The sequence below is a fragment of the Carettochelys insculpta genome, chromosome 4, assembly GCF_033958435.1.
Source record: "Carettochelys insculpta isolate YL-2023 chromosome 4, ASM3395843v1, whole genome shotgun sequence".
Lineage (NCBI taxonomy): Eukaryota > Metazoa > Chordata > Testudines > Carettochelyidae > Carettochelys > Carettochelys insculpta.
In genome coordinates, this window is record NC_134140.1 from 67,088,361 (window position 1) to 67,215,423 (window position 127,063).

General features: G+C 46.6%; 1 protein-coding gene and 2 long non-coding RNA genes across 3 annotated transcripts; 2 read left to right on the forward strand and 1 right to left on the reverse strand.

Moving 5' to 3' along the window:
* Positions 1-49,165: 49,165 nt before the first annotated feature.
* On the reverse strand, positions 49,166-54,842 carry LOC142012560 (uncharacterized). The gene is made up of 2 exons (XR_012645396.1): positions 53,583-54,842; positions 49,166-51,580 (listed from the first exon to the last, which is right to left on the reverse strand). It is a non-coding gene; the product is annotated as an uncharacterized LOC142012560 (long non-coding RNA).
* A 30-nt stretch (positions 54,843-54,872) lies between these two features.
* Positions 54,873-57,499, forward strand: HAND2 (heart and neural crest derivatives expressed 2). Its single transcript, XM_074993012.1, has 2 exons — positions 54,873-55,433; positions 56,832-57,499. Exons 1-2 carry the CDS (start codon positions 54,900-54,902, stop codon positions 56,928-56,930), a joined length of 633 nt encoding a protein of 210 aa, XP_074849113.1. The 5' UTR covers positions 54,873-54,899; the 3' UTR covers positions 56,931-57,499.
* Positions 57,500-64,108: 6,609 nt separating this feature from the next.
* Positions 64,109-118,607, forward strand: LOC142012559 (uncharacterized). The gene is made up of 4 exons (XR_012645395.1): positions 64,109-64,848; positions 79,394-79,759; positions 98,883-98,957; positions 116,143-118,607. It is a non-coding gene; the product is annotated as an uncharacterized LOC142012559 (long non-coding RNA).
* The last annotated feature ends 8,456 nt before the right edge of the window (positions 118,608-127,063 follow it).

Consider the following 127,063-nt stretch of genomic DNA (forward strand, 5'->3'; position numbering starts at 1 on the left):
TGGCCATGCAAATGGCCATTTCGAAGTTTACTAATGAAGCACTGAAATACATATTCGGTGCCTCATTAGCATGCGGGCAGATGCGGCACTTCGAAATTGACATGGCTCACCGCTGTGCGGCTCGTCCAGATGGGGCTCCTTTTCTAAAGGACCCCACCTACTTCGAAGTCCCCTTATTCCCATCTGCTCATAGGAATAAGGTGACTTCGAAGTAGGTGGGGTCCTTTCAAAAAGGAGCCCCGTCTGGACAAGCCGTGTCAATTTCGAAGTGCTGCGGCCACCCGCATGCTAATGAGGCGCTGAATATGTATTTCAGCGCTTCATTAGTAAACTTCAAAATGGCCATTTGTATGGCAATTTCGAAGTTTTTGGCTAGTGTAGACATAGTCTACAGTTGCTTACACCGTAGTTCAAAATATGTCTACATCTGAAAGCTGTAGTTGAACCCAGAATACTCATGCATCAGACCCTAACAGTTCAAATGAAGTTGTACATTGCCCTTCTTTTAGGGATCTGGTCTGCAAGGTGATGAGCACACTCTGGCTCCATCTACACAGCAGCATCCTTTTGAAATTATCCATTCCAGAATGGCTATTCCAAAAGAGCTTATTTCAAAATAATACAGCTGCACACAAGGGCTGTTTCTACACAGGCCACTTCCTTCAGAAGTGTCATGCTAATACAGGGAGCAAAATATGCTAATGAGGTGAGGATGCAAATTCCCCATGCCTCATTAGCATAACACCACGTCATTTGGAGTCTGGAAGAATGGTCTTCCGGACTTCAAAATGCCATGTAGAAGCGTGGCCGCAGGGGGAGGCTTCCGGAAGGAAGTCCGTCTTCTGGAGGCCCCTTCTTCCTGAAAATTTTTGGGAAGAAGGGGACTCTGGAAGGAGGACTTCCTTCCAGAAGCCCCCACCACAGAGGCCGTGCTTCTACATGGCATTTTGGAGTCCGGAAGAACGATCTTCTGGACTCCAAATCATGTGATAGTATGCTAATGAGGCACGGGGAATTTGCATCTACACCTCATTAGCATATTTCGCTCCCTGTATTAGCATGCCACTTCTGAAGGAAGTGGCCTGTGTAGAAATGGCCAAGAATGCATTTCAAAATAGCATGTCTGGGCACCTAGTGCCATTGGACGCCATTATGGCTTATTCCAAAGTAGCAATATTCTGTGTCTTAACAGTGCCTATTTCAAAATAGCTATTTTGAAATAGGCATTATTTCTCCTGCAATGAGGTTTACAAAATTTGAAATAATGTGCCCACTACTTTGAATTTATTTCAAATTAGCATGCACGTAGTGTAGATGCTCACCGAGTTATTTTGAAAAAATAGCTGTTATCTCAAAATAGCTTTGCAGTGTCACTGTAGCCACAATGCCCAGTTTTTCAGGGAGTGGGGAGGGCTATGTTCAGCAAAGGATAATACACTTAGCATAAAATAAATTAAACTCCAAGAGATGTCAAAGGGAAATGAAAATTAAAAAAAAAATTAAGGCCAGGTCTAGATAATAAATTTATATCAGTACAACTACACCACTTGAGGAGCATGAAAAATCCACTCCCTTGAGCCATGCTGATATTCTGACTTAACCCCTCTCCCCCCATCTGGACAGCACTACAGTGACAGGAGAGTTTCTCTCACTGACACAGCTACTGCTTCTGCCAGGGGTGGAGTAAATATGCTGGTGGGAGAAGCTCTTCTCTTGGCATATTATCATCTTTGCTGAAATTGACTGAATACAGTGATTTCAAATCAACATGTGCAGCTTCAACTCTGTAAGTGTTCACCTGCCCCATATTGAAGTCTTGCCAAATGTCCACTGTAAACCCACAAAAGCAAAGCCATTAAGTCATACAGTTGAAACAGCATCCTTATTTTGTTCCATTTTTCTTAACCATCCCAACACATATTGTGGGTTGCATAAATGCGAATATTATTAGATATGCATTACCTAAGCACATAATGTATGCATGCCCATATCATATACAATTCCAGAGGGAAGACAAGATCCCATTCAGTGGCTATAATATCAACCCAGAAGCCAAATTTCCTGTTGCTCCTGTTCTTATGTGGGCTTAAGTGTGGTTCTGAATTTACTTCAACATGTTGTTTTGTAGTTGCATGGAATTGTCGTCTGAATATGAAATATTAAATGAAACCAGATTGTTGGAGCATGATCCTTTCAGCACATAGTGGAGCATGTACCTTTTTTCATAGTTAACTGTACTAAGTGAGTGGCACACACTCTGTGCACTTGGTTTTGCCTTTGGACCTTTGATTTAACAGATAGGTGTAAGAGATGCAAAACGAGTAACTTCCTTGTGATGGCACAGCTGTGGATGCTGGACAGGCTACACTTTTTAAGCAAAATTCAGATAAGATAGGGGTCAAAGTATGTCCTTTTTGAAGGATAAAAGAGTTTGTCTTAACTGAAGATCTTCAGGAAACTGCTCTCAGACCTTTAAGAACAAAAGCAAAGACCGGTTCCTGAGATCCATGTAGTAAAAGCCTGATGGTGTTGTTTGGCCAAATCCCCAAAATGTTTATTACAACCCAAGCCTAAAATGTGCTTCATTGAGGTCTATGAATGGTTTGAATAACCTGGGGCTGATTATGGTCTGGGCTGAAAACTATAAGAAATACAAAGGTTTCATGTCGGTTCCAACTCAAGGCTGGTATAACTGATGAGAGTCAGCTGAGATTTACTTCTGATATTTGGGAATTCATGTAGATTCCGTATTCAAAATGAAGCAAGAGATGCATGGTCATACAAACCACAAAGGATTCCATATGTAAGATCTACAGACCTAGGTCATCAGCAGGAGGGAATGAACCCGCAAGCTTGGGGGCTAAAGGCATGTGCTCTACTGTATGAGCAAAAAGCCACCTGCCGGCCCCTCAGCCCAAGTTGTAGAGTGGAGATTTCACTCTCTCTTCTCAGTGGTCTCGGTGCCCTGGAGTTACACACACAGTAAATCCTCGAAATATGCAGCTTCAAGTTGCACGTAACTTGCTTTAATGTGAGTTAAGCACAACTTGAAGGTGCTCTGTGGCCCCTTTCCCCTGCCAGCCAGTGGCATGGCTGTCAGCATGACAGCTGCATGGCTGGGAGAAAACAAGGGGAACGGGCTTTTAGTGTGTCGAGCTGCTCACGGCTGCTGGCAGCTAGGCAAGTGAAAGCCTTCTCCCTGCCTTCTCCCAGCAGTGCAGCTGTCAGGCAAGGAGAAGCAGCCAGGAAACTGATGGGCTGCTCAGTTTCCTGGGTCCCACAAGCAACAGGGAGAAGGGGACCAGCATAAGTCAGTGTAACTTGAGGGTTTAATGTACAAACTTCTGTGTGGTAAATCCAGTCAATTTCATTCAGCTACACTCTGTAATCAACAGGAAACCCCCACCACATACCCTCAGTCTCTCTTGCCTTCCCACTCCTATTTCTTATCCTCCTAGGCACTCTGTCCCTCCTTCGTCTTCCCCTCTTCCTCAAGTACCTTTCATCTCTTTCTTCTTCTTTCCTCCATGTCTTCCCTACACTAACATATTGTTGTTGTTGTCACTCCCACACCATTTCTTCCCTCTCCTAATTCATGTCTCCCTTACCTTTTCTGATCACAGGACTGGCTGACCTGCCAACGCTGTCTGCCACTGCCTCCTGTTGTCTCTAGTCTTTCCTGCCAAAGACTATGCAGAGGATGCTGCAAACCAGAGTAGAGGATGGATGCCCCTGGAAACAATACTGTGAGGAGCCAAGTAACTGGTTCAGCACAATCAAACAGCCCCTTACAGAACAGAGATGAGCCACCATTTTCAACAGAGGGGAAAACCCCTTTAAAATACAGTAGATGAGTGGCAAAGCATCATTTTATGATGCTTTGTTAATCATTTGCAAAACTACTCACACCTTAGGCCTGAGCCTCAGTGGCTTAAAGGTCAAACAGGTCTCAATGGTAGCAAAGTAGCCTTCAGACTCCAATCACGTCTCAAAACCTGGTGGCCATTACTCCATTTATGTGAACTTATACTCGTTCAATCAGATCCTTTGCTTTTGATCTTCAACAGATCTGAAAGATACAAATATCAGGTAATCAAAAATGAAACCAGTTCATTCTGCAACCTGTAGCAGTTGTCTTCATGTCCTTTGCAGTCAAATGCACAGGCCTATGATCAGCTTTGCTTCTTTATTTCGATTTATAATACTGCCCATGACGTATGGATGCTATTTAATAAGCCTGATACTAACTATATTGCAGAAGAAAGTGAAATGTGTTAAGAAACAAAGTGGATGGCATTGGGAGGTATAAGCAATTAAGAAAAGACTTCAAAATATTAAGCAAAGTTATGACAGCCTGTTTCAAACTATTACTTCCACTCCCAATTAGTTCTGTTCATTTGTGTCATCGAAACTCAGGTGTACGACAAATGTCTACATTTTGCCAGTGTTCTATATTCAGTTAAACATCCTTGCTGCTATTCACATTGTTGAATGGCACTACAGTTATACCATCCAATCTTATGTTATTATGTTAATAATTATTTGAAGGCAGAAGTTCGTTCAAATTACTTGTCAAAGAGCCGCTAAAATGAAATAAACTTACATGTAGTGTTAATCACAAATTATTCTAAAACTTCAGCAGCAAACTTATTAAAATTCAAAGAGAAAAGCAAACAATATTAAACCAAGACGAGCAAATTTAGGGAAAACTAGCATGCAAGTTTGCTTATTAAAAAAATAAATAGTTTTGCTAAATTGCTCACTTTTCTCAGCTGAGAGTAAACAATTTAAATTCAGTGGAGATCTTAACTCAAGCATGTCTAAAGGTGGTTTATAGCACCTATGTATACTTGTAGTTACACTTTCAACAGTGGGTTAGAGCTCCTGTGGATACCTGAATTTATACTTTCAACATGAAAAGCGGAAGCAAGATTTGATCCCCGAATTTCATTTCCAGTGCAATGCATAAATGAAAGGGTTTGATTCTTCCATCCTGCTTTCGATCACAAAACCTCTGGCAAAACACATACTCCATCACCAGCTTGCCAAATTCTGCATGAATTGAAAGAAAGAAAGAAAGAAAGCACAAAATTAACTTACCAGGCTCCTTCACTAATGTTTGCCTGACACTCTGTTTCTCTGTGTCATTCAGACTGTGCCAAATGTAAATTAGGCTGTTAACTCCACTGGGTACTGCTTATCTCTTTATCCCCTCTGCAGTTTTCTCCAGGGTCACTTAAGATGTTATGTATAAATACTAAACTATAATAAACCACATCTTCAAAAGTGTTGGGCATTTACAAGTTCAACTGTGGTCAATGGTAATCGCAGGTGCTCAGCAACAAAAACTAAAACTTGGAAGTCTCACTTAGCTGTGATTCTTTACAAACTTAAAACCCAGATTGTGTTCAAGATTTGACGACAGGCAAGTGTTTTAAACAAGGCAGTGTAACAAGTGCATTGGCAAATGGTCCCGATTTTTATATTTCTAACTTAAAAACCGTCAGTGTGGAGTTAAAGTTGAGAGTACAGATCACTAATTTAGATTCAATGTATTACAAGTGTCAGTTATACAGAAAGAAACCTATGGAAGTCAATTAAAGATTAAAAGTAATCCAGGTAGATTTTTAGGATTTGGAAGTGCACTGTTGAAGCACCGAGACAGCCTTAACTCTGCTTTGTAGGAACACTGAGTAGAAAAATATAAAAAAGGTCTAATGTGTCTTTAAAACTCAGTTTAACATAACCTGGGACCTGGAACACTTTTACACACTGATCATATTGCCCTGGTTATTTTATGGACCACTACAGGGTAGAGATAATGTTGTTGGGTGCATTAACTGTGAATTTCCATACTTCAGTATGCTTGGAGTTTTTGTAAAAGCCACCTTCTCTCTGACAGCAGAGGGAACCGCCATCATCGCTGACAGCAGCCTATGACTTTCCTCTCTTTGTGAGGCAGTAGACATTTTATACTTTTCTATCCTAAGCCCAGTAAGTATATTCAGGCAGGAAAAGAAACTAAACCATATGTGAAATTAACCCTGACCCAGCAGGTCTGAATAAATCCTATATATCCCTTAAGGTAGTCTAAAAGAATTTTTTTTAAAGAGATGAAGGGTATTAAAGTGATGAATAGGCTTTATACAGGGCCTCTACACTGGCCTAATTCCACCTATCCAGACAAGCAAGAAAGTTAAGTGACTTCAGTTTGCCACCGAGGTGCACACTGTCCCTAGTGACTCTGATATAGAAGTGTGAATGACCAACTACTGAAGTAGAAGACATACAGAAATTGTCTTTAAAGAAAGAGTAAAAGAGGAAGAGACCTATTGCAGAGCCATAGCTACAGAAGAAGGATAATGATTGACCTTCTCACCACTCAAAAGTACCAGCGAAGCTACAAACCTATATTGTTTTTACTCCTCTAGTAGTTATTTATTGGATAGAGGGAGGGCGGATAGCACTTCCTTTGAAGTCAAACATCTTGCTTGGATAAGCAGCTATGCTGCATGAAATGAAAGTAATAAAAGGACAAAATGCTTTATTAAATCTTCTTTATCACAATAGTGTGATAGTGTGATCTAATTAAAGACATACATGAGCCCCTTTTCATCTGAGCATTAGTTCAGAGACCTTCATTTATTCTGAAACATGTACATTGCTGAAGAGTTTCCAAGATTTCTAATGATGTACTCTTCCTTTTTGTCTATTAGCTATTTAGCTACCTCCCCAGGGTCTCTTTTTAAGAGAATAAAAGAGGACTGTGGTTTAAAAGGAAAAGGACTTTTGGTCTTTTTATTATTTCTGTAGGAAATATTCTGATGATGCATTAAGTACAATAAAACTTCATCACTTGTCAGACCCCTCTGTGATACAGCAATCTATATGAATGCGGGTAGAGGACTATAAGAACAAAGGGTTAACTTCAACTCAGCTTTCTCTTCTGGTTGGATAGGTGCTTGGGGAAGGACTATAAAAGCAGCTGCTTGGAAAACACAGTAGAGAGAATGTCTGAGAAAACCCTGGCTCATAAAGACCAAGAGGAACCCCAAACAAGAGAGTCTTTATGTTTATTAATTTATTTTATTTTATTTATTTATTCTCTCCTTGTGCTAACTATTTGTACTTTCCTTCTTCTAAATACTGCCCCTTAAGGAAAAGATCTTCCTGTCTGACTAAGAGGAAAAAACAGCTTAATTCCACAGCCTATACCCTCTTATCCCCCCTACTATCCTTACATGGCTTAGGTCTCTTGACATGCACCATTTCACTGAAAAGATCTCCCCTTATCCATGTTTCCCTTTTTACTCCAGAAAATTGGGTTTTACTGTCTTAGGAACAAACAAACTAAAATAAGACTGAGACCTCCATTAGAACTTGTTTACGGATACACTGTAAAACTGTTAATTTTGGTGCAGTTTTGTAATAGGTAGAATTTGTTAACTTGACCAAGGATGCCAGTCCTTGCTGCCTGCTTCAGAATCATTACAGACATTATTTGAACAGTAGGCCCAGAGACTGTGTAGCTCCCCAAAGGACTGATCCTGCCAGAGTGAACTGACCATTTCCTTTCAGGTTCTTGGCTGTTTGCAAGCTCAACTTCCAAACAAGATAAAACAAAATTGGTGCTGAAGGATTTGATGCGTATTGGTTGATTTTCACTGAGCTAGCACAGTTAGCTGTGGTCATTCCCTGTCAGGAAACAAATCTGTTGACCGTGTAGAGCATGGGTGTCCAACCTTTTGGCTTGCCTGGGCCACGTTGAGTGAAGATAGTCTTGGGCCGCGTACAAAATATATAATATAGTTAATGTATATAAATCACATAATAATGTTAAAAGTCTATGATCTTGTGGGGCCGCATTACTAGCTGTCCAGGGCCACATGCGGCCCGTGGGCCCCAGGTTGGACATGCCTGATGTAGAGTGTCATACACTGACTTGCTGCATATTCAACTTTGCTGTTGGGATACTTGTGTTTCAATGTGGCTAATACAGTACTTTCCTATTAATTCATAGTTCATTTTGATTGGATTATATTCATTTAGTCCTGCAGTTTGTTCCCATACAGATTAGTCTTTCAGGGTCAGTTATCATGCTAAAACTCACAGCCTTCTACATTCCTATCACCGTCCTTATTGGCAATCTTCAAAATTTCCTGTAAGTCCTCTGTCTTTCCTTTGTAACAATGCACAAAGCTATTGTCACAAAAAGAAAACTTCAAACCCACAAATACTTTTGTACCTATTGACATTAAACATTCTGTTCCTATTAAGCTCCCCCACTGGATTCTTCGTCATGATAGGTTATATTGTCTGAAGGTACATCAGAGCTCAATTTTGGCAAATGTCAGGACCTCATGTAAAACCATCTGTCTCATCAGTCCTTTTACTGACCATTGTTTAGACTATGCTTTATAACAAGCCATGAGGATATGTTAAGTTCTCTAGTTTGGTTTTTTTTTTTTTTAATGGCTGTTTGTACTGATATAACATGCTCTGGTGCAACTGGGGCTGTTACAGCTTTTTAAATAAGTACTGTAGGTGAGAGGTTACCTAGAAAATATGCAAAGTGGTAGTAACATCTCCAGAAGAAAAGCAGAGGAAGGAGCATACTGAAGACAGCGTGTCTACATGGACACAAATCTTCGAAATAGCCATGCTAATGGCCATTTTGAAGATTACTAATGAGGCGCTGAATTGAACATTCAGCACCTCATTAACATTAGGACGCTTCCGGCTGCGGCGCTTCAAAAGCCCCGCTTTCGAAATCACGTGGCTCAGTGAGGCTACACGGGGGTCCTTTGCAAAAGGACCCCGCACCTTTCAAAATCCCCTTATCCCACTCACTGATGGGGATAAGGGGATTTCAAAAGGGGTGGGTCCTTTCGAAAAGGACCCCATGTAGCCCCGCCGAGCCGCGCGCTTCCAAAAGCAGGGCTTTCAAAGCGCCGCAGCTGGAAGCATCCTAATGCTAATGAGGTGCTGAATATTCAATTCAGCACCTCATTAGTAATCTTCGAAATATGGCTATTTCGCAGAGTTGTGCCTGGGTAGACACAGCCAGAAGGAATAAATTTATCGGGAGTGGGGAATCAGTAACCGTATTACTAAAAGGGCTCCTCAGCTTGTAATAAAATTCCAGAGGAGGTGAAGGTTGAAGGTATTGCTCGATATCAGAATACATTGCAGTGGTGCCATGAAAGTACCTAATGTCAGGAAGCAAAACCCATTCTCTTACCATCCCTCTTGCGTGTCACACATTTATTACACTCCCCACCTTGCAGCTGCAAAGTCACATTGCACTATATGCTCATATGTGGAAAGACATGTCTCAATAAAATTACCATCCAAGAGAGACACAAGAAAGACAAACTAGACATGATACAATAGTTCAAGAAACAGAAGGCACTGAGAGATGAAGTTAGCAAATATTCATGGCTTACCTGAAGAGGGTCTAAAAAGAAAAAAAGAAAAAACGGGAAGAAAAAGAGATCCTGGTCCACATATAGCAGACAGCGTAACAGAAGGCAGCAGGTAAGCCATGAGCTGACATTAATATTGGACAGGATATCAAAAAAGAATGTGTTTTGAGGAGGGATTTGCAGAAGAAAGTCTTTGCTAGGTACATCGGAAGAAAGAAGCACATCTAACACCATGGCTGTGTCAACACTAACATTCGTCTTTCCAGAGAGGCATGAAAATGAGGGAAATTGAAAATGCAAATAAGGTGCAGATTTACATATCTAACTCCTCATTTGCATATTCTTCTTTCGGGAGAGGAAAAGCAGTGCAGATGCAGCTCTTTCAAAAGTAATCCCCATCTTTGAAAGAACCCTTTTTTCTTTAAAATAAAATAGGATGAAGGGTTCTTTCAAAGATGGGGATTATTTTCAAAAGACCGTGTCTACACTGCTTTTCTTCTTTCAAAAGCAGCTCTTTTGAAAGAATATGCAAATGAGCTGCCAGATATATAAATATGCACCTCATTTGCATTGTCGATTTCCCTCATTTGCATGCCTCTTTCTAAAGAGGAATGCTAGCATAGACATAGTCTATAAGTGCAAATTCTAAAGTCCTTATTCAATCTGAGGTCAGTGGAAATTTGCCTGAACAAAAACTGAGCAAGCATCTGATAATCCATTTGATTAAGCAGACATCCTAAAATAATAACAACAATACAGTTGGGATTCAGAAGTAGATACTAGATCATGACTGAAATTCATCAGCAACCCAAAAGTTTGTATTTTCCGATCAAATGCATTCAGTCAATGCTTTCTACGCATGCAAATTAATCTAGAATCAAGTGGGGTATTAAGTTAAAATGGATTGACTAGTCCTGATTAACTCCCTGTTTGGACACTCTAATTTCAAAATAAGAGTGCTTGGTTATGAATTAGCTGAATGCAATTTGAAATAATCAAGAATCAGCTGATCAGGAATAACTATTCCTTTCTCCTTTATGGAGTGAAGCCCTAAAATATATCAAAACAGGAGAGAGGGGTCATCCATTTTGCTGGATGTTATCACAGTATCACTTTATAGTGTTACATTGCAATGTCTCCTCTATTGTTTTTTATATATATGTGATCACAGGATTGAGCAAGAGGAAAAGAATGGGGACACAAGAAGCAATGTAGCTGAAAGAAGCTCATGTACACCTCTTTCCATGTGACCCACAGGTAGCCAAAAGAAAGTGTGTGTGTGTGTGTGTGTGTGTGTGTGTGTGTGCGCATGTGTGTGTGGTGTGTGTACGCACACATATATAAGTGTGGCACTTCCATTTTGCATTCCAAAAAATGCCACCATTTAGACTTTGTCAGGGTGCATAATCTGTATTGGTATAAACACAGATTTTAGAAACAGGAAAACAAAAGGCTTTTCCCCGCAATAATCTGGAAAACCGAAGAAAATTTCGCACATTTTAGAAGTTCTTAAAGACATTTTGAAAGAGGTCTTTCCTCTAAAATGTATTGTGCACCATACCTCTGTCTTTGCCCTGAGAGGAAGCTGGCAAAGGAATCTGGTTTTTTTTTGCTGAGGAGATGGTGAGTTTAGAGGACTAAAGGCTAGAATAGCTCCTCTTTCCATGGATGTTGTTGCTGCCCTAACTATTGGTGGAAAGACGGGGATCCCCAAAAATGTAGTCCAATGCCAGGCACCAGCTTCTGCTGCTTTTGCTTCTGACTGCCCTGCCTGGTAACTTTTCTCCTCAGCAGCCCAGGAGGAGAAGCCATGTGATGGGAGGATTTATGAAAGCCAAGTAAAGGGAGAAGAGAAGGATCTCTTCCTCTGCTTTTAATAAAGAAAAGGAAGACATGCTCACCTTTACTTTCACCTCCGCATTCAGCCAGGGACCAGTCAAAATCCTAGTGAAGTCAATGGGAGTAATTCCTTTTACTTACATGGCCTTTGGATCAAGCCCATATGACATACTAAAATTAGGAGGAAATCTTTCATACTTCTCATCTGTGTAAATGTTTTATTTTTGTTTCTACAAATATAGTTCTATCTTCACAAAATTACAGGTACAATGTAAGCCACCATTAATAGGAGAAAACCCTGCAGTCTATTGCAAGTGATACTTTTCCTCAGTATATAAAACAAATTTTGAGGTTAACAAATGAGTTTTTGATCTGCAGAGATTTTCTCTTAAATTGTTTCCTGCATCATTTATTGCATTCTTTGATCTTTGGCCATACATGAAAATCTATGTCATCTTTCTTGGGTCTTTTAGATAAATGTAGCCTAATAACTACACAGCTATAACTTCAGTAACATAGATAACTATCATGCATTCTACAACATGCAATTTGTTATTCAGTTGTGAATAACCACAGATACTATTTTTAAAACTTTATAAAAGACCACTTTATAGTTCACAACACTTGAAAGATCACATGTGTTCTGCTGTGACTACTTAGAAAACACACAAACCAAAAAAGGCATGAATTAGATTTTTTATATTTGCTATTTCAATAAGTAAGGCAAAGAATATATAGTTTTCTAGGCCAGCTATGTGACCTTGTTCTGCCTAGTAGATCTGTTCCTGCATTCCTCATGTTTACAAAAAGCCCAGCTGATTTCAGTGGAAGTTTTGTATATAGAGAAATAGGATAGGCCCCTCAAATCATTATATTTACTACCTGTAGGAAACTTTTTAATTTTCAAATCCTTCCACAGACAGTGCCAAATTAATACTTATAAAACCCATTTAAAGTAGATAAGTAATTTAAAGTAATAAAATATGTAATACTAGCTTGTATTGCTTTACAAGGAAAGGAACTAATTTACAGAGTTTAAGACACAATCATTAAAAATCCTAGCCTCAGTGACACAATCAGAATTTTTGCCATTTTCAGTGGGGCCAGGATTTCACACAGAGAATCAGTGCTGCAGATATTAATGTAACAGGTTTTACTAGATAAATACACTTATTGAATTAATGCTGTCTTTTGGAATCAAGAACAAAAGAGAATTACAGTTTGGAGGTTTTTCTAATGTTGATTACATTTTTAAGTGCTAATAGCTAGAACTAAAAGTTAATTTTAAAATTTTCTGTTATACTAAAGAAACTCTCAGAATATTTATGTAAAGCACAAAGACTCACCCAGATTGTTAATCGTGTCATCGACTATAATCCTTTGTTTTGGGCTTTACTCAATGAATCAAAGCTGTTTCAATTAGCTTCAATTAAACATAATTAAGGTCTTTCATCCTTTGCATCATTAATCATTCCTATCACTGTAAGGGATCTCTCTCAAAAGTATGGTGTTTACAATTAGAGATTAATTCTCTCCAATAAAGACTTCTTTAAAGCAACCTAATATGAGATACAGCAGTGCTGATTTACCCTGACCCAGCTGACAGATTTCTAATTTATTCATTTATCCTCTCAGATTGCGTTTCTAGGCCCTGATTCTGCAAAGACACTTATGCAATTATTTTTTATGCAATGCAAGCAGTCCAATTGAAGTCTCAGTGGGAGTTTTGTTCCTAATTAAAGCATGGACAGGGTTTCATCCAGAATATGTAAAGTTGAGTAGGCATAAAGTTTTTCATGATCAGGACAACTTTTGTTACATTTTGATTTTGGGGGTATTAAACAGTCTCATATATTTACAGACCGGATTTTAAGGGTATTTAGGCATTGCTGCACTGAGTATCACAATGCCTAACTGATTTGGAGCCTAAAAAAAATTTCATTTCCAAAGGAGTCTAAATCCCTTCAACAATATGCATTATGAGGCTGAGTGCATTAACCACTAAATACCATGTTAAATGTAGGCCTAAATTACTTTATTAATCAATGTTATTAAACTTACTGAAAACTTTACCAGGAGATCCATTTTGTAGTTCAAATATCTAAAGCTATTCATTTGGCATTGAGTAACTGACCACATCCCTCAAAAATATATTGTAATAGCCTGCAATTGCTATACCCAGCATCTCTTGGCAATTACATAATTAAATTGTCACCTACGTCCTGGTCCTACTACCTCATATCGTCACTGAACTGAGTGATTTGGCAGGGGCGGGGGAAGTAAGGAGATGGGGAGAGCATGTTCTATTTTAGCATTGGACCCACCAGTGAAAACTGCAAAGGTCCTTTATTTCAGAGCATTGAGTCGTCGAAAGTTTTGGGCTCTTCACATAAAAATAATCTACTAACTATTGATATTGAGGCTTTTGCATACAATGTATGTCTCTATTAACCTTCTAATCAGAAGTGAATGCAAATATAAAAAGTCACTGTAATTAGGGACAGGCAAATCACAAGAGGTTTGACATTCGGGGGTGCGTCTACACTTGCATTCCTCTTTCGAAAGAGGTATGCAAATGAGGTGAATTGAAAATGCAAATGAGGTATAATTCCACATAGTTGACACCTCATTTGCCTATTCTAATTTCGAAAGAACTTCTTTCGAAAGAAGAAAGCCAGTGTAGACGCTGCTCTTCCGAAAGTAAACCCCCTCTTCGAAAGAATCCTCCTTCCCTTTATTTAATGGAAACAAGGATTCTTTCGAAGAGGGGGTTTACTTTCAGAAGAGCAGCGTCTACACTGGCTTTCTTATTTTGAAAGAAGCTCTTTCGAAATTAGAATATGCAAATGAGGTGTCAAATATTCAAAATGATACCTCATTTGCATTTTTGATTCACCTCATTTGCATACCTCTTTTGAAAGAGGAATGCAAATGTAGACACACTGAGGGTGAGTTTAGGGAGTTCTACAGAGCTTCTAAAGCTTATCCCCACTTTTTGGACTCCTACGAATTGGAGTAGAAATTCACAGGGAGCAGGCTCATAAGACTTCTCATTCACGTTTGTCTAATTCCAGTTTGAAATGCTATCAAAACACTTTTTCGTGGGTTATTTTGGCTCTTTGTAGTCCAGAATCCATAAAATCAAAGGAGTACAAAGAAATGAGAATGTGTTAATGAATTTCGGTGTGGTTCTCAGAGTTCAGGTCTGGGGTGGTTTTTGGAACAAATCTCACTTTGCTATGGAAGTTTTTGTTTTTAAATGATTTTAAATTTCAGCATAATCATTTAATTTTAAAACAATAATTAGCATGTTAACAGTTTTCAGAAGTAAATCATTGTGTAGTCTGTTGCCTATCAGAATGCATAGGTACTGGAATCTGGGGGCAGGGCGTGGGGATAAGAGTCCCCTTTACACTTGTTTAATTCCACCCATGATTAGGGAGGCAGGAAATGACTAGAACCATGGCTCCACCCCTCCTTACTCTCCAGTCATTACCATTATGCAGAAGGCAGGGATTACTGTAATTTACTGTTAGGACATGGCAAAGCAACATCTGCACCGTCCTTTCTGATAGTATCCTAGGAACACAAGTTACCCTTATGTTTACAGTGTAACTTCTTTCAATGTTCTGCTGTCTTAAGTTATCCTTGCATTAATATAAGGTAGTATGAAATGTGTGTGTGCATGCGCATGTCTTCTATCTTGGCTGGTCTCTTTCTACAATATTAGGCTACATCTACACTACAGGGTTCAGTTGACGAAAGAGACATTTTTGTCAGCAAAACCTGTGGCGTGTCCACACTAAAAATGCGTAATGTCGACATACAGTTGACAGAACTTGGCACGCCTGTTGGAGCCTTCTGCCTCTCCCCCACGCAGCAGAATGCCTTTCTCGACAGAATCTGTCAACAAAAAAACCAGACAGATGCTTCAGGGGGCCCTGTGTCAACAGACAGGGCTTCCAGGTTACCAGGAAGCCTTGTACACTGTGCTTCTGGTCAGCCATTTTGTCAAGAGAGTGGCTGGCCAGAGCAATCCACTTTGCTGCATGACCATGATCTATGGACGGAAGTTTTGTCAGAAGATCAGCAACTTCTGTTGACAGATCATTTTAGTGTAGGCATAGCCTTAGTATCTACTCATCTCCTCTGGGTAGCTTTCAGTTCTGCTTCTCCATGGCTTTCCCATATTATCCTTAGTTTACATCATCAGCTCTTGGTCTGTGGGTTCCAGTCCAACACTTGTTATCTGTTATTCAGGGCTTTTCTCCAGGTATTTCTTAACCATCTCCATTTCTGTTCCATATTGTGTTGCCCACTTTTTTTCTGTTTTGTTCTCCTCTGGAGTTCTACATTGGTGATTTCTTCTGGCCATTTGATATTGAGGATTTGTCTCAGGCAGCTACTTATTGAACTCTACAATGTTGTTAAGTATTATAAGTTTAGTTTTGAGGACAAGATATCTGTTTTTCTGCAGTGGCTTAAGAGTTGCACAGGCATGTCTAGCTTTCACTATTCTGGCTTTGATGTCTTCATCTATTCATCCACTGTATTTACAATGCTGCCGAAATATGTGATGCATCAGACCTCCGGGTCACACGCAGGAAGTGCTGTTGGTGGGATTTTGTATGTGAGTTGATTCTTAGGGTTTCCATTTTTTTCTGTGTTCATTTTCAACTCTACTAATTGTCTGTATGTCTGGAGATCCTATATTTTGGCTTAGATGTATTTGTGGATGTGGTACAGCTTTCATGCATCTGTGGATGATGGAATATGCAAAGCCATGGTCTTTTGGTATCTGTGTGAAAATCCATTGTACAGCTCTTGATTATTTTGCAGTCTTCTCATTAGACAATCTAGCACCAGTGAAATGATTGTGGGAGCTACAAGACACCCATGTTTGATGCCTCTGTGAACCTTGTGTGCTCCTTCTGTGAACCTTGAACATCCTTTCACTGTCATGTATTACTTTGTATCAGATTTTCATAAAAGCTTTGAATGATATTCACAAACTTCTTAGGGATCCCATAGGGCATAGCAACTTCCACAAACATGTTCTATGCACTGCATCAAAGTATTTTTGGAAATACAGGAAATTAAACAGTGATTGCCATTCAATGGACTTTCCTATCACAGTACAGTTAATATTTGATCTATTCATGATTTCTCCTTCCTCGACCTTTGTTGCAACCTTGAACCTAGCACTTTCTTTGTTCTATCTGGAATAATATGTGGATATTTGGGATAGTTAGCAATTGAATGTCCATCCAGTTTTTACACTGACTGAGGTCTCTTTTTTTAGGAAGCTTCACTATGTGACCCTTTTTTTTTCTTCCTTTTTCTGCTTTTTCTTCTTCATATATTTTTGTAAAAGATGCTTCAAAATATCTACTATGCTTTTCTAGTCTGTCTTAAGAGCCTGAGTTATCCAGAGTGTTATCCAGAACTGATGCCTTTTCACTTTGCAACTTATTGGCTACTCTCTCTACTTCTACTCTGCTTAATGTTAGGATGTTTTCTCATTCCTCTATATTAGGATATCTGCCCCTATCTCACTATTCAGTAGTTGACTGGGTACTGCTTCCACAAATTTAATTGTTCAGTGGAAAACTGATGGAAAATGTGGAACACTTCCCATATCAAGGAAGTCCTCTTTCCACTAAAGTCGACAGTGATGCGGAAATGCAGCATTATCTGAGCCATGAAAGCTGTGCTTTTGCCCACCTGAGACAAAGGGTCTTTGAGAACTGGGAAATCTATACTAAAACAAAGATCCTTGTATACCATGCAGTGGTTGTTCCAATGCTATTATATGCATTGAAACCTGGACAACATACAAGCAGCATTTGAAGGCACTTGAACAATATCATCAATGCTACCTCAGGAGAATCCCAAATATCTCTTGGGAGGATAGGCTCATGAAGAGTAGCATCCTGAAAGAGTCGAAGATGACCAGCATTGAAGCCATTATCATTCATCAACAACTTCATTGGACCTGGATGTCTGATCAGCACCTCCCAAAACAGATTCTGTTTTCTGAATTGGAGGAAGGACAGGGGAGTGTTGGGGGCCAGTGGAAGTCATATAAGGACATGCTGAAGGCACACATGATAAAGAGCAGCATCAGTGTCGATACTTGGTAGAACCTTGTCCAAGACAGTCCACAGTGCAAAACAGTAATCCGTGAGGAGGGGTGGCACAATTTAAGATGTCCTGCCACAGTGCAGACAAGGAGAGGTGGAGAAGAAGAAGAGAGCATCAAAAACTGTCCCATGCCCCTCCAACAGCTACTAAGACCTGCCTCTTCTGTGATAAGATCTGTGGCTCCAGAATTGGGCTGATCAGCCATCAATAGACTCACAAATAGGAGGGCAATGTGAAGACGTCCTACTCATTATCAAGTGACTGCAAAGATTGGAGAGAGATTAGGGGATCAGCCCCTAGCTCACTATTCCATAGTTGACTGGAGTTCTGCTTCCACAAATGTAATTGTTCTGATGTCTTTGTTGTTAAGTTGCCTTCATTATCTTTAACTTGTAGGCAGGTATTTCTTTTCCCTCCTGACAACTGTCTAATAATCTTGTATCATGTCATTATGTCATTTTTGTGGCAGTAGTCTGTCCATCTGTTGCCATCTTCTCTAGTAGTCCTTGCTGGCCTTTCCTAGCAATTTTTAAATTCTTGGTTCTTCTGAGTGGTCCTAAAGTCACTGTGTCTGTGTTCTTGTTTTTGATTGACTTCATTTCAGTTTGACTTTGCAACTTTCTTCTATTTTTACCATGTAGCCTTCTATAACATTTTGTCATCGCGTTTCATCCTGAATCCCAGAAAATCTTCACAATTTTTAGTAAAAGTTTCCATACCATGCCCATTTGCCTTCTACTTGTCCCATCACCTTCAAGAACTTCATATATAATGTGCGTTCCAATAACACATACAGTGTCCAAATTAAGGTTGCATGAGAAACATTAACTCTTAGATTTCTTGTTTTCCAAGGGCATGGCTACACAGCAAAGTTATTTCAGAATAACGGCCATGATTCCAAAATAACTTTGCAGGCATCTACACAACACAACCACTATTTTGAAATAATTTTGAAATAGCAGATGTCTTATTTTGAATTTGGTAAACCTCATTCCAGATATTTCAGAATAGGGGCTGTGTAGACAGGGAATAGGGGATATTTTTAAATAATCTATAGTACATCCAAGAGCTCTAATCCACAATAGGCTCTATTGTGTCTGGATGCTCTATTTCAAAATACCTGAAAGCTATTTTGATACACATTAAGACCACATCAAGACAACCCCTCCCTTCCGGAAGGGGCAAGGTAATGAGCAAAAGGGAATATTCAAATGAGATGCAGATTTAAATATCTGCACCTCATTTGCATAGTCCCATGAGATATTGCTTCTGGAAGAGCCATGTAGATGGGGCCCTTCTGGAAGGAACCCTCCTGCCTTCCAAAAGCCCCCTTATTCCTCAATATATTTAAATCTGCTCCTCATGTGAATATTACCCTTTGCTCAATACCATGTCCCTTCCAGAAGAGAGGGGGCTGTGTAGACACGGCCCTTGTGTGTAGATGCGCTATTTCAAAATAAGATATTCCAGAAAATCTGTTCTGGAATAGCTTATTTCAAAATAATGCTTCTGTGTAGACATAGCCCAATAGTTGAACCTTTGCTACTTACAAACAGCATTTTAATTATTTTATCAAAACAAAAAAGCACTAAAGTCACACTTTAAAGACGAACAAAATAATTTAGTAGGTGAGCTTTCGTGGAACAGACCCACTTCTTCAGACCATAGCCATATCAGAACAGACTCAATATTTAAGGCATTTAATATTAAATGCCTTAAATATTGAGTCTGTTCTGATATGGCTATGGTCTGAAGAAGTGGGTCTGTTCCACGTACTAAATTACTGCTGTTTTGTTTTGATAGGATATCGACAATATCAGCTTTCTCTCTGTTATTAATTATTTTATATGTGATTATTAAAATAGATGAAAATCTTAATTTCTAGTGTCAAAAATCTAAAAATATTACATTGATTTTACTCTTCTGTTATTCTGAAGTGAATCAACACCCTTCAGAAATTCACAGGTATGTGTGGTTCTGAAATTTGTACAGAGATAATTTTCCACACAATGTATTTAAAAGCATACTGAGGCTATTGGACCCTTCTCTGATAAGGAAGTCTGCAGGATCAGACCTTTAGATTTGGCATGAGTTTATCACAATGCTTTCAGATCTGAATGTACTTGCCATAAATTAAATAAAAGCAATTTGTGTTTATTTGAAAAACTACTGTACTATGAGTTTCTTCAAAAGGTTTCATGCAATCAAACTAGCTGAACTGTTGTATCTTGCCTCCCAGATACCATTTTCTTTTCCATCTCATTTGACAGGGAGTAGTCTGTATTGTAGATCAATTATATATGGGCTTTTTAAGGGTATGGCAGTGTTTCAATCATTAAATCCCTAATGAACTGGTTGTAAAAATGCACTCCAGGCTGAAATTTGACCTGCTGGGTCTCAGCCCAGGGGTGAATATTTTCATCAGTTTTCCAATAACATCTGGTTGACCAATTTAAAATATTATAAATATTATCTGAAAGTACTTTCCAAAATAGACATGAATGCAATTTTATCATGATTTTATAATTTTGTAGCACGGAAGATCTTTGATGAGTGTACTCAAAAACTACTGATATGTTTTACGCTACATTGTAGTGCTACTGAACTGTTAAACTAATTAAATTTCAGAGTGCCCATGTGCCAGTTACTTTTAAAGTAAGTATTATGAGGGAATGAATCATCAGTACACTTCTTGAACCATCTCAAGAACAAAAAATCTTAAAAGCACTGATTCTTCAGGAGTGGGTTGTCTAGAATAAAGCAATAATTTAGATTGTCCAGACACATGACACCCCCATCCCCCAGAGGTGCTGGAGGATGGCAACAAGCACCGTGGCGAGCAGGCTGACCATGGCCTCGAGGAATTCCTCATTGAGGACCTGCTGGGAATCCATGAGGATCTCCACAGTGGCTCTGGTCAGTGCTCCGGGTCTGCTGTACTGTGGACAGCCTGGAAGCCCTCAGCATGTAAAGGGTGAGGGTGCTGGGGGGGGGCCCTTTAAAGGAGCGACTAGCTGTGGCCCTCAGAAGAGCTTATCAGCCATGCAACCCCATTCAGGACATTTCCTGGCCCGTTCTTTCAAAAGAGCACCTGAAGCTGCGTGGATGCTCTCTTTCAAAAGAGCAAACTAATCTTTTGAAAAAGTGGATCAGAATCACAATCCACTTTTGGTGTGTAGACACACTCTTTTGAAAGCCGATCTTCTGGAAGATACCTTCCGGAAGTTTGCCTTTTGAAATTATGCTGTAGCGCAGGCGTATTCTCGGAGACTGCATTCCAATTAGGGCTGTTTAACACATTGTAAGCCTGATTTTTACCTCACTTAGGCTGCATCTACACTATGAGATAAGTTCGAGTTTGTTGATATCGATTTTGTAATTCTAGAATTTGTAAGTTTGAATTTAACCATCCTCACCTTCCCACCTGCTCCTCACAAAGTCGACATTGCTGCCACACTTAATGAGCAAACATTGACTTTACCAGAAGTGCATTGTGGGAACCTACCCCACAGTTCCTTCATCCCTGTAGCATTCTGGGTATGCTTGCTGGTCTTTGAGATTATCTTCCCACATTGCATTTCCCTCATTCCCCTCCCATGGTAAGCAAACATCCGTTTTTCCCATTGGGAGGAAGGAAAAGTAAGGAGCTCACAGAGATGGCAAAAAAGCTTACAGAACGGTCTTTCTTCTGTAGCTGAATTCTCAACAGGCCATCCACTGAGTGTCCCCCCTCACATGATTGCATCCGATCCCTGAAAATAATGCAGGCACCCAGGAAAGTTTGAAGAAGGAGAAGATAGGAAAGTTTTTCAAAATAAAAGTTGCTGAGGGGAGGAGAGTCTTTGGCTTTCCAGTGCACTATAAGGCTTCTGTGCACAGGCTGTGTTCTCAGCTGGCCCTCCACTGAGTGTCCCCCATTCCATCATTGCAGGTGAAAGTAATACAGGGCCCCAGATTGTATCCTCAAAGTTAGAAGAAAGAGAATAGAAAAGTCTAGGAAAAAAGATTTTTGACTTCCCTCTTCCCTACATAAACACTGTCAACATGGGGGATGGCAGTGAAACCACATACATTGAGCTTGTAACAGAAACAGGAATCTAAACTAGCTCTTCCTCCCCCCCAGGATCAGAGGGGAGTCAAAACATGAAGACACGTAGCTAATATTAGCAAAAAGATTTTATAACAAATATCAAAGCAGCAGGTCTCTGTAAGGGGCAGCAAGGTCCCAAAAATATTTTGGGTGGGGTGGGGAGGGGGGGTGCCGTGGTCTGCAGCTGCAGAGCCGCTTGGAATGCTGAAGTAGGTGAACTAGTCCCCCCAGCCCCCAACTATCTTAGCTTCCAAGAGAGACTTCCCCCCAGGTGGCAGCAAGCCCCTGAGTATCTTAGCCACCAGAGGAGACTTCCCTCTAGTAGCTGCAGGCCCCAGTGCTCCCACACTGGGTCATGGGGGTGGAGTTGTAGGGGCTAGTTGAAGTGGTCCCCCAACTATCTCAGCAACCAGGGGAGACTTCCCCCCAGCAGCTTCAAGCCCCTGAATATCTTTAGTCGCTGGGGGAGACTTCCCCCAGTGGCTGCAAGCCCCCAAAATTCTTTCCCACCCTTGGATCCCTAAAGACACACAAGATAGGACATGGTGCTGCCTGGCAGCACGGTCAGCACCGAACAGCAGGAATGTCCTTTTATTGGGTCAGGGGCTACCCACGTGATGTGGCAGAGCACAGGAAAGATCCCAATTGCATGGCGCCTGTGGGGGAGAAAGGGAGGTTCGCGCACTGAGAAGTTTCTCAGAGACTTGTGTAAGCATGACACACACAACAGCCTTGTTGCCATGTGGTGCAGTGGGACAGTGGCTGGCACAAGGCAATGCAGGAAAAAAAAGGTGTACAGACAGAACCACGAACTCCCCGCAGGGGCTATTTGTAATGGATAGATGTGCTCATAGCGCTAATAGCAAAGAAAGAAAGAAAGACATTTCTCATGCTCTAATACAAACATGAGCCCACAGTCACAAGCTTGCTACACCCGCTTTGAAATTCATGGTCTTCCTGTCACCTAATTCTGGTGCACCTGGAGAGCAGCAGCAAGACCGGAGCACTGAGGGGCACTGTGGGTTAGATATGGGACACCTCTGGAAGCTAATACATTTCATTTGAAGATGTGGCGCTTCCACACTGGCCTTTAATCAATCTTTCAAATTTGAGCTTGACGCTACACCCATCAGGTAACGGCGATATTGTAATCCCGATATTTGTGCTCTCAAAATCGAGCTAATGGCAATTCAAGTGAAGACGGTCATGTGGTAATATCGAGCTGCCTTAAATTCGAATTTATTTCATGGTGTAGATGCAGCCTTAGAGGAGTGTAAGCCCAGAGCTAAACTAGTTTTTAACTCCTTAATTAAAATATTAATATTAAATATTTGGGGAAAACTATATTTCATATGAACTTACCATAAATATTCAACATGCCAAATAACTCTGTGAACTGTATCAGTCAAAAATATTTTTAGCACATTCACTTATTGCTTGATCAGAGGCTGAAGGAATTATTTTTGCACAGTGTTTGGGGGAGTGTTAAAGTACTTTGGGTAAGATTTTTTTCAAAGCTCTTAGCACAAACCTAGCTTTTGTTCCAGTAAACCAAGGTGAAACATGCATCAACTCCAGTAGAAGTAGAATACTCCACTGCTGAATACTTTTGAAAACCCCACCCTTCAGCGACCTTGTTCAAGACTAAAACATTTCTAAAAGACTTTGAAGAAAATTATTTAATTCAAGTTGCACTGACAACTACTCTGCTGTTTATATGAAATGTCCAAATGAAAATCACTTGCCAGTGTTCTGATTTCCAGCTCTTTTGTCCTCAACTCTAATCTTGTGTACATCAGAGTAACCTTACTGAAGTTAATGGACTTTCATTGATGTTTGATGTAAATTAGGCCCTTTAAATGTGGTCTTCAATAGCACCTCAGAGTGAAATGTTCAGATGTGCCCTGCTGAGTAAGACACCTAATTCCCATTGACTTTCAATGTGTATGAGGGACCAAACTTTTGCAAATTCAACTGTAAATGACCTAGGAGCACAAGGCATTGACAAACAGTGGGAATTGTGCTCCTAAATCGCTTACATATTTTTTAAAATCCAACCCTTTGTGCCCTAGTCTAGGTCTAAATTATTTCTTTATAAAGGAATTAAATATGAACAAAATGTGTATTTGTTTAGGTATGTCTGCTTGATTCTCACTGAAATATTCTTACAGTTACTTGACAGGTAATCAGAAAAAGTCAAATATCTGGCCTCCAGGTTCCAATTAGTTCATATATTTGCCTTTCCATCCGGTGTTGCTGACTGTTTTTTGGGCTTAACCCTAGACTGTAACTTAGTTAAATGCTATATTGAATTTCACCATTTCATTTGAACTACTTTTCTGGTAGTTCACCGAAGGGTTTATAGTTATCAAGAATGACCAAAGTACTTGGGTGTGTGTCCTTAGGTCAGTGTGTAGAGCCATACGTGTGGGGTGAGGGTTGAAATCTTTTAAAATAAAACAGCTGCACCAGAAGTGGTCAAGGCATTGAAAGCAATATGATAGCTACTATTAAATCCCACTCTGAGGAGCTCCCTTCTTTAGCTTTGATGATTTTTTCATCTCAAAAGTTGCTGTCATTTTTTCACTGACCTCCAGTCAACCTCACAAAATAACTCTGACTTCTAATTTGTTCATACTTTTCCTGAGTTTGGGGGAAAAAATGAAAAATACAAAAATTGAGCTGTCCTGCAACTAGAGAGAAACCTTGTGGGTGCAGTTTGATTTTGCAAAACCAAACTTCTAAGCTAGTTCGGGTCTGGGTCTCAATTTATCTGAATCACCAAATTCACAAAGGTTTGGATAAACTGAACCAATATGACCCACCATCTCTAACTGTAACTTTTCTTTGCAAGTACAGGGTGTACCTGAGCATAAAGGTGTTCTCAAATGTATGGAGCTTTTCTTGAATATTTTAAAGAGTACAAAAGAGTCTTTATATTGCGCCCCCCACTGCAGACTTTGAATGCCATTGGCAGGTAGGGGTACCAATATCTCCATTTTACAGGTGGGGAACTGAGCCAGAGGGAGACTAAGGCCCAGACACTCCCCTCCCCCACCCCCCAGAACCCATGCAGCTGCAAAGGATTTATGAGATGCTGACAAAGTTGTTTTCTGTGCTTTACCTTTTACATGGATGCCCACCCAACCCACCAGGCAGCCAGCATGCTTGCCCCCTCCCCACACCATGCAGCTGCTGGGCTGTGCAAAACCTCCTCCTGGACACTGGCATGACCAGCAAGGGCTTTCCTTCTCCTCCCCCCGGCCCATGATTTAGGAGGAGACACCAAGAAAACTTTTCTTCTGCACTTTGCATTTCACAGAACTGTACCCCGCCCTCCAGCCCACCTCTTGGATAGCAGGTTCACTCTCTCCCCGCACACATGGCACATACCTGCTGGGCTGTGCAGAGCCTTCTCCCAGCATGTCCTGAGCAGGTTTTCTCTGCTTTAAAAGGCTTTTTCCCTGCACAGGATTTAGGAGGAGATGCCTAGTAAGATTTTTTTGTGGCTTTACAATCCACAAGAGTACCCCCCAACCCACCATGTGGCCACCAGGCTGTTTCTCTTCCCAACCCCTTAGCTGCCAGGCTGTTACCCATGTCCGCAATGAAATGGTCTGGAGAAGTTGTAGCTTCTGTTCTGCAGAGGTTGATTCATTGTCAGCCTTAAGAAGCCAAAAGTGGCCTTGTAAAACAAAATTTGCAGTGATTTAACGTCTCCCATTCATTGCATAGGCCTATCAAAACAAAAAACAGTCAAGTAGCACTTTAAAGACTAGCAAAATGGTTTATTAGGTGAGCTTTCGTGGGACAGATGAAAGGGTCTGTCCCACGAAAGCTCACCTAATAAACCATTTTGCTAGTCTTTAAAGTGCTACTTGACTGCTTTTTGTTTTGATAGTGGATAGACTAGCCCGGCTTCCTCTCTGTTACTATTGCATAGGCCTGTGTGTTGTGTCACATTTAAAAATTGTATCTAAATTTAGATCTCGACTCTCTCCAATGGGCAGCACAAGTGGAAGTGACAGGGTCACTGTGATGCACCACTGGAAAAGAACAAAGCAGGACCTCATCCTTCAGCACCTGCAAGAGGCCCAGAAGGAGAAAGTCCAAGCTGCTGCTGATAGAAATTGGACATGGTGGCGGCAGCAGAGCATGCTCCAGCAAAGTACCCAGGACTCGGCAGAGCTTCTTTCAGCTGTCAGAGACCAGACACCCTCCGGTCCATGCTGGAGCTGCAGATGACCCCCCTCCACAGAATGCACAATCATACAGCCCCTTCACCATTTTCACCTGCCTCCCCTCAGCCCCAAATGCAGAGGGGAGGGAAAGGACAGCCTCACATTCCATCCCCAGGACCTCTCCACACTGCAAAAAGTTCATATTCCTACACCCCCACACAGGACGGCAGAACTCCCTTTCCTTTTCCCACCCCTTAAACCTCACCCCCACTAAGTAAAAAAAAAAAAAAAAAGTTTTGTGAAAACCAGAGTCCTTTATTAGTTGACACAGGGTGAGGTGCAGTTTGATCTGCTTTCATAAAGGCAAGCATACATCATGGCACGGCAGGATCACAATAGTTGAATGCAGCCGATTCCCATGGCTGTCTGCTCATTCATAAAGCTATTTTCAAAGCATCCCTGATTTCCATTAAATCTGTCTGTGGATTGCTGATTGCCCTTGTAGAAGGCTGTTCATAAACATGTCCTGCCACCCAAGCTGGCATGGAATTCCTGCCCCCAGGCACCACTCCCCACCCGACCCACACACACACCTTCACTTGGCAAATGTTACAAAGAATATAGCAAGCTGAAACCATGGTGGGGATGTTGGCTTTGCAGAGGTCCAGATGGGTCAAAAGTCATCTGCCTCTGGCTTTTAAATGGCCAAAGGCACACTCCACCACCATGCTGCACGTGCTCAGCCTATAGTTGAAGTTCTCCTTGCTGTGGTCCAGACTGCCTGTGTGTGGCTTCGTGAGCCAAGGGAGCAAAGAGTAAGCAGGGTCACCTAGAATCACTATGGGCATCTCCATAGCTCCAATCTTCATTTTCTGGTCTGGAAAGAAAGTCCCATCATGGGCCTTTCTGTACAGACCTGAATTTCTAAAGATGCACGCATTATGCACCTTTCCTGACCATCCCATGTAAATGTCAGTAAAATTACCTTTGTGATCCACCAACAGTAGCAATACCATGGAGATGTACCCCTTTTGGTTTATGTACTCTGTGGTCAGGTGGACTGAGGCCAGGATGAGGATGGCAGCAAAGCATCCACTGGCTACGTCTACACGTGCCCCAAACTTCGAAATGGCCACGCAAATGGCCATTTCGAAGTTTACTAATGAAGCGCTGAAATGCATATTCAGTGCTTCATTAGCATGCGGGTGGCTGCGGCACTTCGAAATTGACGCGCCTCGCCGCCGCGCATCTCGTCCAGACGGGGCTCCTTTTCGAAAGGATGCCGCCTACTTCAAAGTCCCCTTATTCCCATCAGCTCATGGGAATAAGGGGACTTCGAAATTGACATGCCTCGCCGCCGCGCGTCTCGTCCCGACGGGGCTCCTTTTCGAAAGGATGCCGCCTACTTCGAAGTCCCCTTATTCCCATGAGCTGATGGGAATAAGGGGACTTTGAAGTAGGCGGCATCCTTTCGAAAAGGAGCCCCGTCTGGACGAGATGCGCGGCGGCGAGGCATGTCAATTTCGAAGTGCCGCAGCCGCCCGCATGCTAATGAAGCGCTGAATATGCATTTCAGCGCTTCATTAGTAAACTTCAAAATGGCCATTTGCGTGGCCATTTTGAAGTTTGGGGCACGTGTAGACACAGCCACTGTGTCCTGTACATTTCCCAGAATCACAGTCTTTTGCAGCAGATGCGCATTGATTGCCCTGGCCACCTGGCTCACTGCAGTCCCCACTGTAGATCTGCCCACCTCAAATTGATTTCCCACTGACTGGTAGCCATCGGGCATGGCAAACTTCCACAAAACAATTGCCACCTGCATGTGAACTGTCAAAGCAGGTCTCATGTTGATATCATAGCACTGCAGGGCAGAGGACAACAAGCCAGAAAGTTCCATGATAGTGGCCTTATGCATGGGAAGTTCTGCAGCCATAGCTGGTCACCCTAGACCTCCAAAACAATGTGATCCTACCAGTGTGTCCTGGTATATTATAGTGTCAGTTTCTGGATTTACTGTACTTGTTGACGGGATCTTAGTTTAACATTTGCTTTGAAAATATTTCAAGAATGTGTTGCTAAAGGTCACAAAATCACTTCTCTAAAAAATCATCATCCCCCTGGCTGCCATCAGATATGGGGGCACCAGTTTAATAACACGGCATAGGACCTCATAAATTGTAAGGACGGCCCTGTTCTTTTGTTATCCTTTCCTATTTTCTGTGCTTCCTCTCTCCCATCCTCACAATCTCTTTTTCCCTCTCTATACTTCACCCCCAACAAGTCTTTGTCTTCTCCTCCTACTTCTCAGTTTTGCACTTTTCTAACAAGCTCCTCATTTTTTCTTCTATTCCCTTTATTGCTCTGCTCCTTAAATTCCCCCAACACCACACTCCACAGAAACCCATATATATTTGCTTCCCCCACAGTCTTACTTTATCCAACACCACTCCACACACACACACACACACACACTCTCTTCTACACTCACAAGCACCCCACCTTTCACTTGTCTCCTCCATCACACGCAGACGCAATGCATTTAACTCCTGCCCTTGTACAGACCAAAGGAACTGGATGTTAGGAGTTCTCTGTCTGTCAAGATGCTGCCGGATGTTTTCTTCCTCTTCTCCCATAAAAGTGACACTGAAAATCTTTTCTGCCCATCACATTCATAATTTCAGAGGAAAAAGTAAGACAATGGAATAACAATGTAAGGGTGGAGTTTGAAGCAAAACTTCAAAGTAGCTATCTAATCCACTCAGACCATTCTTTGTCGCATCTGCGGCTACCAAAATATCCATCCACCCTAAGGTCTGGACGATCGAGGCTGCCTCGAGTCACACCACTGTCAGGTGTCTGGGGTCAGGAAATAAAATTTGGTCTTTGATGAGGATCCCTATGTGTCACACACCCCTACCCGGTGGGTTTTTTCATTTCCCTTCCATTAGCAAAAGAGGAGGTCTTAATGAGCATAAGCTGGGGCAATGAATAACTCTTCCACTTAGACAACAGCAGGCTGCCTCCAAGGGAAAGCCCATTTTCGAATAAGTGCTAGTAGTGCTGCTTTAATTGGAGTGCTGTAGACTGCCAGCGCTGATTCAGCAACAAACACGTGGCTCTGGGGCAGGGTCATGTCTTTATTATATGTTTGCATAGCACCTGGTACAATGAGGTCCTGGCCTCTAGGTGCTATCACAGTATAAATAAATAGCAATAATAACCTGTGACTTTACCCCAAGTTTGGGCTACAAGGCAGATAATGACTAACAAGATCTTGAGACACTAGTACATTCTATGCACAGAACAGTTTCTCACTCTTGCTGCATTTCCACTGCTAAAGGTTTATCTGTTCGGGATTTTTGCATAAGTGTAACTTTGGCAGTACAATCCCCAGTGCAGAGGTGCCGTACCAATGTAAAGCCTGCATTGCTTACATTACAGCAGTACAGCACATCCACACTGAAGATTTGCACCAGTGAAGCTACACATATTTAGAAGTCCCTAATGTAGACAAGGCCTGGCACTGAGCTAAGGATACTGGTTTCACTCTGCGGAGGTTATCAGGGTCCTACGTATTCTGTGAAAATTAATAAACTATATTGCTTTGCTGCTTGGGACTTTAGGGGGCTTCTGAATGATCTTGGATCGTGTTCATAATAACTGTCTTCTACTGGAGAAGTCTCTCTATCCAATATCATGCCCTTCTAACCTCTCCAAGAACATGTGGATTTTTCTGACTGCTCAGAGAGTTATTTAAACCATTTCATAAGCTTTGTTGATATAATATTTTAGCCAAGTTTATTCACATATACCCTTTATGTCTCTTTTTCAGGGCAGCTCTGCAACTAAAGGTTGAATTTCCATAGTCCAGCACTCTCTGATATGGCAACATTCATAGTCCATCATGATCTTAGGTAGCTGGAGGACCACTTATCACCATGGCCAAGTTTGCCATGGTCCCATAATGTTTGTTTATAGCCCCCAGTCCTGGATCACAGTGTTCTGAGCTGTTATTTACCTCTAAATATCTTCTCAGAGCCTGGTTACTAGGGGAAGTGTCAGTAATTATGTGAGATAATACTGACCTCTTGTGCTTCCACAAATTCTCCCATTCGGTACTAGTCAGGTCCCAACGGTGCTAGACTAGAGACGTTCAACCTGTACTTGTGCTTCCGCCTCTGAGAAAGCAGAAGTTATCTAGTCAATGTTCTAGGAAGGTTTGAGTCCATCCCTTTCAATCATGTACTCTAAGGTATTGATTCTCTTATCGCTCACTCTATGTGTTGCTAACAACTTCTGTGGGCAAGATTATATCTTTCTGGGGCACAAACAAACAAAACTGGAAGTACCATGATGATCCAGGATGTTAATCTTTATATGGCAGATTCCCGACTGCATCTTGGCAAGTATGCACTTGCCCATCTCTAATGCAACAGAAGCGACTAAAAGTAGCCTGGACTGTACATTTGGTCTCTAGAAGAGATCTCTCCAGAGCATTTCAGCAGTCTAGAACAGGACTGGAAACCTATCCACAAAGTAGGAGTATGTTCCGGCCACCAAAAAGATGATAATAGCTTGGTGTGGATTTGAAATGGCAACCTACAAATGAAAGCATCTTTTCCCTATTAACACACTCATGAGCTGTTCACTCCTACTCAAACCATTTCTTCAATTACCACTCAATTCTGAAACATACAATGTAATCCCATTTCATTATTCATCATTCTAATTGCATATTATGCCTATTAGAAAACATTTTAGCTAAACACATTATAAATGTTCCAATGGAAATTTAAAAATATTTCTGTCTTCACCAAAACCTCTTAAAGAATGGCTATATTGCTGTGTATGTATGGGAAGGCATAATATGTGTTTGAATCTCAGCTATAAATGATGATTTGTGCAGAGAACAAGTAACACAAAAATATTTAGGCAGAAGGTTCTTTAGTTCTTATAAGATTGATTCCTCAGTAGACAACTTTCTTAGTCTATGAAGTAATTTAGAAGGTATGGTATTGTAAATTACAAAGCACAGTACATAACACTCAGGCTAAGGGCGATTTCGTTATTATGACTGCCTCAAATCTGATAAACTATTATATCTGCTTTTATAAACACTTTATTATAAATGTACCACTATCTCAAATCCAAGAATGTTGTATGAAAGCAACTGAGCAATTCAACATCCACATATTGTCATAAAAAGAGAAATATTCCCTTGATTAGAGTCTATGAAGTATAATAACCATAACATAAACAAGATAATCCTTGGGTAAACAGCATGGGGTACATGGAGCACTGAAATGCACAAAGGCACAGAAAGAGTTGTTGGCTCTAAAACGTGAAAGAACTTTTCCATTTTATTTAATGTAGTTTAATAACCATTTTAATTGCAGAATTTTTCTAACTTTTTGTTTAGAGAGTATCCAGCAAAGTATCTTCCTGGAAAGCATCTCATTGATTGACAGTAACATGTATATGTTAATTTAGTTTTATTACTATACCATAAACTCTCAACTTGACAGACCCCAATTTAGCAGACTTCAGGAATAATGGATGTTCACTGCCCCCGATCCCCCATTGTTCCTGAAGTCCATTTAATCAGGACCCGTAAAATCCTAAATTCACCCACCCACCAAAAAAGTATGTTAGGGACTTATCCAGAGCTGCCAGAGCCAAAGCTGCTACTGTGGCTGGAGGAGCCATGGCTGGAGCCTGCAGCACATCCAGGACTGCCCCCGCCAGAGCCACCACGGACTTCTCCCATGACGGGTGGGACACATTCACATACGCGCCCCATCCCTCATGGGAGGAGCACGTGGTGGCTCTGGCTCCAGCGGATCAAGAGTCCAGCCCTGCGATGGAGGTTCCCACCGCAGCAGGGGCTCCAGCTGGCTCCAGAGGCCAAGCCAGAATCTCCAGCCATGGCAGGGCTCCAGCCAGCTCCGCTGGCCACGGCAGGTCCGGCCACAGCTCCGGCAGCCAAGGCCAGTCTGACAGCTCCAGCCACAGTGGGGCCCCAGCTGCATTTCCAGCAGCCCCAGCCCCAGCAGCAGGCTCCTACGGCTCCTCCAGCAGTAGCGGTGGCTCTGGCTCCAGCGGAGGTGAGTGGCCGGCATTTTCTGGGGGAGAAGAGGACTGGGGCTGGGGCAGTCTGGCAGGGGTGGGTGGATTTAATGGATTTTCAGGTTTAACGGTCACCCACCCACCCTTATTAGTCCATTAAATCAAGGATTTACTTTATTTCAGAAATATGGTCCTTTCCCACTCTAATCCTCTCACCCTCCTCATATAAGCCGTGTTTACACGTGCACGCTACTTCGAAGTAGTGGCACTAACTTCGAAATAGAGCCCGTCATGGCTACACGTGTTGGGTGCTATTTCGATGTTAACACTGATGTTAGGCGGTGAGACGTCGAAGCCGCTAACCCCATGAGGGGATGGGAATAGCGCCCTACTTCGAAGTTGAACGTCAAAGTAGGGACCGTGTAGTCGTTGCACGTCCCGCAACATCGAAATAGCGGGGTCCGCCATGGCTGCCATCAGCTGAGGGGTTGAGAGAGACTCTCTCTCCAGCCCCTGCGGGGCTGTATGGTCACCGTGTGCAGCAGCCCTTAGCCCAGGGCTTCTGGCTGCTGGTGCTGCAGCTGGGGATCCATGCTGCATGCACAGGGTCTGCAACCAGTTGTCGGCTCTGTGGATCTTGTGTTGTTTAGTGCAACTGTGTCTGGGAGGGGCCCTTTAAGGGAGAGGCTTGCTGTTGAGTCCACCCTGTGACCCTGTCTGCAGCTGTGCCTGGCACCCTTATTTCGATGTGTGCTACTTTGGCGTGTAGACATTCCCTCGCAGTGCCTATTTCGATGTGGTGCTGCACAACGTCGATGTTGAACATCGACGTTGCCAGCCCTGGAGGACGTGTAGACGTTATTCATCGAAATAGGCTACTTCGATGTAGGCTTCACGTGTAAACGTAGCCATAGTGTGTTATAAAGAAAGCAAAAATGGCACAGGATCTTTCCTTGGAGCAGAATCACAAAGCTGAGTCTCCCAAACTTAACCTTGTTGTGTTTAAACATCACTGTGGACATAATCGCCCCCGTGAGTCAGGGACAGCATGCTTTTGGCGGGAAAGGGCTCTGTGAGAAAAAATCCCCTCAGACACATGAAGCTTCAAATTGTCATAGCCTGCCAGTTAGCAGCAGTCCAACAGTTACTTTTTGACCGTTAGCTCCCCCAGCAACTTGAAAAGGTTCTATCAGATCATCCATATTCATGAATCATGGGTACCCTAGATTTGCATGCAGTGCTCTGATTGGGTCGGTCTGGAGAACTTCCAGAACCTTCCACCAAAGTGAGGACCTGTTTGAAGACTTTGCCTGAATGCTAATACTCTCATACATATTCATGAGAATGTTCTATAGAAGCAGGTCTCGCAGCCCATTCTGCGGCCCTTGATGGGAAGGCGTGGTTCCATGGAATGTCTGCCAGTCCCTAGGCTAGCCTGAAAAGGCGAAGAGCTGAACGCTGCCAGCCCTGAACACTGCCACCTACCTGAGGCTCAAGATTGCACACCACTCGCCCAGAAGCGCAAGATTGCCCATCACCCATGCTCCTGTGGCAAGCAGCGACAGCAGCATCAGCAGCAAGCGGTGTCCCTGTGGGGAAGCTACCAGCTGTCGAACTGGCCTGCACTTGTGCAGGTACTGTGCGGCTGGCTCAGTGAAACCCAGGGCCCGCCATCACACTCACCGGACCTGACTCATTTGCCAGACGTGACACACCGATTGAGAGAAGTATCCTCACTGACAGGCCTGCACTTTGCGTGGAGCCACAGACACCACATCCCCACTTCAGTCAGTGACAACGGGACCCCCAGTGGGGGAGCAAGGTTGATCCCCTTGCTGTGTCCCTGCCTGGCAGGGTAGGGGCAGTACCCAGGGGCCTGACCCCAAGACCGGGCCTTGCTGGACTCTAATTTAAAAAAGGACACTTAACAAGCCTGTTCAATCTAGAACTGTTATTATTATTATAATTGGTATTTATAGACATAGTTATAGACAGGGTTTTTTAATGTTATTTAATTAGTTAATTTAGTAGAATTGTTAGTAGTAAATAAGATAAAATAATTTAATAAATTTAATGTATTAATTCTAGATATTAGTTGTTAGTTAATAATATTCACTTACGGCGGAATTGGTAGTCACTTGCTAGCAACTTATTATGAAAATACACACTAAGGTGAAGGCGTGGCCTCCCTTCTTTCCTATCTTCTTCTCTGGCTCAATAGAGAGGGAAATCCTCCATTGGCCATAATTAATATTTGGATCTGAGTAGCGACCCGATCCCAGTAGGCGTAAGAGGGGTAGCGCCCTCCCCCTCCTTTCTTTTAGAAAAAAGACACGTATATATTTATATAGTTATTAATATTTATATATTTATTATATTTATTACTTGCCTTCCAACTTACCTCTATACAACTTATCTCTATACAACTTCCTTCACACTTACCTCAACAACAACCTACCTCTACAACACCCTACCTCTACACCTAATTTATTCAAAACCATGTCACTCTAGCGTCAACATGAACACCTTGTTTTTAACTCAAGTAAGTGTGTACTGTTGCTAAAATAAGAATGTGCAAGAATATTCCATTCCCTCCTTAAGAATTAATACATTTATTGTAAGTGTTTGGGAAAAAATCCAGTTGTCTGTCTCTTTGCTCCTCCTAGCTCCTGCCTGCCCAATGAGGGTTTGGTGGGGTCCGGGTCAACCGAGTGTGCACCCCGTCATAAGTCCGCGAAGGTGGGACCTGGGACCTAAAAGGTGGTAAGGGGTTGCTTTGTTGAGTCCTCTTGCCACCCGAGGAAGGCCTAGCATTGCTGTCAAATTTGCGGTACTGCTAGAGAGCCTCCCTCAGCAAACCTGAGCTCTCTTTGTTTTCATTACACCGTAATGTCTGATCCTGCTGCCTCTTGACTTGATGGCAAAACTTACATTGACTTCAGTGGGAGCAGGCTCTGTTTGTTATGGATTTTACAGGCATTGCTAGAAGACTACTCTAATCTTTTTGAATTGCTCTTCTTTACGAATCACAAAAATATTGGGAATAAGCGAAAAAGAGAAAAGCAAATTAATCTGTTGGGGTCAGATGAGCATATCCTATGCATTCCCTGGGAGTGCATCGAGGATGACTCAGCCTTCAGCCCTGTCTTCGAGGCACCCTGGAGAAAGGAAAGTAGCCATAACTTATTAGATGTACTTAGGAGAGCTATTGGTTTAAATTCTAAAGAAACACCGTCAAGTTTTTATTAATTAATTTATTTTCTTTCTTTCTGTCTTTCTTTCTTCCAAATCCTTACTGGTTACCTATTGTTTTTCACATCCTTACTGCTGGCATCCTATCACAATATAACTGAAATATTTACTAAAACTTGGCTTACTTTTTGCTATTTATGCTGTTTGTTTATTGCACGTCCTTCAGCATGGCCACAAAAAATGCCTTTGCAATTGTGTTACTCCAGTTACTTTCATTTCAGGTTTTCATACAAAGTTGCCAAATTATAATACTTAACAATGACATCATAATTTACTTCCCCAATGCATTGTGCAAATAGCTGTTTGTTTATTGCACGTCCTTCAGCATGGCCACAAAAAATGCCTTTGCAATTGTGTCACGCCAGTCACTTTCATTTCAGGTTTTCATACAAAGTTGCTAAATTATAATACTTAACAATGACATCATAATTTACATCCCCAGTGCATTGTGCAAATAGCAACTAGCTAATTCTCCTGAGACCAATTGAGAAGCAGATACACATGCTTCAGGCTTTATCCTGATTTCACTGAAATCGGTGACAAGGGCCTAGTGGGAATAGGATCCAATCTTTTCTAATAGCAGAGGGAAGCCAAGGTTTCAGAAGAAAAACAGACTGCTAGTCGTGAGCTAATTCTTCTGCACTGTCCGTTGTCTGTCTTTCATTTGATTAAGATGCTAACACTGCAAGAGGACTGTGATGGCTCTAAGGGTATCTTGGGCTGTAAATCAGCTTGTTAACCCTGCCTCTAATCTGAGGGAGTCTTGCCTATGCCTGGCTTAGTGTCAGCTCTCTGACATCATGGGCCTTTCAGCCAGTCGCACATTCTGCTCTGGGCTCTGCCAAACCTGTCTTCACCTCACAGGTTAGCAATAGGAGATGTCCAACCAGTTCTGCAAACTAGCCACGTTGTTCAAAAAATACGTTTATTATTCAAGCCACTAGCCCCACTCAACCAGCCAAATTGCCACATGTGGCTAGTGGCTACCACGTGGGACACTAAGGGTGAAAATTTGTGCTTTCATGACTTAAACAGCAGGGATGACAACTCCCTCTTGCCTGAATGGGCCATCCCTGAGACGCATTGTCCCCAGGCTGCGTCTGCAGTACAGCGATCTGTCGACAGAAAGTACCATTGACAGAAAGTACCGTTGACAGAAATCCCCCAACAGAACACATCTCCACCTGACAGACACTTGTTCTGTTGACACGCTATGTCGACAGACAGCATCCACATCCTCCAACGGCTCTGTCAATAGAATGGGCCCCGGTGACCCAGAAGACAGGCTCGCATAGATACCAAGCCCTTCCTGGGGCAACAGCCATGTGTGCCCTTAAAGGGCCCCCCTCCAGGCCCTGTCCCCTGCCCTTGCCGTGGCTTGCCTACCTCCTGGAGGGACAGCAAAGCTAGCGCAGTGCTCCCGGGCTTTCTGTGAGAGAATTCGACCTTTCCAGCGAGCCATGTGGCCAGAGCAGCCCCCGGGCTTGCACTGGCCACACACATTGCTGTTGCTGCTGCATTTCATCCCAACCCTCCTCCTCTGCCTCCGCCTTCAGAGGGATGAGCTGGTCACCTCCCATGAGGAAGGCACACTCCTTGCTGCTGCATTGCGTCACCGGTGCCTGCACCCTGGGGTCACCAGGAGTGTCTGGAGATACACCACCAGCCCAGACTGGTGGAACTGGCTGGTGATGAGTGAGTGGGACAACCAGCTGTAGCTCCAGAATTTCCACAAGCAGAAGGACACCTTTCTGAAGCTCTGCGCCTGGCTCACCCCCACCCTCCAATGACACGACACCCACCTGCAGCCTGCCCTCCCCCTGGATAAGAGGATCACCATTGCCCTCTGAAAGCTGGCCACCCCTGACAGCTACCAGTACACGGGGAACCAGCTCAGCATGGGAAAGTCCACCTTCAGTGCCATCCTCTTGCAGGTAAGGCACTCCCAAGCCATAGGCCCTGCAGCTGGGGGGAGGCCTGCCCAAGGGGGACCCTTGGGGAGCAAGGGTGGAGGTGTAATGGGGAGAGAAGGAAGAGAAGATGCCCTGTCCCAAGGAGACCATGCCGTCCCACCCACACACCATCCTGCTGCATGGGGGATGGTCTCCGGGGCGTGGGAGTTTCCTGAAGGGCTCGGGGGAGAACTGTAGCGGGGACGGAGAACACTCCAAGGCCAAGAGCCCAACCCACAGTCCTCACCTGTGCGTCCCACTTCTTCCCCTCGCAGGTCATGAGGGCCATTAACTCCCTCCTGCCATGGAGGCTCATCTGCCTGGCCAATATTGATGCAGTTGTGCCCAGATTCAATGCCCTGGGATTACCCAACCATTTCAGGACCATCGACAGGACCCATATCCCCATCCATGCCCCAGACCACAGGGCAGCAGTTTGTCAACAGAAAGGTGAACCACTCCACCATGATGCAAGCCCCGCTGGACCTCCATGGCCACTTTGTAAGTGTGTACATTGGGTGGGCAGGCCCCGTACAGCATGCAAGTGTGTTCCACAACTCCAGACTGTTCCAGAGGATGGAGGTGGGCACCTTCGTCCCCCACCAGGAGCTGGACATTGGGGATGTGGACATCCTTTGTGCAGGGTGGGGGGCACCGCCTACCCCCTCTTGAGACCCTATACCAGACACCTGGACCCCACCCAGGAACGCTTTAATGTCTGCCTCAGCTGGGCTCACATGCAGGTGGAGTGGGCCTTTGGCTGTCTGGAGGCTCACTTTTGCTATCTACTGATGCGCCTGGATGTGGGGGTGGAGAAGTGGGAGGCCTTGCTCCTGCCCCGGGGGGGGGGCACCGCCCATTGGTCACACCTATGAAGGGCAAGGCACAGCCCCCATCCCCCAGGCCCATTGAAACAGGCTGTGGATCCAGGAAGCCCTGAGACAGAGATTCTCCCAGGGACACCAATAACCCTCCCCACCAGAGAGCACTCCCAGCAGGGATCTCACATCCCCATCGGGACCCCCTGTGCCCAGCCACTCCTTCATGGCCCCTCCCCAATAACAAGGGACACAGGGGTGGTGAACAAAGAAATCTTCAAAAACAAAAAGCCGTCCAGTAGCACTCTAAAGACTAACAAAATAATGAGACTAGCACGGCTCTCTCTCTCTGTTACAAATAAATCTTTACTTTGTAATAGATGAACGTGTGCAAGAACAAGAACTATTTACAAAGTACAGTGGTGCAGAACTACGTACCTTGTGGTCAGGGCTTGGGACGGGGGTAGGGGAGCATCTGTAGTTGGCCGGGGAGGCATGGGACGGAGGTGGCATGCTTCATTCTAGGGAGGGGGTGATGGGCCACAACCCCATGGGGAAGAGGTACCCCAGTGGCCCCAGCCATGTGATCCCTTCTCACTGTGGGTTTGAGGTCCCCATCAAGGCTGGGCTGAAGCCAGTGGCACAAGGAGGTATGGGTAGGGAGGGACTGTGGTGGAGCCTGACTCAGCAGTGGGAGCCTGGTGGGTAGTGGGGTCAGGATCAGCAGAGGGAGCAGGAGAAGCCTGGGCAGGAGCTACCCAGTTGAAGCCTGGGGCATTCCAGCATTTGGCTACTGGGTCCAGGAGCACTGTCATCTCTGCCCAGAGGCCGAGCAGGTCTCAGATTTCAGGGTCTGTCCAGAATGGGGGGTGCCACCTCCTCCTGGCTGGGGTTGTGTCCTGGGGCTCCTCTCCCTTCTCCCTGGAGGGGCCAGGGATGTCCCTGGTTGGCTGGGTAGACACCATGTTCCCAGAGTGGCTGCAGGAGATGGCTGTCAGCATGCTTCCGGCACATGCGCTGGCTGGGCTGCTCGCTGATATGTGCTTCCCAGGGCTCCTGTACCTTTAAGGCTGGCTGGAGGAGCAGAGCATAGGGCTCTGATTGCGGTGGACGAGGTGTCTCCGAGCTCTAGCTGGCTGGTGCCCTGGAGGACACTTCTGCTGACAGAAGCCCCCACCCCCCACCCGCACACGCGCGCACACACACACACACACACACACACACAGAGCCTCTACTTTATTTTTTTGTCAACAGAATCTGCCAACAGAGGCGTTCTTCCTCGAACGGGCGCAACAGAACTCTGCCGAGAGAACTGCTGTGTTCCGTCGAGTGATTCTTGACAGAATACATTTTAGGTGTGGACACTCTTGGAGTTTTGTCGACAAACCTATATTATAGGCGCAGCCCTGGTGACTAATTTTTACTCCACTTCCATAAAGGATACTTTCAGTATAAATATGTTATACCTGAAATATTATGTGTAGACATCTCTCACAATGATTGAGTCTGGACAAATTATAAGCTTGCTGTAGATGCTTCACGTTAATCTTGATGGATAAATATCCTGCAAGATGCTTGTTTTTTCAGGTCTGAGATTAGAGTTGTTTACAAAGAACGGGGCACCCTTTGCCAACTCGCCTTTGTGTCATAAGAACATCTATATCCACATTTTTAAAAAAAAAAAACTTTCAATTTATTTTAAACTATTGAATCATTTCAATTCATATTAGGCTTTTGTAAGACCTTTTTATTCCAGAAAAACTAAGTTAAGGTCTAAACAATCAGAAAACATTAAATTCATGTTTGACCTCATATACACTAGCCTTTTTCTGTAATTACTTTAAACTTTCCACCACCTGCTACCACAAACAGCAGCTCCACTGATAACAACAGTTGTAGTATAAGCAAGCCAATAACAGCCACCTGCATTTTAACCATTATGGGTCGCATCCAGACCTCTGATCAGAGGTGGAAGATGCAGGATCTGAAATGCAGACAGATGGTCTATACTGATTGATTCGTGCTACAGTCACCCCAAATGCTGACAGCTTGATGCAAATGAGCAGTCTGAAAAATGCAAAATGGCTTCTCATTTGCATATCCAAACAACTAATTTGCACATTCACAACTAATTTGTGAAAAACATTGTAGATGTGGTTCTGCCAGCTAAACCCCCAATGTCAGCAGCCCCTTGTGCCTGGAAAAAATCAGGGATAAGGCACTTCTGACCAAAGGGGGTTTTGCCAACAGAACCATGTCTTCACTGCTTGCTTTCTGCCCCACATTTGCAAATGAGCCGCTCAGATATGCAAATGTGTGGCCATTTTGCATTTTTGAGACTGGTCATTTGCATCAAGCTGCCAGCACTAAGGGTGAGTGTAACACTAGATTTTGTTACCCTCTGTGGAGCTGCACAGGTGCTATGGCAGTAGGGAGAAGCATTACTAGGAAAAAAGACTAGCACAGATACAGCCTTCTGTGTGTGCGAGTGGAGTGTGTTCATTCTTTGTGACATTTTGGATAGAATGGTAAATGCCTGCCTAATGTGCAGTCTTTGATATTCAAACTGCAGCACGTAATGGGAAACCTATTATCTACAAAGGTATTAGAAAAGTGCTCCCAGCTGAAAGTGTTTATCCAATTGTTGTTTGAACAACTAAAACATTAAGGGCATCATTGTTTTATTTGCTACTGTTTAAAATAATGTAATGACTGGGTCAAAATTTGAAGCTAGGTTTTTTTGGGGGTTTGGGGGGGCAGGGAGAGAGGAAAATTTACATCCAGACAACCTGCATTCCTGAAAGCACATGGCTTTAATTTTAATAGCATCAGCCTATAAAAAGGAATATCTAAAATATAAAGCTAGCTGTGTGCATTTTGCTGTTTGGGAATAGCCCCCCATCTTTGGGAATGTGCAGGGTAATAAAGAGAAACTGTGGCATTTTCAGAAGAAAGTTGCTGCGGTTGACAGCATCACTGACCATAGTATGACAGTGAAAAAATTCTTTAAAAAAGTCATTTAGGAAAAAGCATTTTTTGCCTTTTAGTTACAAGTTATTCCTACCTGACACTGTGGTCTAATAGCACCGCTTTTTTAAAAGTGTGTGCTCAAAACTGCCTGATGCACATGTGCCCATATTTTCATGCACATTCAACTCAGTTTTACTCATGTTCATTGGGCACATCATCATAATATAAGAACATAAGAGCAGCCATACTGGGTCAGGCCAAAGGTGGCCCATGCCAGTGGTCCCAGAGGATGGCGCAGGTAAGCATTAAATGATCTCTCCCCTGTCACCCATTCCCAGCTTCCGACAAACAGAGGCTATGGACACCATTCTTACCCATCCTAGCCCATTGCCATTGATGGACCTACCCTGCATGAATTTATTTAGCTCTGTTGAAGCCCTGGGATTCACAACATCCTCTGGCAAGGAGTTCCACAGGTTGACTGTATACCGTGTTGCATGAAGAAATACTTCGTTTGTTTTAAACCTGCTACCAATTAATCTCATTTGGTGACCCCTAGATCTTGGGAAACAAATAAATAACCGTTCCTTATTTACCTTCTCAACACCAGTCAGTTTTTTAGAGCTCATCACATCTCCCCTTAGTCTCCTCTTTTCAGAGCTGAAAAATCACAGTGTTTTTAACTTTCCTGATATGGCAGCAGTTCCAAACCCTTAATAGTTTTTGTTGCTCTTTTCTGAACTTTTTCCAATGCCAAGATCTCTCTTTTTGAGATGAGGTGACCACATCTGTATGCAGTATTCAAGATGTGGGAGTATTAAGGATTTATATAGAGGAAATAAGATATTCTCTGTCTTATTCTCTATTCCTTTTTAATTATTCCTCACATTCTGCTTGCTTTTTTGACTGCTGTTGCACATAATGAGTGGATGTTTTCAAAGAACTATCCACAATGACTCCAATAGCTCTGTCTTGTGCGGCAACAGCTAATTTAGTCCCCATGATTTTCTATGTGTATTTGGGATTAGGCTTTCCAATATGTACTACATTGCATTTATCATCATTAAAATTCATCTGCCATTTTGTTTCCCAGTCACCTAATTTTGTGAGTTGCTTTTGAATCTCTTCACAGTGTGCTTTGGACTAAACTATTTTGAGAAGTTTAGTATCATCTGCAAATGTTGACACCTCACTCTTTACCCCTTTCTCCATTTATGAATATGTTAAATAGTACCAGCCCCCTTACAGACCCCTGCAGAATACCATTAGTTATGCTTCTCCATTCTGAAAACTGACCATTTATTCCTACCCCTTGTTTCATTTCTTTTAACCAGTTATCAGTCCATGAGAGGAACTTCTCTCTTGTCCAATGACTGGTTACTTAAGAGCCTTTGGTGAAGGACCTTGTCAAAGGCTTTCTAGACATCTAAGTACACTATATCCAATAGCTCCCCCTTGTGCACATGCTTGTTGGCCCCTCCTCAAAGAATTATAGTAAGTTAGTAAGGCATGATTTCCCTTTACATAAACCATGTTGAGTTTTCCCCAACAAATTACGTTCATCCATGTTTCTGACAATTCTGTTCTTTACTATAGTTTCAAATAATTTGCCCACTACTGACATTAGACTTATCAGTCTGTAATGGCCAGGATCACCTCTAGAGCCCTTTTTGAAAATTGGCATCACTTTAGCTACCTTTCAGTCATTTGGAACAGAAGTTGATTTAAAGAATAGGTTATAAACCACAATTAGCAGTTCCACAATTTCACATTTGAGTTCCTTCAGAACCTTTGGGTGAATGCCATCTGGTCCTGGTGACTTATTACTATTTATTCAATTTGTTCCAAAACCTCCTCTAATGACACCTCAATTTGGGACCATTCCTCAGAGTGGCACCTAAAAAGAATAGCTCAGGTTGGGGAATCTCCTTAAGCCCCTCAGCCATGAAGACCAGTGCAAACAATTAATTTAGTTTCTCCACAAGGACCTTATTATCCTTGAGGGATCATTTAGAATGTGAACTTTTCAAAAGTCAGTCCATATGTTTTGGCACTATAAATAAAAACCTAATTTTGAAACATTAAAGTTGATTGGGTGAAGAGTCTTGGACTGCCAATACAGCAGACACACCTAACTTTATGCACTGTTGAGTAGTTCTACTGAAGGCTAGAGTATTAGTTAGGGGTGGGGCTCTAAATCCTTAGTCCCTCATTCATGTGGGTAATCACTGTTCAGAGGAGCAGCACCATTAACTTTAATAAGACTGGTCAGGAAGAATTAACCATGTGAGTAACAGTTTGCAGATCTGACTCAAAAACTAAAATATACATTTGTGTAAGTGTGATTATATGTAATTAGGATAAACCATCGTAGACTGTAGCTAACCCAGTGAAAAAGTTTGAAAGAGTTCTTAAGAAATATAGGGTTTTGTAATAATTTGCATATCCCATGCAAATAAATACTCTGGGAAGTAAAGTACCATCTTTTATGCCCTTTGATAAAGAAACACTTTTAAAGATTATGTCTCACTTCATAAACGAGTAGAGCTTTTTGCTCTTCTAAACTGCCAGCTACAAAACTGAAGCATTAGTAATAGTACAGAAAGGATGGTGTAGAGCAAAGTTCAGCAACATTTTGAACGTGGAGTGCCAAAATTTGAACTTTTAACTACTATGTATAGTCCAAGTGGTAGGGACACTTTTTAGAGTCACTAATAATCCTCCTTACAACAGCTTCATTAATGAATAATTTAAGATGCAGAGATTTCCTGTTTCAAAGCTAAACTATGGAAAAGCATTCTTCATGCTCAGAAGGCAGAGCAGAAGGGTTAACAGGATCAAACTATAGCTGAGAAGGAAGACTCACGCCTTTCATTTTTTACATAGTAAGCTGAGAGTTGTCTTTGAACCCAAGACATAACGTCCCTCCTGTCTGTCTCAGGGATTTACATCAACACCACCATGGGACCTCCTATCCCCAAACTTCAATTCCAGGCAGAGCCAGGAGAACACCGAATGCCCACATCTCTGCAAGTCTGCTGGCTGGCCAACCTTGCCCTCCCCAGGGACAATGCCACTGGACATAAGCTTCTGCTTTGGGCACAGGGTGGCAGCCAGGGCCCACCCATGGGTGGGAGCACCTGAAGCAAAGGGAAGGGAGGAGCAAATTTGAATGGGAGGCACCTCCTGGTTGGTGCCAAGAGGAGGACCAGCTGAGCCTTGTAGGGGTGCTGGAGTAATTTTCATAGTGGGGGTGCTGACAGCCCTTGCTCAAGCACAGACCTAACTGGTAAGATGAATTCCATTGAAATAAACAGAATTGTTCCCCTTACAGGGCAACACTCAGAGAAGCAATGGTCTCTTAATGCCAAACAGCTCCAAGTTTTAAAAGAGACTGAAATCCTCTCTTTAGTTTGCTTTCCTGCTCACACCACCCTTGTTTGATCAACCCCCAAGGTTACAGCAGGTAAATTTACCAGAACCCCCTCCCCTTAACTATTACTTCTGGGAGGGACTTTCCTTCCAGCTGAATTGGTTTGATCTCTTCCCAATAGTTTTCCCCAATGTGGAGGGAAAGGCAATTCCCCTGATAACAGCCATTTTTGCTAACCTGTGAAAGCACAGCAGGGCACTGCATTCTTCACAACGCTCTTTAGACAGCCGAAAAATCTCTCTCCATCACTCCTGCAGCAACACCTGGAGCGAATGTGAAGCCTGCTGCAGGGAGCTGCTGCAAAAGCCCGAGCTCTGTGCACGAAAATACAAGGAAGCGTGCACAAAGTGCTGACCACTTTAGAAGACAATTAAGGCTTAATTGTCTTCAAACCTGGGTCAGCACATTGTACACGCTCCCTTGCATTTTCCTGCACCCAGCTAAGGCTTTTGCATCAAAGGACGGCAGAAGTTTGAGCAAGATCCCGACTGCGTATGGGGAGAAGGGGCGGGGCTGAGCTCCTTCGCGTGCCAATGAAAAGCAGTTTAGGTGCCGCTCTTGGCACGCGTGCAGCGAGTTACCGACCCCTGGTGCAGGGGTGGTGCCTGTGTACTGAGAAAAGTATTGCGTTCTCGGGGCAATGATAATTTCCCGGGCCTGCAATATTAAACCAGGTGACAAACCGTAGGCTCCGCCCTGCATTCGTTGCTATCCTGTTCTCATACATTGGTGGCCTGGGGGTTCAAGGGAGGCAGGATTGTGCATTATGGCAGTAAACAGGAACCAACATAAGACACTCAGAAAGCAGGATTATCAAAATAACCCTGTAATTAGACGCTAACCGGCCAGCAGTGAATGAAACAGCTTTAGGAAAAATTAAGGTTTTTCCTTACAGTAGGACAAGATACTGAACATGTCAATTTTGACACTGAAAACACTATGTACTTTTAACATCTTATCTTTTCACTGTATTGGGGCAGGGGTTAACGATCTCACACGCTAGTGGTTCTGATCTAAAATAGAAGAGACTATTCAGTATGTCCATTTTAGATTCGACAACTAGTAATACTCCAGAAGTACAACTCCACGCAGAGCTGTACATTTTGAAAGGCTGTTTCGTCCCGGACAAACGAGGATCCCAGCATGTGTACCCGTGGTGATCATCTGCGATAGGAATCAACCCGCTGCCCTGGTTGTCCAGGCGAGTTTTGCCGCTTAATTCAGTGGGAGCAGAATCAGGCCCATCTAAATCAAGTGAGTAAGAAAGAGTGTGTGCCTGTGATGTTCCCATTTTGCTCTATGAATAACTTCCAAGGCACCTGCAAAATAGTTGAATCATAAAATTGTTGGATTATGGGTTTATGTTACAGAGAACAATCCATACAAAGGAGATTTACGGCCCTAGCTCCTTTTTTCGTGCTGCATCATTTGCCTTTGTCATACAAGTTCTCTCAGTTCACAGCAAAGTAAATACACCGGCTTTGTTAATCGCGTGCAGTCTTTGCTCCGCTGAACGCAAGGCTTATGCCAGAATTTGGGCTAACTACCGTTTTTGTTGATGTTACCAAACTGCCCGTGCCCCCGCCTGCGGACACCAACCTCCCTCGAGGCCTGATTTCTGCAGAGGGATTTTTAGGCAGGGCCTAAATGGAGCAGATCTAGTCCACGGAAATCCATTCAAGCAGCCTGTAACTTCCACTGCCCCTGCCGGCGATTTCAAGCGGCTTTGCAGGGCACCAAACCAGGAGCAGCAGCCGTGGCAAAGGACAGAGCGGGGAGCGGTTTAACAGAGGGGCAGAGACATTCACCGCAGGAAAGGGAAGGCTGACCACGCACGAGTGCCGGCCAGGGCACGGGGTGCGGCGCTGTGAAGCCAAGAACCAGGGCCTGGCGGGGCAGGGAGTGTGGCTTGGAAAACCCAGGCTACCCGCCAGCCAGCTGGCTCCGAACTGCGGCGCGTGGCCCGCGGGGGGCGCGTGGGAAGGAGCTGGGTGGTTCTGAGCTCGCTTGTGTAGCTGCACAACGGGCTGGTTCATCCCACGCGTAAAAGAGCGGGGGGTCGGGAGAGGGGCGCTGCCCCTGCCCCAGCGGGGCCAGGTAGCCACAAGCCAGGCCGTCATGACAAAGCAAACAAGGGTGAAATATTGGATCGGCCTCTCCCGTGACAAGCTCGCCGCTCTTTGGGCCGCCCGTGTGTTTGTGGAGCTGGGTTTAAAGGCGCCTGCTTGAGGCAAGGTTGGAACTCGCGGGGAGGGTTTCCCTAATGAGACCCCTGGAGGAAAGCGGTGGCGGTCAGGGGGTCTGAGGCAGGCGGAGGGGCAGCAGTTAACCCTTTCCGGCCCAGCCGAGCGTCTCGCCCTCTCTGGAGAGCCACGGAAGCGGGGAAAGGGGAGCTGGTTCCCCCGGGAGCTGGGCATACGCTGATTGCCGTCGGGTGGACGGGGGCAGGACAGCCCTCCGCCGCCCGGAGATGTGTGTGTATGCCCCAGTGCACGGGGCTGGCTCCTCTCCGCCTGGGCCCGAGGGCAGCTGGCCCTGGGAAGCAGCCGCCCATCTCCGCAGCCGGCCGGGAGACAAAGGCCGGCTCGGCGGAGGAGGGCGCGGCTCAGCAGCGCCTCCCAGGAAGCGCGCAGCAGCTCCGAGAGGGGACCGAGCCGCGATCTCGCCCCCGGAGGCTGAGCGAGGGGTTCAGAGGCTCCCCACAGCCCCCAGCCGCCCCTGGGCCGGAGCTTGGGGCCGGGGGGGGGGCGCCCTCTGGCAAGCCAGCCTCGGGGCCGGTGGGCGTCAGCCAGCCTGCGCACGGGCGCCCGCCCCGGCCCTCGGAGTTCCCCTGCCTGCAGCCGCTCCTCCGCCGACTCCGGTTCCCTGCAACGCGTCCTTCCCCGCTCAGCCTAAATATAACCCCGGGGCCAAGGGCACGCTCTGGCGGCGGCGTATTCCCGGCCTGCGGGGGGGTGACCCCCGCCCTCCCCAGCAGAGCGCCCACTGCGTGAGCAACGGGCAAGCGAGCTCCGCCCGCCCACTCCCTGCTCCGCCTGCCCGGGCGGCAGGGGATGGGTGAAAGGCCCCGCGCCTCCAGGAGCTCCCAGACGCACGTGCGCGCGCCGGGCCAAGGCGATCCCGGCGCACTGCGGCTCTCCGCCCATTGCCCGGGGGTTTTGCTCCCGGGGCGAAGCGCGCTGCTCCGGGGGAGGGGCGGCCCAGGTGGGCGCGAGACGGTGTTGTAAGAACGCCTGAAAAGAGTGCGCGTGCAAGGAGCACATCCCAAAGGGGCCTGGTGAATTGCTGTTCTTCCGAGCAGTTCCTCTTCTCCCCGCCCCCCCGCCCCTGTGTAAAGTCGCTCTTCAGGGTGCAAAAGCACGAATTCTCACAACCTCAAACGCACTTATCTCTTCCATTAGCGCCTGGCTAAATCCCGTGGCTATTAGGTACGAATGAAATGTTTGGGGCAAACGTAAGTCGATAAGATTTTGACAGCTGCTAATGTTTGAATAGCAGCCTGGAATTCAGTCCTGGTTCAGAAGTCCCGTTTCAGAGCAAACACTCGAATTATGCTGTTTTCATTTTTTTTAATAATCTGTTACTCCAGTATAATTTAGGAATATTTTAATCGTTTTTAAATATATTACAGTTTATAAGGCACCTAAAGTATTCCGTAAGACATATATATGTCTTTCTGTAGCTATCCTTATGTTTATAGCTATATTTATATAAATATACGAGTAACATTGTTCATTCCTCCATACAATACATGCGGAGTTTTTGTTACGGAAAATATTCATCTGGCCACACATCAAAAGATTCTCGTTAAAGAATCTAGTAAAAAGGCTCTTTAGCTCCTGTTAGTGAAAAAAAAAAAGACAACGTTAAAGTCTTTAGTTATGTAAAATATTTATTTTTATTATCACATTAACACTTCATGGCTATGACCATGAGTTTGTTTCAGTTGCTTTTTTTCCTGTAGGTTCTTGGCAAGTACATTAAATTCTAGTCTTTATTTCTCACTTTCTTCAGTTTCTTCCTCTTTCGTAAAATAAATGCAAGAAATAAAACACCTTTGCTGGTCAGAACGACTCAAAGAACCAGTTTTTCGAATCACATGTCGGCTGTATAATCTGTAGCACTAAATTACACTACCAGTGCAAGTTTCCAGTAAGCCTCCTGCCTTCTGTGTTTATGACATTTCTGTTTGTAATTATTTTTATTTTAATTTTGTGTCATTTCTAACATAAGCCAGAGCGTTTTTCTCTCTATGTTTTGTACACAGTGCTCTCTTTGTGATAAGATGTTCTTTCCTATCCTCTTTTAGATTCTCTTCTCGAATGTTTATAGTTTTCTATCAGGAGTTTTCCAATATTTCTCCCTTGTCCCTGTCTTACTTTATTTGTTTGTGTGAAATTTAGTTTGAAAGGAGATCAGAGAGAGCAGGAGGGGTTTGTAATAAGAGAATGACCAAGTGACCTGCAGGCTGATTATGTGTCATTAACTGGAGACTTGGTGTATCCAAATTACCAAAAAGACGTCACTCAAGTAGGTCAATTACATGTATATACATATCTAGGAATTGGGCTGGGTGCAACTAACCACGCTGGTGCGTTTGAACAAGTGTGGTACACGACATTTGCAATAGGCAGCGGCTTTCATCCACAGCTCTTTGGGTTTGAATAATTACTGGACTAGTCCTAGGCAATACGTGACAGCAGGTAGATGAACCGACCGGCAGGGAAAGCGCGACATTAACATTTTGGCTTGTGCAGTTTGGGCAAAATTACAGTTAATTGTCGAAGCTCCCGTGGGATAGTTTTTAGGTCACTAAGGTTGCTTTTTATCTCTGAACACTGCTTAAACCCAGCCCTTGCTAAAGTGAGGCTTTCCATTTTAGTCTTGACAATAAAAGCGCTGCTTCTGCTTGGTATACAACCAAAGTAATGCCAGCAGGGTCTTTGCCCATCCCCCCCACCCCACCCCCCACACACACACATACACGCAAACTTAGTGTTCTCGGCCAAATATTTATTGATCAAAACAATTCCTTGCGGCCAAGAAATCCCATCAGCGCTGATCTTAAAAGCAGCTTCCAACCAGGGATCTCCAAGGCACGAGCGCAATATTAAACGAGGGGCAACGCTGTGAACCCCGCAAAGGCAGGAAGAAATACGTGTCTGTTCACTAGAGTCTTTTCTGAAGAGTTTCTTACTCTCGCGGCGCTCACTGGGCTTTTTCAGTCCTTTTACGTGGCATCAGTGCAGCTCCGTATCCTTGGTCCCAAATAGAAGCAATCTTGGAATAATCGCTCACACATGCCGGGGTAAAACGGGCTTGCCCCTGTGTTCACCGCACATCATTGAAATTTACAAAGTGGGCGCTCTCTTGTTGTCGGGGTTATATATGCGTGAGTGTACAACATAGGCACTTCCTGGCGGAGCTTACCAGGACTGAAATATTTGTACCTTCGGTGGCGATCACAGCAAGGAACTCCAGGGTTCCGCTACGCCCATCGACAGCAACTAAAGCAGGCGCGTCGGGCCAAGCGGTGCCCTTTGCTATGCCCGCTGGAATCAAGGATGGCATTGCAGGAGTGTAACTAACCTGGCAGGAGTCAGTTTCATTAACTGACAGCTTTGACTGGTTTCTCCAGCGTCCCTTCTCAGCTCCGGGTTATTGCAGGGTTTCTGTGCTGGGGTGAGTTTATGGACATCTAAGGGATGGGCAGCAATATGTCCATTGCCAATCACAGGCCCCTCGGTGCCGAGGCACTTCAAAATACATGGCAGAATTGTCTCTCTTTCTGCTACATTTGGTTTCGGGTCAGTGACATTCTGCAGCCTATAAATTTGAACGCGTCTAAACTTTTAAAGCGAGTCGCCAGGCTGTGAGGTAGTCAGGGTACAAGCAAGAGTAGGGGGGACCCTGGCTTTTCCAATGAGCTGAAGCTTTCAAGTGCAGCGTGGGCTGGTAAAGGCCTGCAGTTTTTTTACCACCCACAAAAGGCCCATCTTTCCGCTCATCTGCTCTCAGAGGGATACGGTAGTCAGGAGAAGAAGGGGGTCCCTGATCTAAACCTTTCTAGGCAGGGCAGCTTTTAAATCCCCTTTCACGTGGGCAAGATTCTGTGCTCCTTAATATTTGGGAGCGATATGGAGAAGGAGGGGCATTTACACTGGATCTGGGCGTTTTGCTTCCAGCGCTTAGAACAAATTCGGAACAGGATGAGCCTTCTAAAACCAGCCTGGAAAAACCCAGACGCTTCTTCATGAAAGAGGCGGGAGACAGCTCTTGGGCCCGAGCCTGCAAAGCCTTATTTTACACGACCCGTTGTTACTCAAGCGATCGCCCCTTTCGGTGTAACTGCTTCCTTGCGAAAGAATTACCCGGGCCAGGCAGGCTGTTCAGAATAGGGTTATCGAAGCGATGTGCACCCCTGTTTATTATTTAAGCTCTTAAACTAATGTTGAGAACTGGGCAAGGCTGGGTGAATTTGTCTCTTAAGACATTCGCATGCGATATTCTTTATCTCGTATTATATGATATTTCGGTTTTCAAAGCTGTAGATTCCTCTGCTTTATATTTCAATCTACTCTTCCCCGCAGCTTTTCTGAGTCTGAGGTTTGTTAAATTCACTTCTCTATTTTTGAACTGGTATAAAATGAGCTTTAGAAAAAGGACTAAAGGTAGTAATTAGGACGTCATTTTCCTAACACACGCACTTCTGTTCCTTCGGCCCGTTTGATTTCATCAAACCTTAAGGCCTGTTTACTTTTATTTCGCTTGTGTAAACAGAAGGAAATAAATACATGAAAAAAAAATCCGCCTTTTCCCACAAACCCATGAGCTATGTTCTCCTTTAAACCCATTTCGTCCCATTCTGACTGCTTTCAAAAATATCCCCCGCCGCAGAACTGAAACACGGGTGGGTTGTTTTTTTTCCAACCACTATCAGGCAGTTTTAATGTTTTCGGGTGCGGGGGAGGGAGGACAAGCAATATAGATGCAACATAAATGTTTGAGGGGTTCTCTGTCTCCTCGGGAGAGGGAAGGGGCTGTGCCTGGCCTAGGTGCCCGTATGATAAACTGCAATGACAACCACTGAGCCCGAAAAAGAGGTTTGATGCTTCCTCGGGTTGGAGATTCTGGTGCGCGGTGCCTTGGAATGCAAACAGCGCTGCGAGTCGGGGCGTTTCTAGCGGCACTCAAGGAAGGTGAAGAAGCTGCTGTTGAACTGCGCCCTCCGTAGGATTCCTGCCGCTGGCACAGGTCACCCGCGGAGCTTTCCATGAGAGAATGCCATGCACCCGGTTCCCGCAAATCACCATCCGTCCTTTTCGCCTCCCTCGCTCTTCGTGCGCGTCCGGTGGGAAGAGGCCTCGGAAGCGGCGGCCGGAGCAGCTTAGCTTGACTGCGTTGTTCCTGAAACACAAAGAGCGACAAAAAGTCAGGCGACCAGCAAAGCTCGGCTTTGCGGGCCCCACCCTGCCTTGCTTACAGTGAGCTGGTAACCAATCTAGCTCAAGATGCCCACCTAACCTGCCACCATGTTCGCGGTGAAATCAGCAGCACCTCGGGAAAGCGGGTTTTTTTCAAACCACTCCGTTGCTTTTTCAAAATACCATCGCCCGGCACCACTGATGCCTATGGCAGGAAACGTGCTGGGCTGAGAAAGGTTCTCCTAAAGCAATGGCAGTTTCAGCCTTTTCAGAAGGAAAGAGAACATTGCAAACCAGGCTCTTCCAGCCGGGTTTAGATCAGGTGAGGGCTTTGGAGAACAAACCTCCCGCATTTGCTCTCCACGTACAAATAAAGAACTCCTGCAGGTTTGCGTTTAAAATCCAGCCCCGCGCCTCGGTGCAGCGAGGCATTTTTAAATAGAAATAATTCAGCAGCGAGGTTAGCTTTGCGGACTGAGGCTCTGATCAAAATCTCGAGCATCCTTTAGCCTTTGTCCCTCTGCCTCCCGCTTTCCGTCTCTTTCATCACTTGAAACGTTCAGCGGGACAATCGTTGTGGTGCGCCAGAAACTTTCACAATTACAGCGCCATCGGAATTCTGTTGCAAAACTCCTAAGGCGTTGCAATTAAGCACAATTTAGCGGGGGCGGGGGAATTTAGAAACAAATCGCTGTCCTCTGCAGGGCTAGCTCACCCTCAGAGACCAAAAGAGTCAATCAAAACAAAAGTAGCAAAGCGGGAGAGACAATCGCTAGACTGGATCAGGGCAACAATCTACAAACAGCATCCTTGATCTCTCCGCTTCCGCGCTGGCGTGTTTTACACGCAGTCATGTTTCACACGTGAAACGCCCGTCTTGTACACACAGGGCTCCCTTAAAACACCCCCTTTTGAGCATTAGCGCTGTTTAAACCCTGGAAGAGATCTTAGGTATACAGATGTTTACTGGCAGCTGCATACGGATGAATACACTCTTATTTACATCAACCACGCGGGCGGTTTGCATCCTCTCTGCGCGTACTTAAGTACGTTCCTCCTTCGGACGGCATAGGTCAGAACTGTGGCGTGGGTTTTCTCCCCACCACGATCCTCTGTTTGCTCCCACGGGCCTGGTCTCCTGCTTGCGCCTCCCCAGATTTCAACTCGCCTTCCTTCGCGTACAACAGAAAGGAACGGGGGCCGGCCAACAAGGTCGATATCGCGCTCTTCTTCTTTACCTTGGGAAGCGGGTCAGTGGGGCCAAACGCCCCGCACTGCTGGCAACCAGACGGCAGGCTTGAATGCGCTGCTCTGTCGAACTCTTACTGAGCTCCGGTTTTACTCCTCGGCTTAGCAACCCAGGGCCAGAGGCATTGGGTTTGCCCCTTCCCCTCAAGCGCATGTTCTCTGCGGCTTGCCCAGATCTCTCCGGAGAACATCCCACGGAGCGTTTTCAGCAAGGGGACCTTTTCTCTTCGGCTCCTTGCAAACTCCAGCATCTCTATCTCTCGTTCTTAATTTACGACCTACCGGCTGCTGCTGACACACTTTTCCACGCCGACTCTATCGCAGGAGTGCATTTTAATATAAGCAGCACCAGCCAGCAGCCAAGACACCTCGGGCGAGTGCTTGATATTTCACAGCTATTCCGCAATATTCTTCTCCATTTGAAGATGACAGCACAACAGGTCTCGCCTCCCACTGTCCAGTTTCCCAGTGAATTACAAACCTGAGATCCATTTGCCAGGTATACCATGTTCAAGGTTACCAAACCGAACCAGCTCAATAGCTACTAGCTTTCCTCTGGGCCTGGACTGTTAAACAACCCTTTAACTATTCCCTTTCGATAACTAAACCGCCTCCCCACCGATGCCTGGGTTTTATTTTATTGGAGAAGGAGGAATGCAGAGAGATATTTATATATTTGTTAATAAAAACTAGAAAGTGAGCTCTGAACATGCTGTAAAAAATATTCGGTTACTTACCAATCAGGCTAGTTAAACGAGCCTGCCACTGATTTCAGGCATATAACTGGCTCGGATGAATAGGTGTTGGTGTGTACGAGCACGCTGGAAGCGAATCGTTTGGTTTGCTTTTATTGTTCTCGCTTAAAAGCAGCTCGGTCTTTGGAACCCATCTCCGAGGCCAACCTCGAGCTAGGCGTTTGCTTCGTTTAGAAGTCAACCGCTAGAAAACCAGGTCCCATCGCTTGGAACTTGCGAGTCCTGTCCGTGAGCACCGCATTTCTCGTCGCCCGAAAACACAGCGGGAGCGAGCACTCTCTTTGTGTGCATTAACTCGCAAGCCGCTGAAGGATTGCTGGTGGGTGCATCTCACCGGGGGTTAATCGGTAAGTGCCTCCCGAAGCTGGTTTTTGACCGACCTCCTCGCTAGGTCCGCACACAGCCCTTTGCAAAGCCAGGACCCAGGTGATCGAGACGCTGGGTTTTTTTTTTTGGTTTGGTTTGGTTTGGTTTTTTTCCGGCAAGGCTCTTGGCGGCACACTCTACCTGTAGGCTGAGAGGCTCCAACATTTTGGTTTAATGAGTTTATTTTAAAAAAAAAAAAGAAACTTTTGCAGTACAGCATCTGCTAAACACTTGCATTAACCTCTGCCTCCTCGATGGAAGTTCCCCCCCACCCCTTGTTTTAATTACATTAGGGATAGGAAGGGGCAGCCAATCCGAAAAGAGAAGCTTGGCAATTAGCAAGGCCAACATCAAAAAGGTTTATTGCCCAGCGCCGCAGGCCCCGCCCCCGCCGCGCCGGATTGGCGGAGGCGGCCTCTGACGACATATATTAACCCGCGCGGCCCTAAAGATGTAGCTGTACATGGAGCTCGGGCTGGGAAAGCGTTCCAGAGCCCCGCGCTGCGCCACGCCTGGGGGAATCGCCGCCTTCCTCCCCTCCCGGCCCAGCAGCGGAGCCGCGGCGGGCGCCCCCGCGGGCCAGGAGCGATGGATGCGCTCGGCTCCCACTGACCAGCCCCCCGGGCAAAGGCGATCGGGAGGCTGCCCGCCCCGCTCATGCCCACAGCCCGCGCGGGAGCAGAGGCGGGGGGCCGGCACACCCCGCCGCGGTGGTGAAGAGCCCCGGGGGCCGCGGCGGCACAGCGGGACCCGCGAGCAGGAGGAGGAGGCGGCGGCGGCTGGGGGCCGAGGCCGGCGAGCGGGGAGCGCGCTGGCTCTGAGCCGGGCCCTGCAGCGCCCTATGGGGAGGCGCTGAGCGGGGGCAGGCGAGGCAGCGGGCCGGGGGGGGGGGGGACAGGCTTTGGCGGGGGTGGGGGGCGCTCGGGCTCGGGGATGAGTTTGGTGGGGGGCTTCCCCCACCACCCCGTGGTGCACCATGAGGGCTACCCCTTCGCCGCCGCCGCCAGCCGCTGCGGCCACGAGGAGAACCCCTACTTCCACGGCTGGCTCATCAGCAGCCACCCCGAGATGTCGCCCCCCGACTACAGCATGGCCCTGTCCTACAGCCCCGAGTACGCCAGCGGGGCGCCGGGCCTCGAACACGCCCACTACGGCGGGGGGCCGCCGGGCAGCGGCCCGCCGGGGCTCGGGGGGCCGCGGCCGGTGAAGCGGCGGGGCACGGCCAACCGCAAGGAGCGGCGCCGGACTCAGAGCATCAACAGCGCCTTCGCGGAGCTGCGGGAGTGCATCCCCAACGTGCCCGCCGACACCAAGCTCTCCAAGATCAAGACCCTCCGCCTGGCCACCAGCTACATCGCCTACCTCATGGACCTGCTGGCCAAGGACGAGCAGAACGGGGAGGCGGAGGCCTTCAAGGCGGAGATCAAGAAGACGGACGTGAAGGAGGAGAAGCGGAAGAAGGAGCTGGTCAGTGCGGCTGCGGGGCAGGGCGCGGGGCGGGGGGCCAGCGCATCCCGCCTGGGGGGAGGCTGAGGGCTCGGGCCGGCCCCAGGGAGCGGCGTGTTTGGGGGGAGGGCCAGGTGGGCGCGTGAATGGAGAGGCCACCGCGCCCGCGGCCTCCGGATCGGGCCGGGCCGCTGGCGCGGAGACGCGCCTCGGAGCAGGGCGAAGCCAGCCGGGGGGTTCGGTGAGCATTGGAACGCCGCGGCGGCGGCCGCGGGGCCGGGAGAGCTCGAACGTGACAGAGCCCGCCGCCAAGCCGGCTGGAGGGGCAGATCGCAGCGACACCAGGGCCTTGGGGGTCTTATTTTACACCCGCCCCCCGCGTCCTCTTCACAAATACAAGGCGCCGCCTTGCAACTCCCCATCCTAACTCTGTCCGGCACCCGGGCCGCCTGTCCCCACGCAAGCCGCGACCTGCTCGCACCAAACCCCCGGCTCCCGGGGCAGGCACGTGGCACTTGAGCTCAGCCGCAGCACGGCTGCCCAGCTTTAAGCCACCGTGCACCGCCGCACGGTAGTTTACGGTAGATATTTTTTTTTATTCGACTGTGATTTGTGCTTTTTGTTTGAGCTCAAGCCGCTTGTTGCGGGGGGTTAGTTGTCGGCGAAGGCCCGCCTGTTTGCTCGGGCAAACTTCCCACCGATTTCAGTGGGAAAGGGCAGACTCGGGCCTCCTGTGAATAGAGGTGTATTCCCTTCTCCGGGGGGTTATTTAGTAGGAGGCTGACATTCTCTGGAATGTTTATCATTGACCTGTTTGTAATTCGGGTCACATGTAACACACTAACCCCCCCCCCGTGTGTGTGTGTGTGTGTGTCTCATGTGTAAGAGATGAGATACAAATATAACGCGTACTGGAAATAAAAGACGCGATCCTCAGATCTGATCGGCGAGGAGCGTTTAACCTTTAAGAAGCCCGCCGTGAAAAGCGGGCAGTGATTATTCTGCCGGGTGCTCTGTGTGGGCTTTGCAACTCGAAGGAGCTTTGCTTAGGCTTGGAAGCGAACCTCTGGGTGCCCTGGGGCTTTGCCACCCTCGCCAGCAGGGCCCGGGGGCCGTTTTGCAAAGCGCGAACGGTGTAAACTGGTGTTAGGTTAAAAAAACAAACCAAAACCCCTGGAGCTTTGTCGGAAAAGCCGGTGGGAAAAGGCGTTTGCTGGCCAAACTTGTAGCTGAAAGCCTGTCCCGTGGCTTGGGGGCCTGCTTGGGAGCCTACCGAGATCTTCGTAGATTTCTATTTCCAGCTTTAGATTTCCCTCTTCCGAGGGGGAAGAAGCACGTACTTCTCCGGTGAAGGGGGGATAACTTCTAAACGTCTGCTTGGTTTCTCCCTCTCTCTCCTTTATCGCGCTGTCTTCCCAGAGTGAGATCTTGAAAAGCACGGTTAGCAGCAACGACAAGAAAACCAAAGGCAGGACTGGCTGGCCGCAGCACGTCTGGGCTTTGGAGCTCAAGCAGTGAGCGCGGCAAGAGAGAAGGACTCGAGGAAATCGCCGCCTCATTCGCGAGATTTGAGCTGAGGACTTTTTGTATGTGGAATGATCCAGTTTATTTATGTGCAATTCTCCCCCCCTCACCCCCCCCCACCATGTGGATATTCGAAGGGAAAAAAAAAAGCATTCCATATTTTAATATGAAGAGGAAACTCCGGCTTGGTAAGGGGTCATGTCTCAAACGCTTTGTGAATGTTGTTTCTCTGGCTGTATTGAACACACGGGGAAAAAAAAGTCGAAAAGAGAGAAGGTAAAAGACTCCCTGGCATTAGTGTATATGTGAAGTGTATCTTTAATCCGTGGCCTCTTGGATATAAATATTCATGGGATTAGAAATTTCTATTGCAACAGTCGCCTTGATATGACTCTGGTGAATTTGTTGTGGTCGTTCAGTATTTGAAAATGTTTTCAACAGCTATGTGCACTTCCGTCCTTACCGGGGAGAAAAGTGGAGTTTAATTAATATTGAAGGTGTAAACGTTGTAAGTATTCAATAAACCACTGTGTGCGTTTTTTTTTAAAAAATCTTTTTTTATATTTTATACCTCAGATTTTTTAAATCACAACGTTTGTTATAGTTTTCGTAATATTTAAGATATTCGGAAGTAAACTAAATTATACATTTTGCCTGTAAGTTTATTTTTAAAAAAAAGTCACCGAGTAAGAAGAGGGGAAAGGATCTCGCCAGCGGTGCGCGTGTTAAACCGGGCCTGGGGGTGCATACAGTGAATATAATTCATTGTGGTAGTGTTTCTCAGGCATGAGATTTGATGCTGAGGGGAAAGGGCGATATGCGCAAACTTTGACCAGATCAGAAGTAAGGACTGATCTGTATATTTTCCTAAGAAAGACAAAATTCCTGGATTACCACGAGCCAATCACCTGAAATAAAATATTAGGGGTTTGATTGTCTAAAAGTGGAGGGGGGGCGGTATGTGTGTGTGTGTGAATTGATTAAATCTTGGCGCCTATTTCCTCCAACCAGAGCTAGTTATTTGTTTTCCCGAGGTGACTGCGGGCCGAGCCCAGAACGGGAAAGATGTTGCAGGGGCTCCTAGAGAGAAAACTATAACCTTCATTGCGGCCTCCTGAGTGGGCTGGGCCTGGGCCGGCAAAAACTGAGAGCTTTGCTAGAAGTGATTATGTAACAGGTAATTTTACGTCAAGAAAGAAATAGTGAACAAGGCAAGGGATTTGGGAAGGAAAAATTAAGATTTATAATGAGGTGCCGTGAACTTCACATTAACGTTGTGGTTCCCAAAATTCTCCTGGGCCGCACGTTTCCAATCTGCTCCAGTGAGCACATTTTTTATCCTCTCCAGGCTCGCAACCGCCTGCGATTTGGCCCCTTTACTTGAAATAAGTAAAACTGCGTGTCCCCCCCGCCCCAGCCCTGTCTCCCGGGCTGTGTAGCCGACCAGTTTTAAAACCACCCTCTTTGTCCAAGGCCCCCGCTTGAAACTGACTAACCACGTCGCCGGTCGGACCAAACCCCACGTGGAGTGCGCTGGAACGTTCTGAGGACGGGGCTTACACCCAGAAATTCGGCCTTGCAAGCTGTTAAAACTTTGGAAAAGCGGCTTACCTAAGGAAGCTTTCCGGCATTGGGGAGAGGGGTTTCGATCTGTGCTATAAACCTCCGTTGAATTTTTGTGGCCTCAGGCTGCCGGCGCGAATAACCTACATCAATCCGGCTCTCTTACAAGATTCAGGGGCGTGTAGCTGCTCTTTTTCCTTTATGGTGCTGCCTAATTAAGTGGCTTGGGGCCAGCTCTGACAATAAGAGTAGGTAGATGTGCAATTGCCCATAAAAAGATAAGCCAGCCCTTCCACGGGTTGCCAGCCTACTCGGACAATAGGAAGGTTGAAGGGTTAGAACAACGAGGCAAAAGTGATGTGCCCTTTCTGCCTTCGGGTCAGGCAGCCTGGGTTTGTGTTTGGGCGCAGGGCTGAGTTTACAGACACTTGCCTTTGTTTATAGCTCTTCGAGAGAAGTGTCTCCCTTTTGTTTTCCTTTCCGTCCCTGCTAGCTTCCCAGCTGACAGTGGAAGATCTCCCGCCGCTCCAGCGGTGGTTGACGTCGCTAATGCAGCCAAGGTAGGTAAAGGCTCCCATGGTGCAGCTATGGAAAAGGGAGGCAGCTCGAGATGCCGCTAATTACAAACGCCAGTTGAGAGAGATGCAGCGGCTGCAAATACCCGGTTGTTCTTAACGATCGACTGAAGCCTCCTCCCCATTGGCCGTGTGTTTATGGACCAGTCTGATGTGGGGTCCTCAAGCACAGGCCAATCCTTCAGACACAGGGGTCTAAGGCAGGCTTGCTGCACGAGGCACCAATGCAAACGGGCTTTAATTTATTTTTCCCTTTGTGGTGTGTCCCTTTTCCTTCCAGCGTCCTGCCGGCCTGCAATCTCTGCCCGGTTACATCCGCCCGATGGTCCAGCGCCTGTCCCGCGGATGCAGGAGGCCCCTGTGAAGACAGCCGCCTTTTGGAAGAATAAACGCTCCCTTTGCGTTTCATTTCTCAAACTGGCTGCACCCTCGGCCCCGCTAACAGGGACCTGGTTTAATTGCTTAGGAAGGAGGATGTTGCCATTTTCTCCGGAGCAATCATTGCCGGAGCTAAATCACAAGAGCCCTAGACAGGCCGGAGCCGACAAAAATGCCGGGTTTGACGTTAAAAGCTAAGCGGGCAAAGCAGGGCGGTGGAAGGTAAATTGATGGAAGATTGGGATGTCAGAGAGCCCCGGCCCCACATCTCAGAGAGGAGCCGGGCGGCTGATAACGGTCTGAAGGGCGAACCAGAAGCGCTCCCACCGCGCCAGGGCCGGGTCCCTGGGAAAGGGCTTGCAAAGAAGCTGGATCTAGGTTCTTAAGGTCATTACTAAGCATATGTGCCTCCTCATATATTCCACGTCTGCCCTCCCTGATAACTTACCCAGTGACACGGGCTGTTTGCTGATAGAAAGGCACTTCAGAACAGATGGTCCGGGGGGAATCCGTGTGCTGCCGCTACTTACAATCGCTAAGCCTTTCCCCGCGATACTAATCGGAGAGGAAACGCTAATGAACCAGGGAGAGAGGTGTACAGCCAAGCTGTGTAATTGGGCAGTGCTATACTAAAGGGTTTGCCCCCTTTTTCTGTAGGCGGGCAGTCTTTTAAGTCTCTCCCGGGCCGTTTTTAGATAATACCTCTCTGCTGATCGTTTGTTCGGGGAAATGAATTCTAAATGTTATCTGTATCTCCTCTGCCTGCAGGAAAAAAAATCCCAACCATATCACTTTTTTTTTCCTGTAAGAGGAGCACCAGAAAGACCTTTAAAGTTGTCTCACGCTCCACAGCCTACCCACGGGAGTAAGAGTCTTTTCTCCGCAGTAGTCCCACCGAATTCATTTAGGTGATTAAGGGTTTCTGGGAGGTAATTGTAATGTAAAATAACGCGGAGGTAGACCGCTAGTGATTCTTAAATTTCAAGGTAAAAGCGAGGAATCTCTGCCGAGCTGGGTGGGAATGCTCAAGGGCTCGCATTCTGCTCTGGTGCACCAGCGGAACTGCGAACTTACTCCGGATTTAAAAATCCCGGATTCTGTGTTCGCTAAGGTCGGTAGCAAAATTTTCATTGATTTGGGTATGAGCCCCGCGAGCCCTTTTGGGGGTGTAAGTGGGAGCAGAATGTTTGTTCTTGTGATTCAGATCATAACCCGAGGATGGGTGGAGGCCCAGTTTGTGTTTTATAAGAATAAATATCCTGAAAGCTTGAGTGTTCCGGTGACATTGACACAGGGGGCTGGGGGGGTTTCAAATGTAGGAAGGAGAAAGGGATTTCTGCGTTAACAGTACGCATATTAGCAGGGTTGCTAGATCTGCTCTCTCCGTACCATAGCGCGTTACACAGTGATTCCTGAACTTTATCCCGAGGTGACACTTTTCATGTTTCTCGCAGCACATGGGGTTTTCATGGGCCCGAACACCTACGCCCTCTAATATTCAAATCGGTTTGGAAACTCTGGAAAGAGGCCCTCTGTGAGGCTGTTCGGATGTAATAATCCCGAGCCTGGATTGTAAAGGGGAAGCGGGTTGATTTAAGTAGCAGATAGGGTAGAGGGAGGCTTCGGGTATTATGTGCCGGCATGAAGAAGATAGTTGCTACCGTCCTTCTGGGAGCCCTGATTGTCTTTTTTGGGTTGTTTTCTGAGCACCCCACGCTGTTCGCCTTCCCTATAATCCGTGTTTTCCTGGGGGAAGAAAAAGGATAGAATATAAGTAACCGCGTTTTCACCGCTCAGCCCGCAGTGCCCTGCCCGCGAGGAGATAATTCTGTTAATTCAACAGTTTCCAAGAGGTGTAAGAGCCGGGGCCCTTCGGCAAAGCTGGGAGACCCCGGTCTCCCGACAGATGTCAACGCGCAAGACACCCGCATCGCTGGTCCAGCCGCCAAGGGCCGGCTCTCGGAGGGCGCTGCATCATTTTAACACACAGCATGTTATCTTTTGCGCCTGGAACCCCATTTTAAATCTTTCCACCTCCACCGCCGTGGGGGGAAAAAACCCCTTCATTAAGTGATGGAAAGGAAACGAATCCCACATTTCTGCAACTATAATCCACTCTGCAATAACTAGGGCTTATCATTCTTTTTGCAGGCTATGAAATATGTCGCCCTTCAAAACCCGCTCCAACCTTTTCCATTTCTAATTGGCCAATTACCGCTCAGCTGTTTCAGCTCGCACAGTAGAACGGAGATTAAAGCCTGGTTGTTATCTGAATTACATATTCACATAAATTCTGCGCCGCCTTTGGATGCGAACGGCCTGTTGCTTTCTGGGAAGTCGCTGGGACCTTTTCTCTCCCCCCCCCCCCCCATGAGGGATGATGTTTCCCCCCCATTTTCCCCCAGGAAATTTTGCTGCTTTGATGCTCAGATTGTAGAGCACTGATTACAAATTTATGCCCAGGCACCGTATACGTCTTTATATCGGCTATTAGAGACATCTGGGAGTGATTACAGGCCGCCCTCCCCCAGGGCTGCTCCCTCTATCTTGCAGCAAGGGGCTGAAGACATGCTGACGTCAGATCAGACGGCTAGGAGCCATCCTGCTCTGGAGTTGGGTGCAATCATCAGCGTGTCTTCCAAACTCCATCTCCCTCCAGCCCGCCAGCTGGAATGCGGATGCAAAGGGAGGGGGGGTTAAAAAGAAATCGGTATTTTTAGCTCCGAGGTTTTTTGCTTCTTGGGGGGTTTTCCAGCCAGAGCTGGTTGCTTGGCTTGATTGCCACCCTCAGACACGGAGGGGGATAACCCAGAGCATTCCCCCTTGCAAAGGCTCCCACGAGCGGGGGAGTCGTTCTCCGTTTGCATTGCTCTCTTCCAAAGTCAACACCCGCTACGCAGCTTTCCACCTTGTGCCTCGGCTGGAACCAAGTCCTAAAGCCGAGTGCACGTTTTACTTTCCAGGAATCTGTGGGTGGGAGGGTGGGTGTGAAGCTTTGCCCCTGCCCCTTCCCTCCCCCCCGCGCAAAACCGCTGCCCAACGTGCAGTCGGGTTTACAAACGATCGGGCGAGCCGGATTGCAAAACAGAACGAGGGCAGCCCAACGAGTTTCCTCGCTCAGCTCACGCCGGCGCTCCTGGCAAGGAGATTACTTTGCACCTGTTATTAAGCGCTAATGAATCGCATTACGCCCGGAGGGGTGAGCATCTCAGGAGAATTGCCAGCTTGCCTAGCGGTGCATGGGCATGCATGCAGGATGCAAGGGCCCACGTTGTGGGAATCGGTTATATTATTTTCCCTTGTAACTGTACACGTTGTACGTGGCATTGGCCGGGAGAAACAGGCAAAAAGCGTCACCACAACACAACTTGGGCCAGTGGCGTCCCTTCCCCACACTTCAGTCTGCATTACCAGGCGCTTGTGAAACTAGATTTCCAGCAACTCCGTTATCGGAGGCAGAGGCGGGGGTTGAAAAGGGCTGCTCCGGTCTCTAAAGGCGAGAGATAATGGTAGCCATTAGGGCGGGGGGGAGATATCACCAGAGGAGCCCCTGAAAGGTGACCGGCCCCTATTTCTAGCGTCCTTCCAGCAAAGGACACGGCCTTTTACCGAACCTCTCTAGAGTCCGCAAAGGGAAAGCAACGATTCGCTGTCCCCCCCAGTGAAAAGGCTGCGCTGGGCCTTTGGCTCGCTGCCCCATCCACAGCCAGAACACGCCGCTTTGGGGTTGGGGCAACACGGAAAAGAAAGAAGGGGGGGAGCCCCGAAACCTGGACGGAAGTGGGAGTAAATCCCAGGCCAGAGCTGTGCCAGAGAGCTCTGTAACTGCCATAGCCCTTGCGCAAGGCACAAGTTCTCCATATGACGGCTTCCAGAGCCCTGCTCTGTGGGGACAGAAACATCCTCCCCATGGAGGAGTACCTGAACCGTGGGTTAAATCCTGCCCGCCTGGAAGCGGAGCTGCTAATGGCAGCTCTGTGGACGCATGAGGGCGACAGGCGGCCTGGGGAAGGCGAGGAGGCCTGGTCCTGTATGCTGCTCGCGGCAAAGGAAGAAAGAAACCCCAGAAGCCCTCCCAGTCGACAGAGGACTGGGGCTGAGGTTTGTGGCCCTTCAATAATACAACCCGCACTGCTTCGCCGAGGCCGGCAATGGCCCATTAGTGAGGCAACGCTGCCGTGAGTCTGCATTTCCAACCTGTTTCTTTGCTCCTCGTGGATGGGGCGTGAAGGGGGACTCCCTCTGCAGCCCGGAGTAGCTGCAAAACGGACAGCCGGGTTTTAATACAGAGCACAAGATTCTCGCGTTCCGTCCAGGCCCATTGAATAAACCTGCGGAGGTGACGGCATCCTCGAGCCTCCGCTAGGGGGCGACGCTGTTTCTCCGTCGCACGTTGCTATTGGCTAACAGCGTGCCGGCGGCTGAACACGAAACAATATAGGCGTCCGCAGACCCGCAGCGGGTCCCAAACTGCAGTAAAATACAGGAGGAGCAGGAGCTTTTTAAAAAAGTAAAACCCTATGCAAATCAAACCCGCATCAGGCTCGCTTGGCCTGGCGAGCCACGCGTCCTCTGGACCGCCTGTTCTCCTTCCGGGGGGACGCAGCGTCTGGGCAGAAAGAGAGCAGCCCGCCTGGGCGCTTAGCTGAATAAAATCCAGTGGCGGGGGGGGGGGTGTCCATCGGTGCGGGCATGGAAATGAGCTTTTCCGAGCCAGCTGGCAGGCCTGGCCTTGCCCGGCCTTCATAGGGCTCCAAAGGCTGGTTTCCATCGAGGCGCGCGGTAGTGCCTCAAGCCACAACCGTCTCCGAAGCTGTTCATGAAAGGCATCCCGGGGGCTCTCCCGGAGCCCACCCTTGCCTTGCGGGCCGTTGCACGCTCAGGCTAGGCCATCGCCCTGGCCCTTACCCTTCTTGGGTAGCCGCGCGGGTGCAAACGGCTCCGAAGCGGGGCTTGAGGTCGGGACCGCAGGGATTTGTCCCCCTTTTGGCCACGGGGCGTGATGCAGGCCCCTGGGCCCCCTCTGCCTGAGGAGGGGTTTGGGGGAGTGCAGGAGATCACGGCTGTGCCCTGCGGTGCTGTCAGCTGTGACAGATCCCAGACGCGGCCGCTACTGTATGGCAGATTGAGTTTCTCGGCAGAAAACTCTCTCCCTCCCTCCCGCCTCAGCGGCTTCAAAAACCTTCTCCAGATACTGCGGGTCACTCCGGCTGCGCCGGGAAAAGTTGACCGAAAGTTTTCCTTTCGCTTCGGCTCTCTGGTGCTCCTCTCGGGGGGGGCGGCTCCCTCCGGGGCCAGCTGGGGGCCGCCCGCAGCAGCCCCGGGAGAGCCACCAGCCCCGCTGCTCTGCGGAGGGGGCACCCTGGCGGGCGGGGAGAAGGACACAGGACCCGCAGGTAAGTGCAGCGACCCTCCGGGCAGGGCCGAGCGGGCTCGGCGCGCGGGAGGCTGCGGGCTCGCGCCGCTGATTTCCCGGGGGACGCCACAGCTGGCGGGGATCCGGAGCCCCCGCGCGTGGCTTCGCCGCCGAAAGGCGCCCGCGGAGCAGGCCGAGGAGGCCTGGCCTGGGCGAGCTGCGGAGAGGGCGCCGCACGCCCCCGGACCCCGCTTTCCCTGGCAAGGCGGCACAGGAGGGGCGGCGGAAGGGGGTCCGGCCGCGGGGAGCTGGGATCCAGCGTGCGGGGCCAGATCGACCGCTCCCTCCCTTCCTCCCTCCCCGCGTGCTCCGAGGTGCCCGCGCGAGCCCGGCTGTGACTCCGCAGCCCGACGCCGGCCGGTAACATGGCTAGCGCCCGGCCCGGCCCGGCCCGCGCGGGTTTGCTTGCGGGGCGGCGCTTTCAAAGGGGCGCCGGAGTTACCTGCTAGGGAGCGCAAGCGGGGCCGTCCCCGGGCGGCTCTGCGCGGCGGGCAGGTCGCCGAGAGCTGCGGTTTCCTGGCTCGCCCGGCTCCGGCGGGGAGAGTTAACAAAAGCCAGACGGAGCTGGCAGCACGTGAGCGCCGCGGCGGCGGCCAGACACCCCCGGCCCAGGCGCTTCCTGGGCGCGGGCCTGGCAGATCACGCTGGTTTGCAGCAAAGCGGCTTCCTAGGTGCCGGGAAGACACAGCAGCAGGCTGGGGCCGGGCGGACGATTGCAGGGCGCTCTCCCGGCGGCGCGATTGCCCGAGGCTGGGCTGACCTCGGCGCTGTCGCTTTCGAGGCCGAGTGAGGGCGCCTTGCCGCAGACACCAGCGGCCTTTGGCGCTCTCTCGGGCTGACTCCCCATCCTGGCAGGAAAACGTATTTCATGGGTACGGGGCCGCTTTGTTGTAGGACTTCGGGATTCCCCCCGCCCCCAACGGAAAAATATACCCAGGCGCCAATGTCTTATATTTAATCTATTGGGTACAAACGTGGTTTGGTGTCTGCAAAACCGGCCATCGGCGTCTCTCTCTTCATTCTGCCCCCTTATTAGCTCCTGATAAACAACGGCTAAATAGAGGTTGTGAAACCCCCTTTCTTCAAAAAGCACAGCTGCCCAGTTAGCCATCTACCAGGGGCTTTTCCGCCGCGCAGCGCTTGGAGGGGAGGAATGTATTTTTAATTCACCTATTTGCCTCTCGTAAAAAGTTCCCACTACATTGAGTTTCGGTGGTTCTTTCCCCTGGTGAATTGAAAGGCTTCATGTCAACCCCCCACCAAACCGCTTCCCTTTAAAAAAAATGGTTCTTGCCTTTAGCAGGAGTATAATTGCGACCCTGCCTGATCCAGAGAGCCTCCTGTTGGGAGCAGTTAGCTGTGGTTGCATTAGGACTGAGGACCTCCCAAGTGGCTTTGGCCTGGGTGTCATAGGAACGGACTCTGCACATTGTCCGTTCGCTCTCATCAAAGTCCCAGGCAGTATGGAGCCAGCAGTTCTGTGTGTCGACGTTTTGTGGCTTGGAAAAATAGTAAACATTTTTTTTCCCCCGAGCCATCCATCCAGCAGCGCGGCGGCCTTCCTAGGATCCAGCAACTTAACCAACTTTTTCATAACTTTAGGGATGTGGAATGATTTACATTTCCGGCTGGTCTGTCAATGTGACAGGAATTTACAGTGTGATAAAAACACGTTTACAACAACAGATCATGTTCAGGTAGTACCTTACCAAGCGAAAGATTTTAAGAGTACGCAGAAAATGAATCTCTGTGGTGCACTTTTGCAGTACGGCTTCCTTCAGGAACGACTAGATTTAAATGGAAAATTAGCGAAGTAAACAAGGGCAGAAGAAAGTATATGAAATCAACAGGGAACTTTTGTTTATGCTATGCATATGATATCTACATGCACATATATTATATTTCTCTGAGGCTTTGACCAAATTTATCTTATGAGTCTAGTGTAACCGGACCAAATCTCGTCTCGCTTTGTTGAAAGGACCGGTTTAGATAGGGCTAAACTGAAAAGTAAAACAGGCGTAATTTGGTCCTGGATCGCCTGCATTTAAATATTTTTATTCAATAACTAATTTCTGCTTTGGATTCTAAAATCGAGTAATTACCTTGGCGTATAGGAAAGGGAAGTTCGTGTTACTCGGATTTAATCTAATTAAGCGGATATGGTCTGTTTTGCAAAATAGTCAGGATAACACAGTTAGCAACTCTATAAGACGTTCTGTTCTGTTTTCACCACCGCGTGTGCATTATTTTTATTGGCGTAGTTTGCGTTGAAAAGCACAGGATGAATTTGGAAACTTGTATACGACATCCCCGTTCCACATAGACAGTATAAAAGTTGTGTAAATTAAAATTATGTGGATGTGGTATGCAATTCAAGAACGAAATCATTACAAGCTTTTTTTAAAGGAACAAACCTCCCGCCTCTTCTAAGTTATTAGTAGCCATTTTTACCTGAATAATATTTTGTCGAAATGATGTTGAAATCTAAACCTTGAAGTTTTCTGGTTTGCATTTATACAGATCAATAATGTAGCTTAGTGATCACAATTTATCTTTCGAACTCTTTAAAGATATGCCATTATCTTCTGTAGCTATACACAGACCCCTCTCTCTCTCTCTCTCTGTCTCTCACACACACAAAGATAAATATAAATGAACACGCACACTCCTCCGTTCATGTATTATTGGCCGAAGGAAATATACCCAAAGGAGAAAAGAATGCATGTAACTGTGAGGCATGAAGAACACGGGTGCATTTTTTAAAGGGATATATGATGGCTAAGTATGTTAGGATGAACACCCCGGCTCCGTTTAGCTCTATAATAGCCCTGTTATTTTTACTAAACGATCAGGACTGGCTCTAAGTGACCTCTAATGATTTAAGACCATTTTCTATCATTCCATGAGAAAAAATACACAAGTCATTGAGAATAATTGGTAAAAAGTATGAGCTAGTGAACATTTTATCTTTATTTAGAAGACATGTCGTTTGCAGGATCACCTCGGTTTTCATCCACTGATGTAAGAGAGGAATTCTAACAGCATATTCTTCAAGAGAGCACGACAGCTCTAGAAATTCATCAGTCCTTTAAAACAGAAAAAAGAAAAAAGACCACTTCTCTTTCCATTTCTGTTAGGCCAATGTGCATGTTCTGTCATTTTCTGTAATAAATCCGAATCCTAAATTCGACACACTTAATATCACTATTGGGAAAATAAAAAGTCTTAAACTTCTTTCATTGGCTGTGTGTGTGTGTGTGCGTGAGAGAGAGGGAGGTGTACAAAAAGGAGTGTATAAATATTCATGTGCATAGCTATGCCCTGTCTATATTATTATATATATAATGTAGCACAAAAACGAGCAGTCCTGTAGCGCCTTAAAGAATAACAGTTTTATTTATTAGGCAACGAGTTTGCAAGTTTAAGTTTTAGCTGCTACAGGACTGCTTAGTTGGGTTTTTTGGTCTTTATTTTTTGATCTTTTTTGCTTGTTTTTGTTTTGTGAAGATACAGACGAACACGGCTTCCACCTGAGACTATATATAATGTATGTTATACACACTTCAAACAGTATATATACTGTATACAGTGTGTGTTATGTATACACTATAGATATATGCACTATACTATCTATAGATATACTATACTATGCTACAGATATCCCTACATATTTTGAAATTCCAAGAGTTCTGCACAGAAAAGTAAATAGCTGTTAATGTGTTTTTTGTTTTGTTTGTTTGCTTCTTTGTTTGCGTCTAAGAAAAAGCTTACACCTGGACATTTGGACTCAAGGTAATCAAAACACCTGATTTTACTGGGAGAAGCATAAAACGATCCCAATAGAAAAAATTAAAGCTCCCTAAAACATTCCTAAAATAGTCTTTGTGTATGGTATGCGGCTTATGCAGAATTCACGCTGGTGAAGTGTAGTATACATGTTTTATCAAAAAGCATTTGGATGACATGGATAACTGATTCACTGTTTGCCCCTGTGAACCAGTCAGGTCACTCCAAGCTACTGCAGATAAAGCGTTAAACCACATAACATCACCATGTATTCTTTATACGTTGTTCAAGGGGATCCTAAAAATGTTGCAAATATATTTTTATCACTTGGTCCTTATTTAAAAAAAATACAAAAATCAGGTGCTGTAGTTACCCGGCCTCAAATGGTAGGTGACTCAGAGAGAGCCATAAAAATCTCTTTCGAAAAACACAACAAAACCAAAGCTGTTGTACTGTGATTTTCTATACACAGCAAAAGTCTGAACCTTCTCAAGCTGAAAGTAAGGGCTGAGTGCGACCGTTGGGGAAGATAGGGCTCTCTCTTTTCAAAAGGCCAAAAGATCACATTTCTAGCCCTGCAGAGTTATGTGTGATCATGTACAGTAAAGCTGTCACAAGTGCAGGATTTAGCAAATCTCAGTCTGGGCCTCGGGTTTAATATTTGTTTATGTGTATGTGAGAGAGAGAGAGAGAGGGAAGGGGAAAACATTTCTCTGCCAGGATTTATTTTTAATGCAGTAATTTGACGCTACTTAGGGTTTGGAATGTTAAAATAAAGCCCGTGGATTAATAAGAAAGGCACAGGTGAGATAACCAAAGACCCTCGATATCACATGAGTTTTTGGTGTATGGCTAGTTAGATAACGTTAATATTTAGGTAGCGGTAACACCTCGAGAAACTGCTGAGGGAGACACGGTACATATATGTAGGCAATGGCATAGTTTGTGATAGCCATTTATCCACATGACATATAGCTATGCCAAAGATGCGTGAGAAATGTAACTTATCATACGATTTTGCAATCCGTTCTGTGAATCACACTACTGTTGTAAGTGTATGATATTAAATTAGAACATAAATTATACCCCTCATGTAACGGGATAATCCCAGCTTCTCCATACACAAAAATACCACAATTCAAAGGGTAGCTATAGATACATACACCGCATTTCAAACACACCCAGAGACGTGTGATGAAGTTGAATTCCTCACGGATCTTTGACCAACTTGCAGGTTAGCTGCCCGTTAATCCTTCTAACATTCCAGCCTTCTGAGCAGTTCCACACAGATGCGATTTAAAAAGCAAAGCCCCTGCCCCTAAAACTGTTCCTTCCTCCTTTCCTCCCACACATGAAATTCGCTCTCAAGAAATGTACGGGTCCAAGTGACCCACTTTAAAGTCCAGGAGTCTGCATGGATAGAAGTGGGAGTTTTGTAGAGTCCGGAAGAAGAGAATACTAACTAATTAATATCTGCTTCTAGCCAGGGAAGTTCCGAAGATATCTCACTTCAGAAATCATGGCATTTTTATATGTACAAAGCCATTCCATGGCGTTTGAAGAGGTTTTACATTGTTATTGATTCTACTGGTTGTAGTTCCCTTGAACTCTGTGCAGTTGCGTTCAAGATAAGGGATTTTGGCGTTTGCAAAGAAAAAAAGAACTAAGAGCGTTCCTAGAACACCTTTTTAACTCTACACTTTTTTAAATAGTGATATAATCCCTTATATCCATAGATTTGTAATGAGCCACAATAATTACACAGGTTGCTAATTCTGTAATTTAATTATCGTATTGATAAAATGTATCTCACCATGCAAACACATTTTGAAGGTGGCTTGTCTGACTTCGTGTGCAGAAACTGTTTTATAGATAAATCACTCTGTATGTGTATTTAAACTATATATTTTAGATTACATATTAAACAATGAAGTGTTTATGTAAGGTTGTGATGATGATGATGATGACAATAATAATAATAATAATAATAATAATAATAATAATAATAATAATAATAAATGTATGTTGTAAAACATTTAGCCAACAAAAATAATTAACTTACTGGAGACTTCGAAATAAAGTTTCGTGCTAATTCGATCTAGTGTAAAGCATTTTTGAAGGTACTGATGTCTAAAAAGTGTAGCAATATTTCACCCTGTAGTATCAGTGTTTTCTTTAAAAAAAATGGAAAGTGAGGCTTTTAAGCTCCTGAGCAGGAAAGGTGTTTAAAGCTTTTACATTTCTCTTGGTTTTTCACACACTTAAAAAAGTTGCTCGATTATTTTATTAAATTTGATCATATATTAAACCTAGATTTTCCTAAGGAGAATTCGGACACCTGTTCTATACCTCCCAAACAGGAAGGCATAATACAGATGCTTTCTACGACACAGCTGTGCGTTTCAAAACCCATAGTCAGATAAAAAGCAACGGATTAATTATAACGGGTAAAAGCAAAGGTTGGGAATCCATTCTTGATTTTTGTTTGAACGTGTTAAGGACTCGGTCCTACACGCCATACCCAAGCATGAAGGGAATTTGGCGATTTCGGTGGGTTTATGGATAGATCAGTCCCTTTAAGAAATTGTGGTCTTCTCTTAAAATTAATCCAGTCGATGGAGACTGATGTCTTACTTTTTTTGCTTCACTTACAGGGACTGGCAAGAGAGACAATGAAAAGGATAAAGAAACAGTGCGAGACATTTAGAAGGGTTACGACTCTAATTAAGATCATTTGTCAGTTATTTATGATTTTTAAAAAAATGTGTATTGTTAGCCTGGATCCAATACACAGCTCTCTTGGTCTAGTTTTCAAAGAGTTTTACCTGAAGAATATACTAAATGTCCGCCGCGAATGCTGTGTATCGATCTGCTTTTACACACTTCCCTTAATAACTAGTGACCAATTGCCCTCTGTGGATCACGGTAATCTCGTGGGATAGATCTGAGCCAATATGTCAGGAGTCCTTGCTCGGGAGGTGTGGCAAGGGTAGCAGTTATGTTTCGGCCGCTCAGTGAGATGAAGACAGGAAAATACCGGTAACAATGCTATGATGGGGGGCGGGGGTGGAGAAAATAGTGTAGGGGAGAGAGTGCTTTTGTTTTGCTTTGTTTGCTACGCCAAACTGGCCCAGTCCAAGTAGGGAACTAGCGGGTCCCGACTCCCCCTGCCCCCAGCGCCTCCTTCCAGGCAGAAAGCGTGTCTGCCTTCAGAGGGGCTTTGTAAAACTCCCCTGTCCCGCTTCAGCGCTGGGAGCGGGCTGCCCTGCCGTGCGCTCGGCGCCACCCGGGTCAGGAATGGCTGCGTGGGGCGGGGGGGGGGGGGCGGCGCTTAGGCATTTGCGGCCCCGGGGTTTTGGAAACTCGTAAAGGAACCCAGCAAGAAAACTCGCCCCGGGTGCGGGCCGCGGCGTCGCGTTGCATCGGCAGCTCCAGCCCCGGCCACCCTCGTGGGAGCGCTGCACGCCGGGCAAGTAGGCGCTTCGGAGGGGAACTCGGAGAGGTTCGGACCACCCGTGCGCACACGCCCTTGTGATTGAGCGGCTCCGTTGCTCACACCGAGGGGTCTCGGCGGGGGAAGGTTCGCACGAGCAGGGCCGGAGCGCTCTCCCTCCAGTTGCAGTGCCTGTAGGCCGCGCTAGGACATCCAGTGGCAATGAACCCTCCTCTTAGCAGAGCTGCTTTGCGGCTAAGTTTGGCCTCTGGGCTGGAGCCTGCGCCAAGCCCGTTAAACGGGACTAGTTGAGGTTGGAGCGGGGCCGCGCTCAGGGCCCCTTCCTTTGCCTGGTTTTATTCTCGGGAGCTTGACTGGGGGCCGAAACGGGCCGGGCCTTGGAGGCCTGCAGCCTTGGCTCCCTCTCTGCCTTTAATACTTGGGAGGGGGACAGGGGCTTGTGCCTTGCTGCGAAACATCACCCACGCGTGTCTGAGGCTCGCGCGCAGCCACAGCTTCGCTTCCCGGGCGGCCAGCCGGGAGCCAGGCCGTGCGCCAAAGGGGTTGAGGACCAGGGGGATCTCTCCGGGTCCCTGCCTAGCTTCGGGCGGAGGAGCGCAACCTCCTGCGGCGCTCACATCTCAACGAGCTGGAAGGGACCTCGGGAGGACATCCAGCCCAGCCCCCGGCCCTCTCGGCAAGGCCACGCACCGTCCTCTTATTTCTAAAGCTATTTCGCCCTGAATGGGCCCCTCAGGGATTGAGCTCCCCGCCCTGGGGTGAGCCGGCCAGTGCCGCCCACACTCAAGCTAAGAGGGGAAGAGCCCGTGTTGCCTGACTGCAACCCGAGCGGCGGATGCGCCGGCGAGGAAGACTTCCCTCGGGAAACGCTGCCTCAGGGGGCCCGGGGCGCCCTTGGTAGCCCGCCAGCCTCTCCCGGCTCAGCCAGGTAGCACGTGCTGAACGCGGAAGCCCGCGGGTGCCTGCGCTTTTTAAATGCCTGCAGACACCACAGCGACACCAGCGTCCTTCAGCACAGCCCCCCGGAGGGGCACTGAGGCGGTGGCCTGCTCTACACTAGGGCTCAAAGGCAATCCCAGAGAGCAATTCGAGCTGCTAGTGGAGTAGTTCGAACCCAGGTGTGTATGTATATAAGTATCAGAAGGGACTTTCTTCCCTGGTGTCGATCAGGCTTCTCCTGGCAAGGCCAAGGTCCCTTACTCACGCAACAGCTTGAGGTCAACAGAGGAGCCCAGAGAGACTGATTTTGCCCCAGCTTCACACAGTTCGGAGTGGATCCCTAGGAGATGGGCTGTGGCGCACAGACTCCCACCCTAGCGACAGTTACACTAGGGCGGTCTGTCCGCAGAAGTCACTGGGGGAAGAGATTTCCTAACCAAACTTTTGCGGACAGAGCGCAGCCACGCACAAAGCCCATCCACCGAGGGCTCCTCTCTGTCGACACGTCAGCCAGACTGCCCGGCTGCGCCCTCCTCCAAACAGGCCCCCAGAAGCACAGCAGACCAGGCTGCCCATTGTTGTGGAGAGAAGCCCCCAGAGCATCCAGGCAACATTTTGCCCACAAAAGCAGCCTTATGCCCCCTAGCTGAGAGGTAAAACACTGCCCCGGAAGGTGCTGAGTTTTGTCGACAAAACGCATGTTGTGGGCGGACGTTCCACCAGCTTTGTCGACAAAACTGCAGGGGTGTTGGCGCAACTTGCTGGTGTACGCTCAGCCCTTCAGCATAGACACACCCTATGGCAGCGTTATTTCCAACCAACGTTGCGGTGCAGAGGTACCCTCGTGCCACTGCCTCTCCCTTGTCTAAAATGCGGGGGATATAACCACTTCCCTTCACCCCCTGACCCCCAAGCCCCTCTTCCATGGAGCTGCTTGGGAAACGGGCGGGCGCACACGTGGGCCACCCTTAAGCTGGTGACTCTTTCCCGTCCGAGCTGCTGGCTGATGCGCGTCTCATTCCGCCTTGGCGGCCCGCGCTTAGGCTGGCGCTCTCAGAGCCCCACGGACACAGTTGCTCCCCACAGCTGTGGCTCTCGCCTGGCTGTTTCCCTTTCCCTGGCCCGAGACCTGCTCCTAACCGAGCTTGTTGTGCTCCCTGCTCAGCGTGGGGATGTGGGGCGCCGGGCTTGCGGGATGGGGCAGCATCCGCAAGGCTGGCCCGGAGGAGAAAGCCACAACCGAAGGACGAGACACTCCCTGGGCACCCACCAGCGACTGGGGTGGCGTTTTGTCGCCCTCCACTGCTTGATTTGCTTGGAACTCGGGGGCCTCCAGTCCCCTGAGCCGGCTGAATGGCTCAGCAGGCAGCCGGGGAGGGGAAGCAGCGTTATTTCCCAACATAGGGCTCCTCAGTGTGGTCACATGTTGGCCATCCCCCTTGCCTGGTTTTATGGGCCTCCACTGGTGGTGTTTTAATGGGCTGGGTCAGTGAGAGCGATGCGAGCGAGGTTAGTAGCAGTAAGTAACCTCATTCATCGGGCGATCGTGGCCGGGCTTTGGAAGAAGGTTGCTTCCCACGCCACGCGGTTCTGTGTCTCTGCCCACGGGCAATTATTTTTAACTGTAGCCGAGCAAGGGCCGGGCGTGGAAGGCTTTTCCTTTGTCGGAAGTGGGGCTCTCCAGCACAGGAAGGGGTTTAGCGCCGTGTCTGAGGCCGCTAAAGAAAGAGACAGGAGGCGGTGTGTTTTCATCACCTGGGCGCCCAGAGCTGCGCAGCTCTTGTGCGCATCTGGAGGGCATCTGGAAGAGCCAAAGCCGCGAAAGCGGGACCCTGGCGCGCGTTTCAATTCGGTGGGAAAGGACCGGGGATAGAAAGGAGATTTCTCTCGGAAAAGTTACTCCATGGATTTATTTCGACAAACCAACCGCAGCCAGACGGACCGTTGCGGGGGGAGGGGGGCGGGTAACAGCGCTTAGGAGCAAATGGAGGGCGTTAGTTGGTTACAAAGGGGGCCTTTTTCTTCGAGAGAAGGGACCAGGTAAGCACCGTTGGAGCCACTTCTGCTCTGTCGACACTGCTCAGTGCGTACCCCCGGCCTCTTCCAAAGGCTTCCAGAGCTAATGCATGGGTGTTACTTCCGGAGCCAGAGAGCAAGGGGCCCGCACAAGCTCTGGGAAGGAAGAGCCGAGCCCCTACCGCGCCTTACGGAGCCCCAGCGCGCTGCACCAGAGCGCCCATCCGACTGCAGGCCCGTTCGCCCGGCTGCAAGGGCTCCGACCCAGTTTCGTTTCAGGTGTCACCGCTCCGGGCCGGAGGCCATCAAAGAGAGGAGCAGGGAGGGCCCAGCGGCGTCCGCTCCGCAGCCGGCAAGCCGCTTCGGGCGGATTTTGGATGGCTGGACAGCCCGGACAGTGCCGCGTATCTCCCGCAGCTCCAGCGGGGCTCCCGGCCCAGGGCGAGCCGTCTGCGCCCAGCCACTCCGCGCAGGGTTCACTGGGGCGCCATCCGCTGCCCCCTTCCTGCTGGGCAAAGGAGGCCGGGGAACCTGCTCGGCCCCAGGATTGAGGCTCTTGGATCCGCGGCGAACCGCGCCGTTCATTGCCCTCCGGAGAGAGCGGCTCGGTGTCATTACACTTTATGGATTGTAATAATCACTCGGGCTGCCCAGCTCGGCGGCGCAGCTCTCTGGGTAACGAAGCCGGTGTTAATGGCTAATTAAATCCCATCATATTGGAAATCTTTGCCCGCTGGTTGGGCTGCTCTCACTGTGCAGCCGCGTGCGCTCCCCCCAATGCGACCCTCGCAGAGGCCAGGCCCGGCAGTGGCGGGGAGGGGTGAGTTTTTCTCGGTTAGCGGCCCCCCTTTGCCCGGTTGGGCCGGCGCTAAAGACCAACCGAGCCACAGGGCCAATGTGTGCCCAGAGTTACCTCCTCCAGATCTTAGGTGTAAACGCGCTTAGACGCTGGTTCAAAGCCGGGGGGGGGGGTTTCCACTCACCTCCACGGGCTCGGGGTCGGGTCCCCGCTGAATTGCCATCCAAAGGTAACGCGCAGCTTGCAAAGGGAGGGGCAGGCGACGGCCTTGGAAGCCCGGGGTGGGCGTTCAGCCACCTGGGGGCTTGGGGCAAAGAGATTTGAAACAAATCGGCCAGGGATGGTGCTTGGGCTTGCGGAGAAGGCAGGGGGGGCTGGAGGCCAGAACCTCTGGAGGTCCCTTCCAGTCCTATGAGGTACCTAAGGCAAGGACCAGCGACTCTTGGCAGGGCGCAGAGGGGTGACGGATGGGATGGGGGCGAGAGGGCAGAGAGCACGGATCGTGGGCCAAATGCCACTAACTCTTCCCGACCGAGTCACTCAGCGTCTTCAGCTTTGTGCAAGTGCCAGAGGGGTGGCCGAGTTAGCCTGGATCTTCACAAACAACAAGCTTTGTGGCCAGCGAATGACACCCCCAAGAGATGTGATTCCCTGCCAGGGAGGCGAGGCCAGGCCAGGCCAGGCTTGCAGAGGGTCTCCGTGCTTTAAAGAGCTCAGCCACAGAACTGTAGGGGACGGATTAATCACCCCCGCGGCCACGTCCTTTGCAAGCCCGTGGTTATTGCTGAACGCCCACAAAAATGCCTTCTCCGCTCGCCCTGCCTGAGGCCGTTTTACCGGCCTTGCAATGGAGACGAATGCGGCGGCGCTGCAAACCGATGCTCTATTTCCAATTATGCAGTGCCGTAACAGCACAAAACACCAGCCCCAATCCGAAAGACACGCTTGCCGGCCAGTGCAACGTGTCATTGGAGGGCTCAGCTGCAACCCCCACCAAATGTACAGCGCCGTGCGCGCGGGGGGGGGGTGTTTCCCTCTTAGAGCATTGGTCGTCCTGGGGTCTTGACTTCACTCAGCACCGGCCTTAGCGGTCCCCCATCTCTCCCTGGCTGGCAAAGCCGGTCAAGCTGAGTCAGGATCCCTGCGGGACTTTGCTTTGCACAGCTCGGGGTAGCTATCGAGCCCCAGGAGTTTTTCTGCTCCCAGTTCCCCGGCGTAAAACACAACGCGGCCCTCCGCTCCGGAGTCCTCCAAGCAGGGCAGCAACCGGGTTTAGCTGGCTGTTTGCTTCTTCCTAGCTATTCCCAGCAGCTGCTCGGGGTCACTAGCTCCGAGTGCCAGAGAGCGGGGCATGGTGTTTTTTTGACGGCGGCTCTCATTCAAGTCCCTGCAAGCTGGAGTTCAAGCTCCAGCATCGAGTGCAATGGAGGAGAAAGTTAAAAGGCCGCTTTGTCCAGCTTAATAACGCATGTAGAGGGGTCATTAGCGCAAGGACAGAGCCAGAGATATAGAGCTATTTCCTCCTGCTGTTTCCCAAGAGAGCAGGATTAATACAGTTCCTGATATTATACACACGAAATGTATTAATGTGTCTATCCCGCGATAGATAGATAGAGAGATAAATAGATAGAGAGGTTGCCTGCATATAACACCAGGACCTATATTGATAACTGCTCCCCTGGAAAAAAACTTAGGTTCTCGTCTGCCCGGCCCCCTTTCTCCCGAGGTGCGCAGTGTCCCTCCGAACCGTGCATGTTGCGAAGTTGTTTCCGGAACACATTAACGTTGGATTTCTCGCCTCCCCCCGGCCCCCACCAATTCCCTTCGCCGCCCCGGCCGAAGAGGATCACGCCCGCAGCTTTCTAGATCCCGCTGAGGATGATGGGAAACTCCTGCTCACTCGCGGGAGTCATTCCCCAGCGCTCCAACCGGCTCAGACTTCCCCTCCCCGCATAAAATCCTAGCGGGGAAATTAGCCCTTTCCGGCCAGCGGCGCGCCTTGCTATTGGCATTGTTGTACCTACCGTGGCCTTCAACCTCACCTGCCCCGCCCCCGGCGCAGGGCGTCCGCCTGCAAAGGGGGCGGGGGAGGCTGCAAGCTGCCTGGCTTGGAAAACCCCCTTCCCACACCCGGAGCTCAGACGCCTCTGTTTCTTCGCACCGGGGTGGGAGTTCACGCCTGGCAAAGCCGAACGCTTCCAGCCACCGGCCGGGAGAGCCGTGAGTCAGAGCCGCTTTCAGCCCGAGTCCTCCGCGCCGTGGGCTGGGGATGCGGGTCCTAGCCCGGGCGCCTGGGTCCAGCACTCAATCGCTTCGGCCGCTGGGAATTCCTCGGGTTCTTCCCGCTTCGCTTCACGCATCAGAGCTGCTGCTGTGCTCCCTTTCCGCTCTCAGAGCCGCATCGGTTTCAGGCTTCCGACGCCAGCCAGTGGGCGTTAAAAGGCGGGTCTGGGTCTGCAACGCGATAGCCCTCCTGCAGTCAGTACCGCGCGGCTGTGCCAGCAGCAGGCAGGGGGTAGACCCCTGGTGGGCTGGAGGTGTCAGCGTGTCTCTCTCTGTCCTGGACAGAGGCCGATCCAAGGAGATTTGGTGGCAACAAACAGAGCGAGGGAAGAGATCTAGAGTCATTGCGGCTGGTTCTCTGAAAACCCCCACTCCGTGTGCGCAGCTGCAGTCAAAAAGCAACTGGAATTTTAGGGGTCATTTTTCAAAAGGATAGAGAACAAGAGGGAGAATATCTGACTGCATCCTTGTAAATCCAGGGTGGCCCACACCTAGCATGCTGCATGCAGATGTGGGCACCTCCTCTCAAAAAAAGATATCTCGGCACTGGAAAAGAAATGAGGAAAAGGCAACAAAAAGGATTAGGGGTTTGGAACCGTAGCCGAGAGGGGAGAGATGAAAAAGACGGGGGCTCGTCAGCTTTGAAGAGACGAAGGGGAGATATGATGGGGGTCTATAAAATCATGACTGGCGTTGAAAAAGTAAATAGGGAAAAGTTATTAGCTTGTTTCCATAACCCAAGAACTGGGGAGCACCAAATGGATTTAAGAGATAGCAGGTTTAAAAACCAACCAAGGGAACTACATCTTCAAATAAGGCACAGCCAACTTGTGGAACTCCTTGCCAGAGGACATAGTGAAGAACAGGACTTTAACAGGCTTCAAAAAGAACTAGTAAACTACTTGAAGGCTAGGTCTGTCGATAGGTATTAGCCAGGAAGGGTAAGAATGTTGTCCCTGGCCTCTAAAAGTGATGCATTTCTTTTGCTTTGTTTTGTAGAGTGGAGACTAACACAGCAAACTCTCTGTTCCTAGCCTCTGTTGGGCAGAAGCTGGGAATGGGCTAGAGGGGCTGGATCGCTTGATGATTACCTGCTCCGTTCATTCCTGTGGGTGCTTGTGGTCGGCCACTGTGGGGGCACAGCATGCTGGGCTAGATGGACCTTTGGTCTGGCCTTTCTTAAGTTCTCACGATATGTAGATGGAGTTTCCCAGCTGCAATGGAACTAACCCCCCTTGTATTTTATAGGTTGGGTTTATGGTTTTCCTGCATCCCTGAGCGTGAAGCACTGGAAAAGAACCGCCGTGCAGCCCAATGCTGTTGCAGTTAAATCAAGAGCACCTTTGCAATTAACTTACACAGAACCGTAGAGCCCCAGTTGCTTCCTGCACCTGTTCAGCCTGTGGGATTTTGCAGAGGTCACATCTGCGTGCATATTGTCCACCCCGTTGGTTCAGCACTATCCCCTGAAGGAAAATAGCCGTTTCCATCACTGACCCTTGCATCTGACCAGAAAAAAATAGAAGACACTTGGAAGGCAAGACAAATAAAGCTGAGCTTCTTATCGCCAAAGGTTTGGGGGAAACCAGCTGATGGGGGCGCATTTACTGAAAGGTCAGTGCAAAAGGACACCACGTTCTCTCTATACCACTGTATTCATGTGAACTGCCTTATTAAGGTGACACGCTGCCCCAGAGAGGATAGGTGAAGCACAGCCACACTGGCACACACCTTGTCCTGCTCAAACCAATCAGGCCTTGAAGCGAAGGAAGACAATTCATGCTGCAGCAAAATCCCTCCCCTTTCCATGGGACTGAGTGAAAATGAAATCCCAAAGAGCTCTGACCCTGCCACCAATTGCAATCATAGGCTCCTACCCTGCCTTCCAAGGGGCAGCGGTGGGAAAAGAACCCCAAAGAGACTCAAGTAAATGTTCAGCCGCTTTGAAAGGGAATGTACTTAAGTACAGATCATTGGTGCCCCTCTGAAAAACTACTTGAGTAAAAGCTGGTGCACAAAACCACACACACACTGTCAGATCTTTATTGTACTCAGGTACCCAGAAGTGAAAACAGCTGCACTTTGACTCAAATCACTTTTGGGGTACTTTTCCCACCATTGCCAAGGGTCTTTCCCCCCCAGATGAATATGGGGGACAACTAAAGAAGGAACAGGAACAGGTGTGGGGGTCAAAGGGCTAAAATAAGGGAGCCAGAGGGGGATATTGAGTAGAGAGCCCTGGACAACCCCCACTGCTCCTCAAAGGTGTCAAGGGAGCCAGCTTCCCAGAGGAGCTATGCCCAGACGTGTGAGCAGATGGCAGAAGGGAAGTAGGCCCCACAGTCACAGTCCCCCCACTCAGCCAACCTCCTCTCCCTCGTCTTATAGATGGCCACCTTGGCCATGGCCAGGAGGAGGCTGACGAGGAGGCCCTGTGACTTCGTGGGGCCATGGACGGGGTGTGTGAGGATCAGGAGGTGTGCAGAGAAGTGCAGCCAGAACCTCAGCAGGAGGCTCTGGAGGAACCAGAAGAGGGACTGCAACCTGGCACACTCAAGGTAGATGTGTGCCACTGTCTCCCTCCTGCCGCAGAAGGACCAGGTGTCCAGGACTGCCCAGGGCTTGGCAAGGAGTCTGAAAGCTGATCTTTAAAATATGACAGTCTTTAAGAAGGAAGGTTTTCCTTGCTGCTTGTTTCAGGACAGATGGGATGGATGGAAGGGGCGGTTTTGCTCTCCTTACAGTTAGGAGCTCTGAATGCAGATGGAGGAGTTATGACTGTCCACCGTATTTCTGTCTGCAAACCCAACTGTGCACCCCAAAGCTTCAGGTAAATAGACTTCTACCTGGGGTGGCTGTTTCCAATGAAATATTGAAAATTTCACCCATGTTGCGCAGGAAGTTCTCCAGGTAGTTCCAGTCTTTAACAGCATTTTAAATTGCCACAAGCGCTGTGCACCAGGCCCAAACAAAAGCCCATTGGAGCTAGCTCCATGAAATTCTACCTATCCGCTCAGCGCCATCCAGGTGATCCCCTCCCATGCCCTGCAAACACACACACGGGTCTTCCACTCATGGTTCCCTGAGTGATCTCCCTCTCTGACCAAACCCCATCAGGCAAACCACCACCCATCCGACTTCCTTGGGTGCCTCACCATTACCAGACATATTCGGCCTCCTTTTTGTAACGGTCCTGTGCGTTGGGGAAGCCCAACAACTGGCCAGCCAGTCACTAAGCCCCAAAACACAGTGAGATGCACATTTCGGGTTTATTAGCTATTCGGGTTAGCCCACTAATCAAGCTCTTCACTGCAGCCCTGCTACCAAACATTTTACTCCTCTCAGCAAACGACTGCAGCTGTATCACTGCTTCCATGCTCAGAAGGCCCAGAGCTGTGTCTGGGTCAGAAGACTAGGTCCAATAATTCAGAATTTCCCTTTTTTAAAAGGCCCAGGGTCACTGTAACAAAAGAAAGGGAAAAAGGACCCACACCCTGAACCCCCAAAGAATCAGATTATGGGTCAGGTCCCACTCCAACCCTTCTCTTGGTTAATGGAAGGATTGCGTGAAAAGGGCCTAGGTTAGGTACCCATCAGTGGAGTATATGAGAACTTCCCAGGTGTTTCTGCTTTCACAGTACCCTGGTGAGGTAGGGAAATGCCTCACTGTACAGGCAGGAAACTGAGGTACAATGAGGCCACATGACAGTCCCGCAGTGCCACAGGAAGGCTGTCGCAGCCTCCCAGTAACTGCTGGGAAACATTGTTCCTATTTAAAGTGAATTTACCATTGTAAGGACTGGCGAGTGCTGGGGAAAACCCTCAGCTTGGGCCTGATTCAAAGCCAATGGGAATGTTCCCAGTGCCTTCGGTGAGCTTTGGCTCAGGGCACCTTGCACAAAAGGTTGGAAGATCATTGCTAAAGCAGAAAGAAGAGAGAATTGCAGCCTGGGCCCTGTGGCCCTGAGCCAGACATCTGTCCCCTTGAGGCCTAGGAGAAATTCTGTTTCTTTCCTGCAGCCGTTGGGACTAATCGCCTGAGTAAGCCCTGTAGAATTTGGCCCGGAAGGAGTTTTGCCTCTTTAAGGAGTGCAGGATCTGGCCATGGGCGCAGGGGTAACAGGCCCAGCTCTGTGAGAGACCTTCCTCAGTAGTTACCCTTCCCCATTCCTTATTCTGCTCCCCATCCCTGGGCCCAGGCCCGATTGCTTGCAGATATTCACTCCCCGGGACCCCAACTTCCAAACTGCCCACTCAGCCCAGTGCCATGCACAGGGTGTCCGTTGCACCAGTGCTTCTTACAACCCCAACTTTTTGCACTTCTAACTGGTTCATTATGTAGCCAGGAAAACTTGTGTGGCTCTTCAGCGTCCCACTGCAGCGGCCCCTGTGTCACCCAGCCAGACACCTGTGTCCATTGGTCAGGTATTGCTATTTTGCCTCCACGCAGCTTACCACTTTCCTTTCTTCCAAGGTCAAGTCCTAATTATTTGGGATGTGTGTGTGTCAGTTTACAAATGCCACATCTTGCTGGGACACAGGTCCAGCCCAGACACAAGGGAAAGACAGTTGCCAAAAGCTTATCATATCTTTCTTCCAGGCAATCTCAGTTCTTCGCCGTCCAATTCAGTTGCAGACTTCTAAGCTTATTTGCCCGAGCCATAAAACCCTTCTCCAAAGATGAGTCCCCTTCATCTAAGGCCAAAGGAGGTTTTAAAAGTGAGGTAAGATACGGATTGAAAAGACACCCAACAAAGATTACTCTGACTTAAACCCATGCCTGGCTTGCCAAATAGCTTTGGTGGTAATTTTTACAGATTATCATTTAAAATAGCAAATGCCTTGGCCACTGTTGAAATTTTGCAAGAGAAATATAAATAAAGTTATACCTCTCATAAAGCTGGAAGGGACCTTGGAGTCCAAACCCCCACCATCTTGGCAGGACCAAATACCATCATCCCCTTTTCTACCAGACCCCTAAATAGCCTGCTTAAGAATTGAACTCACAGCCCTAGTAGGCTAATGCTCTATCCACTGCACTCTGTCCCCTCCTGCAAAGAAAGTCCTTGGAGTCAGAGAAATGAAGAGCCATCATGTAATTTTCTGGCATAAATAATATTCAGGCACAGGCACAGATGTTCTATCTCATCTGCAGATCTGCAGCTGTTCAGCGTGTATCCAAAGTGCTCCACTCTGTATTCCAAATGCCGCTTCCGTCCATGCGCCTGCTAGTCACTGTGGCTGGGTCTACATGGAGCAGCTCTCCTGGCAGCCTCCAAATTGCAAATGGCTGCTCATTAACATGGTCCCACTAATAATAAAAAATTCAGGCAAAGCGGCTGTTGATAGAGGGGCTTTTTGATGGCAGGGGCACATCCACGGGGCCTCTTTACTGCTGTACCCCCTCTGCCAAGAGCAAGTTCTCACATGGCTATGCTAATGAGCCACAGGACCATGCTAATGAGCACCCATTTGCAATTTCAAGGCTATTTGTTAGCATGGAGCTTCTGGGAGAGCTGCTCCGTGTGGCCATGTCTACACTAGAGAGTTCTGTTGATAGAAGGTCCCTTCTGTCGACATAACTCAGGGAACGTCTACAGACTGAGGGTGTGTCTATGCTTGCATTCCTCTTTCTAAAGAGGTATGCAAATGAGGGAACTCAGAAATGCAAATGAGGTGCATATTTGGCCCTCATTTGCATATTTTTATTTTGAAAGACCTTCTTTCAAAAGAAGAAAACTGGAGTAGACGCTGCTCTTTCGAAAGTAAGCCCCATCTTCGAAAGTATCCTTCTTTCCTTTATTTAATGGGAAGAAGGATTCTTTTGAAGATGGCGATTACTTTCAAAAGAGCAGCATCTACACTGGTTTTCTTCTTTCGAAAGAAGCTCTTTCGAAATAAGAATATGCAAATAAGGTGCCAAATGCGCAAATATGAACTTCATTTGCATTTTCAATTTCCCTCATTTGTATGCCTCTTTCGAAAGATGAATGCAAGTGTAGACGCACCCTTAGGCTGGGTCTACACTACAGAGTTTTGTCTACAGAAGGGGCCCTCTGTCGATGTAGCTCTGGGAGCCTCTCCACACTTAAATCATTCTGTTGACAGATCCTCGACAGAACTGTGCATTTGCCTCGATAGTATTAGTCCTGAAAAATTTGAGGCATAGCAATCTGTCGGCAGCGTCAACACTTCTGTTGACAGAGAGGGCTTCTGGTTGCCAGGCAGCCCTCTTTGCAAAGCTGCCATTCTGCTTTCTGGCACCAGAGGGCAGTGCAATCTGGCAGTTCTCTGTCGACAGAGCAAGTTGTATGTAGTTGCAATCTGTCCACAGAGTTTCTGTGGAAACTTCTCTCTGTCAACAGTGACTTCTGTCAACAGATGCTTCTAGTGTAGGCATAGTCTGTATCTGTTTGCCTTATACCTATTCCCAGAAACTGGGCTCTTCTACGGAGATGCAAATTTCTCCATAGACTTTCCTGTTAAACAAGAGCAGCTGGCACATGACCTTTGCAAGCATGAAGATATACCTACCTATCTCATAGAGCTGGAAGGGAGCTTGAGAGGTCATTGAGTTCAGTCCCCTACACTCACAGCAGGACCTATCAGCCTCCCATTCCTGACAGATTTTTTTTTTTTTATAAAAAAGATCTTTTTTTGCTCAGATCCTTAAGTGGTTTCCTCAAGGACTGAGCCTGCATCCACACCTATCTCTCCCACTGCCCTGCAGGATTAGCTCCTTCCTGATTTATTACTACGTTGGATGCTTTTCCTCTGAATTATTTTGTAATCGATCAGTTATTTTCCTGATTCCAATGAGTTGCCTTGCATGTGACTTTTTAAGACCCATGTGATTTGGGGGGCATAAAGTTGGAGCATTCTGAGGGCAACTTGTGATCACCTACACTTCTTTTTTGTGCTAGAAAAAATGCAAAATAAGCACTTAATGTACGTAGGGATTTCAAACCTTGTTCCTCAGTTGTTAACTTGGGAATTAGTCATAATCGGGCTGCCTGAATCCAAGCCTCCATACACATTATGTGTAATGTGGAAACGGTGCAAGAGGAGTGTTGTTTTAGCTTTTGCAAACCAAATGTTCTTCTACCTAATGAGGTACTTAGGAGAGACAAAAGAGCATTACACTTCAGCTTCAGGTTACTGTGCAGGCCTTTTCCAGCTCCTACTGACAGCAGAAATCCTAGGGACTTCAGTGGGAAGATTGGAGATATACTTACTGGAGTATCCTTAGATGGACTTTAAAGGCCTAAATTACATTAGGAAATGGCATCAGCATGGCTATGCCAATATTTCATATGTCTGTAAGTAAGCATGTTCATAAATGACTTTTTCCCAGGGCATGGTGCTTAGCTGAGGTCATACACTTTTTTATGGGGGAACTATATGGTCTCTTTACAGATCTTTGTCGAATACATGACATAATTTCACCAGGTTCCCTAGGACATATTCATACATTTGGGTCAATCCAAAGATTGCTGAAGTCATTTAAAAGGACTCACTGGGCTTTGGATCAATCTCTTCATCCATGGGAATTGCTTGAAGCTGCCAGGGTTTCCAAAGAGGTTAATTTTAAACTCTGCTGCATTGTAAGGAGGAGGCTGTTTAACCCATTCTAACAAAACAAACCAGCTGTCCTGTAGCACTTTAAAGACTAACAAACTAATTTATTAGGTGACGAGCTTTTGTAGGAAGGACCCACTTCTTCAGAACTGGGAAACCAGTCTTTAAAGTGCTACAGGACTGCTGGTTTATTTTGTGAAGCTACAGACTAAGACAGCTACATCCCTGTGTGACCGTTTCAATAAAATACACAGTTTACATGACATTATTATTCACACAAAACTCCCACTTAAGTCAGCAGGACTTTTGCATGTATGCTGAATAGAAGTCAAAACAAAAAGGCAGTCCAGTAGCACTTTAAGGACTAACAAAATAATTATACTACTGGACTGCTTTTTTTGTTTTGATAGTATATAGACTAACACAGCTATCAGTCTGTTACTGCTGAATAAAAGTTTGAGAGTTACTTGTCTGGAAGACAGTGGGAGTTTTGCTATTAATTTGGTAGGGGGTAAATGAGTCCTGTTTCTTTTCTGTCCTTGGCAATGATGGCCCACTCCAGACATTATTATTCTGGAGCAGTCTGTGCGATGTTCACCTGAGTAGAGACTTCAGGAAATGTCTCAGAATTCCCGTAAATAGCAACATGTCCATAGAGAGCCGAGTTGGGAACAAATGAGTAAATGGATTCTGTGATCAGATGGTTTCTCCTGCAGCACCTGACACCTAAATCTCACCTTTGAGATTGAAAACAGACTGGGAATGGCTGGCCAGCTACAAAAGCAGTTTCTCCTCTTTTGATGTTCACTCCTCCACATTAGCTGCTGATAATGGGCCACGTCCTCCATGAATCCTCCATGATTGACTTGACCTTGTCAACTCTGACCCTCCTCTTGACTGGGACTTGCTCCTTTTCATGAGCCTATAAATTTGGACACTCCTCTGGAACCCCCACTCATTCATCTGATGAAGTGGGTCTTTGTCCACAAAAGCTTATGCTCCGAAATATCTGTTAGTCTATAAGGTCCCACAGGACTTCTGCTTGTTTTTTAAGATATAGACTAACTTGGTTACCCCTCTGATACCTTTCACTCTGGATTGTTAAGCATTCCATATCCATTAGCAGCTCCATGCCATTTAAAATTATAGTTGGCAAAAGTCACAAGACTAGGCCGCAAAGTAAGTGTCTTCAGCACTGGATTAAAGTAAGAGCAAACAGGCTTTTTACTCCAATGTCTTTGTTGACTAGCTACTTGCCCTCATGGGGCCTTCATTAACCCAAGCTGAGGAGTGAAAAGTCCATTATCTAGCTGAACACTCTCCCAGTGTAGATTTACTAGATCTCCATTCCGATCCTGAACTGGACAAGTAATAAAGAGCAACATTTCCTTCTGTGGATTGCTTACATGAAAAGCCAACTACAGCCACAAAGCACAGCTGCTGGGCTCGTTGGGAGCCCAGGGTGGGGGGAACCCTAGGGAGTCTGGGGTTCCAGGCCATGGGGTGGGCATTAAAGAGCGTGCAGATGCAGGGGGTGCAGTGTTTCCTACCAAGTAAAGCGTTTCAGATTTAGCCCAAGAAGTATGTGGCCCTTCGGAAAACCTTCAGATGCCCCTGGCTCCACTCAGCTCCTTCCCTCCTAGGGCAGTGCAGGACCATCCTGTGGCAGCCAGGAAAGCCGTGAGTCCTGACCAGACAATTTCAGCCCCAACATGACCAGCTTCCAATTAAAGCAACCCAATGGTGGGGAAGCATGGGAATGCATGCCTCCCCCGTCCCGAGCTGATCATGGAGGAAGCACACACTGGGGCTGGAACCTCCATGCCACCTGCTGCGGGGCAGGGCTCAGCGCCAGCAGGGAGATCCCCACCACCAGCGCTTGTGGGGTGGAGCCACAACGTTGGAGGAGGCCATGGGTTTGCCTCGTAGCTTTACTGTTGGCTCGGCGTGACCCTGCGCCCATTGGGTGGTTGCAGCAGTTTGTGTCGGCAACTGGATCCGGCCATGGCTTTGCACTGGGAAGACACCAAAGAGTATGTGCAAGAGCTAGGCAAGGTGGGCCCCAAGAGAGGAGAGGGGTCTACAATCAGTGGTGCCCTAGCAGCGCTGTTTCCCACAGGAAAAGCTGAGGGGAAACCCTTAATTGAAAAGGTTTGTTTTGTCTGCCCATTTCCCTTCCCCGTGTACACAGCGAGAAGGAAGGCCCAGTGAAACAAGAGGAGGGCTGGTCAACCAGGCCTATCCCTGGAACATGAAGATTTATTATCTAGATGACTCCCTTTGGGTGTGTCTACACTACAGAGTTATTCCAGGCTAGCTTATTCCAGAGTTATTATTCCAAAAGAAACTAGTCCAGAATAATGTGTAGGGTGACCAGATCTCCCTATCCTGAATAAGGGACAAGGAGATATGGGGGGAGGGGCAGCTCCTCCAAGCCCTGGGGAGCTGGGAAGGATGTGGCAGCTGCCAGCCCTCCCATAGCCCCAGGGAAGTACCAGCTGCCCATGCTTCCCTGCATCCCCAAGGCTCAGGGAAGTTGTGGGTGGGGGCAGTCCAAATACAGGACAATGAGTCCTTTTTAAAGAATAAGTCCAGATGCTTTTTTGACTGTCCCACCCAATGTGGGATGGATGGTCACCCTAATAATGTGTCTACACTACAGGGAAGCCCCCAAATAAGCAAAACGTATTCCAAAATAGTGTGCCTCACAAAGTAGAGCTTCCAGGGTCTCTAATTCAAAATACCACGTCTATACACCAGCTTTATTTTGAAATAAGTTATTCTGGAATATCTTCTTTCAAAATAGCCCCTGTTCCCTGTCTACAGAGCCCCTATTTTATAATATCTATCAATAAGATGCCCACTAGTATGAAACTATTTCAAAATAGCAGTTGTGTTGTGTAGACGCTCACAAAGTTATTTTAAAATAGGAGTCGTTATTCCAAAATAGCTTTGTTATGTAGACACGCTGTTTGGGCTTAACTAGGCTCCATCCGGACCCAGCTGTAAATAACAACAGCCAGTTCCCAAGTTAGCACTGATCTCCAAAGCCAGCATCCTCAGCCAGGCTGAGCAACACCTAACTCTAGCATCCCAACAACTCCAGATGGACCCACATAGATAGCCCTGTACCCAGCCCTAGCAACCCCAACCCTAAATCTAGGCCCTCGTAGCCATCCTTACCCCACATCAACTCTCCCTCTGGCACAAGTATATGGCCATAGTTGCTTATCATGGCCCATAGGATGAGCTGTGGTAAGAAACTGCAGAGGGTTTGCGGGGGGGTTCCAAGTAAAATAAGGCTGAGAATCCCCAGTTTGAATATCACAAATGAAATTACTTCAGAAATTCCTCATATAGAAATATAAAGGTGAAAGTGGCCATTCCTATGGAATTGGAGATAGGTATTGATTGGGGGAAAGCACCAGTATTTCAATAACTTCTTGTTATATTGACCCTATAGATCAGATAAGTGAGTTGAAGGAGGAATCTGGTGTACTTGTTTTATTCTAAGTCTGAGATAGGGTAGTTGGAACAGATCAGTGTTTCCCAGATAGTGTTCCACAGAACCTCAGGGTTTGAGGAAGTGAAACTAAGGGTTCTGTGAGAAAATTCCTCTGTGACTCCCTGCCTCTGCTGAAACAGTAGAATTAAATTTAATTGGTTTAAGAGGCAGGAGGGTCCATCTGTTAAACCAACTGAATTTAGTTCCATTATTTCAGTGGAGGCAGGGCAGGGATCTGCAGAGAGTCCCTCACTTTCCCCACTACCTGAGTGACCACACCCCTCCAGCAGGCATGGCTCGGCTCACCCCTGCCAGCAGAACACCTCCACACCAGCCTTCCTTCAGCTGGGTGCATATGGCCACCTGGCGTAGGCTCCCAAGCCAGCACCATGAATAGGTTAGTTCTGGGGGTGGGCTTGGGGCTGAGGTGAGTTAATCCTGTGGGTGGCAGGTTTGAGGCTGAGAAGAATTAAGCCTGGGGATAGGGGCTGGGTTTGCGGACTGAGTGGGGTAGTGACCGGGAATGGGGTTCCACGAAATTCTTTTGGGTTTAAAAGGGTTCTGTGAACAAATAAAATTGGGAAATACTGGTATAGATCACTAGAAACCCAACCATCGGCTTTGATCTGAGGCCCAAACACCTCCTCCACCCATGCTTTAACTTCCAGCAGTGAATATCTCTCTGAAGTCATTGAGACAGTTGACCTACTTAAAAATAAGCACCTGGGTAAATGCATGCAGCAGTAGGGGCCTTTGAGAGTATAGCTATATTCCTCAATATACCCTACAATAGATGCAGCCCCCTCACTCCATTGCAGGCTTCTGAAGCAAATAGGAGTGGAAAATGGGGACCTAGAGCTTTAACTGAAGGGAATTTTAACAAAATCTTCCCTCTGTATATAAGAAATAGCGTGTCAAACACATTCAAGAAAATAGTCTACAAAAGTCTGGGACTGGTGCTGAAAAATGCTAATCTCATTGCTTTACTCTAGCAGCTTCTCAGAACATTCACAGCCACTCAGTGTAGGAGGGCTTAGGAGACAAATGAAAGGAATTCAAGAAACGTAGACGTATGATCAATACGTTTAGTGTCCAGATTATTAACCTGCCTTCTGTAAAATTGATCACGCAATTTGTAATCATTCATAATTAAAAGAATTATCTTGACTTTTAAAAGACTTCTCATTAAGGAAAAATCCTTGTAAAATGTTATTGATCTTACTATGCAGAAAAAAATCATAGCCAGCAACTCTATGAGACTGTCATTTTTTATTAAACATTAAGAGGTCGTTCAGAGCACAATTAATGGATTTTTATAGCAGATTGATGAGGTTTGGCAGGGCATTAAAATGTTTAGCATTATAGCTTTGAAGAGGTTTCTTTGTGTTTCTGAATTAATAGGAAAGCCCTTTACAAGGAAAAATGTTTTCCTCTGCTTCACTAAAATCTGCCACAAGTGCCTCATCCTACATACTTCATTGTAGCCAGTCAGAATTTTGCAATGACTTCAAAGACAGCCCCAAATGTTGGAAGAAATTAAAAGCAAAAATAGGGCCCCTTATTCACGGAGTATCATCATTGAAGTTGGCTCTATATTGCACATACAGCAATTTCAGTAAGTGCTCCAGGCCTCTGATACTCAATTTTAGTCAAAATGGTTTTATAGAATGTGCTAATTAATGTAGCAGTCTGCCTTTGGGGAAACATATTCCTAACAATTTAGACTATTTGTTTAAAACCTTTATTTCTAATCTTTGTACTATGCAAAAAGCAGAAGTCATCTCTTACCAGCAAACATATGTTTTTGCATGATAAACAGGGTGCCCCCAGAAGTTTTCAGGTAATAGCTTAATGGACACCTGGGCCTTATAAAAAGGACTAACAGAGGCCCCAGTGATGTGGAAGAGCAGCAGAACGAAGAGTTGTATGAATGCTAAGAACTAGCATCTCCAATATTATCCCCAGTTGGTTAGACATTGACAGGGCCAGATGAATACCCAGAAACCAGCTACTTCAAGGTAGGCCCCAGAAGATCAAAAACAGAATACCGCTTGTCGTCACATACCGCCCCCAACTCAACCCCCTGCAATGTATCATTAAAAACCTACAACCTATTCTGGATCATGACGCTACCCTCCAGAGGGTCCCAGGTGACAGGTCTGTCTTTTCCTATAGACAACCTCCTAACCTGAGAAATTCTCACCAGCAATCACAGGCTACACCACAGAAATACTAATCCTGGAACTTTTCCTTGCAACAAACCCTGCTGCCAACTTTGTCCACATACTTATTCTGGGAATACCATCACTGGAGCTAACTATGTTAGTTGCAAGGTCAAAGGCACATTCTTGTGCATTTCCAGCAGCATTATATATGCCACTATGTGCTAACAATGTCCTGCTACTATGTACATTGGACAGACTGGGCAAAACCTTCACCAAAGAATAAATGGGCACAGAGCAGACATCAAGAAACTCAATACGCATAAGCTGGTCAGTGAACACTTCAATGGAGTAGGCCATTCTGTTAAAGACCTGAGAATTTGAAGCAAAAATAATTTAAAAACACATAAAAGCGAGAAATTTGTGAATTGGAATTCATATTCAAATTCAACACATTAACACGTGGTATGAACAGAGACATCAATTACCTCACACATTACAAGGATTGCTTCCCTTCCTTTGATGCTCGTAATTATGTCAGGCAGGACAGTTAACATCCCCCCTTTAGTTTTCTGTATTTGAGTGGCCAGATTTTATAGCAATTTTCTTTCTTTCAGTCCTCAATACTTATAAATGTCAGTCTGTATTGGAAATGAGATTGATGTGATGAAGTGGGTGTGTCCCACAAAAGCTCATCAATGAATAAATCATTTTATTAGTATTTAAAGTGCTATGTTTCTGCTGTTTTGTTTTACTGGAGTGCAGACCAACATGGCTATCTCTCTGTTACTACTTCTGAACTATGTACATTCATGCAGTTTCCTAAGTTACCCCACTACTGTTTGACCCTATGTACAGTGCGCTCTCTCATGTCATTCATAGTACTAAATTATTTTTGCTTCCAGTGAAACAACTGAGCCTGATTTTCTTCTCACTTACACTGATATAAATCAGAAATGATGACAGCAAAGTCAACTTTACACTAGCAGAGCTGGTATAAGTAAGAAATGTACCATGGTCATGGACTCCATCCCTTGTAGGAGTGGAGCCGTAGTGAGCGCATTTAGACTTGGGGATTTAGCCATATGATAGTAAAAGGCATGAAGAAGAAAAAATAAGGCAAATATACCAAGTAGGATAAGAAATGGTGCCCCCAGGGGATTAGAATTCTATACATGTTCTATTCTGAACATCTCTAATCTGGAACTCTCTTGTCCAGCAACATCCATAATTGGGCATGATTTTAGTTAGCTGGATGATCACTTAGGAGTGTGGCCAAGTTTCCCTGGTTCCATAAAGTTTGTTTACAGCCACCAGTCTTGGCTATCAGTGTTCTGTGATGTTATTCAACCGTAATTTACCCCAAAAGTCTTATAAGAGCCCCGTATGCAGTGAAAGTGTTGGCAATGTGCTAGAAAATATTGACCTCCTGTCATCCAGCAACTTCTCTCATCTGGCACTGGTCAGGTCCTGAAGATGCTGAATGAGGGAGGTTCAACCTGTAGTTTGTTTAAAGCCACCATTCCTGGCTGTCAGTGTTGTGTGATGTTATTCAGCTGTAATTTAGCCCTTATGTCTTCTTAGAGCCCAGTAAGCCGCAGAAGTGTTGGTAATGCTGCTAGACAATATTGACCTCCCATTGTTACCAAGTGGACAGAGGCAACTAAGGGAGAGCGTAAGTGGAAAGGGGAAAAGTGAGGCAGCCCATTTCAAAAGATGTAGGACCCCCTTTCTTCCCATATCTGTCACCAATTGGATAATCCCAGTGCCTACCCCTCTCCCAGCGTAGCATAAATAATGAAAGAAACACTCTAAGTAAATTCACAAAGTGTATTGCAAGGTTAAATTACAGCAACTAGAAAAATGGGAACAAGAATAATCAAACAATCAGGTAATAATAAGCATCTGATCATAAACATATAACTAAATAACAGTGCTGGGACTGCATACACAAGGCATGAAGCCTAGACCCGAATACCATTTAACTGGAAGGAGGAAGAACCCTAGAAAGGAAATGAAAGAAAGTTTGTACTTTGGTTGCTGTGTAGCCGAACCCTGGGACCTACAGTCTTTAAGCTGATTTTAAGCTCTTGGGAAGGAACTCCAGGGAGACCCCAACGAAGATGCTCTGTCTCCTCTTTTGGTGGTACAGCTATGATGGCCCAGTGCAGATAGAAATGCAGATGGGAGCAGTCACACCTCACTTAGATGGAACAGCCACACCCAAACGCTTCTCAGGGAAATAGAGAGCTCCAGCTTCCACTTGAGAACCAGATACTATATTAATCTCTTGGCCGTGTGCAACAGTCTTAGTGCTGTGGGCACAAATTATTGCTGAGTGCAGAGTTATGTACCTTCCTGAGGTAATGGAATTCTCAGTCAGGTTTTGGCGGGAAAATTCAATCAAGACCAGCTTAGTCCCTGGCCCTGAGTTCCAAGATGGACTCCCTCTTTTTAAGATGGAGTCTCTTTCTCATGATAGGCACAAGTGTCCAGATACCTCATAACCCTTATTAATATTAACATATCTAACACAACTAGTAAGTACAATACCCCTCAACACCATGGTCTGGAAAATTTTCTCGTTCAGCACCAATCAGGTCCCAAGGGTGCCAAACTAGAGAGGTTCAACCTGTACTGAAGAGTACATATCCATATATATGTAAACAGTTAAAAGTTATCCAACGTGGCCTGTGTGATTTATACATTGGAGGAACAGAGCCAATTCTTCCTTGGTCGCATTTCTTTTATTTGAAGCTGTATACAACAGAAAAGTCTGGTGTTCCTAATCACCTTCTGCAGCCTATGTTAAACTACAAGATGGCACAAACTCCCAAATATCAGTGTAATGACAAAGATCATCCCCATGTTGTCCTGGGTTGTACAGTTTCAAGCATCAGCTTATTTGTTTCATATTTTATTTCATTTTTTCCCCATAAGTACAGAATGCCAGCAGGAAAAGGACAAAATGTAAGCACCATATCCCGTGATCAGATTAGTCCATGTGCAGAATAAACTCTTACGTGCTGAGATTTTTCAATATCCTTTTCCAAATTGGACTTTTTGTTTGGCCATGATTTTCCTGATGCAATCTAGTAATATGTTTAGTTAATTTATAGTGTGTGACAGTTAAATCTATATAGTCACGTCCATCCCCACACACATGCCTTGTGTCTCACTGCGAGTCCTAATTAAGGAAGTGTGAAATCTCCCACAGCAGAATTGGGCAGTGAGGCAAGCTTGAAAGAATGCTCTAGATTCTGTTGACTTTACAAATGGACATGAAAGTTTCAGTTACTGGGGAGGGACAGTAGGATCCAGGATCTGGATTTCAAGTTTAAAGTCACTGCAGTAGCTCTAGTGACTCCATAAGTAAAGTTGCACTGGTCTGCACCTAGAAAAGAAGACCCTTAGGACAAGAATATTCCCCGCTGCAAGCCTTACTTTGACGACTGTGGTAATTGTATAGCAAATACTTTGCCTTCATTGAAACATGTATAGCTCAGGGAGGCTAAAAGATACAGCCAGCCCATGAAAATCATTACTGCTGAGGAAGAAGTCCTCCAGGAGGCTAAAAGAACCCCTGCTAAAGCCAGCACCCGAAAATTGTGACCAATGAGAGAGATGTCCCCCGGGCAGCAAAAAGACCCATGGCTACAGCCAGTCCCTGAAAATCATGACCACCGAGGGAGACATCTCACAGGTGGCTAAAAGAGCTCAGGCTACAGCCAGCCCCTGAATCATGACCACTGAGGGAGACATCCCCCAGGCGGCTAAAAGAGCTCCAGCTTCAGCCAGCCCCTGAAAATCATGACCCTCACCACACACAATCTGCCCGGCACCTTGTGCAGCACGTCCTTTTATTGGTTTGGGGTCAACCATGTGATCCAGCTGGGTGTGGGAATGTTCCAGACTGTATGGCACCTCCAGGGAGAGGGAAGGGAGGGGATGTGAGGGTCATGAGAACATGTGAATGGCTGAAAAGAAGTTTCTCATACTACCAGACAAGCATGACCCACACCCTAGCTGACATATGGTACAAGGGGCCAGCCTGGAAAGAAAAAGGCAGCTAGCAGGCGTATACACAGAAGCAAAGACCCCACAGCTATGCTCCTAGCAAAGAAAAAGAAAGAAGGATTTTCAACATCTCATGACCTTTCAGCCACAGGTTTGCAGGTGCCAAATTGTAACGGTCCTGTTGCCTAATTCCTATGCAATTGAGAGCAGTGGAGATATGAGGCCAGAGCGGAGAACTGTGGTGCATTGTGGGGCACATACGGGACATCTGTGGAGACTAATGAATTCGATTTAAAGACATGCTGCATCCTCACTACCCTTCATTCGGAATTTTTTATGTGACTAGATCACTACACCCAATGGGTTACTTCAATTTTAAGATTTTGATATCATGTTGATTTTAGTGGTCCATAAATCAAGCTAATGGAATTTACAGTGAGGACAGGCACTGGGAAAAAATGAGCTAACTGACTTAAAATCAATTTTATCTTGTAGTGTAGACACAGCCTTATTCAGCTTAACCTGCATGCAGCATCACTCTCTGCCAGTAAAACACAGCACAGCAACCGAGCTGTGAGTTGTCTGAAGTACAGCACCCAGCAGAGCGAGCTGTGAAACTTGGTGAGACACAAAACAGGTGGCTGCAGGGAACTGAAGAGTGTGAGAAGGGCACAGATCTGCAGGAGATGAAAACAGCAGGAAAGGAAATCTGTCACATTACCTTACAGCACTCTGAAGCTGCCCCAAGTCTCACAGCAGCCCTAGGAGACATGAGCAGCCAAAGCAGCATAAGACTGTGGAGCAACACAGGTTTTTCAATAAAGGGCAATCTGAAGAGCAGGAGAAAGGCCCCTAAGCGCATTATTACACACACATGCTGCTATGATTCAGCAGGGCCAACAGCCACCACAGGCCTGGGTATATCGTGTAGGTGTAGGCGGAGCCTTGGTCAGAAGGGGCGGAGTCAAGGCAGTCAGCCTTTCACGTTGTCTGGAGCATGGTGCTGCCCTGTCCCCAGCCCTCAGAAATTGTGCAGAGCAGTGGGGTGATGCTCCTTGCAGTGTTTCAGCTGGGCCTGGAACTCCCAGCCCCCACTTCTTCATCAGCAGCAGCTGGGAGCTCTGAGCCCCTTTGAAAGGCTAGGCCCCTATGTGGTTACCCCCCATAGCCCTGCCCCTTCGGCAGGCCTGCTATGACTTGTCAGATACCCTGATTTGGCACAGTATAGCCTGCAGCACTTGGGATCAACCCTGCAATGAGGCTCACCACCAGCTGCTCCGGAAAGGCAAACTGATTCAGACAGAGGCTTAGACATGGGACATGCTGTGAAAGCCTCGAAGGAGGATGAAAACCTTAGGAGGCACAGTGCTCTGAAAGGGATAGTCTGCCTAGCTCTGATCGGTATCTAGCAATCAGCCCACCCTGATCATATGGCATAGCCATTTAAAATGTCAGGGGTGCTTGTCTGTATACAAAGACTTAGGAAATAAGAGGCATTGCAAGGGTGCCATTTAGGGAGGGCAGGAGAGACTTCAGCCATGCATCCTGGAACGCTGCTTTGCTTTTCTTCCCCTTCCCCTCACAATCAGGGAGTGAGAGGAAAGTACACAGCTTGCACCACTTACTCCTCTGCCCCCTCCCCTTACCAGCTGAGAGTGAGAGGAAAGCACACAAGTGTGTTCTTTCCCCTCGCTCCCTGGCTGTGTGAGGAAGGGGAAGAAAACCAAGTAGCATCTCAGTATATGCTACTGTGTCCCCCACTCCCAAAATGGCACCCCTGGTTAGAGGAGAGGAAGCAGTTCTGGGAAGGAATAGGGCTTGCGAGAAAGCCAGTCTGTTTCTTTGAAGGCTTGGGGCCAGAAGCTTTGCAGAGTGGGTGGGGGCAAAGCTTCCCTCTCACCCAACCAATTGGGAAGGAGCCAGGGGAAGGATGGATGCTGCCTTCTCCCTTGTAGCAGAGTAGACACCAGTAGCAAAGGTGCCTGCGGAACCCTCTGTATTGAGGGTTAGTGGGGAAAGGGTGCTCAGCTGAAAGCAAGAGTGGCTAAAATCTTGCTGCTGTCCAATCCCAGCTCAGGGGTCTCCTCTAGTTCTTTGTTTTTAACCCTCAGGACTTCACTTCCAATCCTGTTTTTTTTTTAACCTCTATACTCAGTCAATTCCTGGGTCCAGTGCTTCCTCCCACTTAACTGATGGGAAGAGCCTTTGGGTATCGATGGGTATATGTGCCCCTTCTCAAATAGTACAAAGGAGGGGTTGGGGAAAACTCCCATAGGAAAGAGGCAAATTCTGTGTTCACTGGAGTAAGGGGCAGACAGACTGCCTGAAATGACGCTTTAAGCCTAGGAGAGGGGCTGAGGGAGATTCTGACTGCCTTAAGGCAAGAGAAAGAAGGACAGCTTGCACCATGTATCTGCTGATGCAGAGAGGGGCTGGGAATGGCTTTTAGGAATCATGGCTAAGAAGCAGCCATGAGGAATGCTGTGATAATGGGGTCTGTGAATTTACCTTGTGTGATGTTTGACAGACCAACCCAGGCCAGATCAAAAAGCCAACTCACCTGTGTGTGCATATCAAAGAGGTTAAATGTATTAGCATTTACTAAGATCAATTCACTTATGTGTTACTAGAGATTAAAGGAAATGTCAGTTGTATTAGTTTTGCCTGTCCATTTCCTGATTATTATTATATCTGCATTATGCATGACCAGTAATTAAATAAACCCTAATTAAAACATACAGAAGCTAAGCCACTCTGCACTGGACAGGAAAAGATGGAGAGGAATAGTGAGAGAGGCATCAGACACCAATGGGCACTGAGCCCACGGTTATTGATGATGATGATGATTAAAATGTGTATCAGTTGAAGAGTGTATTCAAACTGTTGAAACTTAGAATCATAGAATCATAGAAGAGTAGGACTGGAAGGGACCTCGAGAGGCCATCGAGTCCAGCCCCCCGCCCCCATGGCAGGACCAAGCACTTTCTAGACCATCCCTGAGAGCCATCTATCTAACCTCTTCTTAAATATCTCCAGTGATGGAGATTCTACCACCTCCCTTGGCATGAGAACTTCATGAGAACCAACAAAATGTGACATATTATTTTCACTGATCTATTTCTATGATAATGTAATGGTGGGCATTTATATGATCTATACCCTGTGACTAGAAATGCTAATTCAGTTGGCCATTGTGTCAGTACAGATGCCAATCAGATTGTTGCCTGCAGAAGAAACTGTAAGAACTGATGCAAAGAGTGATACTTTATTTCTGGACTAGTTGTATTCTAATTGGTAGAATAACTGAACAAGAAGACAAAAATCTCCAATTATTCTTGGTATCTCTAAAAAGACTTTTGGGAAATTGGCAGATTACCAGCTCTCTACTATCATTTTGAACTTATAAATGTTGGCTCACCTGTTGTTATATTTTGCCTGTTTTAACTTCTCAATAACTCTCATTCTTTTTTCTTAGCTAATACACCTATGGTTAGTTTACTATAGAATTGGCTATCCCTGGCATAGGATCTAGAGCATCAATTGATCTGGGGTAAGTGGCTGGTCTCTTGGTACCAAGAGAAACCTGATGTGGTGTAATTTTTGGTTTTTACAGTCCTCCATAGCTCCCTAAAAATGGTTCCATGGGCTAGAAGCTGAAGGAGAGGGCACACCCGGGTCTCCCTATCTGTCCTGTAAGTGAGAAAGCACCGGGGTCAAGAATAAAAGAGGCTGCAAACTCTGAGTTGAGGACAGACTGAGGGAGAATATACAGGCCATTAGACTTTTGTTCTTTGGACTTTCTGATTCCCCCTGCAAAGGTAATGGACTGAGATGCGATCTGGTTAGAGAGGTGGTCCATGAAAACAGCAGATCACTGTGGAACCAAGATGAACAAAAGGGGTACTATAGTGAAAAAGTGTTGGAGACACTCTGGAGTTAATAGTCGAAGGAAAACAGGTGGCCAGGGTTCCATACCCATACCCATTGCCAGAGATGTGAGCAGGTAAAGAAGTGCTTTCACTAGCACAGCACTGCAAAAAACGTGGCAAGCTTAACCACTTGGCAGCAAGAGCAGAGGAAGATCTCCAAAATGTTATGACTCTTTCCATGAGTCTGAGAACATATCAGGCTCAGGTTGTCAGAACAGGCAAACAAGGGAAAGTATCAACCTTAGAGCCTGCAACGTTAATAAGGAAATGCTGTACGCAGTTTCAGTTTGATCATGGGACCTCTTGCACACTGAATAAGGAAGTGTTATTGACTCTTCCATGTAACAGAAGAAATAGGGATTGTATAATGAAACCAAAGCACAGGAGATTTAAAACAAAAGGAAGTATTTCTTCACACAATGCAGAGTCAATCTCTGGAACTCATTGCCAGGGGCTATAGTGAAACCCAAACATATAAACAGGCTAAAGATTTAGATTAATTCATGGAGTATAGGTTGATCAATGGCTATAAGTCAAGATGGTCAGTAATGAAACTCTATACTCTGGATTCCCTAAACCTCCATCTTCTAGAAGCTGGGACTGGATGACAGGAATGGATCATTTGAAATGGCCGTGTTCTGTTCATTCCCTCTGAAGGATCTAGCCCCTGTCAGAGACAGGAATATGAACTTTGATGGACCATCAGTCTGACCCAGTATGGCCCCTTCTTATGTGATTGCACAGGGTAAACTCAGTACAAGCATGAGAGCACAGGTGCCATCTCACAGCGGGACTGTGGGAAAATGTGGAAGCAGACTTTTTTTACCTTCAAGGAAACATAGTACTCAGATTACAGTAAATTACTATTCAATTTTTTGGGCAGTCAGTGCTCTGCCTGACAAGAAGCAAATCAGTGACTGGCAAACGGAAGCACCACAGCCTACATTAAGACACACACCCTTGTTCTATTTATTATTCCATAGAGACCATGTCTGTTGTAATATCACACACTGAAAACAGATACTGGTGTTAGAAATTTGCAAAGGAAAATCAACACAAAATTTTACAGTTGATTTCTGGGTGAGTGTTGTCTACAGAATAAATAGACCATACAGATATAAACAACAAAGAAATCTATAAATAATTCCTTGAATTTATTTCAGCTGTCACATCCTTTATATGAATACATGTAGCTATAAATTCAGATGGTTTTCCAGAAAGTAATAAACTTTCCTCATTAATCTCCCTTTTAACCAAACATATATTACTTTACAAGTATTATGCCAGTGGTTCTTAGTCAAAGGATTAGCATGAAATGGTAAATTAGGATATGTTTTGATTTGGGGAAAATTCTGTGTTTCTAATTAAACCATAAGGGAATGTGTTACAGTTTAATATGTTGATTTGAATGTCAAAGTTTGCTAATATTCTTTTTTATTATCCTATCTTTTTCTCATGAGCTGAGTGGCAATTCATGAAAAACCTATCGATTGGATAAAGTTACATACAGCTGCAGAACAAATCTTGTGTTAATAGCTTTGTACAAAATTAAACTGTGGCTGATAGGGAGGTGGAAATATGTCCAGTCTGTCTTCTGCTCCAGTAATGACTAACTTTTGCATTAATGCCATTTTTTTCCATTGGATAGGTACGATCCTCTACCTTCAGTAATTTTACAGCAGCCCAGCACTGTCTTGTAAATTAAATCAGTTTTTCCCTTCATTTTATTATTCAGAATAAATTTTTTTAAATATGTAAGGAGAAGCATGTTTGTATTTTCCATAAAGGAAAGTGAATGTATATAACACAGTGGACATTCTATATCTCCATAGCTTTGAATATACAGATTTGAATTTAAAAATAAAAGCCATCAGTGTTGGTTCTCATGTACTTTGGTGGATATAGCGTTTGGACAACACTGAGTGGTTTTGAAAAATATCCACTTCGACAAACATACACTGTGTGTATGTGTATATAGTATAGTATACAAAACCAGTTCAAATAAAGGTCTGGTCTCAGACCCAATCTCTGCTGTGCTAAGGAGGACTAGGTCTGGTGTCCAGAACATTGATGTACTTGTAAAGTCCAGAGCCCACTCATGTAAAACAACAAGAAGGTGACTAAGGGAAGTGTAGATTTTCTATGCCTCTAACCTATGTAGGGAGTATATGGGGGCTGCTGATGCCATAAACTACAAGATGAGTGGGGAGGTATTGCTTTGCCCTAACTTTTGAAAAGATACCCAGCACCTTACTTTAGATGGGTGGTGGATTTCAGAATTTTAAGCCTGTCTCTGGGTGTGCTGAATCTGTGTCTTCCCTGAACACTCTAGCCCTGCCCTCATCCCAGGTAGCAGAGCTCATTGTGAGGGCTGTGCTAGGCATCTCCAAGCACCTCATCAGAAAAGGCATTGAATAGATAATATGGGCCCCAATTATCAAAGCCAATCATTAGAGCCTAGTAGCTCAATCATCATTGCATTTGATTGGCTTCATATGTGACTTGTTTCCATTTCCTGCCTTCCGACAACAGCTCCTGCAATACCCACAGTCTTCAGACAAGTAACATGGATTGTACCCACTTCAAACAATCTAAAATCTCATTTATTATTTTTCATACAAAGAGGCCTCACTTTAAAACAAATGCGTGCCCCATACCTTCTTGTCTGCAGCATCTTTGTTTCCTTTGGTGGAAAGGACTACAACATGAAAGCATCTAATGTGGTAAGGTACGAAGTCAAATTCTGAAAGCTTACAGGAAATTCTCCAGATAAGAGAAAAATTAAACCAACAGAGCATGGAAATATGATGCAAAACAGGACTCTTATTTTCAATGAGATTATAGATACCTATGCATACAGAATCTAATTAAAGGGAGCTGACTGAGATGCACTGGAAGAAAGGATTCACAGATAGAACTGGTAACTGTAAGATAGGGGTTCAAGAGTTCCTGCACCAGTCCTGCTGTTGCAATTAGAGTCAACACAGGGAGGTGTAAGGACTCATCAGTACAACACTTTTAATATTCATGAGCTTTGCCAACACTTTGCTTTTTACTTTTTGCAGAACATAACTATGTCTATCCATCTATGCAACTGTGGTCACTATAATATCAACAATGTTCTCAAAATGAAATGATCCTAGTTTTTTGGTTTTTTTCATTTTTGGACCCTGTGGATAGCGGGTTCTGAACATCTCAAAATATGAGTAAAATGCAAATACAGGCAGTCCCCAAGTTACGAACACATCAGCTTACAACCTTTCATACTTACAACCAACCTCCCACAAACCCCATAGTACTGTACTGTATAATATTTTCAAGTTGAGAACCATGTACATGTAGTCTTTGAACAGTGTGGGCGGCTCAGTCATGGCTGCAGCCAACACGTTGTCCCCACCCCACCTCCACTTTGTTTTGGTTTGGTTTTCAGTAGCTCGCTGTGTTTGCGTGTCTGCGGTTGTGCAGTATGTGTACATTTCATTCCCTCGTATATTTTGCCCTTACAGTATTTTCTGTGTTTGCTTGTGGCTGTCATGGCAAGTAACAGGAAAAGTTCTAGTGATAAGGGTGAGAAAAGAAAGAGAAAAGCTTTTGATTTACATCAGAAAATAGTGATAGTGAGGCAAAACACAGGGGCTCAAACAGGTTCATTCATGGAGCGTAATTTAGGCCTATTGCAATCCACCATAAGCACCGCTATAAATGATAGTGATCTCATTCATGAAGCAGTGAAAAGGTCTGCACCTATGAAATATACAATTATAACAAAGAAAAGAAGAGGTCACATCTAGGATGTGGAAGAACTCTTAGTTCTTTGGATGAAAGACCAAATTAAAAACCGCATGCCGTCAACCCTCAAGACGATACAGGCTAAGGCTCATAGTCTTTTGAAGACTTAAAGAAAAGGAGGAGTATGACCACGACCAAACTTTCAGTCCCAGTCGTGGTTGGTTCAACCATTTCAAGAATCGTGCAAACTTTCACCATGCAAAAGCAAGTGGGGAGGCAGCCAGTGCTGATTTGAAAGCAGCAGAAACTTTCATAGAAGAATTGGATAAGATGATAAAAGAGGAAAATTATTTGCCGTAACAGATCTTTAATGTTGACGAGACAGGTCTCTTTTGGAAGAAAATGCCCGACTGTACCTACATACATAGGGAGGCAAAAGCTATGCCTGGTTTTAAGGCGTTCAAAGACCATCTAACAGTCTTATTAGGAGTGAATGGTTTTGGGTATAAATTGAAACCCTTCCTGATTTATCACTCTGAAAACCCTAGAGCTTTCAAGAATATCAGCTAGGCCACTTTACCAGTACGTTATCATGCTAACAAGAAAGCATGGATGATGCTTGCACTTTTTGAAGATTGGTTCATGAACTGTTTCATCCCTGAAGTCAAGGCATATTTTCTGGAGAAAAGATTTCTTTTCAAAATTTTACTTATTTTGGATAATGGTGCAGGTCATCCTCAGCATCTAAAAGACTTACATCCCAACATTAAAGTGGTGTTTCTGCTTCCCAACACCACATCTGTTCTCCAACTCAGGGACCAGGGGGCCATAGCTGCTTTCACAGCATATTATCTTTGCAACACATTTGCAAAGGCAATAGCTGCTACAGAATGCGAAAATGCCAAAACATTATGTGAATTTTGGAAGGACTACAACATTCTGCATGGCATAAGGAACATTGCTGCTGGGTGGTAGGAAGTCACTCGATGTATGAATGGCATATGGAAGAAAATACTAAAAAGATACGTTAACAGTTTCAAAGGCTTTGAAAAAGAAAAGACACTAGAAGAAACTTCCAATAAAATTGTACTGCTGGCAAAAGAAGTGGATCTGGAAGACATACACTAACTGGTTGAGGCTGTTAGGGAGGAGCTGAGCAATGAAGATTTAATGGAGCTGGAGGTGGAGAGGGTAGCAGAGGAAGAAAGACAAAAAGCCCAAGAAGAAGAAGAAGCCCCAAAAAAATTTATGATGGAAGAAATGGCTTCAGCCTTCAGCAAAATAAATGAAGGAATGCACGTTTGAAAAAATGGATCCTTATGTTGCAAAATTCTCAAAAGTGGATCATTTAATTCAGGATGCCCTGGCTTACTATAGAGAAATTTATAACGAGAAGAAAAAACAAACTGTCCAGTCCAAAATGGATATTTTTTTGAAGAAAGCCCTCAGCACTGCTGCTTCCCCCACTGAACCAATGTGTCCTACAAGCAAAGGCACTGCTCAAATAGAAGATGAATCCGCTGTTGATGATGTTGTTCCTGTAGTATTGTCACCTACCTCCTCCAATTCCTCATCCAATTAATTCAGTTCATTCGCCTTCATAATTATCAATCCAAGTGTGCATGACAATGCCAGGAATAAAGGTGAAGTTCATGTACAGTATTAACATTATTTACATTATTTTATTTACAATATTTACATCATGTTATTTACATTACTGTATTGCATTGTGTTTTACATTTCATGTTCATGTTTGTCAATTTCAGTTTGCCGTTGCTGCAGTTGTGTTGTTTTGTGTGCGTGTGTTTCTGCCCTCCGTGTTTCTTTTTTTCATTGTTGATTGTTGTTTTGTAGGTGCTTTATTATGTCTGGAGTGCTAATGAATTAATATTATAAACATTACTTGCAGTGGGCAGTTGATAGCTACCTGTATAGGGGTATTTCCAACTTATGACCACATCGAGTTGCAACCAGGTGTGTGAAACATAATCTGTTCATAAGTCAGGGACCATCTGTGTTTAAAAATGAAGCACTATGACCTTAGGACTTTGACAGGGCAAGGACAGGGTATGAGATCCCTTTGTAAATTTGTCATCTTAACTTCCACCTACAATCACAATCAGAGCAGAAACAAAGGTATCATGAAAATAATAAGACAAATCCTAAATCATGTTCAGCAACTTCCACTAAAATTTCCTTTGCTGCAGGTTAAGCTCCCTTACTTGAATAATTTATTGCAGACCTTTCTGTAACAGTCTTTAATATACTTGAAGACTGTGAATAGGTCCCCAAGCAGTATTGTTTTCTCAAGACTAAATATGCCCAACTTTTTAAACTTTCCCTTATAGGATGCTGTGTTAAGCTTTCTATCATTTTTGTTACTATCATATAGATTTTCTCCAATTTGTTCATATCTTTTGAGAGCTGTAGCACTCAGAACTGGACACAACACTGCAGCTGAATAGAGCGAGACAATTACCTCCCATGCAGTATCACCCTCTTTTGCCTGTCACACATCCTGGGTGGCAGGGAGCAGAATGTGTGTAGTAACAGACGTCTTCTCCAGATAAGTGCAGTTACATGAAAGGATTTTTGCTAGGTCATCTTTTAAAAAAAAAAAAAGTCTCCTCAATGTGACTGTTTGGCTGAATAAAAAACACAAGCCAGACAATCTAGTGCACAAATAGCTGGCTTTCACTACCCGGAGAGCGAAACACGGATTCTCCTATTCCAGCCAAAGCTAGTCAATTGTATACACTCGTTCCACTTCTAATAACCAGAACGCTGCCTGTCATAGGGGCCTATTTTGTAAATAACTGTTTCCATATTTGAACTGAGAGAGTCACTGTGATGTAAAGAACAACCTAGGAACACATAAGGCTTTTAAGTTTACAGAAAGGAGGTAACAAGGAAAGGAAGGAGAAGAAAATAGGGGGCTTTCCTGGGTCCTCCCCTGGCTTCAACCTACCACATCCCAAATGCCCGTTGAATTTAATGGACTTATTTGCATTTACTTCAATGGGTATTGAGATAGATCCTTAAAAAAGTAATGGGGAAAGAATTGGGGACATGGGAGGAGAACAAAAACAAACAAAAACAGAAAGAACTTTCCTTTGGCTCTTTCTAGGGTAGGAACTAACAGGGAACCTACTCTCCCACCCTCAGGTCCCACATAGTCTTGTACACCACTTGATCATTGACACCTCTGCATGTTTCTTCTACCTCCATCAAGCTGCCATCATATTTCCTATGCAGCTCTTCTATCTATAGTGTCCTTCAGTTCTCAGCCCTGTCTCCAAGAAGGGGAAGAACTCTCACCAGCCAGAGGTTTGACTTCTCTTCATATCAGCTAGCCCTCTTTCCAGTCTTTGCACTGTCTTCCTGTGATTTTAATTACCTTCTCAGATGATATAGGTTACTCAAGGTAGGTCTACAGTAGACCTGAAAGTCATTTCTAGATACTCAATGCCAGCTACGACACTTGCATAGCTGGAATCAACTTATCTCGGATCAAATTATCTGGCTGTCCTCACTGAGGGAGGTCGGTGGGAGAAACTCTCCCACTGACCTCTTTTATTCCTCATGATAATGAGAAGTACAGGGGTCAATTGTCTATCCCTTATAGTTCGATTTCCTGCATCCCCACTCGGCGTGTGAAATTGAACCCCAGAAGATTGACCCTGACCAGATCAATCTCCCAGGAAGTGTAGACCTAGGTCTAGATCCTTCACTCTTTAAACCCTCCACCTCTCAATCAGAGCTTTCTCTAGGGGAATTAAGGGCTCATCTTCACTTCCACATAGATTGACCCCATCAAGATCGATGTTCTGGAATTCAGTTTCATGACTCTGGTAAAGATGTGTGAACTTGATCTCTCTGGGGTTAGCAGTTGACCCCCATACTCCTCGCAAGTAAGGGAGATCAATGGGAGAAACAGTCCCGACAATCATCCTAGTGAAGGTAATCAAATAAGTCAATGCCTGGTATGTTGAGTCTAGCTACACAACTGTCATAGCTAGAACTGGGTATCTGAAATTGACTTATTTTCCTAGTATAGATCAAGTCTAAGTAGTGTCTGCATGACCAGAGTGTGGTATCAGTTGCTGGCTTAAGGAAGTCAGAGTTAAGGTTTGTTGGCAAGAGGCTGGGAAACAAACATATTTACTGACCATGTAGTGCATTTTGTGAGAATAATACAATAGAACCCTAACTTTAAGAACCAATTAGGGACTGAGCTAATAGAATCAAAAAGTTCATAAAACTGAACCTCTCAACATTACAATACGTCCATAAGTTAATTGATAGGTGGTTCAGTAACAGTGTACATAATTCATGGTAATAAATGTATGCAGTATGTATGCAGTATAAATATTTTGAGAGAGCTGTTTGCTGACAAATCTCTCAGGCCTTTCAAACCTGTATTTGAAGATTGGCCAAAGAAAAGAAGGCACATTTGGCACCAGGAAGAAGATTTTGGAAGAAGAAAAAAGATTAACCTAAGGCTTTGTCTACCCCAGCAAGTTACAGCACAGTAAATTACCTCCCAGCACTGGAGCTCTGTGATGTCAACACAGGCACAGCATTTAGCATGCACTAACTCCACAGTTGATGCACTGTAGATAAACCTCCTCGGCAACAGGTGTAAAACTTTCTGCACAGTGGCTAAAGTGCTGGGGTATCAGTGTGATGCCCCAGTGTACTACGGCACTGTGACTGGCCTCTGGGGCCTGTCCCACAATGCCTGTTCTCACCTGTCTGGTCATCAGTTTGAACTCCACCGCCCTGCCATCAGGTGACCAACCCTCAGAATTGTCTTTTACTTTCCTTGGGAATTTTGAAGGTCTTCTTCCTATTTGCTTGGTGACACATGAGCTGTGTCTACACGTGCACGCTACTTCGAAGTAGCGGCACTAACTTCGAAATAGCACCCGTCGCGGCTACATGCGTCGGGCGCTATTTCGAAGTTAACTTCAACGTTAGGCGGCGAGACGTCGAAATCGCTAACCTCATGAGGGGATCGGAATAGCGCCCTACTTCGACGTTCAACGTCGAAGTAGGGACCATGTAGACGATCCGCGTCCCGCAACGTCGAAATTGTGGGGTCCTCCATGGCAGCCATCAGCTGGGGGGTTGAGAGACGCTGTCTCTCCAGCCCGTGCGGGGCTCTATGGTCACCGTGTGCAGCAGCCCTTAGCCCAGGGCTTCTGGCTGCTGCTGCTGCAGCGGGGGATTCATGCTGCATGCACAGGGTCTGCAACTCGTTGTCGGCTCTGTGTATCTTGTGCTGTTTAGTGCAAGTGTGTCTGGGAGGGGCCCTTTAAGGGAGCGGCTGGCTGTTGAGTCCGCCCTGTGACCCTGTCTGCAGCTGTGCCTGGCACCCTTATTTTGATGTGTGCTACTGTGGCGTGTAGACGTTCCCTCGCTGCGCCTATTTCGATGTGGTGCTGCGCAACGTCGATGTTGAACATCGACGTTGCCAGCCCTGGAGGACGTGTAGACGTTATTCATCGAAATAGCCTATTTCGATGTCGCCACATCGAAATAGGCTACTTCGATGTAGGCTTCACGTGTAGACGCAGCCCATGGAGTGCTCTCAGCGTAGGTTTCTTGATCACCATTCCTGCTTCACACACCAGATGATCCCCTACTTGGAGCAATACCCAGTTGGAAGACCTCGTGAATATTTGAGGAGAGGAGGCTGTCCAGTCTCAGCTGTGCTCCACCTGTACATACACGCAGCTATCACAGGCTTTCCCAACCTATGTGACCCAAACAAGGACCGTGATTATTTTTAAAAAGAGTCACCAGCTGGGCTGGGCAGCTCCCCAGGTGGCTCTTAAGAACCCATTCACACTGAAAAGGTGTTTGATTCAATTGGTTTAACTGCCTGATGGCTGTTAAGCCAATTAAGAAGTTAAGTACCATTTCAACCATGCAGGGCAGGGAACTGTACACCTGCATGTGAAAAAGGTATGGGGCAGAGAGCTAGGGAATCAAAGGAGAAGCGCCAAGCTCAGGTAGGGTGGATGGGGGTTGGCAGGCTTAAGCCCCTGAGTGTGACACCCCCTAGCCTGCTCCAGCCTCTGAGTGACTCCTAGCCCCTGAGTGTGACTCATCTAACCCCCTGCAGCCCCTGAGTGTGACTGTCCTAGCCCCTGAGTGAGACACCCATAGCCCTCTCCAGCCCCTGAGTGTGACTCCCCTAGCCTCTGATTGTGGGGTTTCAGGTGGAGGGAGCAGTTTGGAGATGAATGTCTTTCCACCACCACAACTCTGATTAGTAATAAAATAATAACACTACATTCACTATAGTTATATTTCCCCTTTTCTACGAAATAACTACTATGAAGATATAAATATGAAGGGGCATAATTTTATATTCTTGTCTCAGGTGCAAAATTAGGTGGTTATGGCCCTACCTACCCCCCAGTTTTTACATTGTCTTGGGTCACCAAGGCTGTGTCTACACTACAGTTCTGTTTCAAAAGAATGTCTTTCAAAAGAGATCAAAAGATGCTCTTTTAAAATGGAGCATCCACACACAACAGCAGGGATCGAAGATTTGGTCTGTTCTTTCAAAAGGTGCCCAACACAATTTCAAAAGAGAGCGGCCACACACGCCAGGGCACTTTTTCAAAAGAGATGGGACAGGAAGCACCATGGGCAGGGTCTCATAGCAGACGAGCCCTTCTGGGGCCGCCGCCCTCCATTCCCTTAAAGGCCACCCCCCATACCTCAGCCTGCACACTCCAAGGGCCAGCAACCCTGTCCCCAGGCAACATAAGAGTGAGAGAGAGAGAGAGAGACAGCGGAGGTGGCATCTTAGGCCACCATGGACCCCGAGCAGCACCCTCCCTCCTTCGCAGCCATGGTCACCACCCTGGCCGCGGTCTTGGCCTCAGTGCTTCAGCAGCTCCAGGTGACCACTACAATATCCACCCTCCTGGATGCCATCCTCAGGGCACAATGTCCCCAGCCTGTCCCCCCGGGTCATCCGCCACCTGTGGAACTTCCTCACAAGCAGCAACTGATGGGATCGGCTGGTGCTGGAGGACTGGGGTGATGACTGGTGGCTACAGAACTTCAAGATGATCAAGAGGACATTCCTGGAGCTGTGCCACTGGCTCACCCCAATCCTCCAGCACCAGGACACACACCTGAGGCCAGTGCTCCCCCTACACAAAAGGCTAGCCATCACCCTATGGAAGCTGGCCACCCCGGACAGTTACCAATCCATCAGCCACCAGTTCGGGATGGGCAAAGACACCATCAGGGCTGTCCTCATCAAGGTAAGCCATGCCCAGCTCACACCTAGACTGCATGCAGGGGGTGTGGGGGGCAGCATGGTGACAGACATCATTGGGAGAAGGGCGGGCATCCCGGGGCCAGGCGCGTGGATGGAGACGGACACAGGCAGGCACCCCAGGGCTAGGGGCGGGGATGGGGATGGGCAAGCTGCACCCCATCCCACACTCATGAGCATGACCCCCTGTTAGCCGATGGTCGGGTAAGATACCACCTATGCCCTTATTTTCATCCGAGTCTTTAACTGCTAGGACAGACAGTCCCTTCGCAGCGGGCAGCCCGGGCAGGCTGACGAATGCCCCAAGGTCCTAACATCTGAGTCTTTAACTGCTAGGACAGGAAAAATCCCTTCACAGCAGGCAGCCAGGACAGGCTAACAGGTGCCCCAACAGTTGCACTGAGAGCTTCCCACACCCAAGTCTTTAGCTGCTAGGATGAGAAAGTCCCTTCGCAGTGGGCAGCCAGGGTGGCTGATGGGTACTCCAGAGAGTCTGTCCTGTGGAAGCGGCAAGACTCAGTGCTCAGCTCTCAGCACTCTCTTACCAATGAGCCGGCTAATTGAAGCTGAAAAGCAGCTGGGTTCTTTGTTTTGTGTTCAGCTTGCACATAACAGGGAGAGTCAGGTTACAGCTTAGCCAGTTACTTATTTATTGACTAAGGAGACTTAACTCTTATGGTTACAAGATATATACTTCATTGCAAGCTTACAAGAGTTATACTTTGTTACAAAGATTACAAGGTTTACACTTTGTTCTTTAGTTGCCAATAGCTAGCATGTAACAATTCATAGATCTATTATTGAATGTGCACAAAGAAAACAAAAGGAAAGCAATACACTTACCAGGTCTTATTCTCACCCCTGCATTACCAACGTGGCATGGACAGCGTTTTCACTCAATCCCTCAGGAAGAAGCAACAATAATAATGAGGAAACGCGTCCCCTAGGACCTTGGGAGCCAAAGACCCTCCTGACTGGCAGGTAGAGGTAATTGGAGCTCAGTTAGAGGGGCTGCCGGACCCTTACTTTATACCCATTGGGTCACGTACGCTTCTTCCTTATCTGAAAGGGTGCCAATTGAATTAACTCATCTCAAGACCCTGTTCTCACAAAGCTGGTTCACACCTGTGGGGTGCAGATAATTTTCAGGGTATTCTTTCTTTATGGACTGGAGATTTTTCCTCCATCTGGGACATTAGTGTAGGTGAATCAACTGATGGTACTTAGCCAAGGGCAGTCCGAGGGTCAGCTGTTTATTAGCCCATTGTCTTTTGTTGGCGCTCTGGAGCATCAAAAAGACTGTGCCTGATATAAGCACATCTGCGCTCTCGGGCATGCCAGGGCTGAGCTGTTTCTTTTAACCCTTTGGTGCTCTGAAGCACCCAGGAGAGACAAGATGGAGTAGAGAAAAGGCGGGGGTTCTCTCTGGCTACACCTCCTAAGCCCTGCAGGTCATCAGGGCGATCAACAAGGTGCTCCTGAGGCAACTGGTGCACATCCAGGACCTGGACAACAGCATTTGGGGATTCCAGGAGTTGGGCTTCCCCAACTGCTTTGGGGCCCTGGATGGCACTCACATCACCATCCAGGCCCCGGAGCACAGCCGCGGGGCCTACACGAATCGCAAGGGCTACCACTCGGTGGTCCTGCAGGCCCTGGTCGACACCAACGGCCGATTTCAGGACAGCTACGTGGGCTGGGCTGGCTGCTCCCATGATGCGAGGGTCTTCAGGAACTCAGGGCTGGGACTTCGTACGGCTGATGGCACCTTCATCCCGCAGCGGGAGCTCCCCGTTGGGGACACGACGATGGCACCCTGCATCATGGCGGACGTGGCCTACCCCCTGCAGGCCTAGCTGATGCGACTCTACACTGGGCACACCCAGCCAAGCCAGGACCTTTTTAACGAGCAGTTGAACTATGCCAGGAACACCGTCAAGTGGGCGTTCGGCCATCTCAAGGGGTGTTTTAGATTCCTCTACACCCAGCTGAAGGTGGGCCTCCCCCACATCCCAGTGGTGGTCAGGGCCTGCTGCACCCTCCAAAACCTGGTGAAGATGAAACATGAGCCCTATCTGCACAGGTGGGCCGCCGAGGCGGGATGCGGGTATGAACAGCCCCCTGCCGCCCTGTGTCACCAGGCCCAGCAGGACGGAGTGCGTGTAAAGGAGTCCCTGCGCTAGGCCTGTGAGCGGGGTCCACAGTAACTGACCCCACCCTGAACATTCCCCCCCACCCACACCCTGCACACAGATTCCCCCCCCCACCTGCACGCTGCACACACACACACACACACACACACACACACACACACACACACCAGCACCCCTGCACAGGGGACACAGGTTAAACCATAAAAATAAACTATTTGCTCAACAACTGTGCCCCTCATTTTCTAGGGGGAACTATATACATGTGGGGGGAGGGTAAGTGGGGAGAACTATTTACATGGGAGTGGGGAGGGTGAAAAGGGAGAACTATTTATATGGGAGTGGGGAGGGTGGATGGGGAGCCCGGAGTAGGGGGTCCTCACCCTTCCAGGGGGCTCAGTGGATGGGAGCCCCATCACCTGTGCCCGCCCCTTCCTCCACGTGTCTGGGGGCCCCACCAGGACCGGGCCAGGGGCGGTGGCACAGGGAGGTAGGGGTGCATCTCAGACGTGGCTCGGGCATGGTCCTCGCACCTGTGCCAGGCTTGGCAATGGTGGGGGAGAGGGGGTGGGCTCAGCCTCCACTTGGCCAGCCCTGGCCAGCAGGGTGGGCCAGGCAGATCAGGCTGGCTGGCAGGAGGTCGGCCTCCTCGGAGGGGGGCATTGGTGGGGGGGGTAGGGGACTGTGGGATTGGAGTGGGGGGAACTGCTGGGAGGGAGGGGGCATGCACAGGTGAGGGAGGCGTGGGGGACAGTGGGGGGGTGATGGGGGGTGTGGGTGCTTAAGTGACCTGCAGTGGAGTGGCAGCAGGGGCTAGGTGGCCAACCACAGCCTGGGTGAGGGTGTCCAAGTTGGACCCCACCCAGTCCTGTGCCTGTAGCTCCATGGCAAGCCACTCCCGCATGGCGCCCATCAGCTCCCTCAGGGCGGCCGTGTGGGCTGTGTCCCCTGCCTCCTCCTCCCCGGCCTGGTATTGCAGGCAGAGGGACTGATAGCAGCCCTGCGCTGTCCTGGTCTGAGATCTGGGCCACGCCCCCTGCACCCTCAGTGGTGGGGCTCCCCAGGCCCATCGTGGGGCTGGTCCAGCTGCTGACTGCTGGAGCTGTGAAGACAAAAGGGGAGAGGAACGTGCCATTAGTCCTGGTGAGAGACCCCCTAACCCTCCCCCGGCCCTCCCACCCCATCCCAGCGGTCCTGCACGGACTGCATCCAAGGTTCCCCATCTGGGTTGCAGGAGTGCTGGGTCTCCTTTGCCTCCCTCAATCCCTCCGCAGTCTGGCGGCCTGTGGTACTGTCCAGCCCGCACGGTGCAGGGTGCCACACATCAACCCTGTGAGGCTGGGGTGGTGGGGCCATCTAGCCTGCCCGTGCCCTGAGGCTCATGTCCCTGCGGGTGGGCTGCGGCCACCCCAGGTGGGACTGCGTGCCCCCTCCCGCAGCCTCCAGCATGCACGGTACATACCTGTGGGTCCCTCTAGGAAATCGGGCGAGGCGCGGTCAGAGGGGGAGAGGCCAAAGGTGACGTTGATAATGAGGCCCCCCTCGCTCGAGCCCTCATCATTGCTGATGTCCTGGATCCTTGGGGGGCACCTGCAGGTGACCGGTGATCTGGGCCGGTCCTGCCTCTCAGTCTCCATCCCCGTCTCCTCCGGCTCAGCTGGGGGTCGGTGGTGTCCAGGTACATGGCTGGCGGTCCCATGTCCTTGGGCCCAAGGAAGTGGTCCAGTTCTCAGTAGCAGGGGCAGCTGGTGGGCACTGCTCCTGACTGCCTGGCCATGGCCTGAGCCCGACAGTACGCCTGCCAGAGCTCCTTCACTTTCAACGTCATCTGGTCCGGGGTCTGGGTGGGGTGATCCTGGCTGGTGAGGCCCTTGGTGAGGCACTCGAAGGCAGGTGCGTTTCAGCACTGAACCCCCATGGGCTGCAGGACCTCTTCATCTGCCCAGAGAGTGAGGAGGTCCTGCAGCTCGGCCTCTGTCCAGGAGGGGGCCTGACATGTGGGGGTCTGGCTCCCATTCTGGGAGGACTATTCCCTGGATGCCCCCTGGGGTGGGTGGGAGCCCCAGCTGATGGCCATGGTGCCACAGGTGCTGCGGCTTCCCCCAGGGTGCCACGGCTGGGAGCTGTGCGGGTGGCAGCCTGGGCTCTCTGCTGCCTGCACACTCTCAGCTTCCTGCCTGAGGGCTTCTGGGAGCCTGCGTGCTGAAAGGCAGTCGGATGCTGGAGCCATAGAGCTCCGCTTGTGCTGTGAGTGGCGCCGCCGCCTGCCAGCTGACCGTGGCCATGGAGAACCCGCTGTTTCAAAAAAGTAGGCCACAGAGCACCTACACTTGCTCTCTTTCAAAATTGTCTTTCGAAAGGGGGCACTTCCCCATCCCGGGAGCAGAGGGCAAACTTTGAAGGAACGGGGGAGTTCTTTCGAAGTTAATTCCGAAAGAGCGCTGTGTCGGTGTAGATGCTCTGCGGCTTCTTCCGAAAGAACTTGGTCTTCTGATCCTAATTTCGAATGTACTTGCTAGCGTAGACGCACTCCAAGTCTTCCTGAATTGCCAAAATGGGTCCCCGTCTGGAAAAGGTTGGGAACCGCGGAGATACTAAGATGCATGACCCAAAGGGGCCGTGACCAGGATACACTGCAGTGCGGGGTTAATGTGAAGGAGTTGCAAAACACCTACCACAAAGCACAGGAGGCAAACTGTTTCTCAGGGCAACCTCGCCTCCACTCCAAAGGTCCGTATGGTTACTCTAGGGGCTCTGGGGCCATCTCAGAGTGGATTGAGCCAGGAGGGGGAAACTGTGTATGAAGGTGCTGCAGGGAAGGGGGACACAGAGTGAGAGGATGACTTGATGTCCACAAATGTATGAAGGCAGTAGCTATCTTCTACCTTGAAGGAGGCGAGGCAGTTTGCAGCAGTCAGAGGTTGGAGGACAGCAGAGGATGCAGCTAGTAAGTGGTTTGGATTTCTGGAAGTGCTGAAGTGAGTTATCAGGGACAGGAGGGTGGCAGAAAGCAGGCTTGGGTCTGTACTCGTACCAATGCAGAAGTAGTCAGATGCAGAGCAGGACGTGGATGGACTTTCACTTCATGGTAATCAGCCTCACAGATCTCTTAGAAAGTGTCATGGAGATGCTGGCCTGTTCGCCTCTGCAAGGTCTGTGCCAGAGCTGTGGTGTTCACTGTCCCATTAGTGGTAACATTCCCTCACCAGTATGCCACAAGTGGGGCAGGGGAGGACGGTGCTGCACACAGGTGAGCAATGTAAGGGCCAGGATGGAGGCCAGAGTCTCACAGACGATCCCCCTTGCTTCCCTTCTCATCCTCTTGCAGTCATTCAGGATGAACAACATGTGGACTTTATTGATTGTAGGACCGCCCCCCCCCCAGTGTTGGCTTTCCACCGGACACAAGTGCCCAGACTACAGTAGGGCCCTGCAACTATGAATTCCCCCGCCCCTGTCTTTAACTCAACATTTTGAGAGTCTTGTGTCTTATGTGCCTTGCCCTGGGGCAGCTGGTTAGTGACAGGAATGTGAACAGAGTTTGTGTTTAAAATGGGTTATGTGAGTGATCTGTCTGACGTTAGAAAAGGTCCTTCTGTAACATGTTGCATTTTGGCTTCACAGACTCAACCTGGGGACCCAGCCTTCCGTGTTGTCACCTGCTGAAGGGCGGCTCAGGGCAAGGAAGCAGGCTTGGAAAAGTAAAGCAGACTTGTTGAATGGGCTTAGGCTGCAGGCCACCGCTGAAAAGAACGAAGTGAAGGAACGGAGAAACAATGGCAGGAGGGAACAGAAGGAGAATGCTGAGCACCAGAAGGAAGACATGGAGCAGCTCTTAAACATTATAGAGCGCCAAGCTGACATGCTCAGGCTCTGCTTGTACTCCATTTTCCTTGAACTCCCCTGTCACCACAAACACATTTTGGCCACTATCCCGTCCCCATTTGGCACCCACTGCCTTCCAGACCTGCCCCTTCACCTGCCAGCTGTGCAGAGTCCCACAGGCACTCAATGCACCCTGTCCCTGTGCAGTTTAGCTTCACTCATCTGAAGAACCCATTGTACAGCTCATCAGACGGCAAAAACTCATATGACACATGGAAACAGGGTGACTGGTGAGGCAGGACATGGGGCGGGCATTGGCCATCTGACTGCCCCAAGCCCAGGGAATGGATGAACAACACCCCTCTGCTTCAGGCCATGCTTTTCTCCACCATTGCCCCACCCTCTCCCCACATCTTCCCTATCCTTGCTACAGTCCTGTTCTGCTTCTTCCCTCAACTGAGACAGCTTCTGGGAACAGTGAGGTTGGAGGGGCTGTTGCTATCACCAGCCGTAGGCATTCACCTCTCCTTCCCAGCCCACATTCAATGGCAGTGGTGGGGAAAGCAGAGCGATGCACCACCTGCTCACTCTGCCCGCCAGTGAATGCGGGGGAACTCCCACACCCTCCCCTGAGTGATACAGTGGGAAGAGCAGAGGAAGCTGGGGCGCATTGCTCCACTTCAGTACTTGTTCTCCCACCCCTCCCTCAGCTGCTGGCCAGCCCATTGCCCCTCCTTCCCGTAAGCATTTGGGGCATGTGACATTCATGCGCCTCCACGCATCACTCTGTCTGGACATATACAAATCTAAACATGCCTCACATCATCCCTTTCCTACCACAAAGTGCAGATGTGTCACACTGCCAGTGTGTTCTATGCTTGCTGTTTTTAATAAATGAAATTTTGGGGTTAGAAAGCAATCTTTATTCCACTATCTGAAAGCAACCAACCACAGACCATCAAAACAGACACTTTTTCTACTAAATGCATCATATGGACCAATCACAGTTACTTCCTAGCATCACAGCTGCTGCACTTCCGTGCCTGACAAAAAAGTGTTATTGACTTTCAGCATCAGATTGCTGCCTTAAGACATCCCTGATCCTTCTAGCCATGCTGTGCTCTTCTAATAGCCCTGGTCTTAGGCAGTTCAAATTCAGTCTCCAATCACTGAGCTTCAGTGATCCAGCCCTGAGTGAAGCTTTCATCCTTCACCTCACAAATATTATGGAATATACAGCATGTGGCTATGACCAGAGTTAGGTTGTGATAGCCCGGTCCAGTTTCTCATATAAACAGCCATATTTGCCTGCCCCAATCTAGACCATCCCTGACAGATGTTTGTCTAACCCGCCCTTTAAAATTTCCGGTGATGTAGATCCCACAACCTCCTAATGCGATTTACACCAGTGCTTAACCACCCTCACAGTCAAGAAGTTCTTCCTAATGTCCAACCTAAACCTCCCTTCTGTTGTGTCATAACCCAGATATGGCCTGGCCTTGCTTGCGAGGCAGGTATTGCCACACACCTAGTTTAGGCCCCTAGTTATTTTTTTAAGGGCTGTTGGCGCCAAAATTCAGGAAGTGAAACCAGACATTTGTCTCGCACATCATAAAATGGAACTTGGCAGTAGCAACACAGCACGTCACCCAAATTATATTACCCCAGTGGCTTGCTAGTATCACCCCATCTTTACCAAGAGTGGGGGAGTTCCGTAGAGTATAAAAGACCCCACCCAACCGGCTCTGAAGGAGGTAGAGCGCACGCATCTTACCCGCGCCGGTTGACGGACTGATCACCCACTTGACCACCTCCCCTGGAACCCCAGGCGTAACCACGGCCTTCATAACTGCATCCACAACCACGTACTATGTCTTTGCTAGCATTTATAGGAATCGTAAGTATTACGTTGTAAGTATGAGTCATAACTGTTGTAAGAGTCATAATTGTAAATTGGTCTGTTAGTTAAAACATTGAATTCAATAAATATACAACCCTGTTCCAATTATCACAGGTATCTAAATTAATTATCAATTCATCAAGGTAGAAGGGGTTAATGAATACCACTCACCCTAATTTCTGGACTGTTCCCTCTAATTATTGGGACCTAGAAACCCCCCCGGGGAGTATTGGTTTTTATAGCAGGTGTAATTTTGTTTATCCTTTTAATAATTTGTTGGAGACCTCATTTATAAAGGTCTCAAGGCCCAAGTAAGTTACCACAGGGTGTCCTTCCTTGGAACCTCCGGACCATTAGGGGGCGTCACCTTCCTGCAATTTAAACCAATTAGGTTAAACCCAGAGTAATGCAAGGCCCACAAACTAAGGTCTCTAACCCTTTAGTTTAGGTCTACTAGACCTCAGCCTTTGTGAGGCTTGACACAAGTAGATGACCCTGTGCCAGTAAAAATTATGTGTTTACTGTGAAGAATGTGCCAATAGGTGATGTTCCTGGAAAATATGGCACAGTGTACCTGTGTAGATTACAAGGCACCTGACTATAACATCATGAAAAAATTCTGCTTGTACTTCAGGATGCAATAAAAAAGTGAGTACATAAATGCTAATGAAAATACAGGGAACTAAGAGAACAGCCTAGGAAAAGTCGGCCATGCCAAAATTTATGGAGTATGGAAACAGAGATCAGAAAGGGGAGGCTGGAAGCCTCATGCACGCGCGTAAGGCGTGAGCCATGCAAACAGGCTAAAAAGAGTTCCCTGCTATGCATAGACTTGGAAGGCTCCATTATTGACAGCCACCCGCTGCGACAGCCACCAGACTATCATATATTTGGTTATGTGAGTATCAACACTAATTTGGCTAGTGCGTGGGCTCTCTGAAGTTTTGTATGCCTACGTGCAATTGCAAACAATCATCCGCTTAGTAAAATGTAAAATACAAATGTGATTTCTTGTGACTCTGTGGCCGTGTCTACACTAGCCCCAAACTTCGAAATGGCCACGCAAATGGCCATTTCGAAGTTTGCTAATGAAGCGCTGAAATGCATATTCAGTGCCTCATTAGCATGCGGGTGGCCGCACCACTTCGAAATTGACATGCCTCGCCGCCGCGTGGCTCATCCCAACGGGGCTCCTTTTCAAAAGGACCCCGCCTACTTCGAAGTCCCCTTATTCCCATGAGCGCTTCATTAGTAAACTTCGAAATGGCCATTTGCGTGGCCATTTCGAAGTGTGGGGCTAGTGTAGACGTAGCCAGTGTGAGATGTAGAAGTTGTGAGAAAACCATAACACACACACTCAAAGATATAAGCCACAGCTTCCGTAGCCTTTATATTCGTATTTTGAAACTATCCACTGTCAGGATCCCAACAAGGGCAGACAAAGACAAGGACCAAGTTCAGAGGTGAAGTCCAAGCCAAGCCAGGTATTGAAGAGCAAGGAGCAGGAACGGGAGCTACAGAAGATTCTCACTGCTGCTCATCTTCCTGGAAGGCCTCTTGGGTTTACCTAGGGGAGAGAGTCAATCAGGAGCCAGGGGCTGCTGCTGCCAGACCCTGGACATGGAACGTCCCATGGTCTGTGTCCAAAGCAGGTCATGGACAGTGGAAAAGTAGTTTGTTATACCTGCTAGGTGGCAGCATGGTGGTGGCAGCTGCCTGTATTTCTTCTTCTATAAGTTTCACCAGCAGGTTAAATTCTGCTTCAGGTGAGCATCTATTGGTGGCTTATTTGGACTGTGCTTCATGTAGGCCAGATGACCTAAGCTCATAGGAACAAAGAACAAGTGAGCATCTTCCTGAGCCTGCACCTTTACATGGGAAGTGCTGCTGAGGCAGATGGCTAGTTTAGAGGCCTTTGAAAGACTCAGCAACCATTTTACCTCAGCTTTGGGAAACTCAAGCATAACGCAGCTTTCCAGTGACCAATGTTCCTTTCTCCCTGCCTTGCAGACTGCCTGGCACTTTCCCCTACCTAGTGGAAACCCATCCTATGCTGATAGAGCAGAGGGGGCATAGATTAGATTGCCCTGCCCCCCAGTATCTGGCCCAGACTAGGGAAACTAGTAATCCAAACATCAGACTTTGGTGAGTAATCCTGGCCTCATGCCACCTGAAGCATGTTGCATTTGTGCTAGGAAAGAGATACAGTGGTGACTCATTTGAAATAAGTTAGTCTAAATGTAGTCTCTCTGGGACAAGCGTCCATATCACAACAATCACCCTCAAAATTGATAAGTATGTTTAGCAGACTCAGTAGAGAAATCCAGGAAAGAACTATCATGGACCCAGAATTAACTGTTCATCATCTCGGTCACAGGTGAAGTATCTCAACATGGGGTAGCTTAGACTGACATGGTCTGTGCTGTTGAGAATTTGGAGTCTCCAGGAATGTGAATCAGGTTTGTGAATAGCACTAAGTTGTCTTAGACAATTTGAACAAAATGGGGAAAAAATGAACTAGCAGTTTATGAATGAGGAAGTGACAATGAGCTAAGGAGATAGGAAACAATAAAAATAAGTGAATTAAACAATAAGGGCAAGAGTATTGATTTCTCTTCCTACCTATAACTCATTGTGTCATCACAGCTAAATGAAATGCATATGCTTTTGGCCTAGTCAGAGATCTAGTATCCACATCACACACATCTCCCCCTGCACTGAGAATGAGAAAACAAACACGACAGATGTTAGTTACATTGCTTGGTGCATACTTAAAAGCACTCAGGAACTAGAGCGATGAGTGTAGTATGAGAACCTCTACAGCTAAGAACAGAAAATTATAAAGAAAAATTACTTTTGACTTTCATTTAAGGACACATTTGCTTGACTGCACGCTCAACCTGTGATGTTATAACATTTCTTAACATTAATGCCATATGTTCCCAAAGTGCTAAGATGCTCCATAGTTTTCTAATCAAATACACATTTCTTAGTCACTTGTTGACATTAAAGATGTGTCACCAGCTGGAGTCAATGTAGTGCAGTGCAGTGCAGTGATGATGAAAGAATTGGCAGTGGACAGTGTGACTTCTAGCTGTTTTCAAAACTCAAAAAAAAAAAAAAAGCCAAGAGAAAAGAAGAGGACCATCTGTTTTGTTCTGTTTGTGCAAGGCCTGACACAAGTGGGTCCTGGCTGGACCCCTCGTTATTACTATACTAAAATAATAATGTTAATTAATGAGTCCTTTATGCTGTGTCAAAAGATCTCAATAACTTGTTAAGTGCTGAAGGAAGAACAGCCCTTCAACCCCCTACTCTCTTCTCAGAACCACCTTAGCCCTCTCCACCCACATTTTCTTGGTTAGAAATTAACTAGGCAAATAGACGTGCATTACTAAATGAATCCATCTGCTAGAAGATCAGGTAGCCTACTTCTCCCAAAGGGGGCATGCTAAGCAGCCAGGTCTGAAGAGACTAATGAGGTGCTGTGATGCATATGCATCACCTCATTAGCATAATGGCTGCTGCGGGAACTTCAAAGCTTCTAACTTGGAAGCACTGACAGGCAGTGTAGCCATGGGTGTTTCGAAATACACACCAAACTTCAAAGTTCCCTTACTCCCAAAAAATCACAGCACCTCATTAGCCTCCGCCGACCTGCCTGCTTAGTATGTCCCCTTTGAAGAGGGGCATAATGTAGACACACCCGTAGACAAGCAAACATGCAGCTCTTAATACTATGTATCTTTTATTTGGAATTGTCTTTGGAAAGCAAAACCCAAGTCCTGCAACTTGGGCTGGAGTCCATAGCTCAGAATCCAGACCATGCATCTCTATTGCAATTTTACGGCCCTGCAGCCCAACCCATGTGAGCCCGGGTCAGCTGACCTAGACCAGCTGTGGCTATTTTACTGCAATGTAGACATACACCCACTCATTCAACAACCTTGGGGACCTTTTGGTAACCCATGTTCTGAGGACTGAAAAATCTCTGCACAAATTTGTCCCCTCTTTAGAAAAACACATTTTCCATAAAAACAGAACTCACTTGAACACATATTTTAATTTATGGATCTACTAGGCAATGAAAATGTGCCTTTTTGTGTGTGAATGAAGCCCCAACAGTCTACTAATTGTGCTAATACACTGACATCATCCTACAAACTTTTTCACATAATGCAGTCTCTGAAAACCTTTGTTTCCACTTGGATGAAATTACTTGGAAAAACCACGCTTTTCCCATTAAAATCGTTTTCTCTTTATGCAATTTCCAAAGTCGTCCAGTCCACTTACCTCCAGTTCAAATAGGCTTGCATCCCGTGTCTGGATCCAGCAATCAGAATATATGCAACTCCTTAGTGCTCGGAGCAGGTGGGGAGCAGAACAGAAGCAATCAATATATAATACAAATATTAAACTACCAGTACAATTGTCTAAGTACTTTCTGGTCAGGCAACTGTCTGCAGGCAGCAGGAGTAACAAGTTCCATGCCATGGTGAATAAATAGTTTGTGTCAAGTTACAAAGTAATAGTTTTTTATTCTTCAAATTTAAATGGGGATTTACATGTAAATTCAAGTGACCCTAGTGAAGGGTTTTTTCAGAAAAATAAGTTTTCAGTGCTCCAGAACTAATTCTCTAAGGTCACGTCTACACGTGCACGCTACTTCGAAGTAGCAGCGCCAACTTCAAAATAGCGCCCATCACGGCTACACGTGTTGGGCGCTATTTCGAAGTTGAAATCGACATTAGGCGGCGAGACGTCGAAGTTGCTAACCCCATGAAGGGATGGGAATAGCGCCCTACTTCGAAGTTGAACGTCGAAGTAGGGCACGTGTAGATGATCCGCGTCCCGCAACATCGAAATAGTGGGGTCCGCCATGGCAGCCATCAGCTGAGGGGTTGAGAGAGACTCTCTCTCCAGCCCCTGTGGGGCTCTATGGTCACCGTGTGCAGCAGCCCTCAGCCCAGGGCTTCTGGCTGCTGCTGCTGCAGCTAGGGATCCATGCTGCATGCACAGGGTCTACAACCAGTTGTCAGCTCTGTGGATCTTGTGTTGTTCAGTGCAACTGTGTCTGGGAGGGGCCCTTTAAGGGAGCAGCTTGCTGTTGAGTCCGCCCTGTGACCCTGTCTGCAGCTGTTCCTGGCACCCTTATTTCGTTGTGTGCTACTTTGGCGTGTAGATGTTCCCTCGCAGCGCCTATTTTGATGTGGTGCTGCCCAACGTCGAAGTTGAACGTCGACGTTGCCAGCCCTGGAGGACGTGTAGATGTTATTCATCAAAATAGACTATTTCGATGTCACTACATCGAAATAAGCTATTTTGATGTAGCGTGCACGTGTAGACGTAGCCTAATACTCACATTCACTAGTACATTCGGACTGCTTTTTGCTGTGCTGGTAGGCAAAGCAGCCATTAAACCAGCTTAAAGAGTTAAACTAAATTTATGGCCAATTTGTATTATTTTAGTGGATCAAGGTAGCTGGAGAATACTGGTTCTGTCTACAAAAAATCCACAATATTAAACAAATTCATAATTAAGGTCTTTAAAGTACAGTGAAGATGAAGACCTATGCAATTGCTCCGTAATCATTTATTAATGATTATGAGGCACATTTTCAGGAGGGAGGGAAGCCTTCCTACTGAGGATGCACATTTCACCTGTATTTTGTGCCCAAAATTGAGCTGCATGATTAAATCTGGTCACTTGCACCTCTATTTACCTGATAGAAACCATTAGAAATGCAAGAACTCAAACATGCACATGGAGTTTTTAGTAAGTGCAAGTTCTGGGGGAGAAAATTACATACACACACACACACAAGCCAGGATTCAACCCTTCTGGAAAAGGTCCTCTACAGTTCTAAGACTTGTCACCAGGATATAGTCTAAATTGTTTAGAAAATTGTTTTAGTGATTTTAATCTCAGACCTTTTATGAAATTTGTGCTGTAACACTTGTGTGCTTGATTTGCTTCGTGATTTATTGAACAAGGCTTATGCCCTGAAAAGGTAAAGATCAAGCTCCAATCAAGTACTTAGGCCTATGTTTCCTAGATTATAAATGCTGAATAGAAATCTATGTAACACATGTCTTGTGGCTAATTAAAATATACTGTACTATTATCAATGATAATCTGAAAGTTTTTCATGAAAATGTAATAATATCTAGTTCTTACATAGTACAGGATGAACCTCTCTCGTCTGCCACCCTTGGGACTTGACGGGTGCCACGTGAGAGAATTTGCTGGACCACAGGAGGCCAATATTGTCTAACACATTATCAACAGTTCTACTACTTACAAGGGGGTAAAATGCAATTGAATAACAGCAGAGATCACCAGAAGCCAGGACTGGTGCCTGTAAACAAACTTTATGGGACCCTGGAAGATTTAGCCACACCCACGATAAGCGGTCATCCGGGTAAATAAATCATGCAAGATTATTCATGTTGTCAATGAGAGAGTGCTGGATTACAGAGGTTCAACCTGTACTGTTCATCAGTGGATGTTACACATTTTACTAAGGAAATGAACACCAACATCTCCATTTTATAAATGGGAACCTGAGGCCCAGAGAGGTGAAATGATCTGCCCCTGGTCAACCAGCCATGGCTGAGTCAGCAACAGAATTCAGGTCTCCTGCATACCTGTTCAATATCCTTCCACTCAGCAACTCTGCCACAGTTAAAGTAGAATAATAAAATTGTTTTGAGCCATAGCACTGACATTTTTTTCTTTAGCAAAATTTTACAGGAATAATATTTTATTCAATGAAGCAAACTAAAAATATCAAATTAGGATAGCTCAACCCACACTTACATTCTAAATTGAACCGAGCAGGATAGATTGGCTGTTTGGCCAGTCTCCTTGCTTGGCAAATTGAACATCTCAATAGCCTCTCAAGGATCGCATACATGTTTTCCAAGCTTCCTTTTGTAGTTCTAAAGTCTTGAAATCAGAATATTCCGGACACTGTACAAACATATAAAAGAACCAATCGTTGCCCATAAAGGGTTGAAATCTAAAGACACAACTATGAAAAGGATAATGGGTGTTGATACAAGTTACAAGCACTGTGGAGAATTAATGCAACTTCTGTAATTACAGGGTTGAGTTGTGGTTTAAATAGTTGGGACTAGAGGAGGGAGTAAGAAAAGGAAAGAAGCGAAAAGTCTGTCCTCTTTCAAGCCATGATCCAAAGGGTGGGTTTTGTGTGTACCACCAGCAAAGGTGCATTTTAAGCAAGGATTTGAAAGCAGAAAAGGTAACAAATCTTTGGTCAAGTATCAGAGAGGTAGCCACGTTAGTCTGTATCTTCGAGAACAAGAAGTCCTGTGTCACCTTGTAGGCTAACAGATATTTTGGGGCATAAGCTTTTGCGGGCAAAGACAGTGAGTTTTTCCTGTGCATAAGGGACAGCATCATGGAAGCGTGATTGACTAAGAGGCCAACTTTTAAGATGGAAAAGAAAAGAGAAAAGGTGAGTTGGCTTACGTCTTTAGAAGTTATTATTGTGCATCTGTTCTTGAATCCTTTTGATCTCTATTCAGTCTTGAATTTAAACTGGACTGTTACATGCAGAAACATATGTTTACACGTCTATATTTTTCAGAAGCTGGATACATTGGGAAAAGTTACCGCTTTGTGCATGACCACCCAGTTTGTTCAGCCACTACAGTCCATGTTATTAGGAAGACAGAGGCAAAGGTTGGGCTGCCTGGCTCACTTTATGTGGCAACTTCTTTGCAATTTCGGTCACAGTCCGAATATGAGTCTGACAAGGAATTAAAGCTTGGAATGGATTTTTTACTGTCAGAAAGCATTGCTTCTCTCTCAGCTTTATAAGGAAACCTGACTGAGGGGTTATGCAGTTGGAAGGGAAAGGAAGTTGTGACTCACTAAGGACTCGGTGAGTAAAGGGTAAGAACTACATGACTTGGCTTAACATTAGCAGGATTTCCTCCCTTGACATCTGAGCATTTGCTTAGGAACTATTCAGTGGGATCTTTTTCTAGCACTGAAGATGAAGCTTTCCAGTTGTTGTTACTTAAAGATATGTATCATGGTTAGCTTGACAAATAACTCAAAGTCTTGCTGTCTGTTCTGGAATCTTCATTCATTTACTATGGACAAGCTGTTCCACAGAGCAAGGGAGAAAATCTACTTGGCTACAAAAGGAAAATAACTCTGAGCTCTTAATTTAAACCAATGTTGAAAAATGTATCTTCTGTACCTGTGTTTTCAGGCCAAGAGTAGTCTCAGATCTTGCTTTTATTGTGTATCTGGAGAAATTATATCCACATGGAAATCAATGGGATTTTTGTCCACAGATTTGTCTGAGGCCAGGGGTTTTGTTTGCATTGCATTCTATTCACAATATATACAACACATTGGAGGCAGAAGTATGAAATCTCACTGCTAGTGGAAATCAGGTCTCAGGTTCACCTCTGAAAAAGTAATTAACTCTCTATGAAAAAATGCACTTCTCTAATAACTTCTCCACTCACCCACACATTCAAGAATTAGATAGTAATAATCCAAACCCATTATCTTGTTGGCTTGGAAATCAACTATTTGCATAATTGAGCTATTTGCAAATAAAATTTGTGTCTCAATGTTGTTTGTTAAGCAAATACTTGGAAAATGCACAAGATGTCATGTATTTATCAGTTTCTTTTGAAACAGCTGTTAGTGTCCGCAGTAAAAAGAAAAATGTACAATGTCATTGAAATGTATTGAAAACATACTTACATAGAACATAAAACCCATTATTGCAATGAGGAGGAGATTCTGCAAAACATCAAAGGCAAGAGTCAGCT

Coding starts and splice junctions, on each gene's coding strand:
- HAND2 (XM_074993012.1), top strand. CDS start 54,900: ATGAGTTTGGTGGGGGGCTTCCCCCACCACCCCGTGGTGCACCATGAG. Junction 55,434..56,831: donor AGAAGCGGAAGAAGGAGCTG/GTCAGTGCGGCT, acceptor CTGTCTTCCCAG/AGTGAGATCTTGAAAAGCAC.